Genomic DNA, 137,587 nt, shown 5'->3' with positions numbered 1-137,587 from the left:
AAGTCAGGCGAAGACGACAATCAGAATTACGTTTCAAATGAAAAGCTATTTTGAAAGCTACCAATTGAGAATTATAAAAACTTAAAACGAAAGGATCTACCAGATATAACCAAAGATGGAGCATTGAAAAGCCTGTTTAAAAAGATGTGTGTTCAGTTGTTTTTTATAAACACTGAGGGAGGGAGATTGATGATGATGATGATATTGATATTAGGGTAGGGCAAGTGTCCTCCCTAGGTAGGGAGCTGTCCACACCCCCATTTGCTCATCATCCCGTTCAGATTCCTTCCCCAGCTTCGGAACGGGTTAGGAGCAAAAACCACCCTACCCAGCTGGGGTTTACCACACAATCAACCTCCCAGCCAACGACCTTTTTTAAACTTGCAGCCGATCAGAAAATGGAAGTGTGTGCTTCTCCTGAACTCCTAGAGTAGGAGGCTTGTCATAATCATGTAAACAAGCCTGCTGTCAGGCCAAAGAGACACCAGGAGCTCCAAAAGCGGGATCGATTCATTAATTTCAATACGTGCCCTGTCTTTCCCCACAGACCTAAGGCAGCTAACGAAGAGGTCTGAAACACAGTGATACTAAATGCAATAAAAGCAGAGCAGCGGCAGCAGTGATGAAAAAGCACTGCACAAATGGCATAAGGCAGTGTAAGAAGCAGAATGGAAGAAGCCAGTGAAAACCAACAGGCTGAGGGTTTTGTGGAAGGTCTGCCGAAATAGGAAGTGTCTCCAGATTCTTTGAATTGCCCAGGAAGGGGCCACCCAAAGATCAGGTGGCAAGGAGTTCCAGAGGAAGGAGGCAACTACTGAGAAGGTTCACTCACGCATACCTGTGGCATCTAATTTGGCCCCAGTGGTTTGGAAAGCCAAATCGTCCCTGTCACGCGCCCCACAGCTTTCCCTACAAGGGCATCAAATCCAAGCCTGATGTTTAGAGATGATTTCCTGTGTCGTAATGTTGGAGCGATGGGATGGTTTTGCTGCCAGCCCAGCTGTGCGTGCGTGCGGGTGAGGGAGATGCTGACAGGCAACTCTCCCTTTTTTAAAAAAATTCATCTCCTTCCCTCCCCCTCTCGGCCGCCCCCAGCTCTCCAGAGCGTCCACAAGGCTGGCTATATTTTAAAGTGACTGACGGTTGGAGCTTTGAATTGAGCCTGGCGTTTCTGGCAGGTTGCAAACTCAGCAGGGCTGGTTAGACAATCAACTTCAGCTGTCCTTGGAGATGCGTCTCACCCAACAAGGTCAAAGAGAAGGACGGCAAAGAGAAGAAAACAGACGAAGCGCTATGCCTATCGGGGGGATTCCAGCGACTCAGTTGGGTTCCTTCTCCCTTTCCAGCCCTGTGCACAAATACGTGCACACGTCTTTCGATTCAGGCCTGCACGTCCCGTGAAGCACGGCTGCACAACCGTGGCCCTCTGTCTGTTTTCGGATTCGAACTCCCCTCCGTCCCAACCACAGTGGCCAATAGTCGGGGTGTTGTAGGCAAACATCTGCAGGCAGCTGGAAGTTGTACAGTCCTGTGATAAAGGACAGAGAGGAGAGCTTTCAACGGGCCGTGTGGCGAGCGTGAATGGTCCCCTTTGCTAAGCAGGGTTGGTCCTGGTTTGCATTTGGATGGGTGATGGCGTGTGAGCAGAGGCGCTCTGACCCCTGGACTTGCGGGCCGGAGTCCGGGGCTCCCAAATCCTCTTTCGTCTGTCCCGGGTGGTGTGGTTGCCATACCTTGCTGCTGGCTCACACTGCCCGGGGCGGCTGGGTGTGACCTCCTGCTTTAGAGACAGAGTGGGGAGTGGAGAAAGAAACCTGTGGGATGGCGATACTTTGAGTGGCGTGTCGAAATGTTTCTGCGCATGCATATTGGCATAAATAGACCTGTTTTCTATTCTGACATTTGTGCGAGTTCAGTGGCTGTTGGTGCCCTCAAGAGCCCACATGTTTTTTTTTAAAAAAGTGTCATGGTGTGTGTGTGGGGGGGGGCAGACCTGCTCAATTTAGCCCCCCCCAGCTGTTTTTGGACTGGAACTCCCATAATCCCCAGCCACAGTGCCCAATAGCCAGGGATTGTGGGAGTTGTAGGCCAACCTCTGCAGGAGGGCCAAAGTTGGGCTTCTCAGATACAGCTGGTTGACCACGGCATAACGCAGGCTATCGGGTTGGATGGGCCTTTGGCCTGATCCAGCAGGGCTTTGCTTCTTACGTTCTTCAGACGCAGGGGGCAAAACCTGGCCCTTCTTGCCTGTCCCCTATCACCTGCGCCGAGCACCTCGGCTCGTGCGCTCCGATTCGGAACCCCGGAGTCCGTCGCTGTTTCCTCGACGCGGAATCGGTCTCGGTCTTCCGCCGAACGCTCTTGCCCGCTCCCCCACCCACCAGACCGCCGTGATGCTTTGCCTGTGCCGTGTCAGCGTTTTGGAAAGTGTTAAAGCACCGGCCGTCAGTTTGGCATTGGAACGTCCGGCTCGGTTGTCAAGCGGGTGCATTTATTATCCCCACCGCCCGCTTCCTCGCTGCCGTGGGGGTTCTGCTTTCTGTTTGATCTATCGCACAGCAGGCCTTGCGTTCATCCAGGCCCTGGGCTGTCTCCCTCTCTGCTTAGCTGGCAGCTTTTCTTCTCCCGAGGGACCCCGATCCGTCAACGAGATCTCTCTCCTCTCCCCCAAGGCTCCCAGCCCTGGCCTCGCTGCTCTTTTCTCCTTTCCTGTTGAGCAACTTCCTGTGGCTTCTTCTCACAGCCCCGTTTTCCAGCCCCCGTTGTACGGTCCTCTTTGGTACGGCTCCCAGCCCTCTCTGCCCGTCTGTTTCCCAGTATCGGCGTGAGATCATGGTTGGCTCAGCCTGTCCCCACGACTTGGAGGCGGCTTCTCGGTGGGGAATCAAACAGATGGCGTCTTATCGAAACTCCGCGGCAAGATTTGGCCTTGGGGGTGGGAAGTGGAACACGAGCTCATCTATCTCGCACAGGCCAGGGTGGAAGGGCCATCCGTTGACGGGAATTTGGCATTGGGCTCAACAATGGATGGCAACAGAGAGCTGGCAATGTCCAAGCCAGTTAGGCCCGAGTCCAGCACTAGCCACCTAATGGCGCAGCGGGGAAATGACTTGACTCGCAAGCATGAGGTTGCCGGTTCGAATCCCCGCTGGTATGTTCCCCAGACGATGGGAAAACACCTGTATCGGGCAGCAGCGATATAGGGAGATGCCGAAAGGCATCATCTCATACTGCGTGGGGGGAGGCAATGGTAAGCCCCTCCTGTATTCTACCAAAGACAACCACAGGGCTCTATGGGTGCCGGGCGTCGACACCGACTCGACGGCGCCGGGTGTTGACACCGACACTCTAACCATTGCACCTCACTGGCTCTAAATTATTAATCGCTTTTGCTTTCCAAACTAATATATTTCTTCGCACCTAGGGAGTCCTCTGTGTGTGCAGAAACCAGTTCGTTGTTTTTAGGGGGCCCTGCTTTGCTTCCATTTGGACAGGAACATAGGAAGCTACCTTTTACGGAGTCAGACCATTGGTCCATGTAGGTCGATACTGTCTACCCAGACTGGCAGCGGCTTCTCCAAGGTTACAGGCAGGAGTCGCTCTCAGCCCTATCTGGAGATGCTGCCAGGGAGGGAACTTGGAACCTTCTGCACGCAAGCATGAAGGTGCTCTTCCCAGAGTGACCCCATCCCCTCAGGGGATTGCATATGAATGGGAGACTACATGTGAGCACAGTAAGATATCCACCCTACAGTGCTCATAGGTAGTCTCCCATTCATATACAAACCAGGGTAGACCCTGCTTAGCAAATTCGTGCTTGCTGCCACAAGACCAGCTCTCCTGGTTAGGCAGGAGGTCATCCACGTTGCCTTGCAGGTGAAGATGTTCAGCTCGGAGAACATTATTCCAATCGAGCCTGGGTGCCAGTGCCACTCCATTTGGAAACTAAGCGCGGGTGCGAACACTGGGTTTGTTTGCCAGAGTCTCCGGGTTGGATCCAGTTGTTTGCCTGACTGCTCGTGGCTTGCAGCCAGCTACAGCTGCGTTCTCTTCCACTCGTCAGCCAAAGGCCAACACAGGAATTGCACAACCCAAGCTTGATCTGGATTTTCCACTGGTCCGCCTGGTAAACTCATTCTTTTCTTCCCCCTTTTCTCCCCTGCACAGCTGTTTTCCATCTATTCTCGGGAAACATGCATCTTTTTAAAAAAAAAAAAAAATACGTATCTCCCCGCTGAGAAAAACCTTTATGAGAAAATCTCGTCCAGGATGCTGGGGCAGAAAGTGCCATGAGGAAGGAGCTGTGGAAGAACTTTAGGTTCCTGGAGAGGATGCCAGCAACAGCTCTGTCTGCAAAGGGCCAGGTGAGGCACGGGTCAGAGCTTTATATGGGAAGCTTCAGCAAGCTCTACCGATCGGATGTGTGAGGATAAAAATCTCCTCCCAAACTTTTTGATGGCATCGCAGTGGTTTCATTCCGTGTTTCCCAGCTTCAGAACGATTTGAGAAGAAAGTGCGAAGAGTCCAGGATCTTGGCCCACAAATGTTGACCATCAATACCATTCCAAAGGACGAATTCTTGAGAAGTGGAGATGAAATCTTCATGAGATGAAATGGGGAATGGGTGATAGCATTGCTGAGCTGTCTGTGTCTTTTCCCAATTGCGGTGTTGAGTATCCACAACTGGGAAATTGTGGCCGGTCTCACCAACCGCGACCCAAGTATCTGTGGTTTGGCGAAGATTTATTAGTGAGTGCGGGGTGGTGGTGGTTTCTGCAATTTTGGAGGGGTTCAGAGGTTCAATCTGCTCTTGCTGACACTGCCAACTCCTCGTAATTTAAAGTGGCTTTGAATGGGGGAGGGTTCAAATGTACCTTTCAGTGATTTAGGGGGGTTCAGAATTTTCCAGAGGTTCGATTTGCTCACTCCTCTTGCTTATTCTTGGTGATTTTAAGGGATTCTGGGTGATATTTGGCAAAAAAAAAAATTCTTTCTTTCTTTGATTTCCCCCCTGTCTTTTCACCGCCGCAGTTTCCCTAACCCCGTTTCCCATTGATTTCAATTGCTCGCCAACTGCTAATTTGCCAATGGCGAGGTTTTGCCGGAACGGAACCGTCGTGGTTATTTATTTATTTATTTATTCATTCATTCAAAATATTTCTACCCCGCCCCTCCAGTGCACTACTGCTCGGTATGGCTCACAACCATAAGATAGACACAGATACAATAAAAGTAATGAAATTAACTTTTTAAAAAAATATTTAAAGTCAGATTAAAAACGACAATCATTACGTTCAAATTAAAATGGAAAATTATAAAAAGCTGAAGAAGCTAAAGAACCTTCCACATATAACAAAACAATAGTGGAGTATTAAAAAGCCTCCTTGAAAAGGTGTGTTTTGAGATCTTTTTTAAAAACACTGAGGGAGAGAGCATAGTGAAGCTCTTCAGGGAGAGCGTTCCTAAGCCGAGGGGCCACCACCAAGAAGGCCCTGTCTCTAGCCCCGCCAACCAGATCTCTGTTACTGCCAGGGCCATGAGCAGGGCCTGAGATGATGAGCAGAAGGCCCTGGCAGATCCATATGGGCAAATGCGGTCCGACAGGTACCGCAGGTTAGTGAGGGATGACTGTATTATTGCCGCTTATTTTCCCCTACCCTTCGGGTAATATTACAGTCATTTTTGCACCGATGAAAAGTTCGGGGTAAGGTTAGCAAGGGCCCATTCTTATCTGGTGTGCTTTGCCCAGCATCCGCCGGTGGGGGGGGGCTCCTTTAAGGGAAACGGAGCCCTCTTGAACCCCACTCCAGTTTGGAAGGCATGCCCAGAGTGCTGGGAACACTGGTCTGGCTGGTTTGGGGCAACTAATTAGCCCAGCAGCCATGCACAGGCTCGACCTCCTTGTGCAAGAGTGCCATTAAAATGTCGGAGACCCAAGCTTTGCTCTTCGCCCATGCAAGGGAGCTTTTCCTGGCGACGACGTCCATTTTTGTAATATCCTTGCATCACAGGCCCTGGAGGAGGAGGAGAATTAGGAATTGTGCACACTCACCCTCCTTGCCCGGGGGGGAGCATTGCTAAACCTCTGTTGGTCAATGGAGGGCTGTGGTTGGAGGATTGAGAGAGACCGAGCTCATTTCCTCACAGGAGCGGGTGCGAAATGGAGGACCTAGAGCTCTGGGGAAACCAGGATGCTTCTTCCTCGTGCGTTGTACGGGATGACAGAGGCAGGCAAAGCTTAGCTCCCTTATTGCAGGAAACCTTGCAGCATCCAAACTCCGTGGCGGCATTTTATTTATTTATTTGATTGATTGATTGATTGATTGATTGATTGATATATCGCCTGACTCCGAAGGCTCTAGGCGGTTCACAAAAGTAAATAATATTTATTTTTATTGTTAAATCTATATACCGCCTTTCATTAAAACAATCCCAAGGCAGCATTTATAGACAAGATTGTTAAAAAAAAAAAAAAAGACACCACACAATTAAAATATTACGCTAAAAACATAAAACAAATCTGATCAAAAATTTAAAACACAAGCATAGAATACAGTACAAAAATACCAAGAGCGGCTTCAGAGACAATCATATAAAAGCCAGGGTGATAAGCCAGGATTTAACATGCTTTCTAAAAGCTGTGATACAATACAATAGAGGCAAAATGAATCAACCATTAAAACACTCACAGGTGGTGGTGGTGGTGGTTGTTTTTGTTAGGTTACTATTATTAGGTTACTAAAAGCCAGGCTAAAACGATGTGTCTTAAGGGATCTTTTAAAGGCAGTTAAAAATGTCGAATCACGACTGGCTCTTGGGAGCGCATTCCACATCCCAGGAGTGACTGCGGGGAAGGCCTACTCCCGAGTCGCTACCGATGAGCTGGCAGCATCTGGAGACGAACCTCTCTTGATGACCTTCATGTGTGGTGGGGATCATGCAGAAGAAGGCCCTCTCCCAGGTAACCCGGCCCTAAGCCGTTTAGAGTTTTCAAGGTAATCGCCAGCACTTTGTATTTTGCCCGGAAACCTATTGGTAGCCAATGCAATGGCTTTAACAGGCGTAATATGCCTAACCCCCTAGAAATTTTTATAATAAGCTGTATATAAATTCAATTTAAAAAAAAATGCTCTCTACGAGAAGTCCTGGAGACCAATCTAACCGCCACAAAGTTTCCGAACCACATACAAAGGCAGCCCCACATAGAGAGCATTGCAGCAGACAAGCTTTGAGGTTACCAGTGCACCACGGTTCTGAGATCACTGTCTTCAAGGAACGGATGCAGCTGTTGTATCAACCGAAGTTGCTAGAAAGTGCTCCTGGCCATCGCCTCAACCTGAGAAACCAGAGTGAGGCCTGGGTCCAGAAGCACTCCCAAGCTACGTACCTGCCCCTTCAGGGGGGAGTGCAACCCCATTGAGAATCCAGCACTTTTGAGGACCATTGATGCAAGTTGATTTTTAATGGTAATCTTGAATGTGTGTTGTTTCTGGATGCAATTAGCCGGCAGCACCACAACAAAAATCTTGCAAATGCTTTGTGTCCAGATGGTGATATACCACAACCTGGAAAAATCATCCAAAAGTGGTTTTGAACCTGGATATGATTAAATAATATAGTGTCATAGTATTGCTAGGGGTTTGGAATCAACCAAAAAAGCTAGGCAAAGAGAGACGTTGTAAGTGGTGGTTCTCTTACATTTGGCAGGGGGAGAACTACTCTCCCAGTTCATCCCAGCATAGCATCTCTCCCTCCTGTTGGAAACTTCCTTGTGCCTTCCTTCCTTGATCAGGGATTCTCAACGTTGGGTCCCCAGAAGTTTTTGGACTTCAACTCCCATAATCCCCAGTCCCAGTGGCCTTTGGTTGGGGATTATGAGAGTTGAAGTCTAAAAACATCTGGGGACCCAATGTTGAGAATCCCTACTTTAGATCATGATCCCTTTGAGAGACAAATCCCCCCCTCCTTTCTTCATGTAAACTGGCCAGTTAATGTTGAGGGAGTGTGAGGAGAAACAGTAAAATCCTCACACAGCAGAGTATGCTCTGGTGGTAAAGAAGTTAAGCCCAAGAGATTATCTGATGACAGTAGGTTGAGTTTTTAAAAACAAAGATTTAAGTAACTGGAACATCACATACTGAGAGAGAGAGATGTTGACCAACATACCTAAAGAGGCACTAGCTGGCCTTTCAACAACAACTGAACAGAACAAACTGACTCTTAATTGACCAAGAGAGACCTATTGATATCTAACTGACCAAGAGAGACCTATTGATATCTCACCATGTCTCTAGTGGCCAAAAGTGGTAACTGCAGGTGCTAAGAGCAATGCTTCAGAATTCTCACTTCTAACAGTTAGCCGGGAACAAGCATCCTCACAGTAGGGATGTGCATGGAACTGGCTCAGCACTCCTTTTCTGGAGCACCGAGCCCGTTTGAAGGTCCAGCATTTGAGCTGGTTCGGAGGGCGGGGGTCAATTTAAGGGACCGGGAAGGTGCATCCTGCCTGCCTGTCCCTGACCGTTGCTTCTGCCCCCACCCACCCCACCAGTGCTCTCCTAAACAGAGTGGGCCAGTGTTCCTCCACAATGGCTTTTTAATCAGGAAGCTGCTTTATACTGAATCAGACCCTTGGTCCATCTAGCTCAGTATTGTCTACACCAGGGCTGCTCAACTTCGACCCTCCTGCAGATGTTGGGCTACAATTCCCATAATCCCTGGCTATTGGCCACTGTGGCTGGGGATTATGGGAGTTGTAGTCCAAAAACAACTGGGAGGGGCAAAGTTGAGCAGGTGTGCTCTACACTGACTGGCAGCAGCTCTTCAAGGCTTCAGGCAGGAGTCTCTCCCAGCCCTTCCTGGAGATGCTGCCAGAGATTGAACCTGGGACCTTCTGCTTGCCAGCAGATGCTTTGCCACTGAGCTATGTCCCCATCCCCTAAGGGGAATATCTTACCGCAGACAGCGCTTGCAGGCAGCCTCCCATCCAAATGCAAACCAAGGCAGACCCTGCTTAGCAAAAGGGGGACCCTTCATGTCTGCTACCAGAAGACCGGCTCTCCTCCTCAATCCTTCTGGCTGGGGATTTGGGGAGTGGTTGCCCAGCAACGTCTGGAAACCAGGGTCGAGACCCTTCCGCTTGAAAGGACAGTATATAGACGAGAACAGTGCACTTACTGTGCAGACCCCGTGCGGTGAGGGGGGGATGCACTCAATCCTGCTGCATTCTCCCCATTTTCGGTGCACAGTCCCTTGGGCGTGGCCGTGAGAAGCCACTGATGTCACCCTGCCGGCTTGCAGCCCTCCAATCCCTGAAATCTATTCTTGTCCGTCCACACCTGAGTTACAGCACTTGTTCTCCAAGCTTTCAAGCCCGGGGTGAATTTTTGGCAGTCCAATTGTAACACTCCGCCTCCCCCACCCTGCTTTCTTTCCCGCCCCTAGAGTAGATTTTCTGGCCTTGCCACTCTCCCAGACAGGCCTGCTTTATTCCAGGGAGAGGAACCAGAAGATGCAACCGAGTTATTAATTCTGGCAGCTTGACTATACAGTCTGTGCCGGAGGGGTGGGGGGTGTTCTTTCTTTGGCTGGTCTGTTCCCCAACTAGACACGCCCAACATCATGATTGATTCGGCTACTGTTGGGACCTAAGGCAGCAAACATGGGGTTAACAGGCCAAAGGGAGATCATCTTGCCTTCGCAAGGTGGCTGTAGCGTGACCATGCAGCTGATAGGCAGCTGCCGTATACTGAGTCAGACCCTTGGTCTATCTAGCTCAGTATTGTCTACCCAGACTGGCAGCGGCTTCTCCAAGGTTGCAGGCAGGAGTCTCTCTCAGCCTTATCTGGAGATGCTGCCAGGGATGGAACTGGGAACCTAGATGCTCTTCCCAGAGCGGCTCCATCTCCTAAGGGGAATCTCTTGCAGCGCTCACACTTCTAGTCTCCCATTCATATGCAACCAGGGCGGACCGTGCTTAGCTAAGGGGACAAGTCATGCTTGCGACCACCAGACCAGCTCTCCTCCCAGTTCAGCTGGGCTGTTGATAAATAATTGTGTCATCGTAAGAATATCTCTTTGTCTCGTCGGAACAATCATGTCCGGTTTAGGGTCCTTTCCCGCCCCCATTTTTGCCTTAATGTTTCAACCAAATACGTAAGACGTGAAAATCAGCCCATTTTTGTGTCCAGGGGCCCGGCATGATGTGAGCCCCTAAGCGAATTATCTTCATGGTTTTTCAAGTGGGGTGGGGGGACACCTGTTAAAAATAAGACCCTCCATGTGAGCGCCGTGTCCCCGTCTGCTGACCTCCGCACAGTACTGAGCCTTTCTCAGCGCTGAGAGGGGCCCTTTTAGCCCGATGGGGACCTCTCTTAAGAGCTCTGCGGGGGAAACACTGGAGAGGACTACTCTGTGTCCACCTTCCGAGAGGGTGCCGGGCAAAATGCAGCACTGCACCGCCAGAATGGTCATCTCCAGATGGTGTCGGGGATTGTGCAGAGAATTCAGCTTTGGCCGAAGCTTCGCACAGGCCCAATAAACAAGTCGTTATGGATGTGTGGACCGGCTTGAGGTCAAGCCAATTCGCACTTGAGCCGGCCCAGTTCAAGGGGTCGAGGTCGGGCCAAATCCTTCTGGCTGGTTCAGGGGTGCCGGGGACCTCCCCCCCCCGGTAAAAATATTGGTATTGGTATTCACCACCTCTGGGTCCGTGCGGGGCGGGGGTACTTCCGCAGCTGTGGAAAGGTCTCTGGCAGCCCCCCCAAAACCAGCCCCACACAGAGGCGTAACTATAGGGGGGCAGGGGGGGCACGTGCCCCGGGCGCCATCTCTTCTGGTCACGTGGGGGGCACCGCCATGACAAAAAATATTTTATTATTATTATTTATTTTTTGTTAATACAAATGTTTCCTGCTCAGTGCAGCAGCGCTGCAGCAGTCAAGGGAGCGCGTCGGCGCCCCCTCCCCCACGAGTGGTCCCTTCTGCGCCGCCCACGCCCCCCCATTGCTTTGCTGGCGCCTGGCGGCCAGTCAGTGGCCTGGCTTGGCGGCGGCGGCGGGCGCTTGTGAGGAAAAACCTAAGTATAATGTAGTATGTTGGGGGGGGTGCGGGGGGTGCGCCATTTCAGTGCTTGCCCCGGGCGCCGTTTTCCCTAGTTACGCCTCTGGTCCCACAAGGGCTGGTTTGGCCTGTTCTGGGGCTAGTTCAGCCCTTTCTCAGCGCGGTGGCCATTTTGGAGCCCACCTCACATGCACGCTGGCCGTTTGACTCGGTTCGGATTTGAACCGAACCGGGCTAACCAGTTTTGTACACATCCCTACAATTAGTCAGGGAGCAGCATTTAGGGATTTAGGGTGGGTGGGCGGCGGGTGTGTGTGTGTGTGTGTGCTTAAAACGGGGAACACTTTCCTGCACTGACCGGCAGTGGCGTTTTATAGTTTGTTTGTTTGAAGCTTCTATCAAGTGGTAAAGCATATACCTTTTTTTTGGCCGCTATTCTGCAGTCCCAGCAGTTTCACAGAGTTGCCAGAGGTGAGCCAAAGTGTGGCCCCTCTCTCTCTCTCTCTCTCTCTCTCTCTCTCTCTCTCTTTCGCAACAGTTTCCTGGAAGTCTGCTGAAGTCTGGGAGAGTTGCCCGGTTTCTGCGGTGTTTCTCTCTTGGAGCTGGACGGCAGTGCTGGCGGGCTGTGTATTTTCAGGAATGCAAAAGTCTGGCAATGCAAACCGTCCAGCTCAGCCAAGGTGATGTGCTGGGGCATGACCACAGTTAATTGGAAAGGAGGAGGAGAAGAACATACCCACAGAGAAGAGAAGAACCAGAGAGAGAGAAGGGAGGTTTTGAGGAGTCACTTATTCTTGCTGGGGAAGGAGATAAATGTCAGAACCCCAAAGCCAGCATTAGGGATGTGCAAACAGGTTGAGTGTCAAGCATCTTCCATGTTGAACCGGTTTGGTTCGACATTCGATGTCGAACTGGTTCGGTTTGACCGTTTGGGGTTGAACCGAACCATCCCTGGTCCCTGGCAGCATTCCCTCCCTGGTGGTTCGAAACCTGGGCTAAAACCCTCCCCAATCAGAGAGGACTCACTCATTTATTTCGTCATCAATAAGACGAAGGGCACCCAGGTGGCTTTATAGACAGGGCTTCTACCCCAAATCTCCTTCCGAAGAGAGTGTGTGTGTTCACACACCAGCCCAACTGACCCTGAAGTCCCTTCGAGATCCTTGGACCCACTCCGCACACAAATCGGGCTTTGTGATGCAAATGCTAGCTTATCTCGGTGTATTTCTGGCTAAAAACCAGCATTTTTAAAACCCAGAAAGAGTGTCCTCCGAAAAACAGAAAGAGAAGGAGATGCTTTTATTTCAGCAGGGAGCACGTTCCAAATCCCCGGGGCAGCCACAGAGAAGGCCCGGTCCCGAGTTGCCACCAACCGAGTTTGCGGCAACTGTAACCGGACCTCTCCTGATGGTCTTAATAGGCGACAAAGTTCACGACAGAGAAGGCGCTCTCTTAAATACCCTGTTTAATTTTGAGTGTTCCAAGCTTGAAACAGAACACCCTTAGAGGAGACCTGTTTCAGACTCTGAATGGAACGACCCATTCTGAAGTGGGATATTCGGACCCTTTCTGGGTGCCACTTTGGAATCCAAAATGGTGCTCTTCTAGTTGTCGTGCATGGGCAGAGGCCAGAAGATGGCCATTATGCATTCCAAAATGGCGCTTGGAACATTCCGCACATTGTGTGTTCCGTCCTGAGCTCGGAATGGAACTCAGAGAATGCATTGCGTGCACACCCCGGCCGTATCGTTGCTGTATCGTCGTTACTCTCTTCAGAACACACAGTGTCTCTACTGCACAGCACCTTAGCAGCCCAAGGGTTAAGGAGTCTGCAAAGGGTGGAGGAGAGAGCCTTCAAAGCAACCTGCAGACTGTGTGTTTGGCTCTGTTTTCCGCTGCTAGGTTTCCCACCCCACCCTGCTGACTGCTGGAATGGGGGAATCCCTACCAAGGCGTATGTTTGGGAAGGGCTGAGTGAGCAGGTGTGTGACCTGCAGCAGTAAGAGGCCTCCAGGATTTGGGCAAGGGGGGAGCTGGAGTGCCAAGCTCTCTCCGCCTCTCTCACGCATACACACACCAGTAATATGCAACTGTCGTATCCTTCACCAGCGAGAGAGCAATCATGAGAAGCCCCTGGTATTAACCCTTGCTGCTTCCAACAGTCATTGAAAGACCAGCTTAGAGAACTCTTTTTGCTCCTTTGCCAAAGGAAAACAAAGTTAAAAATGCAAAGCCCTTTGCTCTCTGGATATTGCTGGACTACAAATCCCATCATCCATTGTTGCATGGGATGTTGGGAGTTGCAGTCCAGGCGACGCAAGGCATGCTGAGATCTATACACCAACAAACAGATCCCAACTATGCTCAAAACACATTTAATACACATTTAATATACCACTGTGATAGGCACAGCTACTATTATACAATTACGACAGTGGAGAAGTTTTTTAAATGCACAGTTTTATAGGACAAATTCTTTTCTACATCCTGGTTAATCAGTAATCTTCAGGTAATCCAGGCTTTCGTCATTGTGGCTGGAGATGATGGGAGTTGTAGTCCAGCAACAACTGGGGCCCCGATGTTGAGGGGCCTGCCCTACCACAAGCGCTGGAGAGACCAGATTGTATATATATGCAAGGTGTGTAGTTTTGGTTAGTGGGATATGGAAAAAATGAAAGCTTATGCCGTCGAGTCGGTGTCGACTCGTGGCGACCACAAAGCCATGTGGTTCTCTTGGTAGAATGCAGGAGTGGTTTACCATTGCCTTCTCCCACGCAGTATGAGATGATGCCTTTCAGCACCTTCCTATATCACTGCTGCCCGATATAGGAGTTTCCCCATATTCTGGGAACCACACCAATGGGGATTCGAACTCACAGCCTCCTGCTCTCTAGGCAGGTTGCTTCCCCACTGCGCCATTAGGTGGGTTTTTACTAGGGGCATATACAGCCCCTAAATTAAAACTAACCAGAATTTCTGGTAAGATCTAACCTGCCTATTTCCCTTTCAGTGTCATCTTAATGGATTCCAACTGTACCAAATCTGGTCCAGATCAGTTAGGCGGTTTGCAAGGTAGCCCTTCAAACATCCACACATCTGCCATCTTTGACTGGGGTAGAGTACATCATCACAAATTACACCATTGAGGTGCCCTGTAGTGTTTCTACAACTGTACCAAATTTGGCCCAAATTGCTCCAGGCATTGTGAAGTTAATAGCGACACACAGTGCTGGGTGATCTCATACATTTACGTTCTGAAGGAAAGTAGGCTACAAATCCTGCCTATATCCCAATCTGGTCTCCCCAATGTCTTGTCTTCCATTTTGCTTTTTTTCCAGCAAGCTGCATCAGATGAACGTGGAAAGTCAGGCAGGTGTGAGTGCACAGTCCACTTCTTTTTTTAAAAAAATCGGAATCAATTCAGAGCCTACATTTCTTTTCTTTTTCTTCTTCTTCACATTTTACATCCCGCTCTTCCTCCAAGGAGCCCAGAGCGGTGTACTACATACTTGAGTTCCTCCTCACAACAACCCTGTGAAGTAGGTTCAGCTGAGAGAGAAGTGACTGGCCTAGAGTCCCCCAGCAAGTCTCATGGCTGAATGGGGATTTGAACTCGGGTCTCCCGACTAGTCCAGCACTCTAACCACTACACCCCGCTGGCTTCTCCACTTCTTGGAGATGGAACCATAAACATAGGAGAAAAGTGGAGCGATCCATTTTGGGACCACAAGGGTGTGGGAGAAAAGGATGGAGAAATTAAGAGAGATGGGCTGAGATACCCCCCTTTTGAGTCTGGGGGATCATCAGGACCATATCATTATCCTTCAGTGTTGAGTAAACACTCCATTATCCACCGGGCCTAGCTGTTGGCTGGGCTGAGCTCTGTGTGTTATTGCAAAACATGACAGCAGCTTTTCCACGCCAGCAGGAGCATCTTAGAAGGCTCCAGATGCGCCATGCCAGAACGATTGCTTCTTTGGCAGATCCCGCACATTCATTTCTGATTGGTCACAGACGCTTTCCAGATGTTGGCTGCAGAACACAGTGCTGGCGACTTGGCACGCGGTCCCAGTCGCTGGGTTCAACTCTTGACCTGCCGCGGGTTACGAGCAGCAGAGGAATGGGGATTGAGTTACCGGAAAGGCAGCACCTGGCCGTGAAGCATTTAAGGGGGTCTACAGCAAAGCGCGCCAGCCACCTAATGGCGCAGCGGGGACATGAGTTGCCTAGCAAGCCAGAAGTTTCCGGTTCGAATCCCCACTGGTGCGTTTCCCGTATCGGGCAGCAGCGATATGGGAAGCTGCTGGAAGGCATCATCTCCTACTGCGCGGGAGGAGGCCATGGCCAACCCCTCCTGTATTCTACCGTAGACGACCACAGGGCTCTGTGGGTGCCACGACTCGACACCGACTCGACGGCACACTTTGTAGCAAAGCACACGCAGCGGTCTCCAAAGGGACAACCGGCGATGCAGCACGAAGCTGTCCCTTAGGATCTCAACTATACGGAACCACTGTTGGTTTTAACGGACGTTCACGTAGCAAACCTGGATTAGTGCCACAGGCAAGCGCCAATTCTTAGGCTTGCTCATCACGATTAACAGCAGGGGAGGAGATGCCCCCAGCCTGGGAAGGCAGGTTGGGCTCGCTCCCGATTTTCAGCCATGTGTTTGCAACTTTTAAGGGAGGAGGCAGGAGAAATGTCTGTGCAGGTAGCTGAATCGGATGAAGACAGGCTGGATAGGACACTGGAGAACATCATCTTCCTTACGAGCCCTGCTACCCATTGAGATCGTCATAGGGACATCGGCAGCTGCCATATCCTGAGTCAGACCATTGGTCTGTCTAGCTCAGTATTGACTTCACAGACTGGCAGCGGCTTCTCCGAGGTTGCAGGCAGGAATCTCTCTCAGCCCTATCTTGGAGATGCTGCCGGGGAGGAACCTTCTGATGCTCTTCCTGGAGTGACTCAATCCCCTGAGGGGAAGATCTTCCAGTGCTCACACTTCTAGTCTCCCATTCATATGCAACCAGGGCAGACCCTGCTTAGCTATGGGGACGTCCTGCTTACTACCACAAGACCAGCTCTCTCTCTCCCCTATTGCATTTGAAATGGGTACTTTGAGTTTCGAATTTGAATGGGCCATGCTATGCAGCTGCTGCATTCGAAGCAATTGTTAGGCCTGGCCTTGATACTGGCTAGTTGTTTTTGTTAAGGCAGTGGGAAGGGAAGGTGTCCTAATTTTTCCAGTTGAAAACATGATAACCTAGGCACATGCATCTTTTAACTAATGAGCTGCCCAGTATAATTGGGAGGATTGGCCTCGGAATTCCTCGAGAGCAAGCAGCAGCGCCACCGTGTGGAGCAGACGCAAAATACCATGCAAATGATTAAAAACCCAGGAAGTCCAACATTAATAGAAGCAATTTAAAAAAAAAAAAAATAACATTTTTGTTGGTGGGGATGGATTAAACAACTACCCAAATTAAGGAAGATCAAGGGTGCACTATGCAAAGATGTAGTATGTTAATTAATATTTATGATTGTAATTATCATCATGATATTTATTTATTATTTCTCTGCGTAAACCGCCCTGAGCCATTTTTGGAAGGGTGGCATAGAAATCGAATGAATGAATATATCATTATAATGCTAACCCTAACCCCTGCTAACTTAGCAAAGAGGCACCTTTTAACGTGATGATTCTCTTTATTTAGCAGGGGGAGAGTAACTGGCCCTCTCCACCCCCAGCACAGGACCTCCAGTGTCTATCTTATGTTTCTTTTTAGATTGTGAGCCCTTTGGAGACAGGGATCCATCTTATTTATTTATTATTTATCTGTGTAAACCGCCCTGAGCCATTTTTGGGAGTCTGGGAAGACAATACTGAACTAGATAGACCAATGGTCTGACTCAGTATATGGCAGTTTCCTATGTTCCTATGAATTATCATCATCATCATCATCATCATCATTGGTCTTCTGGTAAAGGTAAAGTGTGCTGTCGAGTCGGTTTCGACTCCTGGTGACCACAGAGCCCTGTGGTTTGGTAGAATACAGGAGGGGCTGACCATTGCCTCCTCCCACGCAGTATGAGTTGATGCTTTCCCACATTTTCCTAGATGGCTGCTGCCCAATATAGGTGTTTCCCTGGGAAACATACCAGTGGAGATTCGAACCGGCAACCTCTGGCTTAATAATGAAGTCATTTCCTTGCTGCGCCACTAGGTGGCTGCGGTCTTGTGATAGCAAGCCTTTGCTAAGCAGAATCTGCCTTTCTTTGCATTTGGATGGGAGATGACGTGTGAGCACTGGAAGACATCCCTCAGGAGATGGGGCTGTAGCTCAGTGGAAGATAGGGTTGCCAGCATGATGTTGCCCGAATACAGGACACAAGTCAGGGTGTGTGTGTCGCATCTCAGGGCGGGGCCATCATTTCTGCACACGAGACCCTTCCGAAGCAACCCACCGCCACCGGGCCCTGCCGTCTCGCTCGCACACTGGCCCCAACCTCCCTACGGCTAGTCCTACCGATCCATCACCGGGGACCCACGAAACGCGGGCGGCGACAGCTCCCTTCTCTCACCTGAGGCCCCTTTGGAGTGAGCGAGTGGCCAATCAGAAGAGAGTGTCTGGATCATGTAGCCCAGCCAAAGCCAAGACGATGCTTGTAAAGATGACCTGGAAGACCCAGGCTTCAGGCGGGGAGCCTTGTGTTTATTGTGGTGCAGCAGCCTTCCCTCCACCGTCCTCCAGCTTGAGTTTTTTGTTTTAAGGGCCCATTGCGGGTGAGGGACACAACCCCTCTGTCCTTGGAGCATGCTGATGCTGATGGAGCATGCTGCCCTGTCAGAAACAGGCAGAGCACATTTCGGACATGGCATCCCGGTGGGATGACCGCTTCCCCACCAGAAATACAGGATGTCCCAGCTGATCTAGGACTGTTGGCAACCCTAGGAGCATCTGCATGATTGTATGCAGGTCCCATATCCCCTCCCTGGCATCTCCAGATAGGGCTGAGAAAGAATCCTGCTTGCAGACTTGTCCTATGTAGCCCATAAACAGAGTTTGAAAGATGCTGCTGCAAAGCACTTGATGGATTGGTTGGTTGGTTAAGTGCCATCAAGTCAGTGTCAACTCTTAGCAACCATATAGATTCTCTCCAGGATGATCTGTATTCCACTTGGCCTTGAAGGTCTCTCAGTGGTGCATTCACTGCTGTCATAACTAAGTCCATCCACCTTGCTGCTGGTCATCCTCTTCTTCTCTTTCCTTCAAAGTTTCCCAGCATTATGGACTTCTCAAGGGAGTTGGGTCTTCGCATAATGTGTCCAAAGTATGATAGTTTGAGCCTGGTCATTTGTGCCTCAAGTGAAAATTCTGGGTTGATTTTTTTCTACTATCCATTTGTTTGTTTTCCTGGCTGTCCGTGGTCTCCTCAAAAGTCTTCTCCAACACCCAAGTTCAAAAGCGTCAGTACTTTTTCCATCTCACTTCTTCAAAGTCCAGCAAAAACCGTTGTCCGAACGATTCTAATCTTTGTAGGTGTAGACACGTCACGGCACCGAAATATCCTTTTCATGGCCTTCATTGCAACTCTACCAAGTGCTAGTCTGCGGCATATTTCTTGACTGCTGGATCCATTCTTGTTGGTGGTTGATCCTAAAAGGCCTTTATACTACCTTTATACTACCGAATACTATACTTTATACTTTTCATTACTGATCCTTTATACTACCAAAAATATTCTCTCTTTTTGGATGCATGCACATTGGAGATGTGCACATCTCCTAGGGGTTGAAAGTCACATGGGAAACTGACTCAGAATCATCCTGGATGATCAGTGGTTTGTGATATGGGATAGATTGTGGCTGGGGATGATGGGAGTTGTAGTCCAGCATCTAGGGACCCAAGGGAACTCCAACTTGATCTTGAGTGAAGTCCTACATGGGCTAATGTAATGTCCATTGCATGGGCTAATGGGTTCTGTTTCCATCCAGTAGAGTACTGTAACATTATTTAAATACATTAAGCATCACTATATAAAGAACATAGCATGCGGATAACAGTATTTCTGCTTTGGCGCATGTTTCTTCTGGACAGAGATGCTAACTCCATAGATTGATATAAGTGAAACTATAATTGGGTTGGTCCGTGCTTCAACTATTCTGACCAACTGAATTGATTTCAACAAGGGTCAGCGTTCAGTTCTACTGTTCAGCTATCAGATGTTGGATCGGACCTGTTGGGATTATACTAGTCTGGGGTAACTGGTTGTTTTTGGACTACAATGCCCATCTCTCCTGGTCCACACCCACTGGGGATGATGGAGGTTGTAGTCCAAAAGACGGTACCCAAGTGTGGATTGGACTATGCATCTAGATTCATTAACCTCTTCATACACTTGCATCCTTATTGTAATCTTTCTTTCACTTCTTAGGGTTGCCAGCTTACCAGACACTACGTTGTACATACATACTGGTTCCCATGCACATGTATATATGTTTATGTGAATGAATGTAGATGAACTCATTCTAAAAACCAACTGATTGCTTTATTTGTTTAACCACAGCTGCAACAAAGAGATTTGACTCAAAGTGATGTATTAATAGAATGACATTTTTTAAATTGTGGGACACTCAAATGCAAACACAGAATAATTCAGAGCAATAAGATCGGATTGTACCAGTTTGCCATGTACTTTGAAGGCAGAAGTGAAAAAGCTGGCTCCTTTTCTTGTAACATAGGGTTTGGAAATTAAAGGATTCCAACAAGATCATTATTCTAATATTACAATAGACTTAAAATAGAAATTGAAACAAAATAAATTAATTGATCAAGTTTTCCTCAGACCCACATGGACACAAACGTTCCGTTAACCCCTGCTAACTGGGCAAAGAGGCACTTTTTTAATGTGGTGATTCTCTTTATTTAGCAGGGGGAGAGCAACTGGCCCTATCCATCCCCAGCACAGCATCCCTCCAGTGGCTGTTGCTGGTGTCTACCTTGTGTTTCTTTTTAGACTGCGAGCCCTTTGGGGACAGGAATGCATCTCATTCATTCATCCTCGATGTAAACTGCTTTGGAAACTCTTGTTGAAAAGCGGTATATAAATATTTGTTGTTGTTGCAATAAGAATTCCGGCCATATTGCAGCAGATGGTGTAAAACATTCTGCAAAACTCAATCTGGGTACAGACCCTCTCAAACTCAGGGTACCGGTAGCAGGTGCGCTGCTGTATGTGTGTTGAACACGACGTCGGGATCACTGCGCATGTGTGCACCGTACACAGACTGGGCATGCGCTGAACCGAACCCGTGACGGTGGCTTAGGTGATTACTGAAACCAGTCCTGTGATGGTTGGATATGGTGGGAAATCTTGGCATACCTGGGGCGAGGGGGGATTTCAACAAGAGCTACAGAGCCGGCAGCATTGTGCCGGGATACAGTCAAAGTTCCTCCCAACAGGATTTGCGCGAGTCATGCTCCGCTTACATTAGTCGTGACTCGCTTCTTGTCCCGTCGATTTCAGCGCTCTTTCATCAGGCCTCTGCAGAGTGAATTCTCACTCGTCTCTTTCAGCAGACAAGGCCTCACGATCCCCGCCAATGGTTCCTTCCTGTTCTTTGTCCCCAGTGCTTCTGTCTTTTCTCAGTCACTCACCACAGCAGCTGCAGTCACAAGGCACTTTCTGTGCCCTACTACAATTCCCAGCATTCTTTGGGGATTTGCTGTCCCAGTTTCCTGCTTTCGGGTATTAGTTTTGCCCTTTAATCTGGAGAACTGGAGAATCCCTTGAAGAAATCCCATGATGGGACTAACACGGGACTCTCGGCTCTGACTGAAACTCTTTTGGGAGACGTCTTCCCCCAATATTGTTCTTTCTCGAGCCATTAAAATGTCCCGAATTGCTTTCACTATTTACCTAGAGATTGATGCCAAATCCTGAAAGTCTGGCAACCCTCGTCTTTCAGCACAGGGTCTTCAGGAGAACTCGTCTCCCAGAGAGATTCCCAGCAAGCCTAGCCTAGCCAAGGGCTCCCGTGCTTCCAGATGCATCAAAAGGCAGTCAGCCATATACACTGGTGCAATTAGGAACATAGGAATCCGCCATATACTGAGTCAGACCCTTGGTCCACCTAGCTGAGTATTTCTACCCAGACTGGCAGCGGCTTCTCCAAAGTTTGTTTGTTTTATTGTTCAATTTATATACTGCTTTTCATTCAAATAATCTCAAAGCGGTTTACAATGTAAGTAAAACAATACATAATTAAAATACAAAGGTAAAGATGATCTCAAATTTTAAAAATACATAACATAAAAGGTTGCAGGCAGAAGTGTGTCTCAGCCCTAGCTGGAGATGTCAGGGAGGGTGGGAACTTGGAACCTTCTGCATGCAAGCAGGCAGGAGCTCTTCCCAGAGTGGCCCCATTCACTAAGAGGAATATCTTCCAGTGCTCACACGCATCATCTCCCATTCAAATGCAGACCAGGACAGACCCTGCTTAGCAAAGAGGATAATTCATGCTTGCTGCCACAAGACCAGCTCTCCCAATTAGGCCATCCAGGCCTGTGGATGCCACCACATCCTGTGGCAGAGAATTCATAGGTTAATTATGTCTTGTGTGGGAAAAGTGCTACCTTTTGTCAGCCCGAAATTTCCTGGCAATCAGTTTCATAACTCTCTCCATTCAATGCATTGTTTTATAGGCCTCTCTCATGCCTCCCTGAGTCATCTTTTTTCTAAGCTAAAAAGCCCCAGGCTCTTTCTGCTTTCCGCATCCTGTTCGCAATTTGGGTGCCACCCAAACAAAGCACTTCCCCTGGAAATCCCAATCTAGATATCCTAGCAGAACTCTGAAACTCAGCTACTTTTAGAAGCCTAAATTAATTTAAAGTCCACCCAGCAGGGGGCGCTTGCAGAGGATCACAGATCAAATGCCAATTCTCAGGTCTGAAAAACTTTTAAGAGGCTCCTGCTGCAATGAAACGAAACCCTAGCCGCTCCGTTATCTGAACTGCAGCAATACCCATTTCCTGGTTACTTGAATAATTTCCACCCTATAGCCTCACATCAGCACGATGGAAACTGCACATTTGCCAAAAGTACTTCAGAGGACCTTCAACTTCACATTTAGTATGACAGAGGTATATAAAAACTCCAGTTTTTATTTATTACACAATAAACGAAGGTCCTGAAGGAGAAATAGAGCGTTCTCTTAATATGCGTATTGCGTCGCCTGTATATCAACTGATACGAAGATGTATAGGTGTTGATGGCATTGTTAGTCCCCTGCTAACTGAGCAAAGAGGCACCCTTTTAAAGTGGCGATTCTCTTTACTGAGCAGGGGGAGAGCAACTGGCCCTATCCGTCCCCAGCACAGCATCCCTCCAGTGGCTGTTGCTGAAACATAAAAGTATCTTAGGTTTCTTTTTTAGAGTGTGAGCCCTTTAAGGCCAGGGAGACATTTTATTTATTTGTTTATATCGATTTAAACCGCTTTGGGAACTTCTTGTTGAAAACAACAACAAATATTTATATACCGCTTTGCAACAAAAGTTCCCAAAGTGGTTGGCATAGAGAAATAATAAATAAGATGGATCCCTATCCCCAAAGGGCTCACAATCAAAAAAGAAATATAAGACAGACACCAGCTTTTAACAGTCACTGGAGGTCCTGTGCTGGGGGTAGATATGGCCAGTTCCTCTCCCCCTGCTAGATAAAGAGAATCACCACCTTGAAAAGGTGCCTCTTTGCCCCGTTAGCAGAGGACTTAAGTTAACAGGACTTGAAGTAGTCACAACTACATCCCGTTGACTTTAATGGGGCTTAAGGTAGTCATGAGAATCTTGTCTCCGCTCTGGAACAAAGAGCCGTACCCTGGAGTAAGAGCCCTCGATGTGGAGTCAAGCATGCTTGCTCAGGAGTAAGACTCCTCCTTCAAGGGACTAGCTTAACAGGAATGTTAACAAGACTTAAGGAAGGTATGACTGAACCCCATTAAAATTAACAGGACTTAAGAGCCCCTGGTGGCGCAGTGGTAAAAAGAAGAGCCCCTGGTGGCGCAGTGGTAAAACTGCCGCCCTGTAACCAGAAGGTTACAAGTTCGATCCTGACCAGGGGCTCAAGGTTGACTCAGCCTTCCATCCTTCCGAGGTCGGTAAAATGAGTACCCAGAATGTTGGGGGCAATATGCTAAATCATTGTAAACCGCTTAGAGAGCTCTGGCTATAGAGCGGTATATAAATGAAAGTGCTATTGCTATTGCTATTGCTATTAAGGAAGTCATGAAGGCCTTGGAAAGGATATTTTGATGCCATGACGTGTCTATACCTAAGATTAGAATCATTTGGACCATGGTTTTCGCCATGACACTCTATGGATACGAAAGCTGGACTTTGAAGAAGCGAGATAAACAACGTATTGATGCTTTTGAACTTTGGTGCTGGAGAAGACTTTTGAGGAGACCATGGACAGCTAAGAAAACAAATAAATGGATCATAGAACAAACCCATTAAGAATTCTTACTCGAGGCACAACTGACCAGGCTCAAACTATCCTACTTCGGACACATGATGCGAAGACCCAGATCCCTTCAGAAGTCCATCATGCTGGGAAGAGTTGAAGGAAAGAGAAGAGGAAAGCCAGCAGCAAGGTGGATGGACTCAATTATGACAGCCATGAATGCCCCACTGAGAGACCTTAAAGGCCAAATGGAAGACAGATCCTCCTGGAAAGAATCTATTGATGTGGTTGCTAAGAGTAGACACCAACTTGACGGCACTTAATCAATCAACCAACCAACCAAATCTTGACTACATCCCATTGATATCAACAAGGCTCCAGCTCGCCAAGATGTCCAACTTGTCTCTGGGATGCCCCCTTGTCCGGATCCATCGAGCCACACTCTGGAGCCAGAACACACACACACCCCGCCCCCGAGTACGTGGAGTAGAGCCTCCTCACTCAGGAGCAAGCCTCCTCCTCCTCCCAGGGACCTAAAACAGCCCCGCGGGCAGCTAGTCGGGCCTCGTCTCCAGGACAGGAGGCCAGTTGGCCTGGATCCTCCTGCCCGCTCTCTCTGCTGCTCCCTAGAGAGCCTGGCTGCCTCTGGAGCCGGGGACCATCCCTCCCCTGCCTGCACCGCCGCAGTAGTAGAGCCTCCTCACTCAGGAGCACACCTCCTGACAGCACAAGGGCGCAGCCAGCCGGGGAAGGAAGGAGCAGGGCAGGCGGCCGGGCAGGACCATTGACTGGTCCGGATCCTGCCCTTTCTCTGGAGGGGAGAGAGGAGGAGGAGGGGAAGGAGGAGTGGGGAGGGGGAAGAGGAGGAAACTTAAATCCCACCACCACCACGTGGAGTAGAGCCTCCAGGCTCAGGAGCAGCAGCACACACACCCCGCCGCGTCGCCTGCCCCCCGCTCGGGCTGGCCCGGGGGCGCCTCTGCCTGCGCCGGCCGCGCTCTGCTCCGCCCGCCCGCCCAGGGAGCGCAGGCCCCGGCCGGCAGCATCCTCCTCCTCCTCCTCCTCGGCCCGGCCGGGCCCGGCAGCGCCTCCCGCTGCCGCCATGCATTGTGGGGCGGCGGCAGCGGCAGCGGCGGCGGCAGATCCAAGATGGCGGCCAGCAGGAGGCTGATGAAGGTAACAGGCAGGCGCGGCGCCGGGCAGGGCCTCGGGCGGGCCGCGGGCAGCCGGGGTGGGGTCCCGCCGACGCCCGCCCCTCCCCGCCCCGGCCGCCGCCTCCGCCGGGCCTCGGGAGGCGCCCCCTGGGGCGGCCACCACGGGGGGAGCCGCCGGAGGAGCCCAGCAGGCCGAGGCGGGCGGCCGGGCGGCGGAGCAGCAGCAGCCGCCGCCGCCGCCGCCAGAGCAGCGGAGGCGGCTGCTCCCTTCCTTCCTCCCCTCTCCCTCTCCGGTCCCACCGCGGCCCGGAGGGAGGGCTGAGGGCGCCCCCCCGCACCGCGCTGCCGCCAGCCCCACCCCAGGCGGGCGGGCCGTGACGAAGCAGCGGCGGCGGCGGAGGAGGAGGGCGGCCGGCGGCGCCCCTCAGCCCCCCCCCCGGGCTCCAGCGGGGGCAGCTCCCCGCCCCGCCCTCGGCCTTTGTGGTGGGGCTGGCAACGGGGGTATGTGTGCGCGGGAGGCAGGCTGCCCCCCCTTCCCCCCACTGCCCCCCCTTCTCTCTCTCTCGGGGTGGGGGCTGCGTGGCCTCTTCTTCTCCCCCCCCCCGGTGTTTCTGGCTCTGCCCTCTCTGGAGGGGCGAGTCTGGCTTTCACGTGTCTTAGCCCTGAGGTGCTCCCCCCCCCCCCGCTCCTTCCTCATCTCCTTTTAAAGGGGGCTTTGGAGCCTGGACCTAAAAGGCCCTGGGAAGGAGGGTTCCCGGGGAATCCCGGAGGTTGGGGACTACCACTCCCAGCATCCCCAAGCTGGAGGCATGGCAGCTGGGGATGCTGGGAGTGGTAGTCCACAGCATCTGGGAATCCCTGTTGGAAGGGTGCCCCCCCCTTTTCTCCTGCAGCTGGGGATGCTGGGAGTTGTAGTCCACAGTGTCTTGGAATGCCTGTTGGAGGGGTTCCCTCTTTCTTCCAGGTGTTGGGGATGCTGGGAGTTGTAGTCTGCAGCGTCTGGGAATCCCTGTTGGAGGGGCCGCCTCTTTCTTCCCCCTTCCCCTGCAAGTTAGGCCTTGTTTTTTTTAACCCACCGGTGCTTGGGGCACAAGCCACACACCACCCAGAGCAACATTTGGGGCGCAGTGTTCCCTCTAACATGTGTTAGAGTTTTCTCCAGATGCTGTTGACTACAGCTCCCAGTGTCCCCTGCTACAATAGGCTTTGCTTGGGGATTATGGGAGTTGTAGTCCACAACATCTGGAAATCCCTCTTACAGGGAAGACCGGTTGGGTCCTTCCTCCGGGGGGTATGGAGGCCTTGGATGTTGGCCCCCCAAGTCCAGTGGTAAGAGCACCTCTGTCTTGGCAGCTCCTTTTAGAAACACAGGAGCTCTGCGTGGGCTGTTGGGGGTAGGCTCCAAAGAGTCCACCACCACTTCCACCTCCTTCTCAGCTCACAAAGCTCTGAATTGGGGTCTTCAGTCGTGGCTTGTAGGGGTGGAAGCGGCTTGATAGTCCTGACTAACTTGGCTCATGGGATGGGGTTTGCCTCTTCCCCACCACTCCCTTTTTGGAGCTCCAGATAAGCTTTGGGATGGGTTTTGGAAGTTGTGACTAAATCCCGTTGGGATGAAGGGGGCTTGAGAGTCGTGACTAGCTGAATTTGACTCCCCTTCCCACCCACCCCTTCAAAGCTCTCAGGTGAGTTTGGAGGGGGTTAGGTAGTCTTCCCTTCGCTTTCTTTGATTGTGAGCGGGTTCAAAAGTCAGTTAGGAGGAGAGGGCTTTTCCCCCTTTTTTCAAAGCTCCGGATATGCTTTGGAATGGGTTTGAAAGTCATGGTCGGGATGAAGGGGGCTTCATAGTCGTGACTGACTGAATGAGACTCTCCCCCCCCCCCTTTCAAAGCTCCCAGTGAGTTTGAAGCGGGTTTGGAAGTTTTCCCTTCACTGACTCTGAATAGGCTTGGAAATGGGTTCAAAAGCCAATTCAGAGGAGAGGGCTTTTTTTCCTTTTTCAAAGCTCCAAATAATTTTGGAAATGGGTTCAAGAGTCACGGCTAAATCTGGTTGAAATGGAGAGGGCACGATAGTCATGACTTACGTCTCATTAAAGGAGACGGCTACCCGCACTGCCCCATTTTGAAGTTCTGAAATGAGTTGAGAAGGTTGTTTACTATTATCATCATCATCATCATCATCATCATCATCATCATCAAAGCTCTGAATAAGCTTTGGAATGGGTTCAGAAGCCACTTCAAGTAAAGTGACCCCCCCCCCTTTTTGCCGCCTTTGAAGTTTTCAGACCTCCTGAACTACACATGATTCACAGGAAGTCAGTAACAGGATTAAGACCATTGTTCTTCCTAAACTGTAGGATTATATAAAGAGAAGGATCCTGCAGATGAGTTTTAGTTTCTACTCTAGCAGACTAACACATCTGCCCCTCTGAAAGATGTAGTCACAGGTCATAATCTTCTCTCTAGGATTATAGTTCCTATAAATGTGAGAACCCATTTCTCAAGGAAGCAAAGTACACAGTTCAAGCGCTCTCAAGTTTGGTTTACTGCTCTATATACCTAGACTGAAGCCTGCTTTGTATAAACATCTTCAGTTTCTGTTAACCTGTTAATTCATATACTGAGGTATATTCCTTGTGCTAATCTGTATAGTTGTGTGTTGTCCAGATACTACCATTGCATGACAAGCTGCACACAGCATTTGCTGCCTTATGAATGAAGCTGCAGTGTTTGGTCAGATTAATTGATTGACAAACCTTTTAAATGAGGGCATCTTTTTAGTCAATTGGGCAGCAAGCTGCCTGACTAAAAAAATAAATATGATTTTTAATGCCGGTATTTGTAGCCAACAAAGATTGCAAGCACCATCTTAATTCTTACAATAGTTATATCCCGCCCCTCCAGCACACTGCTGCTTGGGTCAGTTTGCAATAAAAGAATAACATCCACAATAAAAGACTATAAAACTGGATACATAATCATAAAATGCAATAAAAGATAGAGACAACTTCTGTCTTGGAAGAGGCGTTCTGTCCTGTGAAAGAAAGGGGAACCGTTTCACAGGACAAAGGGATATAGTGCTTGCCATCTATGGTGGCTATAAATACTTGCATTAAAAGTACTTTTTAAAAAGAATGCCTCTTCTAAGATGTCTATTGTGCATATGCATACGTGATCGAAAATAAACAAAACATACTTTTTGCTTCCCAACGGTTTACTCATGTGGAAACGTACTATTAGTTGATCAATCCACTGCATTTTTAAAATAGTCCAGTAACGGCATTGGTTATAGATCTAAGATGTATCTGTTTAGTAAACATTACTCAGAATATGTTGCTTGCCAGAACCTAGGAAACAAATAAGTTTAATAATGGTGTTGCTTGAATTGATTTAATTCCTCTTAGGTCTGAACTGGAAGTGGACTTGACTTAGGAGCAGTGTTCCCTCTAACAGGGATTCCCAGATGTTGTGGACTACAACTCCCAGAATCCCTGAGCAAAAGCCATTGCAGTTGGGGATTCTGGGAGTTGTAGTCCACAACATCTGGGAATCCCTGTTAGCGGACACACTGCTTAGGAGAGGGCAGCTGCTCTGTGCTCTGCTGATGTCCCTTCATGGTCGATATGTTTAGAGCCAGCGTGGTGTAGTGGTTAGAGTGCTGGACTAGGACCGGGGAGACCCGAGTTCAAATCCCCATTCAGCTATGAAACTAGCTGGGTGATTCTGGGCCAGTCACTTCTCTCTCAGCCTAACCTACTTCACAGGGTTGTTGTGAAAGAGAAACTCAAGTTTCTCTGGGCTCCTTGGAAGAAGAGCAGGATATAAATGTAATAATAATAATAATAATGTCCTTATCCGTGTCCTCCTCCTTCTGTATGCTACCAAAAGACAACCACAGGACAACCTCCTTTACTTCTCACGTTGCCAGTTCTGGGAGCAGAGTGATTTCAAACATAACAGGACAATTTATGATTTCCCTTATTGTGGAATATAATCTTATTCTGGAGTAAGAGTCCTTGTTATTGAGTTACCTTACTCTGGAGTGAGACTCCCTGTTCCAGATTAAGGGAAATGGTGCATGTCTCCTAGTCATGATATTTGACTAGGAAAGGAAAAATACTAGGAAGGATCTTTTTTTTTTTTAAGTGCTGTATTGATTGATTTTTATTTTATGTTTTTTGCACTTGCCCTTTAGTAGAGCCACTTCCTGTGGTGCTGATATGACGTATCAGTTGCCATTTGGGGTAAGGAGCCAAATTTGGCTGTTCCTCTAACAACCTTGTCTTTTTTCTTAAATCTCCATATTGTTGCGGTTTGCGTATTTTTGATGAATGGCCCACAGTTCCTAATATACTTAAGAGGCAGTAATGCAGCAGTGGACAGCATTCGTCTGCTCACGACTGTGCACAGGGCTGCTAGGTAGAGCTGATGCGCACACATGTAAGTAGATGCCCAGTGCAATCTTAAGTGTGTTTACTCAGAAGGCAGTGCTACTGTGCCCAGTGGTTTACTCCCTGGTTAGGATTGCAGCTTAGGATAACTCATGCATCTCTCCAACATAAGGCGGTAGCCCTGATGCTATAAGCCTATATTACTTATTGATGTTAGTAATATAGATCACGTCAAGAGGATAGCTGTTGTTGTGATGTACAAAATGCTGCCACTACACGTACATGTGTGAATCTTCCCTCATCACCCATGCAAGGTCTGCTTGTTACAGCAAAGCAGATGGTGTCGCTGGCATTGCTTTCTAAAGTGAACCAGGAAAAGGGAAAAAAAGAACTTCGCTCTGTTGAAGTGGAAAGTGAAACTTCAAACTCTTTCATTCTAAAATGTCATCATTCTGAAATTGCTGAATTATTCCTCCCCAGAGTATGACATTTGGCTGGTATAACTGGCAGTTTGTTAATATCTGCTAATTAAGGTGCAGTAAAAATGAAGTTTGAACCTAACTTACCTGCGCGTTCTACTAGCACGTGATATTAAAACCGCCAATGAGAGTGCTTATTGGTTTTGTAACTTCAAGGCACATCTCCCTCAACCATTGATTTCAGGGCGAGCATCCAGGGGGAAATGACGTGCCTAGCAAGCATGAGGTTGCTAGTTCGAATCCCCGCTGGTACCTATATCGGGCATCAGTGATATAGGAACATACTGAAAGGCATCATCTCATACTGTGTGGGAGGAGGCAATGGTCAACCCCTCCTGTATTCTACCAAAGACAACCACAGGGCTCTGTGTTTGCCAAGAGTCGACACCGACTCGACAGCACACTTTACCTGTATCAGGGAGTTTTAAACTCCAAATCTTGTGTTTGATATCTGAGCCATGGGCCTGCTTTGTCCATAAGAAGCATAATTTTTGTTGGCTTGATTCTACTGGACTGATCTCTGGATTTTGACCTAAAAGAAGAGTGTATACACTTTTCAGATGGCAACCAATGAGGTCAAGTGAGGGAGATACTCCATTCTCTTTTCTGTGGATTAGCTACTATAATTTACTTCTCCTGTTTACTTAACCATGTACTTCCAGATAAGTACCAGGATAAAAATAAGGCAGAAAATCTGTTGACTCTGAATGCCATATTAGTACCTCCCCCGCAACTGTTACAAGGAGATTGTTCCTCCTCATGTACTTTGAATGAAATAAACTTAAGTCTACTGGGAATTCAGTAGTTGTAAAGCTCCTACAGATCTTAAACTTTCTGTAGGGATTGATAGATCTGAAATGCGTGTCGCTGTCTTGGAGGTTTTCAAACCTCATCATAAAAACTATATTGTAAGACCCCACATTATTAGAAAAGCACAGTTTCATATTGAAATGCTAAAGAGAGCTGATGGAAATAGCCAAAGCAGTAACAAACAGCAAATACGATTTTTGCCCATCTTGGGATCCTTCTAGGCTCGCAGGTTTTAGCGCAAGAAAAATGCACCTGTCTTCCAGTGATCCCTGGAACAGGGGTTCCCAGATGTTGACTACAACTCCCAGCATCCCCAGCTGCAATGGCCTTTTGCTGGGGATATGGAAGTTGCCGGCTTAAATGGTGCAGCGGGGAAATGCTTGACTAACAAGCAGAAGGTTGCCGGTTTGAATCCCCGCTGGTACTATATCGGGCAGCAGCGATATAGGAAGATGCTGAAAGGCATCATCTCATACTGTGTGGGAGGAGGCAATGGGAAACCCTTCCTGTATCCTACCAAAGACAACCACAGGGCTCTGTGGGTGCCAGGAGTCGAAATCGACTTGACGGCACACTTTATGGAAGTTGCAGCGAACAGCAGCTGGAATCCCTGTTAGAGGCACGCTGGCTGTATGCAATCTAGATCTCTTCCCCCAAGGCCGCCCTTCTGTTGAGAGGTCATTTCATGCTCTTCGCACTATATGTGTACCTGGGAAATGGCTGTTTTCCTGCCCCTTCCCTCGCCGCCCCCAACCTCATTCTTGGCTATTGCGACTTCCGTGTGGAATGCAGTTGCCTGATTTCGTGTGCACCTGTGGGACCGAGTGGTGCAAGTCTGTGTCCCTGTCCTATTTGGGGCATCTGAAGTGGATTTATTTCCGCCCTTGAATGCTTCTTGAATGGCTCAGTGTTCCCCCACTCTGTGAGAATGCCCCTCTTGCTTTTTAAATGTGTCATAATTGGGTGGTGTGTTGTGGTGGTTTTGAATGCCAAACTACAGCACACTCCAAATTGCTGCATGAGAACTTGACATCTTAGTTTTGCTTTTGAGTAAGGACCTAAAGGATTGTGCTGCAAAGACTACCAAGTGCAGTAGGAACATGCCTTTGCTGATCATTTGGATGATACCTAATACTCACACAATACCCTATTTACTTGAACCCAAGACTAGGGTTTTTCCCAGTTCTTTGCTGTTAGCAATTGGAGTGGGGGGTCTTGAATTCAGAGTCCTCTGCCTTTCAGGTAAATTCAGACATCACCTTATTTAACCGGCATTTTTTAAGGGGGCCATCTTAAATTCAGAGTCATTGTCTATTTAGAGGAAGGATACATGCAGAGAGAACTATACATTCTTTGTGTACTTTAGGCTTCATCCTATAGGCTATATATATAGGCTATATCATGACTCTCTCTTTTTCTTAAGAAGCGTATCGGGTGCCTGTGCACCCACCGGTACCGTCCCCCTCCTTACAGAGAAGTGTATTTTGCTGGGGTTCGAGGGCAGGTTCTGGCGCAGCCGTGTCAGTGTTTTTTGCCAGCCCAGAGATGGGTGCTTTTGCGAGGGACCTTTGCCTTCATGTATCTGCACCACGCTGTCTCGAGTCCGGCAGCTGTTTGGATTTGCCATCCATATCTTAAGTTACACACGTCAAAGCACAGGGCTGGTTCGGGCCCGCGGCAGCTCCCGCGCATGCGTCCCAGCCGTGTGCCGGGCTGCCGCCATCTCCTTGCCTGCACAAGAGTCCTCCGATACCAGGGCTGCTCTCCTTGGCCCTCCAGCTGTTGCTGGTCTCGAACTCCCAGCATCCCTGATTGTTGGCCACCATGGCTGGGGATGATGGGAGTTGTCGCCGGAAGAGCTGGAGAGCCGCTAAAGTGCTCATGGGAACGGAGGCGTTCGCCTATGGGCTCCATATACGGAGGCCAGTTCATATAGATGCCGCTTCCATGCGCACCTGCCGCCAGCAGCCAAGGAGGCTGTTCTCACACGCAGCCACGCCCGGGATGTGCATGTGCACGCCGGGATCATGCCCAGAGCCGCGCTTCGGGGGCAGGCCTCCCTGTGGAGTCAGCCTCTTTGAGGTGAAGGGAGCGAATGCGACCTTGGCCCTGTTTTTGTTACCATCGACAGCGCTGGCTGCTCGTCCGTTGCCGCAGGGATCCCCACGATACACCACATGCTCACGCAGTGCATTATGGGATTTCCAGGGGGTGGGACGAGGCATCCCAGGCCTCTGTGCTGCTGGGGGCAGCCCATGTCCGTCTGGGCGGGCGATCTGCGTGCCCAGCACGGACCCAACGGGGGCGGTAAGCTTCAGCAGCCTTCCTCCCCCCGGGCTCTCCAGCCCTTCTCGCTGATTGTGAGAAAGGGCTCAAGATCTCACAGGGCTGCAGCATGGGGGCTGCTACATGCCAGCACCAGTGCATAATACTCGTTTTATTCCTCTTCTACGACACTCCTTTTTTTTCCAAATTACAGTGTGGCTAAGGCAATATTCCTAATGGAAATGAAATAACTGGACCAAGTTTTGGGGAAAGTGTGTGCTCCTTTAGGAAGCATTCTGTGCAATGTGAAACTCTGTGTATTATAAGTAGAGGTTTGGCACAGTTGGAGGTATTGCCACATGCGTGTGACATCATCATTCATTCATTCATTCATTCATTCATTCATTTGATTTCTGTACCGCCCTTCCAGAAATGGCTCAGAGCAGTTCACACAGAGAAATAATAAATAAATAAGATGGATCCCTGTCCCCAAAGGACACTGGCAGTATTGTGCTGGGGGTGGATAGGGCCAGTTACTCTTTCCCTGCTAAATAAAGAGAATCACTACGTTAAAAGGTGCCTCTTTGCTAGTTAGCAGGGGTAACTGATATGATTATGACACCACTGCAGTTTAGGAATCAGGAATCGGTGAAACTCAAGTATAACTAGAATCAGGGTTCCATGCGAACTTTATTTTCATTTCCAAAGCATGGAGTATTCAGAAGTATTTGAAACACAAGTGTGGGTAGTTCTTGAACGTTTGTCTTAAAGACAAGAAAACAACACCTAGGGTTTTTAAAAAGTTTTTGCTTGAACACAGAGTCAAACATTTGCTTTGCTCAGCCACTGATCTGTTCCTTAAATTAAAATCACTAGCCACACCTATATAATTAACCTTGCTGGCGTGCTTGTGGAATGAGCAACTCGTAAAAAGTGTGTCACTTTATTGGTGAGACGGTTGTTTGTCTAGTAACTCTTTCAGGGTTACTTAAAGGGTATGTGCCTGTTTGCAACTTGGTTCAGTCATGTGCTCCGTAAACACTGGGACACAGTTGGGTAAAAGTCAAAAGAACTGAAATTTTCTAGGCCGGTGTTCTTCCTTGTAAGACCCGCAGTGCAGCCCCCTAATATTTTTATTAGGCCTGTGCACAGCCTCCCTGACACCACCACACACACCGGCGGCGTTCGTTTAAGGGAAATGGATCCTGCTCAAATAACAGCAGCTCTTGGAAGGCACACGTGGAATGCTGGGAAATGTAGTTCCAAGTGGCCCCTGTTTGAAAAATAGTGAGGATCGTTGTCCTAGACCCGGGGTGGGCAAACCTGACCCTCCAGCGGTTGTTGAACTACATCTCCCATCATCCCCAGCTGCAGGGCCAAGATTGCCCACCCCGGGTCTAGGCAGTGATTCTCTGCACCCACACACCTCCATCGACCTTCTCTTTCCTTTCAACGCAAGTTCCACTCATTATGGCTTGTCCCTTTCAGTGGGCAGTCACAATAATGAGCATGCCCACCATTGCTCTTGACACTCCGATGAAGGGGAAGATCAGAGGTTAAAATCTGGCTGATGTGAAATAAGCTCTAAGTGACTAGTTTAGTTTTGCAGTTCATGTGAGGGAAGAAAAAGTTTGTAGCCCAGCCTTAACATTGGCTAATGTGCTATTTTTACATGGGCATGTCAGCCTGAATTAACATTCAGATTTATGCAGACTGAGATGAGCGTACGTATGTGCTGTTCCTCCCATCTGGAACACACAGTCACTGCCACTGGGGGTGTGTGGGGGAATCATTGCTTTGAATACTTGCATCAGTTTTGGCCACCGTGAAATTAATTGAACATTCAAAATGGAAAGCAGTAATGATTAATTCCCCCCCGCCCAGATAAAATAGGCTTTCCTAACCTCTTTTTAACAATAGTTTGAGTCTTTGCTGTTTTGTGGCGGTTCCCAGCCCACTTTTTAATCAAGAGTGGGAACCGAGGACCCACAATCCGCAGGCAGCTTCCAATCAGTCATTTTCCTGTCTCTTGACTATTTACTAGGGTCTCTTCTGAGAAGCCTCTTCTATTTTCCAAGGGCGAGTCCTGGTTGCAGAGCCGAAGTTGAAGTTATGATTGCATGTGTTTTTAAAACAAAGCAAATTAGAGCCTCATGTATGTGCGCGTCAGATGTAAACATATGCCCTGAGTTTTGAACGTTTGACTTGAGCAGTGCCAGTCACCTTCATCGGTGGGCGGAGAGTGAGGCTTCTGATTTATTGCAGGATTTGCTTCCTGAAAAGGAAATGGCAAAGTGCAGGGTGCAAGGTTTTCACGATAAAGACAACGGGCCGTGCTGCACCCAGAGGTGCAGGTTGCTGCCGCTGCTTATCCTGCAGAGAAAGGGTGGCACAGATTGCCATAAAGACGCTACGTGGGCAGCAGCCACGTCCCAGTGCCACGTCCATTGCGTAGTAGTTGCGGCTTCCCGGTTCAGAATGCCTCCTCTGTGTGATCCAAGCTGCCCACTCTGAAGTTCTGCCGACGGCAGAGAGCTTGTAGGTACTGTTGGGAATGCCTAGGCAAAAGGTGGCGGGAACTCCTATTGAAAATAGCTGGTCTTGAGGTCACAAGTATGGATTGTCTCCTTTGCGAAGCAGGGCCCACCTTGGTTTGCCTTTGGATGGGAGACTGTCTGTGTGAGCACTGTAAGAGTTCCCCCTTAGGGCAGTGGTACTTAACGGTCCCCCAGATGTTGCCAGACTACAACTCCCAGCATCCTCAGCCACAGTGGCTGGGGGTGTTGGGAGTTGTCGTTCAGCAACATCTGGCAGGGCCCACATTAAGAACCACTGCCCTGCTGGATCAGGCCCATCTAGTCCAGCATCCTGTTCCACACAGTGGCCGCTGCCAGTCTGGGCAGACAATACTGAGCTGGATTGACCAATGATCTGGCAGCTTCAGAGGTTACTAAAATTCATTATGAAAATGGCCAGCAAAACAAAACATGCAGATTGCCTTTGAGTAAAACTATCACGTGCCTGCATTTAGAATATTAAGGCTGGTTGTCCCACTTCCAAAGGGATGTGGCAGAGCTGAAGGATATACAAAAAGACTGGTTATTTTGATTTTGTCATCTCATTTGCAACAACAACAAATACTTGTATACTGCTTTTCGACAAAAGTTCCCAAAGCGGTTTACATAGAGAAATAACAAATAAATAAATAAAATTTGGCTTGTGAGCCAAAGGGCTCGCAGTCTAAAAAGAAACAAAAGACAGACCCCAGCATCAGTCACTGGAGGTCCTGTGTTGGGGACGGATAGGGCCAGTTACTCTCCCCCTGCTCAATAAAGAGAATCACCACGTTAAAAAAGGTGCCTCTTTGCCCAGTTAGCAAAACGTTAATACAAAAAATGTCAGAGTGGGAGATCATTTTTCTCCTGGGGGAAGTTTTAAACAGTTGATGACTTTCAGTTGAGAGAATTTAGGTAAATACAAGTCATAGAATAAAGAGATGCCTGCAGCGGGTGTAATAGGAACACGCTTTTCCGCACTTGTTCATTAACAAACTCCAGGTCCTGACGTCTCAGGGTCGTCCATTGAAATAAGCCGCTGGTTTACAACGGCTCCCGTCAACTGAACCCCGCTTCCCACGGACCACTGCTTGGCCCCCTGAAACCTCTTGCCTGCCGAAAGAACTGCCCACATATAAGTGACAGCTTAAATGCCCCTGCCCATCCGTCTCTTACTCTACGGGCAACACGTTGCGGAGACCTCTGCCACACCCATAGCCGAAAGGTTGGTCGGTCGTTGGTCGGTCGGTTGGCTGGTCCACCCCTTTGGCCACCTTGCTCCTAATTTCTGCGGGATGGGGAGAGACTGTTGCACACAGTCCCTGCCATCGTTAGGGCGGTCCCTTTACGCGAGACGTTGCTTCTACCCCCCAAAATGGCTCAGTCGTTGGTTTGGCATACAGTAGGGTTGCTGGTGGCTGCAGTGGGAACCCCATGGCGTTCTCATAAACAAAGCTTTCGTTGTTGCAAATTATTAATAGGGAGAGAGGAATTCCTCCACATTTCTTTTTCCGCTCATACTTCTACGGTGCCCCCCACCCCTGGCGGCGTGCGTTTTCTGGAAAGAAAGAAAAAAAGAATCTATTTGCTCCAAATAGACTCTGATTTGATACCCTGATACATTTATTTGCCTATTTTTAGGAAGACAATCCAGTGTATTTAGTAAACAGTCTTGTTTTGTTTATATTTATAGTTTTCAAACAATCTAAATATATTTAGCAAACAGTCCTAAAGGTGCTTTCTGTCAGTTTTATGTGCTGTCTAAAACTGAAGGTTTTTTAAAAAAACAGAATTTCAAAGTTCCGTTATAGTAAGTATAAAAATCAACTGGCTTGAAAGGAAATTTTGAATGTAATGCAAACGTGCTAAAGTGTGCATACTTCTTGAAATAGAATTGTGAGCCCCTACTAAATGCATCAAGTTAAAGTCTGCTTTTTTGTGTGAAAGAACCATAGGGAAAAATAAGGCTGCTGAGGCTGAGCGCTGTAAATGATCCAGGAAGTCCTGCACTCTGTTGTTGTGGGCTTAGCGCTGAGCCCAAGGGCGAGCAAAGGCTTGACGATCTAGGAAATGCGATCCTGGATCTTACCAGGATCATCCACTGAGTTCACATTGTATCAGGGGTGTAGCAAGGTTGAAGTGGGCCCCAAGACCTCCTTTTCTTCTCCCCACCCACCCTATATCTTGGCTGCAGAAGAACTTAAGGGCATGGTGAAAAAGAACACATTCTCGGCATGACTTTTCTTTCACTCCTATGCAAATAATATCACACTCCCCACACATGCAGATATATTCTCTCTCTCTCTCTCTCTCTCTCTCTCTCTCTCTCTCTCTCGTATGCACACATTCCTTGGACTGAGAAACATATTTTAAAACATACAGTCATCCATCACCAACCACGAGGGTCACGTTCAGTGTTCCCTCTAACAGGGATTCCCCGATGTTGTTGACTACAACTCCCAGGTTCTCCAACCAAAGGCTACTGCAGCTGGGGATGCTGGGAGTTGTAGTCAACAACATCTGGGGATCCCTGTTAGAGGGAACAGGGGTTACGTTCCCGCAGAACCCTGCGATTGGCAAATTCGCTGTTGGCGAGGCATTAAAACCAATGGAGAACGGGGGTTAGGGGAACCACAACTGCAAAATCACCTAAAAATCAAGGGGGAAATGCAAAAAAAATAATAAAAATAAAAATCACCAAAACTCCCTAAATATAACAGAATCCACAAGAGTTACCGAGAGTCACTAAGAGGAATGAGCAGATTGAGTCCCTTAAAAAATTTCTGAGCTCCCCCCCCGCCAAAAACCCTACTCAAATGCACTTTGAAATCACAAGAAAACCACAGAACACACGGAATCTTAATGAGAAGCCTTTCCTACCTGACATCCATGCAGATGGTCAGGATGCTGAGGAGGAGGGACTTGGTGGGTTGCAGTCGAGGGGAGGGGGGAGGGAGCTGTGGGTGGAGTAGCTCCGGGGGGGGGGGAGAAGGATTTTTAAGGGGAAGCGGAGGCATGAACACATAAGTACTTTCCTCCTCCTCCTCCTGATGATGATGCGTCCTCTGTTGCAGGCAGTTCACAGCTGCTCCCCAAAGGGTCCGGCTGCCCTGAAGTGCCAGGCGGTGCTCTCTTAAAAAAGCTCAGAAGGGTTGGCTGTGCCATCTTTTTCCTGAGGTCTTTGTGGACCTCTGCATAGGGCTGAATCAGGTCATTCAGTCCCCGCCTGAATGTCAGGCTGCATAAAGGGGTCTAGGTCCACTGCCTCATCTGCCAGAAGATATTCCCCTCAGGGGATGGAGCCGCTCTGGGAAGAGCAGAAGCTTTCAAGTTCCCTCCCTGGCAGCATCTCCAAGACAGGGCCGAGAGACATTCCTGCCTGCAACCTTGGAGAAGCCGCTGCCAGTCTGGGTAGACAATCCTGAGCTAGATGGACCAATGGTCTGACTCAGTATATGGCAGCTTCCTATGTTCCATTTTAGGAGAGGAGAACTGCTCTTGTCGTAGCCAGCATTACTTGTCCCTCTAGTTAAGCAGGGTCTGTCCTGGTTGCATATGAATGGGAGACTTGATGTGTGAGCTCTATAAGATATTCCCCTTAGGGGATGGAGCCACTCTGGGAAGAGCATCTAGGTTCCAAGTTCCCTCCCTGGCAGCATCTCCAAGATGCTGTGCTGTCACCACATCTTGTGGCAGAGAATTCCACAAGTTGATGATGCGTTGTGTGAAAAAGTAGCTCCATTTGCTGGTCCTAAATTTCCTGGCAATCAGTTTCATGGGATGACCCCTGGTTCTAGTTTTTATGTGAGAAGGATAAAAATTTCTCTCTCTCCATTTTCTCCACACCATGTGTGATTGTATAGACCTCTATCATGTCCCTGTTGTCAAACTGCAAGGGCGTTTGCTTTCCATTTCATTATTTCTCCTGGTGGCGGAGGATTTCATGAAGGCAAGTGAATGGGAACGCAGCACCTGTTGAATTTGTTCCAGAGCTAATCTGTTCTACAACTCCAGTCATCCCCAGTTAGTGACCAATAGTCAGGGGTGATGGGTTGTGTAGTCCAGCAGTAGCTGAAGAGCCAGAGTTGTGCAGTCTGAGTTAACCATTTAATTTCTGTGAGACTTACTCATGACTATGACTTAGTCTAGGTGTTTGCACAGTGTGTGTTCAGCAGCTGCCTCGCTCTTCAACTCCAGTTCATTTAATGTTGAAGAGGAAATAGAGTGTGTCTTTTCCAGAACCGTAATGAGCAGAAGTCCTGGCTGTTCTCCTTACTAACCTGCTCTTTTTGCTGTGCTTGGTTTGCAGGAGCTTGAAGAAATCCGCAAATGTGGAATGAAGAACTTTCGTAATATCCAAGTTGATGAAGCAAACTTATTGACTTGGCAAGGGCTTATTGTACCCGTGAGTGTGAAAGTGGCTTTAAAAAAAAAAAAAAAATTAAGTGCTAACTAGTTCCTTTGTGCCTGGTGATCAATTTGCTAAAGAGGACCTTGACAAATTCTTAATGTGTATAAGACATACCACCTTCTCTGGTGCTGTTAGCAATGTGGGTTTTCTGGAACATCATTCCCAGACAGAGTGCCACGGGATGCTGGCTGGTGTGCCACGCTGACTCCCTGCTTTTGGATTTGGCTCACTCTCTTATGCACTGGGAAGGACACAGTCTTCCCGGTCCACAATGGGGCAAGTCAGCTCCAAAAGTGGATAGTTTAAGCTCCTTGCATTTGGAGCTGACTCAAATAAGTATCACCATGACTGGAACATAGGAAGCCGCCTTATGCCGAGTCAGACCCTTGGTCGATCTGGCTCAGTATTGTCAACGCCGACTGGCAGCAGCTCTCCAAGATTTCAGGCAGGAATCTCTCCCAGCCCTGCAGGGAGAAGCTGCCAGGGATTAAACCCGGGACTTTCTGCATGCATGCAAAGCAAACATGACTGCCACAGCAAAAAAGTGCATGTGTGGTGGGGGTGGCATTGTGTCTAGTTTTTTTAAATAAAAACAAATTTTAGTGTACCTCGGGGTTTAAAAAAAAGTTTGAAATGACCATTCTGGAAAATTATGAATTCAAACGTTTTTCTGGCAGATAGTGCCAGATGTACATTCTAGAGATTTACATATCAGGCGAGATAGACAGACAGACAGACAGATAAGTTCCCCTGCCCTCAATAAACCAGGGCTTGACAAATCCCAGGTGCCAGGGAGCTGTGGCATCTAGAAAGTTAACTGTGGTGCCTAGACTAGGCTATTCAGAGGTAGAGTTATTTAATAAACTCTTATTTAATAAACTCAGGTCCCAAGCGGCCCTGCTTCTGCTGGGATGAAGAGAAGCCCATTAACTCTCCACAATGCCTGTCACTATCTCTGGTAACTTGGTCATGTGTCTGGCTCCTATATTTTTGGGCTGGCTCCTAGATCCCAAGAAAAATGGCCAAGGCCTGAAGTAGACTGTGATCTGATTTGGTATGCTGATCGATTTACATATTTAGTAAACAAAAATCAAAACACTACTCCATGCTAATCTGATGTGCCATATAAATGTCTCACACATTTTTCCTAATAGCCACAGAGATTGGATCAGAAATAATTTGATTAGGGTTAAAAAAAAAACTAAGAGCAATAAAGCATATTTAACATGGTTTACAAGTTCAAAATCGTTATGTAAAAATTACTTTTCTTGGAACAGTTTTACTAAGTTGAGAGACAACACACAGTATTGTGCTTCTCCCTTGTTCTCCATTTAAAAGAGGGAAAGGCTGGTCTTGTGGTAGCAAGCACGACTTGTCCCCTTAGCTAAGCAGGGTCTACCCTGGTTGCATATGAATGGGAGACTAGAAGTGTGAGCACTGCAAGAGATTCCCCTCCGGGGATGAAGCCGCTCTGGGAAGGGCAGAAGGTGCCAAGTTCCCTCCCTGGCAGCATCTCCAAGATGGGGCTGAGAGAGATTCCTGCCTGCACTCTTGGAGAAGCCGCTGCCAGTCTGTGAAGTCAGCACTAAGCTCACTAGACCAAATGGTCTGACTCAGTATATGGCAGCTGCAAAGCTGTTGCTGACATACTAATTTTAGCACATCCCAAGAGCTGTCATTCTGTGCTTTGGCTCTTCAGCAGAGCTGAACACTCTCCCTGAGAATGGAGGGGCCTGGTCAGTTTCACTGTCTGTAGAAGCACCGCTGGAGGCCATTCTGATGGCGCGTGGCTGGGGCCACTTTTAACAGATTTTACAGAAAGGCTCCCAGACTCCCCAGCTCCGTAAAAGGAGCGAGACCCGGCTCTTTGTGTTGGCTGGAAGCGAAACCAATACTTAGCACGTTTCAAGTTTTGGTTTCAGTTGCGCTGTGAGTTGGAATGAGAACGGCAACTTGGTGCAAGTCCAGTCCAAACAGGCCTCGTCACTTGATTTTTGAATTCGATTCTGATGTTTGCTTTTTGTTTGCTTTGACCCGCTGTTTGTGATCCGTGGGGGTGGGGGGTTGGCGAGAAAGAACTGCTCACCCCGTCATTTCCCAAGATTTCAAGTTAATTAAAACTGTGGAACTGCTCATGGTTGTTGATTTGCTACAAAGGAGCCCGGAGCAGTATACATGGTTGTGTTTATCCTCACAACAACCCTGTGAGGTAGCTTAGGCTGAGAGAGAACTGGGTTACTGGCTGGCCCACAGTCACCTAGTGAGTTTCATGGCTGAATGGGGATTTGAATTTGGGTCTCCCTGATGCAAGTCCAGCACATCGGCACCCAGTTTGCCTGATATTGCATTGGTGTCCATCCATTATGCTGTGTGTCATAAAACTAATTAGTATTTTTAGAAACTGAAAAATTTTCTGTGGAAAAAATATAGCAGTGGGAAATTTTCTGCCCCACATCACTGGGGCGGGCAGGAGACGGGACAGAGGAAAAATTGACCCAAGTTGTTAATTCAACTAAGAAAATGCCAAATATTTATTATTTTATGTATGATTTTAGTTAGCAGAGGTATGAACCCCTGCTAACGGGGCAAAGAGCCACCTTTTAAATGTGGTGATTCTCTTTATTGAGCAGGGGGAGAGTAACTGGCCCTATCCACCCCCAGCACAGCATCCCTCCAGTGACTGTTAAAAGCTGGTGTCTGTCTTATGTTCCTTTTTAGATTGTGAGCCCTTTGGGGACAGGGATCCATCTTATTTATATATTATTTTTCTGTGTAAACTGCCCTGAGCCATTTTTGGAAGGGCGGTATAGAAATCGAATCAATCAATAAATAATAGTATACTCCAAACATATTTCTAGTAAACACCAAACATTCTCAATAGCAGATTAATGTATGTCAAAAGCTTATTTAAGAAATCTGAGTATAGTTTTCTGGCACAGATAACTGTCTTTCCATTTCTCATATGTTGAGCGATAATAGTGGTTTTTGCTGAGATATCTTTCTTAGATTGCGCAGAAATTTTTCACAGCTCCCCGAGCATAGTCGGTAGTGCATAGTAGTTTCTTGGTTTTGTTTTTATTTCAAGCAGAACTAGAATCCAGAAGTGAGTCCTGCCTAATGTATCTGAACCCAAATGGACATTAATAGTTACAGCTGCTCCAGAGAACAGTAAAAACAGTGCTGTCAAGAGAGATTAAGTACGTTCAATGCGCTTAACAATCTGTATATTTCCAGATCCATAGTGCTGTTGTTCTGTGAAAGCTAAATGTAGTGGCACCTTTGGGCATCAACTGGTTGGCCGTAGTTGAGAAGTTTTTGTCACGCATGAAGTGGAGTGAGAATGGAAGAGGAAACTCCATATGATAGCTAGGAACAGAATAAAAGATGATAAATAGGAACCGGGCCTTCTCTGTAGCTGCTCCTGGCCTGCGGAATGCACTCCCGGCAGATATCCGCAGTTTAGGCTCGCTGTTGGCCTTTAAGAGAGCACCAAAGACTTACTTGTTGGGCCTGGCCTTCCAAGGCTTTAAAACTGGTTTTAAGAATTTTAATTGGTTTTAAATTGTGTTAAAATTGTTTTTATATTGTTTTAAGTGGTGTGTTTTAAATGGTGTTTGTTTTTGTTTTTTAAACTAGTTGTACACCACACAGAGCCTCTGGATGGGGTGGTTTATAAATGTAATAAAATAATTTTAATCATCATCATCATCATCCCAGTGGTAATTGGCACCCTGGGTGCAATTCCAAAAGACCTTGAAGAGCACCTCAACACCAGAGGGGCCACAGAAATCACCATCAGCCAATTACAAAAAGCAACTTTACTGGGAACAGCCTATATTCTGCGACGATATCTATAATAATAACAGCAACAATACTGATAATAAAATCCAGCCATCCCAGGTCCTTGGGAAGGACTCAGTGTCTGGATAAAACAAACCAGTCATAGCACCTGTCTGACTGTGTAAACAAAAATAATAAAAAATAGAAAATAAAAGAGGAGAAAATAAATAGAAATTGAATGTATCTCCTCCATTACAAGCCCCACCACCTAGTGAGATCATCTGGGGGGGGGCGGGTCTGTCTGTAGCTGCCACCCATCTGGTGGCTACTTAGGGACAGGCCTTCTCTGTTGCTGCCCCAGGGCTTCGGAATGCGCTCATTTATTTGCCCAGGCTTTTAGTTAGACTTCTAGAATTGATCATGGTTTGAAATTGTTTTAATGTTTTAACTTTGTTTTTAATCTGTATTATTGCTTTATTGTAAGCTGCCCAGAGAAATGAGTTTGGGGCGGTATACAAGCATGCTCATGCTTTTCTGCTAGCAGCTCCTTCGTGGGGGGAAAGCTAGAGACGAGGAAAACACAGCTTGCTGAGTAAGCAAACAGACAGCTGAGTATGTAAGAACAACCTAGCTGGATCAGGCCCAAGGCCTCTCTAGTCCAGCATCCTTTTTCACACAGTGGCTTACCAGATGCCTCTGGGAAGCCCACTAGCAAGAGGTGAGGGCAGGCCTTCTCCCTTGCTGTTGCTCCCCTGCAACTGGTACTCAGAGGCATCCTGCCTTTGAGGCTGGAGGTGGCCTATAACCCCCCGACTAGTAGCCATTGATAGACCTCTCCTCCATGAAGTTATCCAAACCCCTCCCAAATCTGGAGGCCTATAGCCACCAGACTAGTAGCCATTGAGAGACCTGGCCTCCATGAATTTGTCTAAGCCCCTTTTAAGGCCATCCAGGCTGGTGGCTGTCATCACATCTGGTGGCAGAGAATTCCATAAATTAGCTATGCACTGTATGAAGAAGTACTTCCTCTTGTTGGTCCTAAATTTCCTGGCCTTCAGTTCCATGGGATGACCCCTGGCTCTAGTGTTATGAGAGAGACAGATTTATCTCTGTCCACTCCCTCTATTCCATGCTTCCAGTATGCAAGCAAGTCTTTCAATCTCTGGTAATTTTTCTGGTTCCATGGAGCCAGCAACAGCTTTTCTACAAAAAAAAACCCCAACCCATAATCTAATCTATTCAGTCTGTAGCTTTAGGTTGCCTTGAATATAATTTTAAATGGTATGCTTTTAAAAGCAAGGCAAGTTCTCACTGTATCTCCAGATACAAAATCACTTCCATGTTTACAATACCAGTAATTTTCAAAAGGTGTCCATCTTTTTTCTCACTACAAAAACATGAATCCCTGAAATAGATTTATCTTTGTCATATGCCGTTTCAGTGGGGATGCTCCCCTTTTCTTAAAAGCAGTACAAAATGTACACCATTCTGTAAAATGAGTTGCTTTTTTGTTTATGGAGACAAATTAGTTCCTGGAGAGAAGAGCTAGTGTCAAGGAGGAGAGCTGGACTTTTGCAGTAGCAAACATGAATTGTCCCCTTTGCTAAGCAGGGTCCACTCTGGTTTTCATATGGATCGGTGTCTGCATGTGAGCGCTGATACTCCCCTTAAGGTATGGGTCTGCAGCTCAGTGGCAGAGCATCCGCTTTGCAAGCAGAAGGTCCCAGGTTCCCTCCCTGGCAGCATCTCCAGGTAGGGCTGAGAGAGAGACCTGCCTGCAACCTTGGAGAAGCCGCTGCCAGTCAGTGTAGACCAGGGATTCTCAGCGTTGGGTCCCCAGATGTTACTGAATTTCAACTCCCATAACCCCCAACCAAAGGCCATTGGGGCTGGGGGTTATGGGAGCTGAAGTCCAATAATATCTGAGGACCCAACGTTGAGAATCCCTGGTGTAGACAATAATGAGCTAGATGGACCAATGGCCTGACTGTAAGGTAGCTTCCTATGAGCTGCTGAAGCCACTCCATGTGGCACTTCTTGTAGCCCTCACAGTAATGGAAGTAGCTGCGGTTTTTCTCTGTGAATTTTCTTGCTCACAGTGAACTTTTCTCTGTGATTGTTTCCAGCAGAGAAATCACACAGGAGGAGAGCAGTGGCTGGATTGCGTGCATGCTCCATTCCTTTCATGACTGTGGCACTGTTACCGCCCAGTTGATATTTTTTGCAGAGCTCTGTGCATTTATGTTTCTTGGGTTGCTTGAGACAACAGCATTAGCATGGTAGTATTTGAGTTCCTGGGCCACATAAGCATGGATGAATTGCGATTTCATCTCCCATTGAGATCATCCCGAGAGGTTTGTCTGCAGTTGCCACCAGCTTGTCTGTGGCTGCCCCAAGACTCTGGAACACGCTCCCTGCTGAAATAAGAGCCCCCCATCTTGGACAACCTTTCAGAAGTCTCTCCAGACGCCCAAGCTTTTTAATTAGACTTGTGGTTTTAAATTGTGTTAAGGTTTGATTTTTTTGTTCTGATTTGTTTCCTATTGCTGTGAATCGCCCAGGAGGGAAGATTGGGGCGCGGGGCAAAAATAAATAAATAAAATGTGGCATTGTCAAGGCACAGAAGAGCTCTTCGCCTTTGGTGTTAACCACAAAAACTGTATTCGCAAAACTGGTTTTAAAAATAATAGCATGAGAGCAGTTTCCTGCTCTGCTGGCTTGGAGGACTTCAAGGTCGTTGCTCTGCAGTTCTTCTACAGTATTACAAGCAGTGCTTGATCCATATTTTGCCATGTAAGTTAAAAAGATGGCACAGTTAAACTCTTGCACCTTTTAGAGCGGTGCTTTCTCTTGTATTTAGCTGGGGGAGAGCAACTGTCCCTATCCGGCCCTAGCACAGCATCCCTCCAGTGTATGCACAGCATCCCTCCAGTACTGGTTCTCTCCCTTGTGTTTCTTTTTGGATTGTGAGCCATTGGGGACAGGGAGTCTTATTTATTTATCACTATTTTTCTACATAAACCGCTTTGTACATTGAAAGCAGTATATAAATATCCACCGTAGTAGCTGGCGGCTGTTCACTGGAGAGCTAACTCCAGTATTCCTCCTAACAATCACCACTTTGAAAGGTGCCCCTTTGCTCATTTAGCAGGGGGGGTAAGCAAAAATCTGGAGCCTCCCCAGGCCGTAGGAGGACTGCTGTTATGATTTCGTATACCACACATCCTCTTAGCTGTTGCTTTCTTCTACGTTACAAAGTCCTAATGTTCAAACATTATATGGAAAGTGCTTTCGTATCGCTCTTCTCTGTGCTAAGGATATGCAACACATTCTGCGCTTGGAACATTCCGACTCGAAACGGGACGGAATCGAAACGGGACGTTTCGTTCCGTGCTCCATACGGAATGCCCTTCATATGAAGGGCCTGTTTCGAGCTAAGAATGGAATGGCCCCGTTCTCTCGAAGCGTTTTGAGCGCCATTTTGGCGAGCTGTTCTTCCCTCGCGGATTGGTTTTGGCACTGGCTTCCGATTGGCTTGCAAAACCCTTGCTTCTTGGTTGGCTTGTTATCGTACAAATCGTCTTGATTTGTATGACTGCTACTACTACAACAAATATTTATATACTGCCTTTCAACAAAAGCCAACCAAGAAGCAAGGAGATCGGAAGCCACTGCCAAAACTGCAGCGAGGGAAACACGGCCTGCCAAAATGGGCTTTGGGACACTCGAAATGTTCCAAGCTCATTCCATCGGAAGAGCCGGCTTGGCCAGTGGTTCCGGCGTAACGTTCCAGGGATTTGTGTTCCATTCAGTGCTTGGACTGGGACGTCACTCTCGTTCCATGCACATCCCTACTCTGTGCCATCTTCTTGAAAGGTGGAGTCACTGCAACTATCTATTATTTATTTTAAATATTTCTGTACTACCCAAAACTTGCGTCTCTGGGCGGTTTACAATGAAAAGGCTGCTGAAGCTGTGAGTCCTCAGTTGAACTTGATCCAGAGAGAGGCTTTAGATGAAGGAAAGCACATGGACACTCACAGAGACACACACCTAGTGTGATTTTTCACTTTTTCCCCTTTATACAGCAGCCGCCTTTCTGTTTCGCAAAGCACTTTTGAAAGTCGCTTCGGTTTCAAAAGTGATTTGTCATGCGGTGTAGAGAGCTGCTACACAGGAACCACAAAGGCCCTTTGGGCGCACAGAACTAGTTGTGCAGTTCTTTAGCTCTTGGGCAGCTGGAATCCCTCTCTGAAAGGGACATTGCTCGATACAACTGTTAATCCTTTTTCTAGTGATCTTGGACAGTGTCTGTTTTGATACTTGCGGTCAGTGGGTACCTCCATTTGTTCTTCCGGGGGGTGTTTCTTTCTGCATGGTTTCTTTATGTTGTTTAAACTTGCATAATTTTAACAAATCTTCAAACCATTCACCAGTTTTAAAGGAGCTATTGGCCATTCGGAGCATCCCCTAGAGTAAGAGTTCCCAACAGGGGGTTTTAGTCCCTCTAGAGGTACTTGAAGGACTTTGAGTCTTTCTTTCTCCATGTGCAATCAGTTCCCCATCTGAGATTCGCTGACTTGAAGCCGATGGGTCCTCAGCTGCATGTCCACTGCAGAAAGGGAGGGAGAAGGCGGAAGACTGCTGTTCCCTGTAACAGGGATTCTCAGATGATGTTGCCTACAACTCCCATAATCCCCAGGCGAAGGCTGTTGCAGCTGGGGGTGGTGAGACCACTGTTCCCTCTAAGGCAGGCCTGCTCAACTTAGCCCTCCCAGCTGTTTTTGGACTACAACTCCCATAATCCCAAGCCACAGTGGCCATTAGCCAGGGATTATGGGAGCTGTAGGCCAACATCTGCAGGAGGGCCGAAGTTGAGCAGGCCTGCTCTAAGGCATGCGCACTTGCGCACGCTCACAAGTTTTTAGATGTCTACTCAGTTCATTTTGGATCCCGCTCAGGTTGAATCAGGAAGGCCCCACTCTGAATGCAGGTGCAAGCAATCCTGCAGCCCAGCACAAAACTCATTCTGCACAGAGATGAAAAAAATCAGAGGGACCACTGGGTGAGACTTGCAGCCAACATCATGTGGGAATCCCTGTTCCAGTGAACAGTGGTGAAGGCCCTCCTCCTCTGCTCCCGATTGGCTGGCTACGTGCTGAAGCTCAGCGTGCCCCTCCCCTCGGTCTGGCTGAGAGGCTCCGGAAAATTAGCACTCCGTACTCTCGTTGAAATTAATAGGGTGCGTTTCTGTGTCCACTTAAGTTCAGTGGGAGTATTCTTGAGTAACTCCGTCTGGATGTGAGCCAGTGACTGGAGTAGCCTGTCTCGTCACTGTAAGATTTACATCTGTGTGTAAGTGCACACACATACGAAAAATCGCTGAGCTGAAGATCTGGGACAAGGGGTGCACTTGTTTTAGAAAGGTTGGGAATTCCTGACCTAGAGGCCTCTGGGAGACACTCCTGTTGGGTGATGGGGATTTACCAGGTGAAGGCAGTGGCAGCGTGAGTGTGTCAGCTGACTTGTTCCACCAGGTCCTGGGGGTTCAGGGATTGCCCGAGTGGGGCCTGACCACCCCCTGCAAAAAGCCCTAGACAAATACTTGTGCCTATTAGGTGTTCCGGCAGATCAGCGTTCAGTTTGTCTGATCGGAAACCTATTAGACCTGTACGGAGAGAGCTTTGCTACCCACAGGCACCGTTCTGAAGCATGCCTTCCTGAAATGACCCCTCTGAATTCTGTCTTTGCCAGCGGTGGGCCGTTCGTAATGTCTCCACCTTCTCATTGCAGGACAATCCTCCGTATGACAAAGGTGCGTTCAGAATCGAAATCAACTTCCCAGCAGAGTATCCGTTCAAACCTCCTAAGATTACATTTAAAACAAAGATCTATCATCCTAACATTGATGAAAAGGGGCAGGTCTGTCTGCCGGTAATTAGTGCTGAAAACTGGAAGCCCGCCACCAAAACTGATCAAGGTAAGACTCCCAGCCACGAAGTTTCAGTGGGGAATAGAGTACTCCGCCGTTTCCCCTTCTGCAGAAAGCAGCAGAGCTGGCTGATCTCGGAGGTATGTTGGCCAGAATATCCCAGTGACAGCAAAAGGAGAATCCCGAAGCTAGTGGTAACAGATTATTCGAGAATCTAGGCTAGTGGGTCACAAACTTGAGTCCCCAGATATGCTGGATTACAGTTCCCATCATCCCTGACAACTGTGGCAGGGGGTGATGGGAGTTGTAGTCCAACAACATCTGGGGACTGAATCTTGAGAATCCTTGGCTTCTGGCAAAATGAGCCTGTCTTTCGGCCCAACTGATGGCAACCGGAGACAGACCTCTCCCGATGATCTTAACACATCTCTAAAGTGCTGCCACATCCATATACTCCAGACAGATAGGGAGGCAGAGTGTCGTGCAATGTGTGTTTACTCAGAAGTAAGCCCTGCTGTGTTCAGTGGGTCTTGCCTCCAGGTAAGCATGCCAGAGATTTCAGCTTAATCTCAAAAGGTGTAGTAGCAGTTAACTATGTTGTGATATTTCTCTTAGTTTCCTTTTCGGTTCCTTTTTTTCTTTCCAGTGGCTTTTTAAATAAAGTGTTGGTACAGAAATGTGGCTATCCAAGTCAACAGTCGTATCGCCAAGGATGTTATCACTTTTGTGAGCATTATTACAAAGAGTTTACTGTCAGGCACATAATGTCATTACTTTTATTCCTCTTTTTCTGTGCTAAAAACTTTTTAAAAAAAATATCTTCGGCACATTAGTGGCTTCCTGCTTCCACATTTCCCCATAGATTTATTGGAAAGAGACTAAAGCTTTATTGTAATAAGTATGCTTGCAGAATTATGTGTGTGCTCACTATAGCAGTTAGCTATTAAGGCGTGGATTGAGCAGCTTGAAATAATGTGTAAGCGTGGTGTACCTCCAGGTGGGGGTGGGCGTCAGGTTTATTGGGACCCCGAGAGTCTTAAGCTTGGAGCCAGGATCAAATTTGCAGATGCACCCAGGCTTTTAATTAGATTTGTGGTTTTAATTTTTAATGTTGGTTTTAAATGATTGTAATGTGTTTACATGATTTTAATTGTTTAATTGATTTAATGTTTTAAATGGTTTTAATTGTAAACCGCCCAGAGACACAAGTTTTGGGTGGTCTAAAAATATGTTTTTAATAATAATAATAATAACAACAACTGTAGGTGAGAAGAAAGACAAAGAAGTTAAAATAATCGACATAGCAATACCAGGGGATAGCAGAATAGAAGAAAAGGAAATAGGAAAAAAAAATCACAAAATACAAAGATCTACAAATTGAAATTGAAAGGCTGTGGCAGAAGAAGACCAAAATAATCCCAGTGGTCATTGGCGCCCTGGGTGCAGTTCCAAAAGACCTTGAAGAGCACCTCAACACCATAAGGGTCACAGAAATAGAAATCAGCCAATTACAAAAAGCAGCTTTACTGGGAACAGCCTATATTCTGCAACAATATCTATTATAACAACAAGAACAATATTGATAATAAAATTCAGCCATCCCAGGTCCTTGGGAAGGACTCGATGTCTGGATAAAACAAACCAGTCAATAACACCTGTCTGACTGTGTAAATAATAATAATAATAGCTGTACCCTTAAAATTCAGAAGAGGATATCTCTGAGCACATATTCAATTCAGGAATTTTTCAGCACTGAGCTTACAGTCCCAACTCCCTCCCTCTAGTCTAATGTAGGAGGGAGGTTTTTGTGTTGACATTGTTGAACAGTTGGGAGTCAAGCAGGAGTTTCCAATCTATTGCAAACCTTCCAGGGATCTGACAGCAGATCCCAACATCCTTTCTGTCTGCCCTGTAGTTCACACCTCTGGTCCCAAAGAGCAGAAAAATTGGAACCCAGATGGCTCTGATGATACCTTTTCATGGAATTAGCAGTGGAGAGCTACCTTTTGACTTGGCTGGTCATGCCGAGAATTGTGTTGGAAACGTAATGAAGCCAGAGTATAAAACACACTGGATAAGTGGTCCCCAGACTCCTGGTGGGCCCTGAGTTATTGCAGGTGGTCTGTGGGAAGGAGGGATAATAATGTAATAATAATAGAAATAATCCCATATACCTTTTATGTATCATATTTGATACATGATTGTTAACAGTGTGATTCGCTTCACAAACATCCTTGTGTAATCTAACATAATAAGTTATTAGAAATAGCTGTTCTTTTAAAACCCCTTTATAGACGTTGGGCTCCCATGAGCCATAGGCAATGTTTAAAATGGCTTGTGGTGGTCCATGAAAGCTTTTAATAACGACGTAGTGGTCTGGGCATCAAGGAAAAAGTTTGGAACCGCTGATCTAGTGCCTTTTAATTTCTCTCTGCCACAGTTTCCAAAACCATTCCGAATCTTCACTGAATGAACAAGCTGGTCCTAAACCTCCTTGCCCTGACCCAGTAATATTTAAACACACGAGCACTTCCGCGGGCACACCAGAACTTCTCCTCCAGTGAGGGAAGCCCTTCTGGTTCATTCAGTGAAACAGTGGTCAGGTGTTTTTAAAGCATTAACTTTATCAGCCCAACAGAAATATGCATTAATCATCAGCTGGTCGGCTGATAACTCACGGAGTCTTGCAGATTACACTTTCAGCTGTGCATGGGTTGTGCTTATGCAATATGGTATCCTCTCTTAAGTGAAAGATGTCATAGGTTTGGATGGATGGATGGATTGTATTTCTGTACCACCTGATATAGAAATCTCCAGGCGGTGTACAAATTAAATTTAGTGGCCATATTATTTCTAAAAAGCCAAAAGGGCTGAATGGGATACTAAAAGCCTTATTCCTCCCCCACTGACAGCTTTTGTGCTTCTTTTGGCAGTAATCCAGTCCCTCATAGCACTGGTGAACGACCCCCAGCCCGAGCACCCACTCCGGGCCGACCTAGCCGAAGAATACTCTAAGGACCGTAAAAAATTCTGTAAGAACGCGGAAGAGTTTACAAAGAAATATGGTGAAAAGCGACCAGTGGACTAAAAAACCCTGACAGAGTTGATGTCAGCAATGTGTGATAGAAGATCTGGAGCAGTGCATTTCAGACACCCCACCAAGCAGGACTCTCTGGAAAAATTGACAAGTGCCCCTCTCCGTGTTACCTTGTGGCTGTTACTAACTTTCTACAGTTTCTTAATCAAAAGTGGGCTAGGTGACCTGTAAAGAAAGGATTAAAAACTTAAGATGTTCTAGTTCTGCTCTCTTTGTTTAAAATCACTGCTTCAATATACTTTAAAGGATGCTGGTGTTTTTTTTTCCTTTTCTTTTTTGTCAGAATTTATCAAAAATATCTTAGACTTTATAATCTGCCCTTAAGAGTTCAAAAGGTTGTGGCTGTTTCTTATTTCCCTTGCAGGTCCTGCTCCCACCCACCCCCCTTTTTTCTCTCTCCTCTCTTCTCCCCACAAACAAACACCATCACACCGATGTCTTAGCAAAATTATATTGTTGTCCTGGCAAAAACAAAAAGAGTTGAATGTCACTTTGCTTCCTCTTTTTCCTCTCTTAAATGTTGCACCGTGCTTTATGGAAGTTGGTCCCAAGTTTCTCTTAACTTCAGTTTGTAACATAATGAATCCACCACGTGTAACTCCGCTAAATAATCAGAACCGAGCCCAGATCTTATGTAAATCTGGCTGATGTTACCACAATAATGTTTATTAAATGGGGAACTCCAAGCTTTTTTTTGTGTGCATGAATGAATTACAATACGGCTTATGTCCTGTTTCTGGGAAGTTTTTGACACGGGATTTTCTGTAGTGAAAGAATAGTGGAATGTGATTTTTTTTAAAAAAAAACTTTTTTTTCACTTTTATTCTTAATATCTATGCAGACGATATAGGAGAAATAATTACTCAGAACAGTGTTGCAAACTGGTTTGGGAGAATTTCAAATTAGGGACCAAAAGGTGCCAGAGCAGAAAAACTCAACTCCCCCCATCCCAGCCCCTTTTGGGGGCACATTTAAAGAAATAACCCTTCCTAAATGTTATTTTTGAAGTTAAATTGCTAGCCATCTGAATATACATTTTCAGCATATTACCTCTCTGCTGTGGAGTGGCATGCTTCCCTTCCCCTAATAATGGATTGTCTGATTCTGTTCTTTAAAAAGGAAAGGAATTACTATTAAGCAATAAGAAGCCATTAGTCCACTGCAACAACCAGTATGAATCTTTTAATTCCAGGCATTTCTGCTTGAATAAAGCAACATTTGTTTCCTAATTAAGAGTGGAGAACAACCGTATCAATTTTAATATTTTAAGTTTTGGATACCACCCCCAAAAAGTCTAACTGTGTGACCAAAGGCGACTTCCCGGCCACTAAACTTCCATGCCTGGTTAAAGAAAGGATCTGGCCCCATCCCTGTGAAATCTTGGAAAAGAATAGGAAGACATATCACTTAACTTTGCAAGCATTTGCAGAAGCAAGTCCCTTCACACCTAAGGGGTGATTGTAAGGAGTTTGGGAATAGTTTCTGCAACATTTCAGGGCAGTGGAGTAACCTTTTGGGTTTTAATGTTTTGTATATATCCTCTCTCCCTTCTTCCCTACTCTAACTTTGATTTAAAATCGTGGAAGATTGGCAGCCAAGTACTTCTGTTGAACCGTAAGTTTGTTTTTTTTTCTTTCTTATAAGTTGGGGTATGAAGCATCTCTGTTTTAAGTGTTCTTAGACAACCTTTTTGGTAGGCAATTAAAAGTTTAAAAACAAAACAAAAAAAAAACTACCTTTACTTAACGGACACTTGCATTTCTTAAGTGTGTGTGTTCAGGCTTGGTGACCAGCACTGTCGTCTACCAAAATTTCCACAATTTTTTGTGTCTTCATTTGCAGAAAGTTGGTACTGACTTTGTTTCATTCACGCTCACGCAGATTCAAAATAAACAAAAAATGCCAAATTTATCTGTCAAACTGAAGTGTATGTAACTCCTGCAACGCATCACCTCCCAACGGGCCCCGTGTTCATCTTTCACCTGTTGGTTGCATCTGTCAGCATAGTTGCCTCTTGTTCTGTACACTCCGCTATGCCATTTCTCTGTCACCCCGTGTTACTTTGATCGTGAGAAATCTCTATATCGTTGATCTTTTCAACTGTAAACCTCTCAGGTCAAACTGCATATATGTGAACTGGTGCTCTCAAAAGGGAACCGAGGCACTTGGGCAATTCAAGGAACACCCATCTGTGCCATGCTGATGCTTCTCCTTTGCACCTGCCACTGAAGGGGAGGGAAACTGAGCTTTTGTCCGGAAATTGTGGGCCAACACCAAATCCGTTTCGATTTTAGGGGCTGGCTCGCACATTTCGAATTTTCTCCAAGTGATGTATCTGGGCCGGTGCCACGTTCTGTTCACGAAAGAGGAGGCCCAGACCCTCCAGAGACACAGCCATGGGGGCTGTTCACGTGACTGTTAATGTGATAGGACCCAGCTTTGGAAGCGGCTTGTGCTTCCGATTTCCGGTGGTGTGCTAGCAAATATGAGAGTGGGGTGGGGTCACCTGTGAGATGGGAGTGGGTTAGGACAGCTGCTTTTCCTGCCTCGTTCCACTGCTGGGTAGGATAGCACCATCCTGCCTAGGTTTTTGCTAGCACACAATCGAAAACCAGGCATGTACGCAGCTCCTAAAGCTGGGCATGATGCTTGCCATACTCCATTGACAGCCATGCGAACAGCCCTACAGTTCCTCGAACCGGACCATGGCCGTATCACTAGAGAGGCCAGACGAGACGAAGGTGTTTCCACACCACGAGTGCCGGGCATCACATGAAGGCGATTCAAAAACCTGATCAAGTCCTGTGCCTCTGCCTCTGGTTGAGGTATCTGTTTACCCTCAGAGGTGGTCCTGCAAAATCCCACCGAGGCGAGAGTTTTCAGAGCTGCGAGAATCATGAGCAGGACAGGCCCAGGACAGGCAGTGGGGGAAATGGAGGCGAGAAAGAACTCGAAAGCAATTGGGGTGTGTCTGTGTGCTCATCTTTGAATGAACGCTCTTGAGAGGTGGACTTCTGTGCAGTTGCGCCTGAGGCGCATGTTCCTGAGCTAGCTTTCCAACCACTCGCAGGTTGCTTGCCACCATCTTGTGGTGTGATCGGAAGTCAGTCTTGGAGCCATGTAGTACATTGAGGCGAATGCCTGCTTCCAGAGAATGCTGCATGTATTGAAACATGGGGTCGTCTTAGTCCTGGATGTTGAATCCACTTAGATCAGTGGCTCCCAACTTAGGGCTCTCCAGAGGTTGCTGAACTACAACTCCCATCATCCCATCAGTTTATTGTGGCTGGGGATGATGGGAGTTGTAGTTCAACAACCCCTGTTGGGAACCACAGACTTAAGGCAGTTTTGGGGGTATTCACTTGTATGTACGCTATGAGGAGCAGAAGTCTACCTGTCCAAGGCCCATTCGATTCCTTTCATGCACAGAGGTTGGAGTTGGGGGGTGGGTGGGCAGTGTTGCCCCCTAGGGAAGTATAATTGAGGCATGTATGAACGCGCAGTAACAATGTCAACTCAGGCGCTCGGACTTCTCTTTCTCTTTCGGTTCTGCCTGGTTCCCTAAGCAACGCTGAATCCTAAACGTGTCGTTTCGGAGATCCGAGTCTATACGCCACCTTACTTGTACTGGTATAGGCTTTTCTTGCAAATCCATTCTGCTACCCTAAATAAAAATGCTCTCAAAGGCTTTGTGGCATGGCGTACTTCCCTTCCGTCTTTCATGCGGCTGTTTCTGGGTGTTTCTGACTCGGTGGAGACTCCCGGAACCCTCTCTCTGAGCAGAGCACTTTCCCTGTTTTGGAGTCCTCAGTGGACAAGTTTTGAGGCATCTGGTGGGTGAAGCTGTGTGAAACAGGATGCTGGACTAGAGAGGCCTTGGGCCTGATCCAGCAGGGCTGTGACATTCTTAAGCTGTGCTTTTCACCAAGTATTTTTTGCTGGGGGTGGCATCAAAGCTCTTGGAAGGTCCCTTTGTGGGATTGTGCTGTTTGGCCTCTTTTTCTGTCTCGTGAGCTCTTCCTAACTGCAGGCAGAACTTGTGCTCCTTCACAGCTATTTCCCATAAACATGGATCGATGATAGTGACCAGTTCCAAATTGGGTGGTGAGGGGGCAAAGCTCCAAAGCAGAGGACATGATTTGCCTGCAATCGGCCCCAGGTGTGTCTCCCCAGTTAAAAGAACTTGGGACCTTGGAAATTTGCTGCCGGTTGCTAGGGTAGAGAGACCATTGCTCTCCTTCAGTATAAGGCAGTTTCCTCTGCTCCACATCTGTGCAGGGTCCCAGGATCATCCTGAAAAAGTGGGTGGCTTCACATGATTGGCGGGAACCTGGCGTGGCAAAGTGAAGGTAAAGTTCGGCCACAGAGCCCTGTGGTTTTCTTTGGTAGAATACAGGAGGGGTTGACCATTGCCTCCTCCCTCACAGTATGAGATGATGCCTTTCAGCATCTTCCTATATCGCTGCTGCCCAATAGAGGTGTCTCCCATAGTCTGGGAAACATACCAGCGGGGATTCGAACCGGCAACCTCTTGCTCCCTAGGCAAGTTACTTCCCTGCTGCGCTGTTCGGCATGGGCCAGTACGTGCGCTGAAATGGTGCCGTCTGAATCTGTCAATGTCTGGCTCCCAAGATACAATTCTGACGGACATTTGTAAGCGACATTTGAAGTTGGGGAGTGAATACTCATTCGTTTGATAGACCGCCCTTCCTAAAGCGGCTCAGATTAAAACTCATTAAAATTAAAACTAGATGATATTAAAAGCCAGGCTGAAAAGTTGGGTCTTAAAGGATCCCCTGAAGGCCTCCAAGGAAGAGAATCCTCTTGTATCTACAGTGAGCTCATTCCACCACCCAGGGGTGACAACTGAGGAGGCCCGATCCCAGTTTGCCACCAGATATCAAGTGGTAGAGGGGAGTGTAGAACCAGACATCAACAGGTTCAGACAGCATCATTTGAGCAGGAGTGCCAATTTGCACCAAGTGTGTGCACTCGAAGACCAGAGGTTCCTGCCAACCAGACCTAAGCCCGATTCCGACATTCTGCTGTACGTGTGTACACCTGTTTGTGTGAACGGATGTACCTGCATTCATGTTAAGAGTGAACCTGGGTACAGGCCTCTCAAATGCATAGTAGTAACTGGCCCTATCCACACCCAGCACAGGACCTCCAGTGACTGTTGCTGGTGTCTATCTTATGTTCCTTTTTAGAATGTGAGCCCTTTGGGGACAGGGTGCCATCTTATTTATTTGTTATTTCTCTGTGTAAACTGCCCTGAGCCATTTTTGGAAGGGCAGTATAGAAATCGAATTATTATTATTATTATTATTATTATTATTATTATTATTATTATTATTACAGATTGATTAAGTGCTGTCGAGTCGGTGTCGACTCTTAGCGACCACATAGATAGGTGTGTATTTCTGTACCCGCGTCCAACATAACATGTGAATGATTGTACCTGGGTACAGATCTGTACAACTTTGCCCCCGAGGGCAAAGAACTAGGCTGAAGTCACAAAGTAGCAGAGGCTAGAATTCCCACTGGAATTGGACAGGGCCAGCCCAGCTAGGAGTCATGGTGACGTCGTGGCCCCTGGAGGTGTACTGGGTGAAGCAGAGGTGGTATCCTGGCTGCCGTCTGGCCACTGTCACCCCACGACACCTTCCTGGGCCTTATCCACCCTGTCGCTGGTATCCTCCACCAATCAAGGTGTGGTGATATTTGCCAGCAACGCAAGGTAAGGTGGGTGTAAGCGAGAAGGGTCCGGGCAGGGAGAAGGGTGGGCGGAAGGGACTGCATGTTGGGGAGGAGGGGCAGAGAGGTGGTTGTGGGGAGGTGGAAGATTCTCAGGGGTGCACTTTGGCTAGGTACTTTTTGGTTTTGGGAGGAGTATATCTCGGTCTTGGTACCTCTCCTTATTTCTTACATTCTGTTTTGGGGATCAACATGTGTGCGTCATGCACTACAGGCGACTAGGATGTTGGAGGCATGGGCCACGCCTATCTCTATATCGAATTCTCTTAAACGTACCCGTCGCTAATCTCATGCGTGGCAACTCTCGCGAGAGTTCGCGAGCAGCTGCCGATAGCGACGGGGTGGTGAGAGGGAGAATATTTCCTAAGGGAAATAGCTTACAGCAGGCAACGCTCACAGGCTGTTACCCATCTAAATGCAAACCAAGGCAGACCCTGCTCAGCAACAGGCTCATGCTCACTGCTGCAGAGCCGGCTCTCTGCCCTTAGACTGGATGCTGCCCATGTCCCCTTTTTCTAAACTAAAAGGTCTAAGCACTACTTCGCCTTTTGTCATCCGAAAGGTGCTTAGACCCTCTGATCACGTGGGTTCCTTGCCCGCTGGCAAGCTATGTTTTTAGAATTGCTTTGTATGGTACATCAGATTTGTATACATATCAATATGAGTCATTATCCCTGTTCAGACATGATGCTAAATGAGTGCACAGAGGTCTGTACACTTGTACATATGCTTGTGTGAATGACTGTACCTATGTCATTACTAAAATTGTTTTTAAAGGTGGGATTGGCATACCTCAAATGCATGGTGGAGATAGAAAATGTACCACTGGACCTGCATTCAGGGTGATGTGTGAATCACTGTACCTGTGCGCACTATATAAGTGTTGAACAAAATGTGTGAAGGGGGTTATTGCTGTCATCGTAAAGCTTCTTTTCCAAAATAATCAACAAGAAATCAGGCTTTTCACAGCGGCGTTTCAGAAGAATGAGATCTCTGTCACCTCTTTTTTAGAAAATACAAATCATGATGGTTAGCATAGAAACCAATGCATTTTTCATCATCCCGTGATTCAGAGAGAGCCCAGAGGACAGACACAAATCACAAGAGAAAAAACCCTCTGGGACTTAAAATTAGGGCTACAATCCTATAGGCATACTTACTTGGAAGCAAACCCTAATGAGTTCAGTGGGACATACTTCCATGTAAACCTGGAGACGCGGTGTGTGTGTGTGTTGTGGGTGTATGGGGTGTGTGTGTGTGTGTGTGTGTGTGTGTGTGTGAAAAGGTGTATTCTGAAAAGAATAAAGCTGCAAAAGGCCCATTTTAATCACTCCCCACGCGAGTTTATCTGCTACTAATACTTTTTTTGAACGAGATTCCCAGATTGAATGACATCCACAGTGCCCTCCCATTCAGTATTTGGGCATTCAGGGAGTGGGGTGGTCAGCGGGGGGATGTCTCAGTTTCGTTTGCAAAACTGCCCACCTCTCCTCACACAACGCTTGCACGAAGCAGGAGAAATCGGGATTTTCTGATTTCTCCCTCCTCCTCACGCCCTGCAACGCTTTCACATCTGGCGAGGATCCGTCTAGGACTTTCACTCTCCAACTCACAGACCACCATGCCCGGCCCGGCCCTTCTGGTCGGGTAAAAAAAACGTCGCCTCTTCCTCGGTCACACCCCCAGGTCGTTAAACGCACACAGCCGAATGGTCCTCGCTTCGTAATGGCTTTGCAGGTGCGGGTCCTTCAGGGTCTCCAGTTCGTGCAAGCGTTCCCATGACTGGGAGAACTCATCCGGCCCCTCGCCGCAGCCCCCGACTGGTGGGATGCTGGGATACCCTGGGTGCGTCATCAGCTCAATGGTCACCGTCCCGGCCTCTCGGTCGGGGTCCGAGGGGGCGCTAGAAGGTACCGAGGAGTCCTGCTTCTCCAGGTAAGCTGCTGTGGCGGCATCAATGGCCCCGAGGATGCTGCTGACGGACATGTTTTTCCCCATGGTGCTCAGGCCTATATAAATATCTGGCCACCTGTGAAGGAAAGCGGGAGGAGCATTCAGTGAACCGCCCAGAGACCAAAGGTTGGGGCGGTGTACAAATATGATAAATAAATAAATAAATTGAATAACGTTGCCGACTAGTGGGTAGTGTTGGTGCCTACTTTATTTATGTCTACATGTATATCCCGCTCTTCCTCCAAGGAGCCCAGAGCGATGTGTGCATGCTTTATGTTTATCCCCCCCAACAACTCGGTGAGGTAAGTTAGGCGGAGAGAGAGAGAGAGAGAGAGATGTTACTGTTAATCCCCCTATATCTTCCCTGATATAGGAAGATGCTGAAAGACATCATCTCATACTGCACGGGAGAAGGCAATGGTAAACACCTCCTGTATTCTACCAAAGAAAATCACATGACTCTGTGGTCGCCACGAGTCGACACCGACTCGATGGCACAACTTTAGGCCACCTAATGGCGCAGCGGGGAAATGACTTGCCTAGAGAGCAAGAGGTTGCTGGTTCGAATCTCCGCTGGTATGTTTCCTGTATCGGGCAGCAGCGATCTAGGAAGATGCTGAAAGGCATCATCTCATACTGTGCGGGAGGAGGCAATGGTCAATCCCTCCTGTATTCTACCCAAGAAAACCACATGGCTCTGTGGTCGCCAGGAGTCGACACCGACTCGACGGCACCGCTTAACTTACAATCGATAATATACGTTCTTTGGTCAAATGAACAGGTCAATGCCTATAGATATATATGCATGTTTCAAGGACTGTACATGTACAACCTATAGTATATGTTCTGTAGTCTGATTAATAGGTTAATCAAAAGAATGCACTATACATAGCTTGTAATATGCTTGATCATACCTACATATTCACCCAGTACATAGGGTGGAAGGGTACAGGGGAGGAATAGAGATAGTTGGGGGGGCGGTGTGTGTGTGTGTGTGTAAAAAGCTGGGGTGACTGGCTGAGGAATATAGGTGGTCTGAGGACCAAAGTCTGAGAACCCACACTGTAAGGTGAGTTAAGCTGCGAGTGTCCCAGATTCACTCGGGGATCTTCATGGAATTTGACCGTGGATCTGTTCACTCCCAGGGTGGATAAAAAAAAATCAACGATTTATTTATTTATTTAAATCGGAGTTGTTGTTTTTAAAATTAAATCAGATTTTTTAAAAATAAAATGCTTTTTGAGGGGGGGGAAATCTATCTAAAGATAGTTTTCTATTTAAGATACATTATAGTCCAAAGGGTATTCATCATGAAATAAGGATTCGTTTTTAATTATGTAGCATGAGGCTGTAGATATGCAGTGTTTAAATTTTTTGGTAAACGAATGCCATTAATCCATTCACAATGTCATGCTCTTCCAGAGGTTTCTGTAAGATTCTTTTTGGGCAATTTTTCTATTTAGAAGAGGACCAAAAATGAAACCTTCATCTGGTTGCAAATATTAAGATTATACCAGCAAGAATGAGTCTTTATGGGGAAAAAAGGACCCCATGATTTAAATCTAGTTTTACTGACCAGCGATTTAAATCGATTTGATTTAAATCAAATCCACCCTGTTCTAGTTCCATCCTACAACAGGCTCTCCATCCTCAATCCTGGCTCTCAAGGACAGCTGGACATTTACCTGAAAGATTCACAGCCTGCAAAGGTCAGTCAGTGGCTGACATCTTGACTAACTTCTGCTTTGCCCGCAGGAGGTCCCAAGGTCAGTCCCCGGCATCTCCAAGTAGAGCTGGAAAAGACTCCCTGCCTGAAACTCTGGGGAGCTGCTGCCAGTCAGTGTAGACAATACGGAGCTAGATGGACCAAGGGTCTGACTCCGTAGGAAGCAGCTTCCTAGGACGCCTACATTTCAGTAGGGCTTCCTATTGCATCAAAAGCCAGGGAGTCAGCCAATGACGTCTCTTCTACAAATGGCAATATGCAAGCATTTATTTATTTATAGTTTGGGCAAACCCTGAACCCATCCGACCTGCCTTGGAGCGAAGCATTCCCAATAAAGCGACAGGCCTCGATGCCGTGTGAAGCTAAGGGGAAAGATCAATAGACAATGCGTTCAGACGGAAACAACTGGATGATGAAATATCCTGCAGGACACAATGGTCTTTCCAGGGCTCCGAAAAGATGGACTTCTCTGTAAACGCTCCCTGACGAGGACCGATGAATTGTTTTGATTAAAACAGTGTTCTTCATTACAAGGCTCAGGAACCAGTGGCCGCCTCCATCAAGCCTAAATGCCTGACTAGCAGGGAAGGAGAGCTGGTCTTAGGAACAGAGGAAGCTGCCATCTACTGAGTCAGACCCTTGGTCTATCAAGCTCAGTATTGCCTTCACAGACTGGCAGCGGCTTCTCCAAGGTTGCAAGCAGGAATCTCTCTCAGCCCTCTCTTGGAGCAACTGCCCAGGAGGGAACTTGGAACCTTCTGCTCTTCCCAGAGCGGCTCCATCCCGAATTGTGCCCTTTGCTAATCAGGGTCTACCCTGGTTTGCATTTGAATGGGAGGCTAGAAGTGTGAGCACCGGAAGATATTCCCCGTTGGGGATGGGGCCGCTCTGGGAAGAGCACCTTCCTGCTTGCCTGCAGAAGGTTCCAAGGTCCCTCAACTGGCTTCTCCAAGACAGGGCTGAGAGAGACTCCTGCCTGCAACCTTGGAGAAGCTGCTGCCAGTCTGTGTAGACAATATTGAGCCAGATGGCCCTATCGCCGGCACTGGGAAAGTGTCAGCACTACAACAGAGGTCAACATAATGGAATATGGCTCAGATAGGAAGTTTTGGGATTTTTTGTCAAAGGGGCCTCTATTTGAAAAACAGTAAAGATCACTGGATTAAAAGGCTGAATACACTGGACCAAACTGGTAAGTCTGCTGTTGTATTTCCAAATATGTTCGCCTCACCTTATGCCATGCTTCCTAAACACATCCACCGTGTCGACTGAATGCTTTTCGACGCCGAGATAAAAATCCATTAAGGGCGGGTCTATCCAATCACAGCGGGGAAGCTCTGGTTCAATGGGGACCCGGGTATATTTGATCTCATAATCCTTCAGCACCTGTGCAAATACGTGCCTGATCTCTGGAAGAGAAACCCGGAGGAAAATTACTTGGAAGGGGACTCCAATCAGCTACAGGCATTAAAGGCAGGATTTGTTTCCAGTGTGGAAAAAAAGGGCTCACAATCGAAATCGAAATATAAGAGAGACACCTGCAACAGCCACTGGAGGAATGCTGTGCTGGGGATGGAGAGGGCCAGTTGCTCTCCCCCTGCTAAATATAAGAGAATCGCCACTTTTAAAAGGTGCCTCTTTGTCCAGTTCATTGGTAAAATTAGCATCTACTAAGAGTCTGTTTTGAGGGCTAAATATCACCTTTGCCTTTTGTCACCTTGTGGGGGATTACAAGATCCTTAGTACAGGTCAAACCCCTTGCCTGCTAACATGGGAATTTGAAGGAGAGGAGGAGTACTGTTGGGTGCTCAATGTTAATCTAAGACTTTGCTTCCTGGGTGTGTAGAATCTTTAACGTGTGTGTGTGTGTGTGTGTGTGTGCACACGCATGCATGTATAGAGGGTTACTACAGCTCAGAGCTCTCATCAGGGGGTTACTACAGCTCACTGTTATTCTAAGACTTTGCTTTCTGGGCGTGTTAAATCGTGTGTTTGTGTTTAGGGGGTTACTACAGCTCAGTGCTCTCATCAGGGGGTTACTACAGCTCAATGTTTCTACGACTTTGCTTTCTGGGCATGTTAAATCATGTGTGTGTTTAGGGGGATTACTACAGTTCAGTGCTCTTGTCAGGGGGTTACTACAGCTCAATGTTATCATAAGTCTTTGCTTTTCCGCCCCTTAAGCTTCCTGTACAAAAGTAAAGCATTCGCTGCAGCTGAAAGTCCTTCACCCCACCCCTTTTTCCTGTGTCGCTGAAGGTAAAAGGATGTCCAGGCAAGCGACACACCCTACCTGGAAGAACATGAACATGCTGATGACCATCCATGTGATGAGGTATGTGGCCTGTTAGTTCACAGAACAAGATAACCTGTGCTGTTAGTTCCTGTTTCACCTAAGAAGAAAAGAGAAAGCAGGAAAGCGAAGTTGGCTTTGGTATGGTTAACAGAAATTTGGGGAGAGGTCATTGCTCAGCACGTGTTTTTCAGATGACGGGAAATATCCCCGCCAGATGCTCTGGAGAGCTGCTGCCGGTCCGAGCACACAATGCTGGCCTGGATAGACCGATGGTCAGACTCAGCCATATGTTTCACAATGGCAATTATTTTCACAATATGTTTCACAATGGCAATTACTACCAGAGACCCACCAGAGTTACTCTTCTTCTTCTTTAATCTAAAATATTTTTAGCAGCTCTTTCCAGAGTGTGTACTCTGGGCAACAAAACCTAAAATGGATCTTTATCAACAGGATAAGCACAGCACAGTGGCTAGCATTAGGCCATTCAATAGTCAACAGCGCCAGCAAGAAAACCGCAAAAGATTTAAACAAAGTCCTGGGAAAATAGAATATTCCACCCGGCATCTAAAAGGATAAAGGTGCAGGTGCCAAGAAGACATTTCTGGGAATGCTGTTGCAGAGATAGGACACCACCCTACAAAAGACCCCAATGGACCATTGTCCGAGCTCAGAAGCCAGGGCCGTGAGGAGAGCTCTGATGCTGAACTCAATGAAAGGGGTGGGTTTGGGCAAGAGAACCGTAAGGCCAGATGCTTTGGGCATGGAAGCCCAAAGAGCACCTCACAGCTCATCCCCCCAGGGAGTCAACTCCAAGAGTCTTTCAGGACCAAGATGCATCCTTTGGTGGACAGAGATGAAGCCAGAGACCAAGCTGAGAGTGTGCCTAAAACAGTGGTCTCTATGTGGTATCTCCTATGGGCAATCTTGAAAGGGTTAGTGCGTTGGGTTCCCACCCACCAACCCCATCCTGACCTCAGACATTTTCAGGAGACCTTCTGCTAATGCTGCCCTGATTCCCATTTTTCCATGGAAGAACCCTGCTTCGTTGAGTAGCGAGGATTTCTCTTTCAACGCTGGGCAGACAGGGGAACCTTCCGACAGGTTGGCATGGAGTCCTATGGGAATGCAGTATCTGGAGAAGGGATATTTGAAAGTGCCGGTTAAGTTCTGGCCTTCTACTTCTGCCAACGAGCAATGCTGCCGTGATTTGAGATGGATTTATGGGACATAGGAAGCTGCCGTATACGGGGTCAGACCGTTGGTCCATCTAGCTCAGTATTGTCAACACTGACTGGCAGCAGCTCGCCAAGGTTTCAGGCAGGAGTCTGGGATTAAACCGGGGACCTTCTGCATGCAAAGCAGATGCTCTACCACTGAACTATGACCTGACACTTGGTATAAAGCAGCTTCCTATGTTCATATGTTCCTCTCTGCGGCCACATGAATTTCCTGGCCATTAAGTGCAATTTTTTCCCTGGCCATTACGTGTGTGTGTGTGTGTGTGTGTATGTATATATATCCCACCCTTCCTCCAAGGAGCCCAGAGCAGTATACATGGCTATTTTTATTCTCACAACAACCCTGTAAGGTACGTGAGGCTGAGAGATCAGCGATTGGCCCAAGGAGAGAGAAGCGACTGGTCCAGATTGAAACCCAGCGTGGGTTTCATGGCTGAATGGGGATTTGAACTCGGGTCTCCCCGGTCCTAGTCCAACACTCTAACCACGACACCGCGCTGGCTTCAGCAGAGGCTTCTGGGTGGCTATGCAGGCAAGCGGCAAGCTCCCCAGCCCTATTGATTAAAAGATTTCTGACCCAGCATCCACAGAGGAGCGAGCCTTTTGGTCTGCAGAGCTGTTTGAAGGGATTAAGGAGCTAGTAATCGACAGCTATATTTACCAAGGCCGTTGACCCAGAGGCGTCAGCCTTCTATTCACAAGGATTATTCCGCATGCATAAGCCTTAGCAGGACCGAACCCAGGTGTTGAGAAAGAAATAGGTGGTGCAGTGCATTGCCGGGTTTGTTTCGTCATAAAATGACTCATATCTTCCCTGAACTGTGACACATTCTCGGGGCAGCGTTTCCTGGATTCGGTTTTCTCTGGCTGACGGGGAGAAAGCCAGAAACGTCTGCGCGATATTGGCTTTATTGACGAAGGTAGGAGCAGAGTGTGGAGTGAAGGCAAACAGGCACTCCTACAGTGGACTGGATGTACTTCTCGACATCATCACAACTCCAGAAGGGTTTCCCAAACCCCTGGAGCTGCCGCCAGGGATGGAAACTAGGACGTTAACCTACTTCACAGGGTTGTTGTGATGAGGAACTTAAGTAGGTAGTACACCGCTCTGGGCTCCTGGGAGGAAGCGCGGGATAGAAAATGTAGAAACCAAACAAACAAACAAACCTCCTGCATCCTAAGCAGACGCGGTTTTACTGAGCTATAGTTCTTCCCCATCCCCTGTCCATCTAGCTCAGTACTGCCTACACTGGCTGGCAGCAGCAATCCATGAGCTGGTCTTGTGGCAGCAAGCAGGACTTGTCCCCTTAGCTAAGCAGGGTCCGCCCTGGTTGCATTTGAATGGGAGACCACATGTGTAAACACTGGAAGAGATTCCCCTTAAAAGATGGAGCCGCTCTGGGAAGAGCAGAAGGTCCCAAGTACCCTCCCTGGCAGCATCTCCAAGGCTGAGAGAGAGATTCCTGGCTGCAACCTCGGAGAAGCTGCTGCCAGCCTGTGAAGACAACACTGAGCTAGATAGACCAATGGTCTGACTCTGTCTATGGCAGCTTCCTATGTTCCTATAATTCAGACTCAATATTGCCAGTTCTACCCTCACCAGCAGAACCAAAGCCAGCTTTGGCAACATGAGGTAGGAGAGCTGGTCTTGGGGTAGCAAGCCTGACTTGTCCCCTTAGCTAAGCAGGGTCTGCCCTGGTTGCATATGAATGGGAGACTTGATGTGGGAGCACTGGAAGAGATTCCCCTCAGGAGCTGCTCTGGGAAGAGCAATTCCAAGTTCCCTCCCTGGCAGCCTCTCCAAGAGAGGGCTGAGAGAGATTCCTGCAAGCCGCTGCCAGTCTGTGAAGACAACACTGAGCTAGATGGACCGAGGGTCTGACTCAGTAGATGGCAGCTTCCTCTGTTCCCATATTTCAGGCAGGAGTCTTTCCCAGCTCAGCCTGGGACCTTCTGCCTCAAAAGCAGCTGCTCTTACCACTGAGGCATCTGTCCTTGACATGAGCAGGGACCAGGGTGGGGATCCTCTCACCTCTTTGCCAGTCGCACGGCATCGGCCACGGCACTGCCATTGACCAGGAGGGAGACGTTGGAGACGCCGCCAGCCAGGAAGCACTCCACGATGCCTTGGTTCCTTCTCGGGCAATATCCGAAGTCGTCCCCGGTGACGATCAGTTTCACCGCGGCCTTGGGCATCGTTAGGCGTCAGCTCTGGCAGCGATCAGAAGGGACAACAGCACCAGTCAGAGAGAAGCCTCATGTCTGGAGAAGGGCAGGAAGTGACAGGGAGGAGGGCATCTCACAGCGTGAGTCAGCTCAGCCGTTGCTAGGACGGCTTTCCCCGTTGTGGTCGTGAACCCAAGGGGGACGGGTTTTCTGTGTGCCGTAATTGCTGGCTCCACCGAGCTCGGCCCATCCTCCTTGGAGGAGATCCGGGCGAGTTTGCATTGCGGTTAAAGGAGGGAAGGTGCGGCCCTGCCTGTGAATTGACTCAACTGGATTCGCCTATCTGGTTTTCCTTCTCTCCCTGAGATCAAAAGGCCAATGCGTTGAACGTTGGCCAACAGGTAACTAGGCAAACGTTCCTGAAGCAGGAATGGCCAACCCGAGGCACTCCCGCCGTCGCTGGACTACAACTCCCATCATCCCCAGCTGGCTGGGGAGGGTGGGGGGATCAGGGCCTTAAAAAAAAAAAAAAAAACCTTGTGCAAACAGACACAAAAAGTGCAGTTCTCCCCCTCAAAAAGAAAAAGAAAAGAGCAGTTCTCAAAACATTTGTGGAGTTCAACGAGAGGAGAGCTGGTCTGGTGGTCGCAAGCATGACTTGTCCCCCTTAGCTAAGCAGGGTCTGCCCTGGTTGCATATGAATGGGAGGCTAGAAGTGTGAGCACTGGAAGAGATTCCCCTTAGGAGATGAGGCCATTCTGGGAAGAGCAGAAGGTCCCAAGTTCCCTCCCTGGAAGCATCTCCAAGAGAGGGCCGAGAGAGATTCCTGCCTACAACCTTGGAGAAGCCGCTGCCAGTCTGTGCAGACAATGCTGAGCTAGATAGACCAAGGGTCTGACTCAGTATATGGCAGCTTCCTAGGTTCCTAAGTCACGCAAAAGGTATAGTATGTCGGATCAGGGCTGCAAAACTTCAGCCAGCCAGCCGTTGGGACTACAACACCCATCATCCCTGACTACTAGCCGCTGTGGCAGGGGATGATGGGATTTGTAGTCCAGCAACCGCCGGAGGAGCCGCGTTGTTCAGGGGTTCCCAGCCGATATTACTCCCAGATGGTGCTGAATTACAGCTCCCAGCATTCCCAGCTTGGGCTGAAGCTTCACACAGGCCCAGTAATCAAATTACCCCAGTAAACAATCAGTCACACTTGGGGGTTGCCGGGGGCCACCATTAGCCCCCGGGCCTTCAGTGAAGAACACAGTGTACGGGCAGAACCAGCTGCAGGTTTGGGGCTGGCTTTTTAAAGCAGTCTTCATTCTCCCAAACGAAAACGCCGACTCGAGACGAGGAATGCATCCACGCTTACAGTCCAGGAACTGTGCTTTCAGAAGATCTCGGTTTGCGTTTTCATTTCAACTGGTAGAAAAAACCCTGCCGAGTGCAAGCAGGGAAGGGGAGAGGTCATGCTGGGGAGATGTCACGGGGCACCAGGCTTTAATTGTGGTTAGGAAGACTGTGCTCAGGAACCCATAATAATGATGCCGCTGTGTCGTTTTACATTTTATTTTGTAATGATTTAGGAACCTAGGAAGCTGCCATATACCGAGTCAGACTCCTGGTCCATCTAGCTCAGTAGTGTCCACACAGACTGGCAGCGGCTTCTCCAAGGTTGCAGGCAAGAGTCTCTCTCAGCCCGATCTTGGAGATGCTGCCAGGGAGGGAGTCTGGAAGATGCTCTTCTCAGAGCAGCTCCATCCCCTAAAGGGAATATCTTACAGGGCTCATGAATATAGTCTCCCATTCAAATGCAAACCAGGGTGGACCCTGCTTAGCAAAGGGGACAGTTCATGTTTGCTGCCACAAGACCAGCTCTCCTCCCTTTTGTGACAGGGAACCAGCTTATTCCTTTTTTAAAATGTAAACTGCTTTAGGAACTTTCTTTTTGAAAAGCAAAACAAATTTTCCCTGCTAACTGGGCAAAGAAGCACTATTTAAGTGGTAGCGTGGCTCTCTTGTATATAGCAGGGGGAGAGCAACTGGCCCTATCCAACCCCAGCACCCCTCCAGTGGCTGTTGCTGGTGCCTGCCTTGTGTTTGTTTTAGAGTGCACGCTCTCTGGGGACAGAAAACTATGTGATTATTTTTGCTATATAAAAATTTTGAGAACCTTTTGTTGAAAAGCAGTGCATTATTATTAGTAGTAGTAGTAGTATTTGTTTTGTGTTTGTTTCTGTTTCTGTTTTTAAGTTTTTCAAAGATTTTGATCTGAAAAATATTCCAGGCATTTTAAAAAATATGTAGCAATAATGTCAATAAGAAATTCCTTCCATTAGGCAATAACTTGCTGCTCACCCCTTCCCAACTCCTAATGTTCCCAGACATGAAATCATGATGTCTCCTTTTTTGCTCTTTCATCAGCAGTAAAAAAAGTGAAAAAAGTTGGGGGACATTTTAAACAGCGAGGCTTATAATGACACACCCTTGTGGACTAGAGCCCATTTTGACAGATGCACCCACTATTACCCTGAGATGTCAGCAATTATATTATTTAAATTATTAACATGACATATTAATTTAATAGATTTAGTATTTTGTTTTAAAACTTGTATTGTATTATTAATTATAATGATTATACTTATTTATTTATTATGAATATGGATATGTATACAGTATACCACTCTTCAAAGAAGTTCTCAGAGCATTTTACATAGAAAGAAGTAACAATAACAATAAATATTTATACTCCGCTTTTCAACAAAAGGTTCCAAAACGGTTTATTTACATAGAGAAATAACCAATCAATAGACTAGAATAGAAAAGAATAGAATAGAGTAGAAAAGAAAAGAAGATGGTTCCCTGTCCCTAAAAAGAAAACACAAGTTACACACCAGCAACATATTATTCGGAAGAGTGTAATTTTAAACATGTGTCTCACCTTTCTTTTCTTAAAGAGATCCGCGAAGCTAACAAAAGGAAGTTCAAAACCAAGGAACAAGCAATACATAATTGAGTAAAACGGCTGCATATCAAAACCACTGAAAGCCATAAGGAGACATAAAAGCATCAGGAAGATTAAAACTTAAAAAAATTAAGCAGTAAATTTACCCGCAATCAGACCTCCTAAACATGCCGGTGTCCTAAAGAGGACATTCTACAACAAGGGTGGAATACCTATTTATGCATAGATAGCAGCAAACGAAATGTTTCACGGCCTTTTGCTCACTGTTTATCATTTTTGTGTGTCTGATGAGGTGGGCACCAATTCACCAAAACTTCCCTCACAATTGTTAGGCTTTGAGATGCCACTAGATTCCTTTCTGCATTTGCCGTTACCCTGCTGGAGTTTCTTCAGTGCCTTGGCACAGAAAAGAAATCCGTCTCAAGGCCAGGCCAGGAGACGTCAGATCGACACTGCCCCTTCAGTTCTCCTGGAGCAGATTTCTTTCTGCACCCCAGATATCAATCAATTGAACAATCAATCAATCAATCAATCAGGACTACTACAAATACTTATTTACCACTTTTCAACGAAAGTGTCCAAAGCAGCTTACATAGAAAAATGAGCTGGCTCCCTGTGCCCAAAGGGCTCACACTCTAAAAAGAGACGCGGGGTTGCTACCAGCCACACCCACTGGAAGGTCTCTGTGCTGGGGCCGGATAGGACCGGTTGCTCTCCCCCCTGCTACATACAAGAGACCCACCACTTAAAAGGCGCCGCTTTGCTCCCAAAGCCCAGCCGGCAGATACTGAGCTTTAGGGTCCCCCCAAGTCGTTCCTTGCCCAAATCCAGCATTCTGCCCGGCATCCACAAACTCCAGATGCTTGGCCCACTGGGGGGGGGGACCACCCAGGCAGGGGAAAGAAGCTGGAGAGGAGCCCCCCCCCCCCCGCTTCTTTTGTCCGACCCAGGGTGCTGTGTGATCTGTGCACCCTCCAGTCCGGCCTGCCCTTCAGTCTCTCCCCACTGCTCCCTGGGGAGGCAGGGAGGGGGCATCTGGGCAGCAGGCTTCTCCCCCCAGGCTTGGAAGGTCAGGATTCCCATTGCTCTCCCAGTTTGCAACAGGCCGAGAAGCCGCACTGGGGGGGGGGGGGGACAGAAGGGCGAGAGATTCCCTGACGGGAGGTCTGCCTGCTGCCTGGATGGCCAAGGGGGCTGTCCCCGGGGCTGCCGAGCGAAGGGAAGCCCCCTCCCACCCCGGGCAGAGCAGAGAAGGGTCCAGGGGTGCAGCTAGAATTGAGCAGATGGGCTCAAAGAACCTGCCCCCCCCCAGCTCCACTTCTCCCTGCTTTCTTCATTATCTCCCTCGCTCTGAGGGGCCGCTGGGGAGAGGGGCGAACACGCCGCCCCCCCCCCCCCGCCCGAGCTGCGCCCCTGCAAAGGTCTCTCTTGCACTCACCCATCCTGGACGAAGGGGAAGAGCCGCATCCATGACACGAGGAAGCAGACGCTGCAGACGCTGCAACCTGGCTGGGGAAGGGAGAGAGAAGAGGTTCTGTGGTGGAGGTGGGTGCAGGCGCCCCCCAGTGGCGCAGAGAGGAACGCCTGGGATTTAAAAGTTGGTTGGGCGAGGGCCGGGTGATTGGCGGATGGTGATTTCTGTGGCGTTGAGGGGCTCTTCAGGTTGTTTTGGAATTGCAATTGGCGCCCTGGGTGCAGTTCCCAAAGACCTTGAAGAGCACCTCAGCACCAGAGGGTGGGGCCCCAGAAATCACCATCCGCCAATGACGAAAAGCAGCTTCACTATATGCTGCAACGATATCTATCACAACAACAACATTGACAATAAAATCCAGCCACCCCAGGTCCTTGGGAAGGACTCGATCACACCTGCCTGACTGTGTAAACAACAACAACAACAATAATCAATTAATTTAAATCTAGGCCAGTCTATAATGCCTCCTTTTGCAGCCAGCCTTTTGCTGGTTCGATGGCAGCCCCTTCTTTGAAACCTTGCCTCCAGCTGCTGCGTTGCACCCCCTTCCAGACAAGTATTCCCCCCCCACCTGCCCCCATTTCTATTTTAGAAATCTAATACGTGGGACACAGCTTGCCCACCTATAAATGTATTTTGCCCCTTCTCTCCCCCCCCCTCAATTTTTTTCTGGGACATTGGAAGCTGCCATATACTGAGTCAGACCATTGGTCCATCTAGCGTAGCATTGTCCACACAGACTGGCAGCGGCTTCTCCAAGGCTGCAGGCAGGAATCTCTCTCAGCCCTATCTTGGAGATGCCACCAGGGAGGGAACCTGGGACCTAGATGCTCTTCCCAGAGTGGCTCCGTCCCCGAAGGGGAATATCTTACACTGCACACACATGTAGTCTCCCATTCAAATGCAAACCAGAGTGGACCCTGCTTAGCAAAGGGGACAATTCATGCAAATGACTTGACTAGCAAGCCAGAGGCTGCCAGTTCGAATCCCCGCTGGTATGTTTCCCAGACTATGGGAAACACCTCTATCGGGCAGCAGTGATATAGGAAGATGCTGAAAGGCAGCATCTCATCCTGGACGGGAGACGGTCGCTTTGTGGTCGCCACGAGTCGCCACCGATTCGACAGCACACCTTACCACTAGACCAACTCTTTCTGGTGCTACCACTGGGTGGCGCACTGAGGAACTGGTGGCTGATAAGCAGAACTCAATGGTCTACTACTCGGTTGTAGTCCTGAATGGCAGGAGTCTCGGATCCCTGGAACTCTCTGCTGCAGTCTTGGCTTTTAACCCACGCTCTCCATGATTTAATATCGGAGGATTGTGAGAGTCCAGAATATTATTTTGTGGCTTGAAGCACGAAGAGTTGTCCAAGCCAAACACCTTATCCTGAAGGAAGGTGACTCAATTCAACAATTTTATTGTTTTTCCAGTAGAGGGCAGTAGCGCCATGCCACAAGCATCGAAAGGCAAGTAAATGCAGACTTGAGTCCCCTACTCTTAACACAGGGTTGTGCTCATCTGGTCATCTCCCTAATTCCTTCAGTGGAGGGATTGTGATGTCTGGAGATCATGTGCATCTTTCCAATGGACCGATTAAACGTGAATTTCAAAGAGAGCTGGCCTGTGGTAGCAGCAGGCATGACGTGTCCCTCTAGCTAAGCAGGGTCTGCCTGGTTTACATTTGAATGGGACACTTGATAGATAGAGAATGTAAACGCAGGCAAATGTGCTTTCTCTCCCCACTGGTTGGTGTTTAGCCATCCTCTCCCACTCGTGAGATAAAAGCGAGGGCTTGCATCTACACGGATGGTTCTCAGAGGCAAGAGAATCGCGTGTCCCGCTCTGGCTTCTGCGGAGAGATCGCCACTTTCTTCTCCACTCACACACACAAAGCGGCTGGATCCTGGGGCGAAATCCCAGAAAGCTACATCCCAGGAAATCGTCCTGAGGATTTATGACCAGGGTGCTCCTGAACATGTGCAGAGCGGTTTCCCCAGCAGCCACATTTAGCCGGCCACATACGGACCTTCTACTCCTGCCTGCAACCTTGGAGAAGCCACTGCCAGTCTGTGTAGACCACGGTGGCTCAACGTCGGCCCTCCTGCAGAGGTTGGCCTACAACGCCCATAATCCCTGGCTATTGGCCACTGTGGCTGGGGATTATGGGAGTTGTAGTCCAAAAACAGCGGTGGGGGGGCGCTAAGTTGAGCAGGCCTGGTGTAGACAATGCCGGAGCTAGATGGACCAAGGGTCTGGCTGAGTAGAAGGCAGCTTCCTATGTTCCACCAAGGAAGGCAGAAAATGCTAGGAAACCTTTTGAGCTCCACAGCCTGATCCGATGCATTCTTGACTTGGAAGTAGCTGCAGCCGGGTTCCCTCGGCACACAAACCCCAGCCAGTGTACAGAACGGCAGGCCACCTGGCACTCCAGGAATGCGCTGCGTTCCGCACAGATCCGCACAACCCGCATTCCCAGGATGCCAGTTAGGTCATGTCAATGTGCCTCGACTAGTTTAGGGTCTTGGCTGGTTTAGGGCGTTGGGAGCGATTGGGCCGGAGAGCTCGGGGGAAAGCTGTGACTCTGGGAGGGTTGCAGAGGACGTCCGTCCCCACACACCCTTCCTCAGGGCTGAGATTTCGCGGTGGTGGAGTACAGAGGCATACTCCCGTTGGCAAGCGGGGAGGGGGCCATCCGCAAAACTGTAGGCCTGGGAAGGGAGTGGGGTAGAGAGGGGCCCTTGCAGGCACACGGCCGAGGGGATTCTGCCATGCAGCTAGGCGCATTTTGGGCTGTGCAAAAAACCACACAAAAGCAACCAACCCAAACTGTGCCGTCTAAACTAAGGGTTTGTTGAGGTGTTTTGTTTGTTTGTTTGGTGCAGTTGGGCCAATGGAGCTCAACAAGGAAGTGGGTTGTCCCTTAAAAAGCAACCGAGGAGACAGAATAAAGAGGAGAATAAACCAAATAAAGATGAATCCTGTTTCCTTTCGGTCTTCAAAACCGTTTGCAAAAAGTGTATTCGAGGAGGGGTGCCCAACCCTGAACGCTGCTGAACTACAACTCCCATCATCCCCAGCCAGGATGATGGGAGTTGTAGTTCAGAAACATCTGGTGGACCACAGGTTGGGAAGCCCTGTATTCGAGTCATCCCTCTCCCTCCCTCTCTCTCCTCCTCCCTCCCTCCCTCCCTCCCTCCCTCCCTCCCTCCCTCACACACACACACAAACAAACACACTCATTCTTCTCAAGGCACTTCCATCCTTCTTGATTCCTCTCTGCCATTGTCTTTGTCTTGAGCTTGGTCTTTTTCATTTCCTTCCTTCCTTCCTCCCTTTGTTGCTTTCCTTCCCTCCCTCTCTGTCTTTCCCCTGCTGGATCAGGCCCAAAAGTTGCTGCACTCTCCACTCAGCATTCATCTGAGATTCTCCGCCCAGCTACCAAATCTCGGTGATGGAAATCAGGAGAAGGTCAGGTGGAGAATCTTGGACGGGAGCAGGTTCGGATGTCACGCCGGCAGGCAGGAGCATGGGCCCTCGGCTCCCGACGTATCCCAAAGTTTTCCAGCCCATCCACTAGGCCAGTGGTTCCCAACCAGGAATCACTCCAGATGCTGCTGAACTACAACTCCCATCATCCCCAGCTATGAGGTATTGCAGATGGAGGTGATGGGAGTTGTCGTTCAGCGACATCTGGAGGGAGCCAGGTTGGGAACCGCTGCACTAGGCAGTCACCGAGGGCGCCAAGTGGGGAAGGGTGCCGAAAGTCTGGGTCATGTGACCCCCCACCCCTCGTGTGTGCATGCATACCTCCCGCGATCGAAGTGGGTGGGCGACCAAGTGGCCGCTGACTTGCTCCCCTTTTCGCCACCGACACCTGCCACTGCTGTCTGCTTAAGGGCAGCTGGCCTGCCGCAACGCATCATGTTGCCACATCATGCAGCGGTGTCATAATAAGGCAGGAGTGGGAGGCAGCAAGAGGAGCAATTGGGTGGCAGGGTGGGTGCTGGTGACTGCCCGCCCCATGGGAGTCTCCCACCTTTGTGGATCAAGGAGGCAGGGGGTGCCAGCCTAGTGTAGTGGTTGGACTAGGACTGGGAAGACCTGAGTTCGAATCCTCATTCAACCATGAAACTCACTGGGTGACTCTGGCCCAGTCATGTATAAGAACAGAAGAATATAAGAACAGCCCTGCTGGATCAGGCCCAAGGAGGCCCATCTAGTCCAGCATCCTGTTTCGCACAGTGGCCCACCAGATACCGCTGGAAGCCTACAGGCAGGAGTTGAGGGCATGCCCTCTCTCCTGCTGTAGTTACTCCCCTGCAACTGGTACTCGGAGGCATCCTGCCTTTGAGGCTGGAGGTGGCCCACAGCCCTCCGACTAGTAGCCAATGATAGACCTCTCCTCCATGAAGTTATCCAAACCCCTCTTCAAGCCATCCAGGTTGTTGGCCGTCACCACATCTTGTGGCAGAGAATTCCACAAGTTGATGATGCATTGTGTGAAAAAGTACTTCCGTTTGTTGGTCCTAGATTTCCTGGCAATCAGTTTCATGGGAGGACCCCTGGTTCTAGTGTGATGTGAGCGGGAGAAGAATTTCTCTCTCTCCACTTTCTCCACTCCATGCATAACTTTATACACTTCGATCCTGTCTCCCTGTAGTCACCTCTTTTCCACGTAAAGAGCCCCGGGTGCTGTAGCCTTGCCTCATAAGGAAGGTGCTCCAGGCCCCTGATCATCTTGGCTGTCCTCTTCTGCACCTTTTCTAGTTCTACAATGTCCTTTTTTAGATGTGGTGACCAGAATTGTACGCAGGACTCCAGGTGTGGCTGCACCATAGTTTTGTATAACAGCATTATAATTTAAGCAGTTTTATTTTCACCCCCATTCCTAATGTATCTCTCAGCCTGACCAACCTCGCAGGGCTGTTGTGAGGATAAAAATAACCATGTACACCGTGTAGACTGAGCTCCTCAGAGGAAGAGTGTAAAGAGTGTAAAGAGGGTAAGTCTACAATAAATAAATCAAGCAAGCAAGCAAGCCAGCAAGCCCGGCCCAGGCAAACCCCGGGCTGGCACTGGTCATGGGAATCCACCCTGTATCGCTGCCATGGCTCGGAGTCTGCTGAAATTTGCCTCTATTTGCTGAAGCCCTTATCTGGCTCCCATCAGCCTGGTCTGAGGGCCATTGCTCCACAAAACCTTGCCCTGATAATGAGAGCAAACCCAGATGAAAAGGAAAGCGGGAGGCGTTCCATGGACTCCCATCCATTCCCGGCTGCTCCAACGTCAATCGGAAACGTGACTTCGGCCAGTGATTTGAGCAGACAGCTTTGCCTTTGCTCCCTTGCGGCACAGCCCTCCAGAACTGGGCTAGAAGCGGGGTCTTCTCAACCCCGGGGTCTTCTCGTTGGGATTCCTTTCCTGAGGACATCTGCTGGAATCCATTTGGGGCCTGTCTTCAGAAGATCACCTTTGGCCAATCTGCCTCGTTTAAGCTCGGTTTGTTGACATGTCAGACTTTTAAAAATGAAAATAACAAATCAGGATGAATTGCTCGGATCCATTTCATTCACTGGCTCATCGCATCTTATTTGAATCTCAATATCTCATCCCCCGCTCCCTAGATGGCTGCTTCTGTGCTCTTAAATTCCATATGTGACTTCTGTACGCCTCAAATTCTTCTTTCTAGCAATTAAACCCTATTTTGCCTCCCAGGACAGCATGACTGCATCTGGGCTCAGTGGGTAGTTTTCCTTTCATGTCAGCTAGGAATCTCAAGTCTGAACTTGTATCAACTCTGCTGCGAGTAGGAGTCGCAGCTTAAAGGATATGCTCATAGCTTTGTGGAACCTCCATGTGCAAAGACAGTATACCCCCGAATGCCCATTGCTAAGGTATAACAGCAAAGGAAGACTTGCCCTTTTGCCCTGCTTTCTGAGTATGGAGTGGGGATGAGGGCTTTCTAAGTATGGAGATGGGAGAGAGGGCACGCCCTCAACTCCTGCCTGTGGCTTCCAGCGGCATCTGGTGGGCCACTGTGCGAAACAGGATGCTGGACTAGATGGGCCTTGAGCCTGATCCAGCAGGGCTGTTCTTATGTTCTTATGATGGGGGAACCATAGGAAGCTGTCATATACTGAGTCAGACCCTTGGTCCATCTAGCTCAGTATTGTCTTCACAGACTGGCAGCGGCTTCTCCAAGGTTGCAGGCAGGAATCTCTCTCAGCCCTGTCTTGGAGAAACCAGGGAGGGAACCTTCTGCTCTTCCCAGAGCAGTGGCTCCATCCCCTGAGGGGAAGATCTTGCAGTGCTCACGTCTAGTCTCCCATTCAAATGCAACCAGGGTGGACCCTGCTTAGCTAAGGGGACAAGTCATGCTTGCTACCACAAGACCAGCTCTCCTCCAGGAGAGTTTCATTTTCGGCACCCTGAGGCATCTGGCAAGGGGGTTCTTATGTTTTTCACAAGAAATATGGACCAGCTGCACCCATGGTAACTTTTGCATACAGAATATTCCAGAAATATTAAAGCTGATACAGAGCTAGAAAGGACAGAGTGACAAGCAAAGTAATTCCCCCCTTCTAGGGCTTGAGTATTCTCTGGATAACCCATCAGTTGCACTTTTACACTCATTCTCGTGTAATTTCTCCTCTTCACCCATTCCATTGGGTTTTGCCTCTTCAGTTTCCCTCTTTGTCTTGGGAAACTGCCAATAAAGCAATACAAATGGCACTTAACCTTGGTAGCCCTCTGATTAGGGTGCTATAGAAAAGGGAAACAACGTTCTCCTCAGGGTCGCGTGCATTTTGGCCCTTTGTTTATGCCATTAGCTTCATTTTCGGAGAATTAATCCGATAACCCATCATTTGGTCCTGCTCTCTGTCTGTCTACTGAGCCCGGGAGCTGGGTGAAGTGAGAAAGGAAGCATTATTTGTAAAAGCTCCTAATGCATCCATAAAGAGACGGATTCCCTGCTCAGTACTAAATAAAAACTGGAGGTGATATAGGAAAGGGGACTTGACATTTGCTGGGAATGTTAGAAAGAGTTACAGTAAAAGGGCCATATGGTAATCAAACTAAGGGGAAGGATCCAAATGTCATGTCACCAAGAATGAGTTTGTAAGAACGCCTTTGAAAAGGACAGAGAAGGGATTGGTGGATATCTAAAGACAGACTGTTCTGTGCGTAAGGAATCCTGAGAAAGTGTGGTTGCTGAGAAGAAATACAAGAGCAGGGATTTTGTTCGGAGATCCGTATTTGATGGATTGTGGGAATCAGAAGCCAGAAAAGAAGAGGGAAAGCCATGGATAGATGGTTGAAACTAATCTGAGACAATCAAAGAAGCCAATTAACAAAGAGAGGTGTGACATTATTAAACTGAAGTAAAAGAAAATTGAAGGAGCTGAAGAATTTCAGGTGGGTTTAAGCTGAGAGGCAGGAAGACCAGTAAGGTGAGGTTTCTCAGACTTGCGTCCCCAGATGTTGCTGGACTGAACTCCCATCATCCCCAGCCACAATGGCTGGGGATGAGGGGAGTTGTGGTCCAACAATATCTGTAGTCCCCCAAACCCACAGGGTTGTTGTGAGGATAAACATAACCCTGTACCCTGCTTCTGGTTCCTTGGAGGAAGGGTGGTGTAGAAATGCAAATAAATAAAACAGACCTTAATGTTTGGGTCTCCAGGTGACTTTTGGAAGCAATCCTGGGGATTTTAATGACCAGAGTTCATGAAAAAACATCAGGAAAGTCCCTCAGTCTCCAGGAATATTTTCAGTCAGAGTTGTCAACCCTAGCATTGGGGCTAAGCTAGACATACAGAATATGGGAAGGGTAGGTACTGAATGCAGTCACAAAATACAAACAAGTTATTCTAGGAAGAACTAATCTGCCTACTTTCCTTTCATATCCCTACAAACTGGACTAAAAGTGGTCCAAATCAGTTAGGCGGTTCACAAGTTAGCCCGCTTGCACCTCTAGCGTTCACACGCCTGCCATCTTGAATTGGGGTGGATGACATCATCACAAACTACGCCATTGGGGCATCCCTACGTGTCTCTACAGCTGCAGCAAATTTGGTTCAAATCATTTAGGCGGTTCACAGATTAGCCCACTTGTGCCTCCAAAGTTTACACACCCGCCATCTTGCATCGGGGTGGATGACATCATCACAAACTACACTCTTGAGGTGACACTATGTGTCCCTGCAACTGTACCGGATTGGGTTCATATTGGTCCAGGCATTGCGAAGTTGATGGAGGAGGGGGACACACACACACACGGACACACGGAATGCCAGGTGATCTCATAAGTCTACTGGAGAGCTGGCTAAAAAGATAAGTACCTAATAGATGTTAAAGTATATTATAATATCAATGGTAAGAGTGTGTGTGTGTGTGTGTGTGTGTGTGTGTGTGTGTGTGTGTGGTATGTGTGTGTACACACACACACACACACACACACACGTGTGAGTGAGTGTGCGTACATTTGTTTCTTCCAGCTTTCCGATAACGGTGTCCTTACTCATTGGGTTACTTTACATAGTTCAGCTCTTTGTTTCAGCATTCTGATTTTTGTATTATTAGCCCTTGGGATATTGTATACTGTATACCTACTCCTCACTTACGTATATATTCTCTTACCATTGATATTGTAATATATTTCAGCATCTATGAAGTAGCTTGGGTCCAAGGTGTTTAAGAGAACGCCGCCTTCTTCATGAATCCCGCCGCCTTTACGTTATGCTGGTCTATGACTGTAATAAAGATTGATTGATTGATTAATTGATTGACCCCGCTGCCTGTTAAGATCCTCCGAGGAGGTCGGGTTGTGGTTGTGGCGATTCGGAGCCGGGCCTCTTCTAGAGTTGCTCTGGGATTCTGGAATGTGCTTCCAAATGAAATTAGAGTCTCCCCTTCTCTGAATGTTTTTAAGAAGGACCTGAAAACATACCTGTTTAGCCAGACTTTTAGTTTATCGTTTTAAAGCTTTGGGTTTTCGGGTTTTCATTTGAATTTTTTAAATGGTTGTGTCAATGTTTTAATGTGGGTTTTTTCTTTCTTTCCCTGATTATGAGCCTACCCAGGAATTTTTTGGGATGGGGAGGTATAGAAATTAACTAACTAAATAAATAAATATTAGGTAGTGGACTAGACCTAACCAGGGTAGTGAAGTGTACAGTATTTTAGTCTTCTCTCTGCCCTCTGGTGTTATGTCAGGGATGCGTGATATTTCATCCATGCATCTGTCCTGAATAGCAGGGGAGGTCTCTTTCTTTCTTGGCAAAGGGTTCAAAGGGGGAAGAGAGCAAAACCCTCACCTTGCCTTGATGCATTCAGTTGCTTTAAGCAATTCTCCCCTAGTCTGGCTCTTCCAATATCGGAGTTAGGTTGGAGGAAAATTGCTTCAATCAGGTGAGGTCAGGTGTGGGGAAATTGCTTCAAGTGGTGTATGAAGAGGTCAGGTGGGCAGGTTTCACTCTCCCCCCCCCCACAAGCTCCTTTGCATGGAAGGAGAGATCCCACCCTCCCCTTCTGTATATGTGAACGGTCCCCTTTGCTAAAGAGGGTCTGCCTTGGTTTGCATTTGGATGGGAGACTAGATGTGTGAGCACTGTAAGATCTTCCCTTTAGGTGTGAGCATCTTTGGAAGGGATTTTGATTTCATTTAAATCAAATAAATAAGTAAGTAAGTAAATAAATGTGTGTGGGTGTGGCCAAGCAAGCCAGGGGGGCCTGGTGAAGGAGGCATTGCCAAGCCACCTCAGGGGTGTGGGGTACCATTCTGACTGCAAACATAGGAAGCTGCCACATACTGAGTCAGACCATTGATCCATCCAGCTCAGTATTGTCTTCACAGACTGGCAGCGGCTTCTCCCAGGTTGCAGTCAGGAGTCTCTCTCAGCCCTATCTTGGAGATGCTGCCAGGGAGGGAACTTGGAACCTTCTGATGCTCTTCCCAGAGTGGCTCCATCCCCTGAAGGGAATATCTTCCAGTGCTGCTCACACATCAAGTCTCCCATTCATATGCAACCAGGGCAGACCCTGCTTAGCTAAGGGGACAATTCCTGCTTGCTACCCCAAGACCAGCTCTCCTCTCCATTTGCCACTGATGGAAACCAGCTTATGAAGGGCACATAAAGAACATGATTGGAGATTCCCAAAGCAGTTGAGCCAAGCCACGGTGTTCAAAGGGATCCAATGAACACAGGTTGCCATGCTCACCGGCAGGAGTGAAGCTAGTCCCTTGCCCCTCCCTGCCCCCTGGCCTGCCTCCTGCCCTGCTGCTCCTCACCCCCACCACTCCGTAGCTGGTTTGCTCGGCGGTGGTGGGGAGTTCCATGGGAAGGGTGTGAAATCACAAACTCACCCCACCCGGACCAGACTGAACCGGGCGGGGTTCGAGGGGATGCCAGACCGAACTGGTCTGTTCAGGTTCGAGTCCGGTCTGGACTTGAACCGAACTGGGCCAGCCGGTTCCGTGCACATCCCTAACACCCGTAGCCATGGAACACCCAGATGTCAGGGCCAGTGTTGATAGGACACCTTTGAGCACTGGTAGCTGCGTTCCGGGTAGGGGCTATGGGTCGGCTCATCTGCTTTTTAGACCATCCAAAGACTTTCAATCAATTGATTTTAAACCGTGCCGCCTTTCTTTTCATACTTGACTCTGCTGTCATGGGTGTTAGAGACTCTTTTTCTTTTTAAGTGAAGTATAAGTTGGTGGGTCTCTAAAACTGCCGTGGAAATTAGAAAAGTAGGGTCTGGCATTTACCCCTCTGTGTTCAATTCAGCTTTAAAGAGTCGACCCCCTCTGAATTTCAGGGTGGGAGTTCATGCCAAGCCTATGCACACACACACACACACACACACACACACACACACACACACACACGAAGTGAACCCCAGCCCAGAATCCACCTTGCCTCTCGTCCCCACTTGTGAGATCTACAGTTCTGCTCCATTGGGAAGGTAGCACGGCTGATGTTTATAGAGCTTCTTGAAACTATTTGATTGATGGTGCTCCAGGAGTACAAAGCCTCGTTACTGTCATCATTAATCGCTTTCCTCCTCGGGCCAGAAACAGTCATCTCGTCGGTGACACCCCCACCACCACACACACACCCCCAATCCACTTTTCCCTGTTTGTTTTCAAGCACATTCGAAAAGATGGCAGTGAAATTAACCATTATTGACAGCTGGGTCAGGCCAGCGAGAACACATCTGGAAGGAAGTTGGAAGGAGGAGGAACACAAAGAAAACACCAGCCGTGGGCATAATTAATTGGGCTAGGGCACTGCAAAGGAGGATCACCTCCCCGAGGAGTGCGCCCCAGCTATACAAAATGATCAAGCTGAAAAATATGAACAAAAATATTCAATGGGGGGTGCAATGGGGTAGAAAGTGTTTGTAGCTACCTGAATTTTAGATTTTGTCATAACCATGGAGCCGCAAGAAAATGTATTTAACATATTTATAGACCGCCCAATACCCAAGTCTCTAGGTGGTTGACCACAACAAAATGTTTCCATCTAGGGATCATGGAACAGGTTATGTTCCACACCACCTATTAGGGTCACTGGGGGAGGTCCGTTGTGGACCCACAATCTCGTTTGGTGGCAATCCAAAACCGAGTTTTCTTAAATGAAGTCAGAACCTCCCCATCTCTGGCTGCTTTTAGGCGGCTTTTGGAAAAGCACCTATTTTATCAGGCTTTTGGTTTAGAATGAGTCAAAGTTTTATTGATGATTTTAATTTGTGTTATAAATATTTAAGGTTCTAACTGTAAAGGACCCAGAGGTTAGGGCAAACAAATAAATAAATAAATCTAATGCCGAATGTTGTGCATTTATTCATTCAAGATATATGATGACACTGGTGTGATTTGAAGAGAACGTCTTCTTCGTCATGAGGTCCACCGCCTGCTAAGAGCATCTGGAGAGGTTCGTCCGTGGTTGCCGCCAACTCATTTGGTGGCTACTTGGGGACGGGCCTTCTCCATAGCTGCCCCTGGTCTTTGGGACGCGCTCCCTGAACCTCCCCATCTCTGGCAACTTTTTAAAAGGCACTGAAGACACATTTATTTGCCCAGGCTTTTAATTAGATTTATAGTTTTCATTTCTTTAATATTGGGTTTTAAATGTGTTTAATTTTTAAATGATTTTAATTGTTAACTGATTTGATGTTTTAAATGATTTTAACTGTAAACCACCCAGAGATGCAAGTTTTGGGAGATATGGGATAATTTTAAATGAATGAATGGATGAATGAATGAATAAAATGAGGGATTGGGGCCTCCTATTTCATAAACACATTATCTGTTTTCTTAAGCTCGTTGTTCAAATTGTTTTCCATTGGCAGAAAGTTTGAACCAGGTTTTAACTATGAAAGGAGCCATCTTATGAAAAGACTCCATCTTGTCACAAAGAGGGAACCCCACAGCTTTTGGTGTGCTTAGCTGTCTTGAAACAGTGAGATGGTGGTTTAGGTCACCATGCTTCCCCAGTACCAAGGTCTGCAAAATCGTGGAGGAACTGGCCTTCATCAATTCCTCACTGGGACCTCCCTAAATTATGGGGCAGTTCATGGCAACTTTCTTCCAAATATTATGAGTTAATGGCTATTGTGAGTGGAGAGATGGTCTCCTAGAAGGACAGCCCTTCCATGAGGCAAGAAGAAGCAGTCGCCTCAGGCAGTAGGTGTGTGGGACAAGATTCCTTCCTGCCCCCACGTTTAAAGGGGGGCGGTTACAGTGGCATTCTTTTGCTGTCACTGGAAGGCCTGGCCTCCACAATGAAAAGGCACTTAAAATATAAGACCAGTATCTTTGGAAGTGTCACCTTAAGTGGAGTAGCGGGGAAATGCTTGACTAACAAGCAGAAGGTTGCTGGTTCGCATCTCCGCTGGTTTGTTTCCCAGACTATGGGAAACACCTCTAATTGGGCAGCAGCGATATAGGAAGATGCTGAAAGGCATCATCTCATATTGTGCGGGAGGAGGCAATGGCAAACCCCTCCTGTATTCTACCAAAGACAACCACAGGGCTCTTTTGGCGCCAGGAGTCGACACTGACTCGAGGGCACACTTTATCTTTGGAAGAGTCTATAAATACCTTGAGAGGGTACCGTCCCCAGCACACGAGCTAGAGGGACCCCCCCCACACACACCCTGATTATTTATCTTCCTAAAGGCAGCAAGGGAAGATGAGGGATGGACATCCACTGAGAGAGCATTCCAAAGCCTGGGGGCAATGACCAAGAAGGCCCTGCCCCATGAGCGCAACAATCAAGCCTCTCTAAGCGTCAGCACACCGAACAGGGGCCCTCCCTGACAACCTTGCTGGGCGGGCAGAAACATTCAGGAGCAGGGCGTCCTTCAAATACCCAGGGCTGAAACAGTTCTGAAAGCAAAGGAGCGTCTGCCGTGATAACGTGTTCCCCCCAGCATCCGTCCGCAGTTTCTTTCTCTCCCAGAGTGGGCGAAGGGTTAACTGTGCAGAGGAATCTGAATCCTGGAGACATTCTCTGATACCTGGGGTACCTTCAGTTCCACAGGGCTGACCTCTGGCCCCGGAGGTTTATCAGCACATTCACTAATCAGGGGTGTTTAATGGAACGGGCCACATGGATTCCTGGCATTCTTGAAACGTTACAGCCTGTCAGTCGAATGAAGACAGAAAGTCTCTTGCTTTTGAACTCCCTTTTGCTTCACAATGTCTTGGAGCCTTTTGATAAATACTTGCTGGATGTCTTACCTAACTGTTCTAATCTGCCCGAGGACAGCATCTGCAAACAGCTATATTTGTGAATGTGCATTACTTAACTGGAATCCTTTGGGGAGGAGCGGCCAGAGGGCGGGGTGGGGGGGGACCCGGAGGTTTGCTATGCGAACAAAGTCAGGCAACCTGTGGATTCTTTGCTCCTTCCGAAAAATGTGAAATGTTTGTTGTCGGGTTCAAATTTAAAATCCATCTCCTAGGTGCTGCCAACACTAAGCTGTTGCTCCTGCAGGGCCCTCACCCACCCATTTATTTATTTAATTATTTGTTATTTGTTAAAAATATATATATTTATACCGCGCCCCTCCGGTACACTACCGCTCAGGGCAGCTCACAACAATAAAATAAATGCAATGTGAGGTGGGGGGAAGTAATAAAATTAACCAGATCAAGTAAACAAGTTAAAAGTCAGGCTAAAAACTGCAATCGGTACTGAGTTTCAAATGAAAAATTATTTTAAAAGCTAAAAATTGAGTGTTATAAAAAACTACAAACTAAAGGACCTACCAGATATAACCAAAGAGGGAGCATTAAAAAGATGTGTTTTTAGTTGTTGTTTTTTGTTTTTTTTAAACCACTGAGGGAGGGAACATGGCGAAGCTCTTCAGGGAGGACGTTCCAAAGCTGAGGGGCCACAACCAAATAGGCCCTGTCTCTAGTCCCCATCAACCGGATCTCTGTTAGTGGCAGGGCTATGAGCAGGGCCTGAGATGATAAGCGGAGGGCCCTGGCAGATTCATATGGCCGAATATGATCCGACAGGTACCCCGGCCCCAAGTTGTGTAGAGCTTTAAAGTCAAGACTAGCACCTTGAATCTAGCTGGGAAGCGGGCCGGTAACCAATGAACCTGCCACAGGATGGGTGTGATACTCATAAAGCGACTTGCACCCATGAGCATCCTTGCAGCAGCACTCTGGACCAGCTGAGGCCTCTGAACATTCTTCAAGGGCAGCCCCACGTAGAGTGCATTGCAGTAGTCCAATTTGGATGTTACCAACGCATGAGTGACTGAGGTCAGGCCTGACTTCTCCAAGGGACCCTCAACTCCTCAATTACCTGTCCCTTTCTCCCTTATTGGCCGTTATGTGTTCCCTGCCTTGATAACAGCTTCCCTGCCTTGATAATGCAATTTCTAGCCCTCTTCAGACATGACACCATTTGAGCAGACAGCTGTCTGTCCACACATACATGTTTTTGCATAAATGACTGTACCTGTGTTAATTTACAAAGGGAACCTGGGTACAGGACCCTCTCAAACACAAGGGATAGATAGGGGCTAACATACCACACATGGATTTGTCAACCCAGTGTGCACACAAAGCCCTATAAAGCCCTATGCGTCTTAGGCCCTGGGTATCTGAGAACGTCTTCTTCATTATGAGCCCCACCGCCCATTGAGGTTGTCTGGAGAGGTCTGCCTCCAGTTGCCGCCAGCTCGGCTGGTGGCCACAGGGGGACGGGGCCTTCTCGGTTGCTGCCCCGAGACTGTGGAATGCGCTTCCTACTGAAATACGATCCTCTCCATCTCTGACAATTTTTAAAAAGCACTTGAAAAGCCACCTCTTCACCCCACCTTTTTCAGCTTTTTAAATTTTTAGGTTTTAATCTGTGGTTGATTTTTAAATTGTTACTTTTTTTAAAGTTTTTGTATATGTTTGAACTTGTTTTATGCTCTTGTTAACCGCCCAGAGACGAAAGTTTGGGGCGGTGTACAAATTTAATAGATAGATAGATAGATAGATAGATAGATAGATAGATAGATAGATAGATAGATAGAATTGTGCAAATGACTTACATAAAAGTAAGCACATGATTTCCAGTGACCTTACTCATATATAACATAGTTTGCACTAGAGATGTAAAGGCCTGAGTGGGTGGGGACCAGAAAAAATGGGGGGGACAACCGTTTCTTTCTTTTTTTTCCTTGGGAGGGGATGGTGTTATCACCAGTTTTCTTCCAGACCTCCAAACTCCTCCAGTTTGCACAGTGCTGTGTTTGCACAAGTTGCACACCTTCTGTGCACACACAACGCTGCACATGGCACGCCAGCCAGGAAGTACATTGCTGTACATTCACTGACCCTAATGTGTGAATAACTGCAGGTGTGTACATGGTCTGTGCATGTGTACCCCAACCGCACATGAAGTGAACACAACGTGAAGCCACTTCTCTCTCTTATCCATGGTTATGATAGATCCCAAGTTCCCCGGGAACTCAGTTTCTCCTGTTACTGGCAGTAGACCCTCTAAGCTGTAGTATACTGGAGGGGCAGGGTATAAATATTTTAAACATATAAACAATCGGTGGTCATTAATAGTCACCAGTTTAACTCCAGCTGCATCCATCGCAGTGGCGTAGCGACATTGGCAGAGGCCCATGTTCAAATGTTTTGGTTTGCCACTGGTTCACCTCAAGGCTCCACAGTCTAGTCATGGTATAACATGGTATGACATTGCTACCTGGCATGAACAGGCGTCAGGTGGTGAAGTTAATATAACCACATCCACACCGAAGGCTCCAGGAGGGCTCCAAATGATGGAGGGATACAGACAATGGACAGCTCCAAAGGACGCACAGCAGGAGAGCAGTCAGGACCTTGGATAGTTCCCAGCAAGAGAAGTGGGCACGATGAGGAAAGATAGACATTGCTCCAGCAGGTGCTTGGCTGACTGTTGGTTTACATGGCTGCTGTGCGCGTAGAGTAGATTGTTTCCCTGCTTTCTTGGGGAAGGTTTGGTCATCTAAAGATCAAAATTTTGTAATCCATGGCTCCAGAGGCACTAAGGGAGATTCTCGATGGACACCTCCAAGTCAGAAGATAAAGGCAGAGCTGTGTCCTCTGGTTATGCCAGAGGTACTGGCTCTGATGCAGGGGATCCTGGAGGTTCAAGCTCACCCAGAGGCTGGGTCACAGGTGTAATGCCCTCCAGATAGGGTAGGATGGCTGGCCCCAGAGCTATTCTGTTTTTACAATAGCATGTCCTAAACAACTAAGCCGTGGGGTGTTTTGGGATTGGACACACCAAACACCGACCAGCAGTTATATAATCAAAAGATGATTTGTTTTACCAAAGGGGCAAGGGCCCGGGTTCAAAAAGGTAGTATTTGAAGCATACAAAAAACCTAGTGATAAGAAGACATTTACACTTCAACTCATTCCATCCAGACCATTTGAGGCGCAATTTACCATATGGTCAGTTCCTTAGACAGAGAAGAAATTCCACAGCATCCAGACAATATGAAAAGGAAGCAGTTTCTTTAGTTGGACAGCTACAAGAGCGGGGGTATCCTGAGGATGTCATATGTAAAGCACGCCAGAGAGCCAAATTGAGAAGAAGACAAGATTTATTGAAGAGCAGGATAAGGGAGAAGAAGAATAGAGTTATATGGACCACAGAGTTCACTCCTCTCTCTTATCAAATTCAGCGCATCATCTTGAAACATTGGCACTTATCCAATCCCAGCACAACATCCCTCCAGTGGCTATTGCTGGGATCTGCCTTCTGTTTCTTTTTTAGATTGTGAGCCCTTTGGGGACATGGAGCCCTCTTATTTATGTATTGTTTTTCTATGTAAAGTGCTTTGAGAACTTTGGTTGAAGAGCGGTATATAAGTAGTAGTAGTAGTAGTAGTAGTAGTAGTGGTAGTAGTGGTATGCCCCTCACCCCCCACTCCATTATAGCAATGCACCAGAACATTAGCCAATAAAGCAAGGCTTTTCCTGGCATTTGGATGCTTCTACAAGACAGAACAAGGAGACAAGATGCAGAAATGTAGCACCACCTACTGGTTGGAGGTGTTGCTGAGGTCGTCATAGATGTACATGTAGCCGCGCCTTGCAGTGAGACACACATCTCCATGCACAAAAAGGAGCTCACGAAGGCGTCTGTCTCCTATTGGAATCAACTGGGAGGCAGGCTCAAAAGAAGAGAAACAACAAAACACACAATACCCGTGATTCCGCTCTGATGACCCCTGGGGCACAGGACTGCACCAAAGTGTGACACCCTTTCCCATTCAAAGCTCCACCTCAAATTAGCTTTAGCACTTGAGTACCATGGTTCCTGCTTGATGACTCGATGAGTTCAGGCACTGGAATGATCGGAAAAGCCTACGGGCAAAGGGGGCCCTCCGTTGATTTCTTAATGTCGAAAGTCTTGAAGATCAGCAGACCCGGGAGCAACTTGGTACTGGGTGAGTTTGGACAAGGGTTCCTCCCTCCGCAAACTGGCCCAGGCAACAGAGGCCAAGAGCGTGTTCTCCTCTTGATGTCTCTCTGGCACGTCTCCTTGGCTAGAGCTCCTTCCTTACGAGGCAAGGCTACAACATCTGGGGCTTTTTAGTTTAGGGAAACGGCAACTAAGAGGAGACGTGACAGAGGGTTATAAAGTTCTGTGTGGTGTGGAGAGAGGGGATGAAGAGTTTTTTTCCCCTCCCTCCCTCTTTCACAACACCAGAACCAGGGGTCACCCCATGAAACGGATTACCAGGAGATAGGTAGGTAGATTGGTTGGTTGGTTGGTTGGTTGATATTTAAAATATTTCTATACCGCCCAAAACTTGGGTCTCTAGGACAGACAAAAAGAAGAAATTTTTCACACCATGCACAATCAGTCTATGGAATTCTCTGCCGTGGGATGCGGTGGTGGTAGCCACCAGCTTGGGTGGCTTTAAAAGGGGCGTAAAACAAATTCATGGAGGGCAGGTCTATCCATGGCGACTAGTCTTGATGGTTGTAGGCCAGGGGGTTCCCAACTTGTAGTCCTCCAGGTGTTGCTGAACTACAACTCCCATCATCCCCAATCACAATAAAGTGTGCACGAACACGCACGCAATCCTTTCTTGCTTTCTTTCTATTGCCCTGTAAGTGCCTACCTGCGTCACATCTTTATTTAATAGTAAAAGACGCATCACACGTTTCCAAAGATGTATGAGTTGCAGTTGCTCTGCAATAGATGAGAGCTGGTTTTGTGGCTGCGAGCATGAATTGTCCCCTTTGCTAAGCAGGGTCCACCTTGGTTTTCATGTGGATGGGTGACCACACGTGAGCCCTGCAGGTCATCCCCTTGGGGGGATGGGGCCATAGATCAGTTGAAGCGCATCTAAGGACCTAGGTTCACTCCCTGGCATCTGTGGATAGGGCTGGAGAAGATTCCTGCCTGCAACCTTGGAGAAGCCGCTGCCAGTCTGTGTAGACAATACTTAACTTGGTGGACCAGTGGATACAGCAACTTCCTATGTTCCTAGATATCTTTCAGATAATTAATATTTTAACATGTTTCTGAAGATGTGAAGGAAGGGTCTTTGGGGGGTAAGAACAGGGGTCTTATAAATACACAAGAGTACCCCAATAAGTACAGGAGAATGCCCTTAGTTATAAATACCCAATAATGCCCCTTTCTTAAGTGGGCAAAGAGGAAAGTGGTGGTTCTATTTATATTTAGCAGGGGGAGAGCAACTGGCCCTATCCATCCCCAGCACAGCATCTCTCCAGTGGCTGTCGCTGGTGTCTACCTTGCAGTCCATTTTAGATTATGAGACCTTTGGGGACACAGGGGACACACGAACATAGGAAGCTGTCATATACTGAGTCAGACCATCAGTCCATCTAGCTCAGTATTGTCTTCACAGACTGGCAGCGGCTTCTCGAAGGTTGCAGGCAGGAGTCTCTCTCCGCCCTGTCTTGGAGACGCTTTCAGGGAGGGAACTTGGAACCTTCTGCATGCAAGCATTTTCAACCCTCTCTAGGTAAACCACTTTGAGAACTTTTTTTATTGACAAGCGGTATATAAATATTATTATTATTTCTTGTTTACACAGTCAGACAGGTGTTATTGACTGGTTTGTTTTAGCCAGACATCGAGTCCTTCCCAAGGTCCTGGGATGGCTGAATTTTATTATCAATATCATTGTTGTTGTTATTATAGATATCATCGTAGAATAGAGTCTGTTCCCAGTAAAGTTGCTTTTTGTAATTGGCTGATGGTGATTTCTGTGGCCCCTATGGGGTTGAGGTGCTCTTCAAGGTCTTTTGGAATTACACCTAGGGCGCCAATTACTACTGGGATTATTTTGGTCTTCTTCTGCCACAGCCTGCCACTGCCACATCATCATCATCATCATCATCATCATCATCATCATCATTAAATAATAATAATAATATTTCCACCTGTTAAATATTAAAATATATGCAAACGCATTGCCTTGGCTGTAAAACTGAGATGAACTAAAAGTGGGGTCCTGAATGTTTTTAGTGTTTTCAAAATAGTAAGAGTTATATTTTGAACCCCTGCTAACTTGGCAGAGAGGCACCTTTAAATGTGGTGATTCTCTTTATTTAGCAGGGGGAGAGTAACTGGCCCTATCCATCCCTAGCACAGGACCTCCAGTGACTGTTGCTGGTGTCTAGCTCATGTTTCTTTTCAGATTGTGAGCCCTTTGGGGACAGGGAGCCATTTTATTTATTTATTATTTTTCTGTGTAAACCGCCCCGAGCCATTTTTGGAAGGGTGGTATAGAAATCAAATCAATAATAATAATAATAATAATAATAATAATAATAATAATAAAATAGTTAAAAGTGGTTTTAAAACTACCAACACCCCTGCCGTTGGCTTCACCAGATGTGCATATCGGCTACAAACGTCCGAAGCTTTTGGTGTCCTATCAGGAGATGAGAATGAAATGGAGAAGCAAGCGTCTCATGGGGGTGGAAATTCTAACATGATTGCCTGGGCACTGAACAATGTTATTCGCAAGAAGTGGATGGTTTTTTAAGTGGCCCAGTTTTGTTCTGTCTCAAAGTGGCTTTATAGTAAACAGACCTCTTTGCTCCTAAATGGCCGTACCCCTCCTCAGCTCTCTATCCCTGCGATCTGATTGCTGTGGGATGTTAGGAAATTTGATGCAAAGAACAAAACAACAGGAATCAGAGGTATTCGCCCTGAAAGGGCCTGTGTTCCTGGCATAATTCTTGTGTGTTTAAGGACAGAGTAATAGATTTGGAAGGATAAGTCATATATCTTAGGGTTTTCCTCCCTCCCCCCTTTGATTGATTAATTCCAGTCTCTTCAGATCTCGGCCTGTTCCCACAAACCTGGAATCTCAGGATTGTTTGATTAAGTCATGGTTACCATGACAATCCCATTGCCTCTGGCCAGTGTGACCTTTGACTGCATTCAATTCACGGCCAGGAATGGACAGGCTATAGAAAAGGCGGCATCATCTCCGGGGCCACTGTTGCTTCAGAATGGCCAAGCCATGCATGGACTAAACAACTTAAAAAGCATTTAGAAGCCTTCAGACTCAAGTCGGGTGGCATTTAACAGCAACATCCTGGCTGGTTGGCGGCCGAAGAGATCAAGAGAGCCGGGGTCTTCGCCAATGGCCCAGCTGGAATGGCCATTTGCAACACCGAAGAGTAGCTCTGTCCTTTACAAAAAAACCACACAAAAATATCTCATCTTCCCTTTGTAATGGTGGCCGTTGCTAGCCCAAGGTTCTTGGCCGTAAAGCTCGGGGGGGGGGGGAGCCCTCAATCCTAAGTGTTTACCCTGACTAATTGTTTATTGGGACTGTGCAAAGCTTCAGCCAGAGTGGAAGGGTTGCCGATGTTGCGTTGGCCGAAATCGGGACACCGAGGGGTGGGAGGAGGGGCCAATTAGGGGCGGGGCTTGTCTTCACTGCCCCAGGTGAAGGCGGGACTAGTGCGCAGAAGCCTGAAACTGGCCCGATCTGCCTCATTTGGGAGGAAGGCGGGTCCAAATAAGGGACTCTTTCGCCGCCTTCAGCCGCGGCACGCCTGTCGCCAGCGCGCCCGCCCTGAGCCCCCGCCCTGAGACCCTAAGAAGTATTACATTAACAGTTGGAGAATGATGTTCGTATAAGCCCTTTTAGAGGGCGAATGAATTGGCAAATATTGTTTTTTTATTTTAAAAGTAAGATCTCCAACAAGGAAATATATCATCCGGAATATCATCTAGAAAATTGGACATCTATATTTATCCACTTGAAAAAGACATTACTTTTGAAATGGAGGAACACCAGGTCACCGTTTTGGACACTGTTGAATACATATACCTATTTACTTTATGATTGCATCACAATTGTATACAACATTTTGTAAGCTTTTGTTTTGACAGTTTTACACCTGGAGAATTATAATTATGTGCCTGTCTTTACAAATTATCTATTAAATATTTGTCTATTTTGTTGGCTCTTTATTATTGTTGTCTGTTTCGTTGGCTCTTTATTATTGTTGATGGTTTTGTGGTTTATAGATCCTGGTATGCTTAGTTTTTGGCCTCACTCAATATAAGGCAGCTTCCTATATGCCTAGATTCAGGACAGACCAAAGAGGGTGGTTCTTCACACAGCACATAATTCATCTATGGAATTCCTTGCCATAAAATTTGGTGATGGTGACCAGTGCAGAATAACCTCTCATAGAATTTTAGAAGCATACAATGCATTTCTTGTCATTCCACCTCAAAGGACAGCATTTGTGCGAGCAAGATCTGGAAGGAAGATATGCTAGAATTCCGTGTGGAGAACAAAAATGCCCCTGTAGTGGTGTTGATGTTGCTGGAGCTCTTATGCTGTCAAATATATTGAGATTCACAAAGAAAGCGAATAAGGCCTCTGATAGAAAAATTACCGGGATTTCCCAATGAGTCCTATATCTCTGGGTTGCTATCTGACCAGAATAATGAAACAACAACATATGAAGCTGCCCGGTTTTGTGCCACAACTCGTAGAATCCGTCACAGGGTAAATTAATAATTGTTCCTTGTTTTCTTTTGTCTTTTTACGATACCTGTTTATGCATGATTGTACTGAGATCTTGTTTTAAGATGTTTTAATTTAAGGGAGCTGTAAATATTGGTTGCAGATAAAATACTGAGGTCAGAATCACAGAATGATGGCATTGGAAGGGGCCCTGGAGATCTTCTCATCACCTACTCCTCAGTGCAAGGATCTGCTGTTGCTGCACTCCTAACAGATGGCAGTCCAGGCTCTGTTCGAACACCTCCATGAAGGAGACCTCATCATTGCATGAGACAGACTGCTGCCCTCTCCAACGGCTCTTACAGTTAGGAAATCCCTCCTCAAATCTAGCCTGAATCTGCTTTCTTGTGATTGCAGCCCATTGGTTCCAGTCCTGATCTCAGGAACAACAGAGAACAACACTGAGGACCGTCCTGAGCTAGATGGATCAATGGTCCCACTTGGCACCATGAGGCGTCCTACATTCCTATGCAAGGCAGAACCCAGAGCTCTCCTTCAGCCAAGAAGTATGGCTTCTCTGGGCTGCTTCTGTGAAAAAGGCAAACCTTCCAGAAAGGGGGGTGGGATTCAGAATACACACTCCCTCTTCTCGCACAACAAAACTTGCTTTTTAAAAGAAGATGAAGTCTTCTCTCTTCCACGGGTCATAAAATAAAACTCCACCCGAAAGCCCCCTCCCCACTCTGCTCCCAAATAGACCTCACTGATGTATGAGATCACCAGCGTGTTTACTCTCTATCGCAGAGAGACTGGAAAACATTATTACTGTAGAAGGAGATTCCCCGCCTCCATTTTCTTTTGCCTCCCCCCTCCCTTCCTTTTGATGCTGTTGAGTGTTTCCAGTTGTGCTCTTACAATCCGTAAACTTTTGTTGGCATTTTGCATTTCACGTCAGCCTTTCTTCTTCTGTTAAGACCTCGCTACCCTATTAGCCTAGAATGTGGGTGTTTATTAAATCCAGAGATCTATTTATCAGTCCGTCTGGATACAATGCCTATATGTGTGTGTCCACAGAAGCAAGGCCTCCAGTATAATGTTCCATTAGAGTGAAATGTTTACATGAAGGAAACCAAGGAGTTTAGCTATTATAAACCTGGAGACTGTCAGTTTAGTTACAAGACTGTCATATACCGGCTGTGATAAAGCTTACACTGAGTCCTTAGCTTGGAGTTGCCTTCGCATCTATCCTTCCTGAACCGTCAAAGAGCCGTAGCACAGATAGACTGCATCAGTTCCTAGGAGCCTTCACCTTTTCGGACAAACTGAAGAGCGTTTAGAGAAGAGTCATGAGTGTCACGATCTCCACTGATTCTGAATATATCCCCGAGGAGACAGGACCACACTGGGCCCATTCCCTGGCTCTGCACCCAGTCCAGAACCTGAGAGAGCCCCCGAGCTAGGTCACTCCTCAAAAAGCAGTCTCGGAGTCTGAGACCCTGCAAAGCAGCATCCTCAGAACAGAAGTATCTTGAGAAGCCAGCCTTCCCACACAGCAGCACTCCCTGTTATCTGCAAACAAACCCTGGCAACATGCTAGAGGACCTGTTAGAGAGGGAAAGGTGTGCCGGACTCCAGGCCAGAACACTGCCCCTTTAAGGGTTCCACTCTCCAAGCGGGAAGGCGGACCCCAGGAGCAGTAGCTTCAGCTCCAGGGTATTTAAGGGCTCAGACTCTCTCTGACTGCTGCTGGAGCAACTTGTCCAGTGGAGCTGTCTGTGGTACTGGAGCCCTGCACCACACTGGTAGGCAATGCTGGATGGATCAGGACAGTGAGAATGATCAAGGCTCTCCAGAGGACAGATTGGGTGGAGGGAAGACAGAAGAACTAGGTGTGGCTTAGCCCTGAGGGGAAAAGAGCGAGGCAAAATGTATAACAATTCTGCAATGTTTATGGTAAATGTAATAGTGGTGACAAGATCTCCTCCTCCATAGAAACTTAGGAAACTGCCTTATACTGAGTCAGAGCATTGGTTCATCTAGCTCAGTCGGGGTGGCCCTTTCATGAGGCTGACACTATAGGAGCAGCTCTTCAGGACTACCTGAACAGGTGCTAGGGAACACCAATGGGAGGGGGTGGTTTCCCTCTTTCCCCTTGCTTATGGACTTCCCTGATGTACCCAGTTGGCCACTGCGTCTCTCTGACACCTTTGCAGATTCTGATCAGGTTTACTAGGATTTGGGAGATGCTATAAATATCATTTATCTCGATTTAAAGAACACAAGAACAGCCCTGCTAGATCAGGCCCAAGGCCTCTCTAGTCTAGCACCCAGTTTCACACAGTGGCCCACCAGATGCCGCTGGGAAATCCACAGGCAGGAGCTGAGGGCATGCCTCTCCTGCAACTGGTATTCAGAGGCATCTTGCCTCTGAGGCTGGAGGTGGCCTATAGCCCTCAGATTAGTAGCCATTGAGAGACCTCTCCTCCATGAAGTTATCCAAACCCCTCTTAAAGCCATCCACGTTGTTGGCTATCACCACATCTTGTGGCAGAGAAATAAGAATCAAAGTATTGACAAAGTTATCTGTTATTTTGGCTTGCAAACTGGTCAAGTGCGGGCTTGATGATGATATCACAAGGTTGGACTCACAACAGTTGGAAAACTGTACATACAGGACGATATCTCTGAAACTTAAACAGAACTATTCAATAGTAGTCAACAGACATACTCAACACTAACATCTCTGACTGCTTTTTTAAAGACCCTTAAGACACACCTGTTTTCTCAGGTTTTTAATTAAAACTAATTAAGCATTAATTAAACATTAAAACTGTTTAATTGTTTTACTTTGTGAAATTCTTTTCACTGCTTTACTTGGTGAAATTGTTTTAATTATGTTATTTCTGTTTTTATATTGTAATTTGGACTATGTACACTGCCTAGATATAGATAGATAGATAGATAGATAGATAGATAGATAGATAGATCAGGTGACATATAAATTGATTGACTGATTTACATTTGTATACCACCTTACATTAAAACAATCCCAAGGTGGTTTACACAAAAATTAAAAACAATCTTATAAATAATAATAATAATAAGAAGAAGAAGAAGAAGAAGAAGATGACACAATTGAAATATTAAGCTAAAATATATAAAACAAATCTGACTGAAAAGATTGAAAATACAAGCATAAAAACTGTACAAAATACAAAGAAGCCGCAGTAGAGACAATCATATAAAAGCCTGGGTAAAAAGCCAAGATTTAACACACTTTCTAAAAGCTGTGATGGAGACCACCTAAGTGTCTAAATGTGATAGATAGATAGATAAGTAAATAAATAAATAAATAAAATGTAACTGTTTGTTAACAACTAGAATAGAAGCAGCTAAAATACCCAGAAGGATTCAAATGGACCTAAGTATGCAGTTTAGTTAAATAGATTGTGGAATATACTGTACTTAGTGAAACTAATTCATTTAGTGAGATTTCATTAAGTAAGGAAACAGAAGGAATACACAAAATCTAACTTAACTGGAACAAATTGGTTATATATTGGAATAAACATGCAACCCAAACCTAACTATAGAATAACTGTTTTAATTGGTTACTTTCCTTTGATTCTGTTGGGTTAACCAATTATGTATTAGCAGCAGATGATATAAGCTATAGCTCTGTCCATATTCTATATTCAGAATATATCTATAGGGTAATCAGTCATAAAGGAATACATTAAGTTATATGGACATTAGAAAATTACATCCTTATTTTATGTTCTTACTGTGATAGATATGTTTATTATGTATATATGATAAGATTTAATGATGCATTTAATTATTCTTGGTATTTAGGCATATTTGTATTTGATTTTTATTTTCATTGTTTGATACATATTAATAGATTTTGTGTACATGAATAATATGTCCCTTTAATATGCCTAGAATGCAATGTTCCTGCTACAATGATCAAAAACGTGTTTTACAATATTGGCAGCATTTGGTATTTCTGTGGCAACTTCCCATCTGAGTCCTGTACTTAATGGGTCTTTCCAGATGGCAGTAAACTGTGGGATGTTCAAAGTTTTCACACAAGTTCCAAACGTCACTTTCCTCCCCATGCATGCTTTCCTGCACGTTTTTCTCTTCTGTACATATGCCGAACAGGGACCTTGTAAGATTTTGCATTGTCGCTTTCTGGCTTTCTCTTGCGTTCTGAGAAGAACGCACCCTTTTTAATTAATACTGTTGTGGCAACTGGGGGAAAGGGTGGATTCTTCTTGAAATGCAAGACCTGGCCAGAAGGTGGCAGTATGAAAATTGTGTGATGTCCCTGCTTGGCATGGGTACAAAGGATAAGATCACACTAGGAAGTAGCTCGGAAAATCTTGACATCCTGCAGTTTATTGCCATCTGCACAGACCCAACTTGACATTGAAACAGCCTCTGAAGTTTAGGCTGCTTTCAAAAGCCGTCATTTTTGGCAGATGGATGCCAGCACATGTAAACAATATTTTTGAGGATAAATAATACCATTGATTTATTCACGTGCTTTTTAAAAAGATCCCACCCTCCTTCTTAAAGAGGCACAAAAGAGCTCCCCATATCAGTCATAAAAACAACAGGAGTCGGGAACAGCAGTAAATGACAGCTATGTCATTGAAAACAGCGATGTGTTTCATTTATACCCCTGCTAACTGGGCAAAGAGGCACCTTTTACTGTGGTGATTCTCTTTATTTAGCAGGGGGAGAGTAACTGGCCCTATCCACACCCCCAGCACAGTACTTCTAGTGACTGTTGCTGGTGTGTGTCTTATGTTTATTTTTAGAATGTGAGCCCTTTGGGGACAGGGAGCCATCTTATTTGTTATTTCTCTTTGTAAACCGCCCTGAGCCATTTTTGGAAGGGCGGTATAGAAATCAAATTATTATTATTATTTCATTTATTTCATTTATTTATTAAATTTATACCCCGCCCAAACTTACGTCTCTGGGTGGCTAACAACAATTAAAACACATATAAAAGTTGAAACAGTTAAACATATAACACATATAAAAGTTAAAACAATACAGTAAACCATAAAATTAACAGTACTTTTAAATTAAAGTAAGTAAGTTTAATGAATCTCCTAGGGCTGCATCCCTTCCAAGGAAAATTATCCTATTTCCTAAAGGCAAACAAACTTCCCATTTTAAACAAACAGCATGACTAAACCTATTCAAAATTGCACTGATAACATTAATTAAGCACTGATATAATCCATCGTTATCTACCCATTTTATAAATGGTAAAGGTAAAACTGTGCCGTTGGTCGCCATATGGTTTCCTTGGGTAGAATACAGGAGGGGTTTACCATTGCCATCTCCTGCGCTTGAAATGGGCCAAGATGGACTTGACAGAGCAAAAGCAAAAGTGCTACACCCCAGGCCAGAGAACTGCCCCTTTAAATCTCTCCGCTTTCAGGGAGAGAGTGTAGGTGCAGCCTGGAGGTATTTAAGACCTCATTCCCCCTCTGGCCATTGCTGGGACACAGTTGCTCTCTGGGAGCTATCCAGGGTCCTGCAACCGGGACCGCCTTGCGGGTTTCGGGACGGGATAGCTATGCAGCTATCAAATGATAGTCCAGGTACTAATCTGGCATCTTGCTGAAGGATGAAGCAGGACTGGCACCAGGTAGTAGAGTAGAGCTTTGTGCTGGGTCCTCCGTGGTTGCAATGATCATGAGCTGATTATTTAGTTAGGGGTTTTGTGGGGGTGTTGCATACTCAAGAATAGACTGAGTCTATTTAAATCTCTCTGCTTAATAGAGGAGTCTATTCTTGAATAGACAGCGTCTATTCTTAAGGGGTCTCCAAGGCATTCAGTCAGCTGGCCCCAAGGAGCAATCCCTATCCAGCAGGGCCACCCACATGGCTGTTAGTCTTCATGGCTATAGGCTACCTTCAGGTTCAGAGGTCAGATGCCTCTGAATACCAGTTTTAGGGGAGTTGTAGGGAATACTACCCCAAACCCATGTCTCTGGGCACATAAAACAAATTAAAGCATATGGACACATTGGAAACAGTTTAAAACCTCAATTCTAGTTAAAAGCTTGGGTGAATAAATGAATCTTGAGAGTCTTCTAAAAATCTGTCAGACGGGGTGGGTGGGTTATCCTTCTCCTCAAATGATTAGGGTAAACTTGCAGTCATTTCTGCACAGAGGAAAGGGTTAGGGTAAGGTCAGGGTGAGGATGAGGGCAGGGTTAGGGTAACAATGAACAAATTGTTGTACTCCCTCCATGGAGTAATCTTTGGAGAACATTCCTGCCAATCCTCTGACAATATTGATAAAATTGTATCATTGCTTTCATGTGTTTGAAACCTTGTCAAAGCTTTTCAAACACCCTTGCAAATGTGGCCACTGCAGGCCTGGTTGTCGGGACAATCAAGGCAGGAGAACAGACCGAAAGCTGAAAGAATTGTAGTGCCATTACCTCTTTTCTATCACTAGGGCTATAGAGGGTGTGTGTGTGTGTGTGTGTGTGAGAGAGAGAGAGAGAGAGAGAGAGAGAGAGAGAGAGAGAGAGAGAGAGAGAGGGATCACAATGAGCATTCATCCACCCACCCAGAGGGTACCAACCACCCCATCTGGCTCATGCACTATATGGAGATGAAGCCATAAAGAATTGCATCAGGACTGACCCAAAGTGGTATGAAAGGATAGGAAGAAGCCTGTTGAAATCATCATTCCAAAGTGGTTTGCCATGTGATGTGATGGGGGCATGCGGTTCTTTGACAAACCCAAGCTCAAGATTCCCTTGGCCATGTTGAATTAGTTGCCTAGTATCTTGAGACCTGCCTACTGTGTGTGCTCCAAAATGGCGGGCACACTGGCCATTTTTAAGCCCCCCTTCATCATTCAGCCACTGCCAGACTGTCACTCCCAACTAGCGTCCAGCGTTTCCCTTTTAATTCCTCTTGAAGATTACAGCTCGGGCAAGTTTGCTGTTACTCCTAAACAATGTTTCTCCAATTACAAGCTATGCTGACAATTATAGTGATTTAAAACCAAACTAATTGCAAAGTACTTTGATCATGCTTAGCACAACTTGTGGTTTGGAGACGGCAACAAGTTGAAAGGAGCTGTGAGAACCCCAATTTCCCTTCAATATAAATTTTTCTAAGTTGAGATATAATACGTTATTTCCACGTTAAAATTAAAACCTTGGAATTTCCCCCTACTAAACCACTTACTTAAAATATATCTCTGTGTATGGCTAGTGGTTTGATCATTCCTCCCTTAAATTAAAGTTTCTTGCAGAGTTTGCTGGAGATTAAATTGACTTTCCCCATGTTTGTGCTTAGCTGGAGGAAAGTTTAAATTAGTGAGTCACTCTGATTTGTGGGATGCAGTTTCGCAAACAGTCTTTAAAAAACAACAACCCCAAATAGGTTGTTTCCTTGCATCTAAAGCAATACAGTTGGGAAGTTGTCACTAAGTCTATGATGCTGCGTGTTTTGTGGCGAACACACCCTAGTGTGTATTTGCATTGGGCTGATGGGAAATGAAACAGTTGCTTTGTCAAGCAAAGAAGATGGCTCTGTTTGCTGGGCTCAACGAAGCAACACAATTCCATTTATCAACGTGTGTTAATTCTTTACAATACATTTTCCTTAAGGGTTGTTTATTATTATTATTATTTCTTGTTTACACAGTCAGACAAGTGTTATTGACTGGTTTGTTTTATCCAGACATCGAGTCCTTCCCAAGGACCTGGGATGGCTGAATTTTATTATCAATATTGTTGTTATTGTTATAGACATCGTCGCAGAATATAGGCTGTTCCCAGTAAAGTTGCTTTTTGCAGTTGGCTGGTGGTGATTTCTGCGGCCCCTATGGTGTTGAGGTGCTCTTCAAGGTCTTTTGGAATTTCAAGTTGTTTCAGAATTGCACCTAGGGTGCTAATTACTACTGGGATTATTTTGGGATTACTACTGGGATTATTCTGAGATTATTTTGGGATTATTATTATTATTATTATTATTATTATTATTATTATTATTATTTACTACTCTATTTACACACAGTCTACCAGACTGCCAAATCCAGTCAATAACATCTGGTAGGCTGTGTGTAAATAGAATAATAATAATAATAATAATAATAATCCCCCAGTGAGGCACTACCTTGGTGTGGTTGTGGGGCTTGTGTGCTCTGAGGAAGGTGAGAGCTATGCCAGAGGTCCAACCATACTGGACAGGTCTCACCAGAGGAGCCAGACAAAGAGTGCCTCTCCCATCAACAATATGGTGAGATGTAACTTTAATAAATCTATACCGGATCGGTCGTCGCCCAGGTCAACAAGGACCGCATCAGGTGCTGGAGTCCCTGGACATCTGGTGGCAAGTGGGCTATGGGACTCAGGATCTTCAGTTGAGCAACCAGGGCTGGAGACTTCAGGGTTACTGGAAAAAACGTCGCTTAACCGGAAAAAATATACGGAAAATGGCAACAAGGAAATAATGATCTGCTATTACAAGTCTAATCTTTAAATAACTAGAAGAGGTTATTTAAAAAGAATGTACCAAATTTGGAAAGAGAAGCATCCAGATACAGAAATAACAGAAATAACAGAACAAAGGCTAGCAGACCAGAGAAGATTCATAATAAGAAATAAAGTATTCACAGAAGTTGAGCTGGAAGAACTGCAAAGAGCAACAGAGGCTCAGGATATGGAAGAAGAATTACCACCAACTGAAGAAGTTGCTCAGGCACAGGTGGAGGAGGTGTTGGAAATAGAGGATGCCACTGTTGCGGAACTGTTTCAAAATCAAAACCAGGCAACCTCCCCTTTGCCTTCACCTCAAAAACCCGAATGCCGTTTAACAGAAAAGCAACAAGAACTAAAGCAAAAAATAACTGAGCACATGAACCAAACAACCACCAGGGTTCGACTTCCAGCTCTAAAAACAGTTGCCAAAAAAAAACTTTCTTAGGCATTAAAAGATGTCAGTGCTGCACTTGCAGAAATAACAACCAATAATTTGCAAGAAACAAACCAACTAATGTACTTTGCAGCAACAATAGCAACACAAGAGCTTGGATATAAGATCAGTGCACCTGTAAAAAAAAGAAAGTAGTACATCACTTAAATGGAAGATTAGATTAGAAAATAAAATCACCAGGCTTAGATCAGATGCTAGTAAATTGAAAGATATGAAAGACAAGAAGCTGAAGAATGAAAATACCAAACAGTATCTGATCAAAAAATACCACCTAGATTCAAGGAAAATTAGAGAAGTCCTGGAAATAATAAAGCAGCAAATAACAGCATTGTCAAAGAAGATTAGCAGATACGAAGCCAGAATTACACAACACAGGCAGAATCTCCAATTCCAGTCAAATCAGAGACATTTCTACCAAAGCATAGAAGGAGAAACTGCAAGAAACGTAGAAACACCAAATAAAGAAGAAACAGTGCAATTCTGGGGAAAATTATGGGACAATCCAATAGATTATAATAAAAAAGCAGGCTGGGTAAAAGAGGTCAAAAAATGTATTCAACAAATGCAAGCTCTAATAATAACACCAGAATTAATAAGTGAAAGAGCAAAGAAAGAGAAGAAAAACAAATCTAAGTGTTGCATGGATTGACTACAAGAAGGCCTTCGACTCATTGCCTCATACATGGATATGAAAATTTTTAGAAACAACTGGTGTCAGCAAAAACATTCAGATATTTATTTTAAAAAAGCAATGAGCATGTGGAGTACACAGTTAACAATCAATGGCGAGACACTTGGACAGGTTAGCATTAGAAGAGGCATTTTCCAAGGGGAATCACTATACCCTCTGTTGTTTGTAATCGCCATGACTCCACTTTCACAAATACTAAACAAAACAGGCCTCGGATACCAGACATCTAAAACATCAAGTAAAATCAACCATCTGCTGTACATGGACGATCTGAAGCTGTATGGAAAGTCCCAATCAGAATGGAAATTGAATCACTGCTAAACACTGTCTGTATATTCAGTAGTGATATAGCAATGGAGTTTGGACTACACAAGTGTGCTGCATTAATAAGGAATAGAGGAAAAATAACAAAAACAGAAGGAACAGAACTGCCCAATGGAAGCAACATCAAGAACCTGGAAGAGAAAGAACATTACAAATACCTGGGCATTCTCCAGGCTGATAACATTGCACACACTGAAGTTAAAAGAAAAACTGGAAGTGAATACATCAGGAGAGTTAGAAAAATCCTAAAGTCCAAACTCAATGGTGGGATACAAGCCAATGAGCACCATACAAGCCATAAACACCTGGGCTATACCTGTTATCAGATACACTGCAGGAATAATAGACTGGACCCAGGCAGAGCTAGAGACGCTAGATCGTAAGACCAGGAAAATCATGACCATCAATCATGCTCTGCACCCCCGCAGTGATGTAGATAGGCTATACCTCCCTCGCAGCTCAGGAGGAAGAGGAATGCTGCATCAAACAGTAGAGGAAGAGAAAAGAGGCCTTGAAGAAGATGCACTTCAAATGGTCAATAACGAGAAACTATTCAACACCAATGAAACAAAGCAGGCCTACAAGAAAGAACAAGTCAAGAACCAAGCAGAAAAATGGTAAAATAAGCCACTGCATGGTCAATATTTGCACAATATAAGTGGGAAATCAGACATCACCAAGACCTGACAATGGCTTAAGAATGGCAACTTGAAGAAAGAAACAGAGGGTTTAATACTGGCTGCACAAGAACAGGCACTAAGAACAAATGCAATAAGAGCAAAAGTCGAAGAATCAACAACAAACAGCAAATGTCGCCTTTGTAAAGAAGCAGATGAAACTGTGGACCACCTAATCAGCTGTTGTAAAAAAGTCGCACAGACTGACTACAAACAAAGGCATGACAAAGTAGCAGGGATGATACACTGGAACATCTGCAAAAAAATACAGGCTACCTGGAGCCCAAAATTGGTGGGACCATAAAATTGAAAAAGTTGTAGAAAATGAAGATGCAAAAATATTATGGGACTTTTGACTACAAACAGACAAACATCTGCCACACAATACACCAGATATAACTGTAGTCGAGAAGAAAGAAAATAAAGTTGAAATAATTGACATAGCAATACCAGGGGATAGCAGAATAGAAGAAAAAGAAATAGAAAAAATAACAAAATACAAAGATCTACAAACTGAAATTGAAAGGCTGTGGCAGAAGAAGACCAAAATAATCCCAGTAGTAATTGGCGCCCTGGGTGCAATTCCAAAAGACCTTGAAGAGCACCTCAACACCATCGGGGCCACAGAAATCACCACCAGCCAATTACAAAAGCAGCTTTACTGGGAACAGCCTATATTCTGCGACGATATCTATAATAACAGCAACAACATTGACAATAACATTCAGCCATCCCAGGTCCTTGGGAAGGACTCGATGTCGGGATAAAACAAACCAGTCAATAACACCTGTCTGACTGTGTAAACAATAAATAATAATAATAATAATTGCAAACACACAAAACACCCTGAGCTGCAAGGATACTGTTTCAACGGAGGGTTTCATGTCATTGGGGGGGCTGAAATGTAACAGAATGCCTCTTGATTCGGCACCACCAAATGCACATGGTTCAACTCTTCTAAGGCACACTAGTTTGTGATTTCCCATTCCTCCTCCCTGGATCCCACCGCATGAGTCCATTCCTTAGGCAAGCCTTACATTCTCCCCCCCTCCGCCCCGCCGCCCGCTGCTGTTCAGGGCTCTGCCTTGCAAGCCTGCGTGCTTATTTTTTAAAGTTTCATTTCAGGTATGAGTGGCTAGTTCAAAGGGAGGTATCCATGTTGGCCCCATCGAAGACCAGGCGCCTCGATGCCTGGGAAACCTGAGCGTTTCTGTCCTTGCTTATGAACCATGACATCTGTGCATTCCATGGGTGCTGACCTGTGGGGTCAGAGGTCGCTCCAAGGTCAAGCAGTTTCCTCTTTCACCACCAATAGAGACCTTGACTAGAAGTAAATTATGTTGCCGTTTAAGGAAATAATTTGAAACACTCTTGTAATTATAATAAATTTTGCTGTTTACATTTTAATCTTCAACCCTTTCGCCCTCTGCTCTCTTTCTGCTGCCTGTGTGTGTGTGTGTTGTGTGTGTGTGTGTGTGTGTGTGTGTGTGTGTATAAAGGTGGGATGCAATTATTTATTTCACCGAACGCCTTTTTTTCCTCCACAATGGACCCTCCAATAAAAAGCACACCCATCCCGGTTTGAGGCATCCGTTCTGTGGGAGTGTGACTTTTTAAAAAAATAATAAATAAATAAATAAACGGGAAGTCAACTTCAAGGGTTGTCAAATGTTCGCCTTGTGAGTCTCCAGTCCTGCGAAAACAAGTGAAGGGGACGGAAGAGGTGTTCTCTCTTTCATTTTTAAGCTCTCCGGAGCTAACAAAGAGCATATTCCAGGGGGGAAACTCCAGCCCCCTTGGCATGAAGACCAGTTCTGGAGCACGGTTCCCGCCTCTACTGAGACAACTGGTTGAGAGAAAATTGCCTTCTGGATTGTGCACAAAATTCAAATAGAAGTAAGGAAACTTACTTGCTTCCCTGACACGGCACTGCGCACTTACATCCATCACTCCAGGCCTGCTGTTCCTTGCACACAGACGACTGAATAGCCACAGATCTGTGTGTGGAAGGAAAATAGCCATTCGTGCTTTTCTGCAAATACGTGTGTCGCAGCATACACAACCGTTCCTGTGTTTTTACAACAGGCAGGTTCAACAGCTCTTTTGATGCTGCCATTTGCACACAAGTTCACACAAACTCTACTAGTGCAGATGGTGGGTTGTAACGCCCATCATCCCTGACTGTTGGGCACTGTGGATGATGGGAGCTGTAGTCCAACGACAGCCGGAGCGGCCAAGTGGTACAGCCTTGCTCTCGTGCAAGGGGAAGAGCATATTTTGGTTTGGCCTTCTCTTATTTCTTACCACTAGGATGAGGGATAAAGCAGGACAGCCGGTCTTGTGCGCGCTCTCTCTTTCTCTTCATGTGCTTTCTCCGGTTGGGGGGTTGGTGTACTAACAGCCAACAAAAGCCATAGATCGCGGACACAGGATATCTTCTGTGTCCATTTCTAGCCATTCTTTCAAGACATCCGTCCATCCCTCCTTCCTCCTTCCTCTTGATCTTCTCCCTGCTAGCTTTCCTTCTAGCGTTAGTTGTGGTATTTGCTGATTTATTCCTCTGAGGATATCGTCCACAATACTCCAATTTACATCACCGGATTGTCTGCATTATTTGTTTATGTCTTTTTTTGCTTTTCGAACAGTGTCTGTCTTGTGTTTCTTTTTTAGACTGTGAGCCCTTTGGGGACAGGGAGCCAGTTTGTTTGTTTATTTATATCTATGTAAACCGCTTTGGGGACTTTTTTGCTGATAAGCAGTATACAAATATTCATCGTATTCGTATTCTTTATTTGTTGTTCTGCTGCTCCTTTTAATCTTGAGCGTTCCTCTGAGACACCACATCTCTTGTGGTGTCTCAGACCTTGGGCTAGCAAGCATGAATTGTCGTCTTTGCTAAGCAGAGCCCACCTTGGTTTGCATTTGGATGGGAGACTACAGGTGAGCAGAGGTGCGCCTAGGTAATTTTGGAGCCTGGACCTAAAGGCCTTTGGAGGCCCCCCACGGCAAGTTAAGCATCATTTTTAAACATGTAGGTTCTTGAGGGCACAAACCACACCACCCAGGACAGACTAAAGATTATTTAGGGGGGGCCAGTGGGTGTGGAGGCCCTGGTTCAGCCCTGAAGTCCAGGGGTAAGAGCGCCTCTGCAGGTGAGTGCTTTAAGAGCTTCCCCTTAGGGGATGGGGCTGCAGCTCAGCAGAAGAGCATCTAGGTCCCAGGTTCACTCCCTGGTGTCTCCAGGTAGGGCTGGGAGAGACTCCTGCCTGAAACCTTGGAGAGTTGCTGCCGGTCCGTGCAGACAGTATTGAGCTAGGTAGACCAAGGGTCTGGCTCAGTATAAAGCAGCTTCCTATATTCCCGTCTGTGTGATCGGAAGATAGTTCCTGCATATAGATGTATATCTTGTGCTCCAATCCACAGCGTTCTTGCTCATGCAAAGGTCTTGCAGGAGAGCTAGTCTTGTGGTCGCAAGCATGACTTGTCCCCTTTGCTAAGTAGAGTCTGCTCTGGTTTACTTTCGAATGGGAGACATGTGTGCACTCTGGAAAATATTCCCCTTAGGGGATGGAGCTGCTCTGGGAAGAGCAAAAGGTTCCAAGTTCCCTCCCTGGCAGCATCTCCAAGATAGGGCTGGGAGAGAGACTTCTGCCTGCAACCTTGGAGAAGCCGCTGCCAGTCTGGGTAGACAATACTGAGCTAGATGGACCAAGGGCCTGACTCAGTATATGGCAGCTTCCTCTGTTTCTATGTCTTTCACATAGGCTCCAACTGTCCCTGTTCACTCTTCCTGGCAAACCGTTGCTCCTGTTTTTGCCACTTGAGGGTACCTTGTTCAATTGCTTTCATGCCCGTTGCCAGAATCATCGGAGTTGCCTAGCAGGAGTGCAGAGAATGTGGCTCCCTGCCCCAAAGAGGCTCCCAAGCGAAAAAGACACCAGCAACAGCCACGGGGAAGGATTCTGGGCTGGGCTGAACAGGGCCAGTTGCTCTCTCCCCGCTAAAGGCAAGAGTGCCGCCATTTTGAGGAGCTGCCCCTTGGCCCAGTGAGCGGTGGATGCTTAACGAGGCCGACCTTTGCCTGAGGGGGCCGCTCATTTATTATTGATGGAGCAGCTGTCCGCTCTGCTGTTCAACACAAGAAAGTTCCCGAAGCGGTTTCCATGGCAAAAGGGATGAGGAGACGGTTCCCTGCCCCAAAGGGGCTCCCAATCTAAACAGAAACTCAAAAGAGACATCAGTAACAGCCACCGGAGAGAGGCTGTGTTGGGGGTGGAAAGGGCCAGTTGCTCTCCCCTTGCTAAATATGAGAGCCGCCATTTTGAAGAGGTGCCCCTTGGCCCAGTGAGGAGGGGGTTGCTTAAGGAGGCCGGGCTTTGCCTGAGGGGGGGGGCGCTCATTTATTATTTGTGTCACAGCTGTCCGCCCCACTTTTCAACAAAAGAAAGTTCCGGAAGTGGTTTCCATGTCAAAAGGAATGAGGAGAGGGCTCCCTGCCCCAAAGAGGCTCCCAATCTAAAATGAAACGCAAAGGAGACACCAGCAACAGCCACTGGAGAGAGGCTGCGTTGAGGATGGAGAGGGCCAGTTGCTCCCCCCCTGTTAAATATGAGAGCCGCCATTTTGAAAGTCATTTCTTTGTCCACTTGGCAAGGTTTTACCCTGCTTCCTTCTTGAACAACCACTTCGGGACTGACTGTGATGAGTTCGCTGTGTGGTCTAGTATGCTTAAGTGACGTGACTCTGAACATGCACAGATGTGAGGTCTCCAGAACTGGTTGCTGAGGCATGGAGTCCTTGCTGTCAACTTCTTCAAGGCCCTTGTTGGCTCAGGATATTCAAGCTCCCCTAAACACCTTACTGAGGAAGGGTTTGACCTGTAGTCGGCATATCTGTGTGAGGAAAAGAGAAAGGTACCAGCAATAACATAAAATATAATAAATCAATGTTTAGATCAGAGATAGGCAACCCTGGTTCTCTAGCTGCTGCTGAACTACAACTCCCATCATTCCTGCTGCAATACAGCTGGAATGGTGGGAGTTGTAGTCCAGCAACAGGTGTAAAGCCAAGGCTGCCTACCCCAGTTTAGATACTATTGCTAATATAGACCCATTCAGACATTATGTTCAACACTTGTACAATAAGTGTACAGTGTACACAGGTACAGTCATTCACATGTTATGCTGACCCCAGGGTACAGAAATACATTTCCTGTCTGTACCATGGATTTGAAGGGTCTGTATCCAGATTAACTTTTAACATGAACACAGGTACAGTCATTCACACAAACACATGTACGAGTGTACAAACATCTGTACACTACAACAGCATAATGTCTGAATCAGACTTGTGTTGGGGAACTGAAGTAACGTTTGTGGGAGCGACAGAATGCTATTTTGATATATATCAGGCCATAAATGTGCGATACATTAAAAAATATTCTGTGAGAGAAATAAAAGGTCCTCAATGGCTGCCCCACTCCTGATTTTATATGGATATTATCCAATAAGAAATAACCTCTGGTTTCTAAATGTTTTTTGTTTCCCCTTGCTACTCTGTTGTCACACGGTTAAAAGAGGTGCTCCAATACTACTACTACTACTACTACTACTACTACTAATAATAATAATAATAATAATAATAATAATAATAAATAATTAAAGTACCAAATCCAGTCAATAACATCTGGTAGACTGTGTGTAAATAGCATAGTAATAATAAACTTTAATAAATAACTTAAAAACAAATATTTAATATGTATAAATCTGAATAAAAATTAATGAACACATTTTATTGGTTAGCTGCCCCATAACAAATTGTTATCTGGGTGGGTCACAACGCAACATTAAAAAACATCCAATAAAAACATGAAACTTAACAAATCACAACACACATCAAAAAAAACACACACACAAGACAAAACACCTTTAAAACTTTTTAAAAAAAAATTAACTTTGATCAACTGCATTTTAACTGGTGTTTGTTTTTATGTTTTGTAAACTTGTTGTGCACCGCCCAGAACCTTTGGATGGGAGGCGATCTGGACATGTAATAAATAAATAGTATTTTTTAAACAAAATCAATTTTTCAACTGACCAGCAGACATTAGGAAGGTTTTCTAAGCATGGGAATTCCTTCTCTTTCACCAGCTTATGTCTGTATAAAGACTGCTCTGTTAAATGGTTCTGCTTCCACCTTCTTCCGTAACACAGTTGTGATTCAAAAGAGCCCTGGGATCTAAAGTGACAATGTTTCATATACTGAGAACGGGAGGAAAGGGGCACAGATAAGAGAGTGGTGGGTAGGTAGGTAGATACTCAAAAGGTTAGATGAAATTAAGTGTTGTCTTCCACATGAAGGCCGCAGGAGTACAGGGATTCATAGATTTGGGTCCCCAGATGTTTTTGGACTATAGCTCCCATGATCCCTTTTGCCCTTGTGCTGTGGGTGATAGGAGTTGTAGTCCAAGGACATCTAAGGGCAAGAGAGCCAGTCTTGTGGTAGCGAGCATGAATTGTCCCCTCTGCTAAGCAGGGTCTGCCCTGGTTTATATTTGGATGAGTGACTACATGTGAGCGTGATCAGAAATTCCCCTTAGAGGAGGAGGCCATAGCTTAGTGGAAGAGCATCTGCTTGGCATGCAGAAGGTCCCAGGTTCAATGGTGGCAGCGTCTCCGGGCAGGGCTGGGAGAGACGCCTGCCTGGAACCTTGGAGAAGCCGCTGCCAGTCAGGGTAGGCAATACTGAACCAGATGGACCGAGGGTCTGACTCAGTATAAGGCAGCTTCTTATGTCCCAGTTCTCTAATACCTGTTCCTGATGCATCCTATCTGGTCTTTGTGGGAGATGTTATGGATGCTTCGAGAGCCATTGTTGGTCAATGTTGGTTAACTCATCAAGTCACCAGAAGGTACAGACTTTCCAATGTCTTTTGTACAGATACTCGTCTGGTGTTTGTATCTTACATGGTCATATAAGATAATATAGGGGAAAGGCTTGCTTTGACAATGGCAAAGGGAAGGCAAGAAGGGAAATGCAGACCACAAAAGTCACTTGGAGGAATGCCATGCTGGGTTAAATAGGGGGACAGTTGCTATTAAGCCTGTCCTCAGGGGTTGGTCAGGTTGGGCACTGGCCATGGGCCTCCAGCATCCCCCTCCCTACAAACGGGGGTCCCTGGGCCCTTTTGCAAGGAAGGGGGTGCAGAGAGAAGATAGCCACGTCATGACAATTAGTGGTCTGCAAACTACTTCACAAGGTGGTTGTGAGGATAAGAGAGTCGGAGTGAGATCCATGTAAGGTAAAGTGTGCTGTCGAGTTGATGTCAACTCCTGGCACCCACAGAGCCCTGTGGTTTTTCTTTGGTAGAATACAGGAGGGGTTTACCATTGCCATCTCTCACACAGTATGAGATTATGCCTTCCAGCATCTTCCTATATCGCTGCTGCCCGATACGGGAAACATACCAGTGGAGATTCGAACTGGCAAACTCTGGCTTGCTAGTCAAATAATTCCCCCACTGTACACTACCCCAAACACCTGGGGTAAAAATGCACTTTTTTAAAACCCTAGAAAGAGCAACTTTCTTTTGACTAGGCAAAGAGGCAGCTTTCAAAATGGTGGCTCTGATACTTATCCCTCCAGGGGCTGTTGCTGGTATATCCCTTGAGTTTCTTTTTAGACTGTGACACACCCACCCACTTTGGGACAGGGAAACATCTTCAGGCCCTCATATGCAGTGCACACCATTTGGGAAGGGTGGTGTTTTTGGTGAATCCATTCATTGATCCAGGCCAGTGTTTGAATGGTGCTTTAGTTAGTTTTATTTCAGTCCCAGAGTAGAGGTGGGGCTAACCAACTTTCAGCAGCAAGAGCACTGAAGGCAGACAGCACTTGCCTCTCTGTAGAGCCAGCGTGGTATAGAGAAAGCCAGCGTGGTGTAGTGGTTAGAGTGCTGGACTAGGACCGGGGAGACCTGAGTTCAAATCCCCATTCAGCTATGAAACTAGCTGGGTGACTCTGGGCCAGTCACTTCTTTCTCGGCCTAGCCTACTTCACAGGGTTGTTGTGAAAGAGAAACTCAAGTATGTAGTACACTGCTCTGGGCTCCTTGGAGGAAGAGCGGGATATAAATGTAAAAATAATAATAATAAATAATATCTGTCTCATTGAGCTGCTAATATTCCTGATTCAACAAAACTGTCTTGTCGTCCTTGCATACCACAACTCTTTCCTCTGGATTCTAAAGGAGCCACCCCTGATAACTGGGCAAAAGAGACAGCATTTAAAGTGGCAACTGTCTCATATTAGCAACGGAAGAGCAATTGATCCTATCCTGCCTAGCCCAGCAGATCTCCTAGTAGCTGTTCTTGGTGTCTCCCTTTACGTACGCTTCTTTTTCAGACTGTGAGCCCTTTAGGGCAGTAAACACACACACAAAAATCCAATGGTTGTTTAAACTGCTTTGATAACTCCTGATTATTGTTGTTGTTGAAGAGCAGCATGTAAATATTAATAATCATTCTTTGATTGATTAAGTGCCATCAAATTGGTGTTGACTCTTAGCGACCATATAGATAGATTCTCTCTAGGAGGATCTGTCTTCCACTTGGACTTTAAGCTCTTTCAGTGGTGCATTCATTGCTGGCGTAATCGAGTCCATCCACCTTGCTGCTGGTCATCCTCTTCTTCTCTTTCCTTCAACTTTCCCCAGTTTTATGGACTTTTCAAGGAAGCTGGATCTTTGCATAATGTGTCCAAAGTAGGATAGTTTGAGTCTGGTCATTTGTGCCTTGAGTGAAAATTCTGGATTGATTTGTTCTATGATCCATTGGTTTGTTTTCCTGGCTGTTTTCACGGTCTCCTCAAACGTCTTCTCCAGCACCAAAGTTCAAAAGCATCAATACTTTTCCTATCTTGCTTCTTCAAAGTCCAGCTTTCGCATCCATAGAGTGTCATAGGGAATACCATTGTCCGAACGATTCTAATCTTTGTAGGCGCAGACACGTTATGACATCTAAATATCCTTTCCAAGGCCTTCATTGCAACCCTACCAAGTGCTAGTCTGCGGCGTATTTCTTGACTGCTGGATCCTTTACTGTTGATTGTCAATCCTAAAAGGCAGAAGCTATCCACCATTTCAATGTCTTCATTATCAGTTCTAAGGCTGGTTGCTGTACCTGTTGTCATTAATTTAGTCTTCTTTTCGTTTAGTCGTAGTCCCATTTTTTCACTGTGCTCCTTGACTTTCATTACTAAAGCTTGCAGATCATCTGCATTCTCAGCTATAATCATTCTTACTATATATTTAATATAGTAAATACATCAAAATAATATTTTATCAATATTTCTATGCTATTAATATTTCTAAATCTCCAAACTTTTCAGCCATGACTGAATTTCTTCTGCTAACAAGGCAAAGAGGCACCTTTTTAAAATGGTGGTTCTCTTGTATTTAACAGGGGGAGAGCAACTATCCCTATCCATCCCCAGCACAGCATCCTCTCGGTGGCTGACATGCTGCACAGCATTATTGCGCCTTGCGATGTAACAGCCTTGCAGTTGCACTGAATTCAGGAAGTGTGCAGATGCAGCTGTGCAGATCACAACCATTATTTCCAATGGCCATAAAAAAATAGAAAGCAATGAAAAACTGTACGATCTCCTTTGTGCAATTCTTGCGTTTGGTGCCATTGCACATCAGCAGGAATGTTACCTTGCAAGTAACACTTTATATTGTGCTGTGAATGTTTTCCGGTTTCTCCCTTAAGCCGTCTTATTTTATTCCGTTGCATATAATATATAAACCGCTTTGAAATTTTTTTGTTGAAAAATTGTTATTACATATTTATAAGCAGTAACAATCATAGCTTTGTGGCAAGAACTCCCATATCTTCTACGATCATTAGGACACACGATAATCAAACAGCAAAATAATTGTCAGCGTGGCAAGATGTCCTTTTTTACAAGCATGATTTTTAACAGAGTCCATTTGAGTGACAGGGAGAACCCACTGAAGGACAAAGGAATAGGGATAGGCTTTCTGGCCTTCTGTTTATTTTTCAAGTCTCCTGCAGCCAATGAAAGAAACAATCTTGGTTACCATCTGCCCTACTGAAGGACGCATTTCACGTGTTGATCAGTTTCAGAAAGTTAATGGAAAAGTGCACATTGCTAGCATAGCAGTGAAAGCATTTGTAAACACTGCTGCCATCAAAGGGGGCTAGACCAGTAAAGACTGTTTTCTTTCACCTTGCGCGTCCATGTCTGTGACTAATTGTCCCAGGGTTTTATCTCCAGAAGGTGCTGGGTGGCAGGAGATATTTACAAGAAAGAAAAGCAGGAAATAATTCATCTTAGGGGGAGCTGAATTTAATCAGTGGTGTTTGGAAGTTGCGAGGGCTTTCAAGGAAGACGCCATTTCCTTCTCCCTCAAACGGGCTGAGTTCTTCAATGTTTACACAACAGTTCCTTTAGCATGGGTGGCACAAGGCACAAATGGAGCAGAGGCCATCTTGAAATGTTAAGTCGTCCAAAGCAAATAGGATCTAGTACACAAAATCAGTCAAAACAACAGACCAATACGACTCCAGGGGAAAGAGCAATAGCCATGATAACTTGCGTTTTCATGAATGTTAAAATGTTTTTTTTAATTCTCCCAATTGTTGTACAACTGAATAATTGTACAATATTCAAATACGAATACGATGATTATTTATATACTGCTTTTCAGCAAAGGTTTCCAATGCAGTTTACGTAAGATATAAATAAATAAATAAATATGGCTCTCAAAGGGCTCACAATCTGAAAAAATAAATGTGAGATCGACACCAGCAACAGCCACTGGAGGGATGCTGTGCTGGGGATGGAGAAGGCCAGTTGCTCTCCCCCTGATAGAGAAAGAGAATCACCACTTTAAAAAGGTGCCTCTTTGCTCAGTTAGAAACAAGGGGGTACCTGGACAGTACACTTTTTTCCCGTTTGGGAAAAAAAAAGAATCTCACTGTCATGTAGTTTCTAGGAGACAATTATCTAAGGATTATTCACTGATCTGACCTTCAGCTCTTAAGACAGGGTGGCAACTTCCGATGTCCCTAGGACATGTATGGAAGTGTCCACACACATTCAGAACTGTGTAATAGTAGGCGAGTGTAATTAACTCACGTAACGCGCACGGCTGCAATGCACACCGGTGTGTTTTATTTTCTGTGCACACATCCTTGGTGGCCTGAACTCACATTCCATGGCAGTTAGAAGCCTACAGAGAGGAGGAAAATCCTCAGAACTGACAGCATGATTGCAGAAGAGGGTTATATCCACTGGGGAAGAATCTGTGGGGAGTAGCTGGGGAGCCTGTCTGTGAGAAGCATCTGTGGTTAAATTGATATGCATGATGGGGACTTGAGTAGCTGGGGTGACTCACTTTCCTTTTCTCCTTGTGTGATCCATCACTCTTTGTATCATCTAACCCAGGGCTCCACGACTTTGGCCCTCCTGCAGATGCCAGACTACAGCTCCCCATCATCCCTGAATATTGGCCACTGTGGCTGGGGATGATGGGAGTTGTAGTCCAAACACAGCTGAAGGGCCAGAGTGGTGCGGCCGTGCTCTAACATAATGCAGCCAGCTTCTGCAATGTCTTGAGTTCTTGGCCTGCACAAATGTTATTTTGGAATCGCACGTTTTCCTCTTCTTCTCAGAACTGCACCTTTTGTGTCTGGTTACATGGCAAAAAAAAAAACAAAACAAAACAACTCTGTCAAAGGGATGGGAGAATTATGACCCACTGGGGGACGCATGCAGTCCTTCAGGAAATGCTTCTGCACAGTCCATACACCATGGTGGTGATCTTGTTGGCCTTTCATTCGCTTCAGTGAGGCTTGTGCTGGAGAACGTCCTGGAGGAACGTAGAGGTAAATGTAGAGTGTGCCGTCGAGCTGGTGTCGACTCCTGGTGACCACAGAGGTTGTTTTGGGTAGAATACAGTAGGGGTTGACCATTGCCTCCTCCCACGAAGTCTGAAATGATGATGCCTTTCAGCATCTTCCGATATCGCTGCCGCCCCATATAGGCGTTTCCCATAGTCTGGGAAACATACCGGCAGGGATTTGAACCAGCAACCTCTGGCTTGCTAGGCAGGTTGTTTCCCTGCTGAGCCATTAGGTGGCATAGGAAGAATGTACACTATGTTAATTAATGTGTGGCTACGGTAGTGGTGGTAGGCAGCTGAGGTGCTATTTGGATCTTCTGACACAGGTGCCAAAATCTCTTAGACCAGCCCCGCATTCTCTGTATCGGATTCTAAATAGGTGCTCACATGATCACCTGTGATGCACATTAGATCTGCTCCACCCGTGTGTCATAAGGACCTAAGTATCTCAACTGGTACTCAGAGACATCCTGCCTTTGAGGCTAGAGGTGGCCTATAGCCCTCCAACTAGTAGCCGTTGATAGACCCCTCCTCCATGAAGTGATCCAAACCCCTCTTCAAGCCATCCAGGTTGTTGGCTGTCACCACATCTTGTAGCAGAGAATTCCACAAGTTGATGACGCGTTGTGTGAAAAAGTACCTCCGTTTGCTGGTTCTAAATTTCCCGGCAATCAGTTTCATGGGATGACCCCTGGTTCTAGTGTTATGCAAAAGGGAGAAGAATTTCTCTCTGTCCACTTTCCCCACACCATGATTTTATAGACCTCTATCATGTCTCCCCGCAGTCGTTTTTTTTCTGAACTAAATATTTCACCCACAAACCTTTCCAGCAAGTGTTTTTCTAACTGAGTTATCTGCCAATTACTCTGTATAGTAATCATAATAAGTTAAGTTTGTCCTTAAACAGCTGTTTCCCAAACAGAACTATTAATGCCAGATAGGAGGTTAAGACACAGCCCATTGGTTTATTTTTTTCTTCACAAACCCCATGGACATGAATGGTCACTGCCCATGAGCAAGGTCCTTACTTTCGATAGGATTTGCCTAGGAAAAGTTGCTGATGGGTCATGATTTAGGCAAGAAGATTGGGTTGTATTATCGTGGGCTGGTGCATGAGAAAGCAAAGCCTCCAAGTTTCACACAACCCTTCTGCAGGCAGAATGTACAGATGTACCTTTCCATCTCATCTGGCAAAGCATTTTGTGAAAGCCTGAAAACTTGCATTGTCTATCGGTCTAGGTGGTTTCTCGCCTGCTTTCTGTTCTCTGCCTTGTGATCAACCTGGCAACCAGCGTCTACGTAATTGGTACTTTACTACTAAGATGGAGCTTCTGTTTCTTTGTAGTCATGTCATATGCTGTAGGATTTTGTAAAACATTATTGATAGCAGAAAGAAAGAGAGAGAGAGAGCTATCAAACCCTTACACAATTCTGATCTCATTCATTCTCACAACCTAGGAACAGGAAGTTGCCTTCTATCGAGTCAGACCCTTGGTCCATCCAGCTCAGTATTATCTACACAGGCCGGCAGTGGCTTCTCCAAGGTTCCAGGCAGGAATCTCTCCAGGCTTCCTGGAGATTCCAGGGGGTGAAACTAGGACTTTTTGCATGCAAGCATGCAGGTTCCACTGAGCTACAACAACCCCATTCCCTAAACGAAGGGGAATGTTTTATGGCAGACACACACACATATAGCCTCCCATCTAGATGCAAGCCAAGGTGGACCTTGCTTAGCAAAGGGGACAATTCATGCTTGCTATCACAAGGCCAGGAATGTCTAGACAGAATGATCTCGCCCAGGCCTGTACAACATAAGGGCCACGGGGACTCTTTTCCTGGCCCCCAGGTAGAAATATCCTGCAGCAACACAGGAACTGGAAACTGCCTTACAGTGCCATCCTATGCATATTTACTCAGAAATATGTCCCATGGTGTACCCAGTGAGGCTTAGTCCAATGTAAGCATGCCTAAGATTGCAGCCTGAAAGCGACGACAATTTAGGGAGAGGAGAGGGCTTAGCATTTGGGGCTGGCATGCACTCCAGGGGCCCCACTGACTGAGCAGGGACAGGAGGACCTACTTTCTGGCCACTATCTTTAGTTAAAACTATGGGTTTTAACAAACTGGTCTTGTGGTAGCAAGCATGACTTGTGCCCGTAGGTAAGCAGGGTCCACCCTGGTTGCATATGAATGGGAGACTAGAAGTGTGAGCCCTGGAAGAGATTCCCCTCAGAGGACAGAGCCGCTCTGGGAAGAGCAGAAAGTTCCAAGGTCTCCCCTCCCTGACTTCTCCAAGATAGGGCTGAGAGAGACTCCTGCCTGCAACCTTGGAGAAGCTGCTGCCAGTCTGTGAAGACAGTACTGAGCTAGATAGACCAATGGTCTGACTCAGTATATGGCAGCTTCCTATGTTCCTATGACAGGGGAATAGATCCACCAGTAACTAATCATATTTTTTAATTTCAATGTAGTCATGTGCTAAAAATCGACTTCGGCCCCTGCATGCCAAGTTGCGGTTAGTTCTGGCCCACCACCAGGGCATTTGAGTTGTGCAGCCCTGAGCTAGGCATTCTGGCCCTCCGCTCCAGCAGCCTTCCTCTTGGCCAGATAATTAGGAGTATGGGAAACAGCCTTATTCCGAGTCGAATACTTTGTCCAGCGCATAGTCTACACACGGACTGATAGCAGGGTCCTACCTGCAGAGCACAAGGACCAAAGTTGGGACCTTTTGCATGCAAAGCAGGTGCTCTGCCCCGGGCCACCGCCCTATCCCCAAGACCTACTGAAGAAGGCACAATAATAGGACACTGCCGTATCGTTTGGCATCGCTCTATCCAGCTCACTGTTGTCTACATTGACTGGTAGCAGCTCTTCACGTTTTCAGGCAGGAGTCTTTCCCAGCCCTACCTGGAGCTGCCGAGGATTGATGCCAGTAAGCGATCGATCTCTGAGCTCTGGCCCTAATAATAATAATAATAATAATAATAATAATAATAATAATAATAATAATTTGATTTCTATACCGCCCTTCCAAAAATGGCTCAGGGCGGTTTACAAAGAGAAATAACAAATAAGATGACTCCCTGTCCCCAAAGGGCTCACATTCTAAAAAGAAACATAAGACACACACCAGCAACAGTCACTGGAAGTACTGTTGTACAGTACTTCCAGTAAGTACAGCCCTCTTCGGAGATTTCAGGGACCGAACCTCGACTTCACGCTCTTCCACCAAGCGACAGCCTCTGACCGCAAGACTCATCCTCAGTTCTCTGGGTGAAGCAACTGTGATGGTCTTGCTTGTTGCAACCTTTCTGAAGATGAGTGGACCAACCAACCTTTCACTCTCCTCTCTGCTCTCTGATCTTGTATTAACAGAATATGTGAAACCTGTTAGCTTATCTTCTTTTCAGACCAGGCATGTGTGTTGCTGGTAAGAGGCTGCTTGACACTTTGGTTCTTCTCTTTCCAAAGTGTAGACTTCTTCTTCATCCTCAAGCCTGGGAGATACTCAGGTGTCCATACTGACTAAGTTAAAAGCAAATGTAAATGTTTCTCTGTCCTCAAGTGTGATCCAGTGCAACAAATGTAATCCTTGACTGATCTAGTTTGAAGAAACTGCTTCAACTACTGTTATAATTTGATTAGCCTTAAACAACTTGATTGCTACAATCTAATTACCACCACCACTGAAAGGAAAAAGCTACTGGCCTATAAAAGTTGTTTCTAGGAAATTGTATCTGTTTATTCTGAGTTGTCCTGATTCCACAAAATCAGCAACTGAGGTTGTAGTGAAGTATTGGTTAGTTATTGGGATTAAGGCAGGCAAGCTGGTTACTTGTAAAAAGATGTAGAATTTGCATCCATCTTTCTAGATATACACTGGTATCAATATTTGTAGCAATATAGAACAACTTTGTTTACCTTCACAGGCAATATATACCAATGTTAACCAAGGTAGGTTCTTTGTAATAATTCCACAGGATATATTTGTTTAGGGATTTGTTATTTAGAATTAAAACACAGACTGCTGTCTGTCAGTATATAAAATATGAACCAGAAAGAGTCTGTAATGCAAGAAGAATATTATATGAAGGATGCCTTTTTAATACAGCAGCTTTTTCAGCTCACCTTTCAACTGTTAAAAAAGGATTGTTTCAATATACTTCTTACAATAATAAAAGTTGCTCAAAAAGGTGTAAGAAGGTAATGGAACAATTGAACAAATTTGCTCTAAATAGCCCTAGTCACCTTCAATTGATTTAAACAACTGGAATTCAGAAGGAAAGCATTTTTAAGCATTCAGGAAAAATTCAAGAATACACTAATGGTTAGAAAATGTTTGAACATTTGTACCCAATATTCGGCAGCAGATCCTTATCCCTACAGTTGGGCAAAATTTGGACAAAGTTAGGCAAAGACAGTTGGGCAGAATTTCATAAAGAGTTTAGTGAAAAATGTGATTTTGGAATACAATTCTGGGGGGTGTCTACCTGAGTATGCTCAATGCCAATGAAATTAATGGATTTATGCACATGCACTGCAACCAGATTGGTGATTGGGCTTAAGAAAGCAATTTTGCTCCCATTTTACAGCCTAGAAATTAGAGCTATGGGGTGGAGTTTGTGAAGCCTGAAGATTTAGAAATAGCAAAAACAGAAACTAAAGGAAATGAAGCAGGATACTAATCGTTTCCTCATTTTAAAAAAGCACAATCAGTTAATATTAATTTAATTGCTATATAAGGAACTGAAATGTTAACTGGGCTGGGCTTTGGTAGGTTAGTTCTTTGCACAGATATTTGATATTTTTGCACTTTTGAAGCAAAAGGAAAATAAAGGGCTGTGTTTTCAGAAGTGGTAGCAACATAAACAGGACATGTTAGTAGCATAGTAAAAATTAATATCTGTTTCTAATCTAATGATCCCTTCATCATCTTATACGCAGTTTATCACATAAGCTGATGAAGAGATCATATTTTAAATATGAGATTTGAGAGGAACCTTTTTGATAATTTTTTTAGCATAAGTGAGATGCAATCCTAAGCTAAATCCCTCAATACTCTGCTGATTTCTCTTCTGATGAAAATTATAAAATTATTAAATTTTATTAAAAAATGAAAATTCAAAATTATAGTTTCACTCATAATTGTATCAAGTAATCTAAGCAGTTGTTTTCTTTCCCCCTTCCCCATAAATTTTGCTAGGGATTCAAACAGATTAGTCAAGTACAAATCTTGAAGAAAATTATGCTAAGATTTCCAAACCACTGCATTTGGAAAAAAATGTAGGATTTCTGTCCTTTGCTATTATTTTTTTCCTTTTAAAGACCAACTTACATTATTTTTAAATAGAGATTTCACAGGAGAGTTAAAAATGCACTCCTATATATTTTGTTAATTAAAAAGAAAATATTTTGTGTAGGTTGCAGGGTTGATTTCCTAATGAGGATGCATTAAATTAAAACCAAAACAATGATTCAAAATCTGAAGAGGTTGCAGTTACAGGTTTTATTGTTGTGTCTTCCTGAAAGTGTTTGAATCTTTTAAACCAATTGTTTTCCCCAAGGTCAGCTAAAGCTTCAATGTAAAATGCTTAAAAGTGGACCCTTTTCAAACTGTTTAAATTGTTTGTCTAAACTAGATTGTAAGAGAACATTTATTTTTCATTGTTAGAAAAGAATTTAACTTGTTTTTGAGAGCAAATGTTTTAACTACATATTAGCAAAATAATCAAATTCAGTTCCAAATAAATTATTTTGAAATGTTCCTTCCATTTAAAGAGTTCCTTTCCATTTAAAATTTTTATTTCTTAGGGGGGGAAATAGAGGTTTCTCAGAATGCTCTCAAAACTTCTCCAGGTTACAAGTAATTGCCACAACATAACAATTTAATGTGAATCAAATACAGACAAGTTCCAAAATTAGGGTGTGTCAGAAAAAAAATATTTGTATACTTCAAAGACACTTTTAGGTTTTGTATTAAAGATAACATGTTACAGAAAATTAAAACAATGCAAACATTTTTTATTAAATAGTGCTAGAGATTACATTTTTAAAATTACAATTTAAATCATTTGCAGCCTGCAGTTAAAATAGTACATTCCAAGAAAAGGATGGTTCTGTAGAAGGAAGACAATATTTTCCTAGCTATATTCTAGATGTATGTATCAAAACAGTTTCCTGAGTGTATACAAATGAAAAGCAAATTATTTTCTTCTCAGCACCAATATAAAATCCAAGACAACTTTTGAGTTTAATTTTTTGGTAATAAAGAATTTATCCCCTCCTCAAGATTATTGATCAAAGATTTTGAGCATCCTGGGTTTCTGTTCGTATGTAGCAAATCCTGGAAAACAGAGTTTTAGGAAAGGAATCTCCCACATGCACCATTAGGATAGGTTTGTGTTCTAATAAAGAATATAGCCAATTCAGTTTTATATTCCCATGTCAAAATTGTGCAATATTTCCAAGTCACTTTTCTCTCTCTCTTTGGCCTCTCCTTGCTTTCTCTTAGAAAGCAACTCAGCTATAATTACTTACAGGTGAGTTATTCCATTTTAATGAAATAGCTCTATGAAACCAGTGTTATGAATTGAAATTTAGATGCCAGAAAGGAATTGATTTATTTCTCCTATTTCCCCCCCTTTAAATATTTAACAATAACTCCCTCTTTCCCCCAATAGCAAAGAAATTAGGATCAAGCAAGTGGGGGGGTAGGTTTTAAAAGGACCACTTGAAAGTTGGAGGAGTATAATTTGAAGCAAGGATAATTTTAAAAAGACACAAAAGAAAAACAGATTTGGAAGAATCAAAAGAAGAAAGTTGCAAATGGGTCCCTTTTCCCCCCTTTGCAAACCACCCCGGCTGTCCAACCCAGAATTTAACAGTAACTCCTTGATGCTTACCTTTTAAAACAAGTAGCAAGCTTAATTTTGTTTGGGGCTTTAAAAAAAAAAGTTTAGCTGGCTCCTCCCACTATATTTCTGCAGCCCCCCCCCCCATTTCTTTTAACTATTTAAACTCTGGGGGGAAATCTACCAAGATCCACTTTGACACCACCACACCAGAGTGTGGGAAACCTGTGTTGTTTTAAACCAACATCACCCCTTTTGTTGTGTCAACAAGACGTGGAGTTCTCGGCTGTATTTCGCAAAGGTTCGGCCTCCTTTTTTGGTGGCTGGGGGAGGCAGAGAGAGAGAAAAAGGAGGCTTCCCCCCCCTTCTTCCTGTGCATATGTGTGTGTCTTTAAAAAAAAAAAAAGCAACCAACCTCTTCTACTCAGAGTCCTGCCTATTGATTTTCAGGCAGATGAAAGAGATTTTTTTTTTTTTTACAGGCCCTCCCTGTGCAGAAAAGGTGATGCCACCCACTCCGAAGGAACGCAATGTATGCAATTAGAAACAAACTTGGGAGAATGCAAAAAGCAGGCCTCACCTCCCCCCCACAAACAACGCATCTATTAAAAACTCTCTAAAGCCATCAATACTAATCAATGGGCCCAGGGGCTATTAACCATTTCACCGCCAGGCAGTTTGGACTTCCCTTCCTAGGATCCCCCCCCCTTTTTTTTAGCCCTCTCTCCCCCTACTTCTCTCCCCACATCACTAAAACCTGTTTCATGTTTCCCCCTCTCCTGTCTGTCTTGTCTCTCTCTCTCTCTCCTCTCTCTCACACACACACACACACACACTCACAAAGACCCCCAAACCGGATGGGCACATTCAGCACGGCTGTGAGTTCTGATTAAATGCCATTAAGTGCGACCAACTTCAAAAAGGGTTGTTGGAATGCTCACTAGTTGAAAAGGCAATTGTGGCTAGGTGGAGCAGCGTGTGAACAGATCTGGGAGAGAGGGAGAAGAAAGAAAGAAAAAGAAAGAAAGAAAGAAAGAAAGAAAAGGCCTGATATTTGACACCAAGTTAGAAAGGGTAGCACTGAAGGAGTTAATCGATGCCAGAGCTAAAAGCAGGGTTTTTTGGTGGTTTTTTTTAGGGTGGGGGATGCAAGAAGGAAGAGACCTTCCCACTTAGGAAAAGAGAAGAGTGAGGGGGAAACTGAATGAACTCTGAACTCCTATCATGGGAACTGGAGAAGATTTGTTTCTTAAGGTTTGCAATTTGAGGGTGGGTTTCAAATGAAGGTGTTATTTATTTATTTATTTACTTATTTATTTATGTATTTAATTCAAGAACCATAAAGCACATACTACCAAATATAAGATGCATTCCTTGCTTAGAATTCTGAGGTGCCTTCCTAGGCATTTGCAAACTTTTGTTTCATAGTGCATCATGGACATTTAAAAATAAATAGTGACCAGAATTGATGAACTAGAGAAAACCCTTTTTCAGGCATGTAGGGGAAATTCAGAGAGCTGTTCAGAGAGATTCTTTTAAAATATAGTCTCCTAAGCAGCCTTAGATGTGAGGAAAGTAAAGTGATAGGAAGTTGGAGCTGAGCAGATTTTGTTTGTATGCATTTTACTTTTGCTCTTTTTTCTGAAAACCTTGTCCCTGCTTACAATTTCCAAATTCAGACCCAGTTTAGACACCATTTTCAGATGGGAACTGTATTTCTCATACAGGGTTTTTCCATCCATCTTGAACTCACAACACCACATCAAAACTGAACATCAGATGCTGTTACGTGGAGATGTGTAACCACAGAAGACTGGGACTCCTTTGAATCTGGTGAGCACAGTAATATTTTCTGAAATGGTTGATTGCAACCACCTACAAGAATGCCTCCTGCACATTTGAAGTTGTCTGTTCATGCAGTTTTTGTTTTATGGCAATTATTAGTTGAAGGATTTCCCCTCAGAGTTTCTTCTTTTCCTTTTATTTCCAGTTAATGGGAAAGGGTTTATTAAGAAAATTAATAAGGATCAATAAGGATCTGCTTGTGGGGGTGATATGACACAGATGACATTTTCAAATGAAGTTTTTGACAACTTTTCAGTTTCCCAAAACATATTACTGGGAGTCATGAATAGTTCTTTTGTGATTTTTTTAAAAATGTTAATTCCCCCCCAACCAGCTGCATTCATTTTGCTGTATAGTTTTAGAATCAAAGAGTTCAAGAACATTTTGGATTGTCAGTAACATGTGTATTTTTCTCCCCACCCCCACATTTGAATGACAAGCCACTAAAAAAAAAACACCCATATGCCACAGCCTTGAAAATAAACTGAGGAAAAGGACAAGAAGTTAACGTTGATGTAATTGAGAATAAATATGATTGCATCTGAGGAAGCTTCAACAACATCTATCATGCATGAACGATATTAAGCATTTCATGTAGCCTTATAGTAAACCTTGTATTTAATTTTATTGGTTTTCCTTCATATTTCTCACTTCCATTTGGCCTGCATAACTTGTAGATAAACCAGCTTTCTCCTGGGAGTCTCTTTGGTCACTTCCCTTTTCTGGAAATGTCCTATGCTTTTCATTTTTATGCACAGAAACCTGTGCATTGGCATTAGTAAATCCTGTGTGCCCCCAAACTGATTTTGAAGTAAATCCACAAGTTGCTCCAAATGCATTTTTTCTGTTCTGTTTTGCCTCTTCCATTTCCACCCATGCCCCATCTCCTCTCTGTGTTCGCCACTCATTCACAAAAATCTGACTTGAATATTCTGGAGTGAACAGAAGGGGTGCTGAAACACTTTTCTCCGTACGTGTTCTTTGTCACCTTTGGGGCACCATACATCGCACTTGGGGCTGTGCTAGCCATGCCGGAGGTAGAAGGACAAGAAACCACCAGAAATTAATGGATGGTCTTTAAGAAGCTGATTTTTTTTTTTAAGTGATAAAAGACATGACTGCAGGAGGGGTCTCGTTACAAAATAAGTCATGCTTGCCTACCATAGATTTACCAGTCATCACAAGGCCTTGAACGGAAAGCAGATAGGAAGGCAAACATTTGGAAACTCCACCCCCTGACATCACACAGCATAGATCCTATGTTGGAGTGGTGGTTGTGGGGGGAGGAGGAAAGCTATCTATGTTTACAGGAACAAAAAAAAATATCAGTTTGATCCCCACCCAAAAGCTGGAAGTTTTTTTTTGGGGGGGGGGCACGTTGGGTGGTGTTTTTTTTAAAATTTTGAACGTTGTTTAAAAAAAAAAGTACTCAAAAGAGTTATCACAAAGTATTTCCACCAACAGCTTATAGAACAGATTAACTTAGATCTCAGGACAGGGGGAGAGAAGGAAAGGATGGTGACTTTCCCAGCCTGGCCACATTAGAGTTAGAAACGAAGAGAAGACAACTTTGCCACTTTTGAAATTAAATCACACAGTGTCTGGGTGGGGCAGGATGAGGGAGAAGGAAGGTAGAGGACATTCCTCGGAGTGCAACGCATCAGGAAGTTATCTTCCACAAGCCCACAAGGCTTTGCATAGGAGAACTTCCTGGCAAAATGTATGCTTCACCCACAGCTTTGCGTCTTCTGCAGTGCATGTATGGAGAGGAGCAGGCAAACCTTTATGGGAACATTATGTAAAGTTTGCCACAAATCAATGGTGAGAAGTAGGAATCCGCCCCTTGTTGTGAAGTGAGACATTCCTTTAAGAAATGTAAACCACCAAGGAAGTGCTCCCTCTCCCCCAATGTGTCAACTTCCTGTGCAATATTGAACTACCTACTGGTAGTGGATTTTCAAATAATGTGTATAGACCGGGAGGCATTTAAAAAGCAAGCAATTCAAACTGCCTTTGGGTCTGGTATTATTGTTTTTTAAAGAGTTAAAGAATGTTTTTTAAGGAACTCACATCCTTTGCAAGCATTTCCAAGACAAAGCAGTTCTGAAAGTGTCAAAGATGAACAGACAGAACTGTCAGCAAAACCTTTACCTCCCTAACCTGTTGCTTTGTGATCTTTTTCTTTAAAAAAAATTATCGATGTGCGTGAGGTGGTTCCTATATGCCCCAAATACAATGTTGCATCCAGCCTATACTGAAAGCACAGGAAGAGACCCATCCTACAAAATTCAGAGGGGAGGCAGAAGTTGGGCTCCTTGACTCATGCTCCTTGGCTGGAGGGCATTTTCCTTTCTCAGGAAAGTAACAGCCCTCCCCTGAAAGAAGTGATGTGACTTTGGGTACCTACTGGGAGCTGAGTACCCAAAGGGACCACTGTAGAGCCTTTCAAAAGTCTGCCATTTTGGATTCAGAAACATTTTCTAACAGACAGAAGCATCCTTCTTGAATGTCTCCGCCTCCCCCTCCCCCCCTTTTAAATTCACGCCCTGCCTTACATCAAACGTTTTTTTGCTGATTAACTGCACAATCAGGTCCCTGCAGATCAGGAGAAGAATAGAGGAGAGAAAAGCAATCTCTTTTCCAGAGAACAATACCATTATTTCAGCTCCATTGGACAGGAATGCAAGATTTCACAGCCCAATGCGCCTCATCCCCGTCTCCCAAAAAAACCAGCCAGAAATCTATGGCTTCAATGTCCCCACCCAATTTCAGCCAAATCTAGTATTTTAGGATGTGGGAGAATACAGAATGATTTCCCCAACACTTAAAATATAGTAGAAAGTCAGTTCCCCCACCCCTCATCAAAGATGTATAATTCAAATGTGATGTTCTGTTAAAAGTTTGGGTGTTGTTTTTTGCGTGTGCTCAAAGTTTCTATTTCTCATTTGCATAGGAAAAATTCTTGTTTTGTTAGTTGGCATGAGAGCTGGCAAATGAGGGAGCAAAACAGATTTTGGATCAAACTAAATCAACTTTTTGTGGGGGGAAAGCTATATGAGCAAAACTGGAATATCATTTGCTGATGTCAGCAAATAAAAGCAATTGAAAGAACTTTAAAAAAAGTCTTTTTTCTTCACTTTTACAATATGCAATGTGATTTGTTTAGTAACAATAATTATTGGGAGGAAATAAATGTGTGCTTCTCTAAACATATTGTGTTTCCCTTTCACATATTCTTTTAAAATACATTCCTAGTGTGGGAACAAAGATTGTTTGGACTGAAATGTTGGACAGTCCTATAAGCATGTGGTTGGTTGTTTACATATAAGTAACCCTTTCAGCAAAATATATTTGTTAAAAACCCCAACCATTCCTTTGTACCTATTTTTTAAATATAACTTTGTAAAAGTTGCAGGCTCTTTATTAAAAAAGATGGGGTGTGGGTAAACCAGACCCAGTCTTTCTGAACTTTTTATGTAAATAAATTGCTTTCAATCATACTGCACTATCAAATTTTAAAATGATGATTCTTGGAAAAGTATTGAAATTACAAGGGAAAATATCTAGGAAACTACAATTAAAACGAATTTAGTTCTTTTAGCTACTAGGTGTGTGGAGGGAAGCAAATCATCAACCATTCTCTACAACTTGGAAGAGAGAAATGTTTTCTTTTGGAGAAATACCCCCGAGTCAAAATTAAAGACCACAAAGCTAAGAGTTTAGCAATTTCTTTATTAACCATGTCGAATCTCCCTGAAGTTTGCCTTCTGCTACTTAAAAAAAAAATCACTAGGAAAAACAGTCACAATCTGGCAAAACAACACCACCCCCCAAAAATACCCCCCTCCAAAAAAGAAAAAGAAAAACCCAACCTCTGACCACACCTCTTCGTTAAGAGCCGTTTGGGATTAAATAGCCCTCTAAACATCCAACCCTCCAAACTTGGAAAGGGAAGGAGCGACAGAAAATAATATTTGCTCAAGTTTCCCCCCCTGTTCGCCTTTGATTTATCTGTTTACAACCAGGACCCCCTTAGTAGAAACAAACAAAAAATATCAATGAAAATCTAGTTGAAGAAAAGGCGGGCAAAAAGTACAAGGGGAGAGAGAGACAGACAGACAGAGAGAGAAGCGGGGGGGGGGAGGGATTTGTGAATGGAAGAATGTGTTTGTGCATTCATTGTTAAAATAAAGAGTTGCTGTGACGTGCGGTGAGCGGGGAGCCAATCCGAGGCCAGCTGATATTTTTAAATATCCCTGGGGCGAGCCAATGGGAGCGGCGGTGGCAAAGACTAGCGCAGGGACGGACCAATGGAGAGGGAAGTATGCTAATGGAGAATTTGGTCAGGCAGGAGGTGAATGTCAACTAGTCAAAGATGGAGGCTGCGGCTGGGAGGCCATGAGGTTTGTACTGGAGGGTTCTCTCTCTTTCTCGCGCTCCCGCTCGCGCCCGCCCGCCCTCCCCTCCCCATCCCATTGATTGGAACGTGGCGCGCCGGGGTCCTCCAAGCGCTGATGCGCAAAAGCGCATGGAAGCTGTGCGCGCCCAGGGCGAGGAGGGCTCCCTCCTGGGCGCTTCTTTTGCCAACTTTTACCCACCCACTTCTCTCCTCCTTTTCTCCCTCTCCCTCTCCTGCCCCCGCTTCTGTTCAGAAGATCTGCCCCTCCTCCCTTGACCAGGTACCATTCATAAAAAACTGAAGGGAAGTGCGTGGATCCTCCTTTAAAAAAAAATAATTATTATTATTATGTATTATTCTCCCTCCTCGCTTTCTCCCCTTCTTTCTCTCTCTCTCTTTCTCTCTCTGTAGCTGTTTTGTGAGTAGCATCCGGGTGACTGGGCGGAAATGGCGGGAGCTCAAGGCTAAAAGGGGGAGGCGCAGGGGGGCGATCGCAAAGGGGGATTTAAACCGGGGTGTTAAAAAGCGCGGGGGGGAGATCGGGGGAGGGGGAGGTGGGTGTTCCTCTCTTCCTCGTGTGGCCCAGAAGGCAGGGCTCGGGGCAAGCTTGCACGAGGGGCCAGAAGGCGGGTGGTGAAGCGAGGGAGGGTCTGCGCACGGGTGGGGTGGGTGGGGTAGGGGAGGATGATGTGCGGAGGGGGGGAAAGGAAAATTACCCCCACCACGCAGGCCTGCAACTAGCTGCGGGAGTTCCGAGCTGCTCATCATCACCGATTTGTTTTTTGGGGGGTCTCTCTTTTCCCAAAGGGTTTTTTTTTTTAAGGAAACATAATTTACCCTAAAACGTAGACAGGGGGGATCGCCGACGGCCAGTCCTGCCATGTGCGTCGCTCTCCCCTTTCTCGTTAGGCTTGCCGCCTCGATCGGAAGCGTTACTTTGCAGCGAGGGGGGCGGGCGGGCGCCTGTGGATTGGGAGCCGGCTCTCTCCGACTTCGCGCCGTCCGATCCACTTCGGCGACTTCTTCCCAGGCTCACTTTTCAACCGGGCGGCTTTTGGCGGGGTGCTGTGCTGCCGTCCTCTCCGTAGGGAGGCATCTCGTGCCTCGGTGTCTTGGTCAGAGAGCGGGGCGGCGGGCCAAGAGCTGCCCTTCTCCATCCCCGAGAGCGCCTTTCTCCGCGTCTCGCTTGCCCGTGCGCTCCCTCCCTTCCTGGGGGATCCTGTCCGTTTCTCCCGATCTCCTCCCCACTCCCCGTTTTGGGCGGCCCGTGTTGGGGTCTCCGGTGAGGGGAGGGGGGGCTCGGCCCCAAAGTTCAGGCAGGGCTGGTGTGCGGTTGCGGCGCGCGGGTTGGGGCTTGGCAGCATCCTGACGTGCTGCCCGGTGCTTTTTCACGAGAGCTCTCCGAAGGGCTGGATGGAGCGGGCGGCGCCCCCGCGGAGACCCCAGGCGGCGCCCACCTCGAGGGCTCGGAGCCAGCAGCCCGGAGGTAATTCATAAAAAACCGAGCCAATGGGGCGCCGAGACCCACCCACCCCCCCAGTCCCTTGGAAGGACCAGAAGAGCAGCGCGGGGGCGGGGGGGGGGGGCGGCGGCGGTCATGGATAGATCTGGAGTCGTTGCAACTTGGTGTCGCGATTTGCAGGCTGAGAGGAGGTTTCTGAAGGGCCGGCCGGCCGTGCTGGTGGGGATCTACGTTCGCACGACTTGCCTTCTCTTCCCACGCTTTGGAAACGTGGTGGGGAAGTTCATGCACTTGCGGGGGTGGGGTGGGGTGGGGTGGGGGGCTCCGAGGAAAAGCCACCCCGCCTCTCCCCGGAATCGGTGACTTGATTTGGGCCGGGCGCTTGTATTGGAGTCACTTGCGCCGGATCAAGTAGGGTTTAGAAACCAACCGGCCATGAACCGTTGGCTTCGGAGATGGACAGTCTCTGTTGCGGGGAGGGAACAATTGCCCACCCCCACGCCAGTTTTGTTCTGTTCTGTTTTTTAAGGCAAGAAGTCGCCGGCGATGTGGAGTCCGTATTTATCCTGGCTGCATATTTAAATCTCGTAAAAATCAGGCGTCGCTTCGCGTGCCGGCGGTGGCGGTGTGCGCAAGTCGGCGGCGATGTGTTTTTCGATGGGCTTCTTGCACTTTGCCCCAGTTCCACGCAGGGTCTCTTTCAGGCGTGTGGCCTTCTCTGCACCGTGCAAGGGAGCCTCGTCCACGATCCCAACCCCAGGGCGGTGGAATTTTCTACACACTTCCTCGAGGGCAAATCCATTCTTCTCTTCCCCCCCACCCCATACTTTCCTCTCTTTTATTGCCCTCTTTCCATATTTCTCTTTCTTTGATTTTAAATGTCTACAGACTGTCCAGGGTCTGCCCACTTTCTATATCAAAGAAAGCAGGGTGGGGTGGAAATGTCTCAAGGAAATGTGGAATCTGGATTAATTCATTGGCGAATTTGCCTCCTGTTGAAGTTTCTGGATTTTGTGATTTAGAAAGTACACTTTTTAAGTTTGGAGAGTAACTCAGAAAACTGCCTTCCCCCACTGAACAGATCTATTCCAGACATTTCTTTTTGCCTCTGCAGAAAAGAGTTGGAAAGTTGTTTAAGATTTCCCACCCACCCCTTCCCCAGTTTGAAAGGATTTGAGGAAATAAAGGATAATCAGGTTAAAACTTTAAAAACAAAAATAAGACTGAATGGTGGTTTTTTCCATCTATCCTGGCTGAAATTGTTTTCAACTTCTGATACACAGTTATCTAGTGGGCTTTGTTTCCTTTTACTTTCCTTGAATATTTCAATAGAAACAAAAGTTTCAGCATTGTTATTTTAAATTTAGCTTTTTGCTCTATGCTAGTATTTAAAAAGCTTATTTGGTGGATGGTCACAGTAACAAAGCCTCGCTTAGCCATTTCTAAAGGATTCAGTCGCTCTCTTTTCTGTCTTTTTATACCCGCTTACTTGGAAGTAAATTCCTTTGATACTAGTGGGATTTCTTCCAAGTAAAAGAATTAAAGATGAATGTCTCAGGGGATTTATTGTTGGACTGTATCCATAGAATTGTTCAAGTTAAAATCCGAATCTTAATGCAATACTTGCTGTTTGGAGCAAGAATTTGTTTAGCACGAGTTTAGAAGGAGCTTCTAGGATAGGATTGGGTATTCAAATCTGGGGGCATTGCAACAATGAAAGAATTAACTCGGTATGTTAAGTTGAGAGAAATTAGAGCTCCAACAGTAATTAAAGAAAGCTGGACTTTCAGATTTTCAGAAACTGCATGGTTGACCATATCGTCTTTGCATTAGCAGCTGAAGAGGTCCAGACGAACTTTCCAGTTTGATTTATTTACATGTACAAGGATTTAAAATTTTAAAAGTCCGAAATAGCTGCATTTCCATAGTCGGGAAGCATTGCTGATCCAAAGAACAGTTAACAATGTCTGCCTTCTCCTATGATGTAGCACCTACCTATGCTGTAGCTGGTTTGCCCCCCAGCTTTATAGAGCTATGCTGCAAATGTTTTGGGGGTTTTTGGGGGGGTGGGGAGCCCTCCTTCTTTCTTTCTTATCCTTTAATTCAGCACCAAGCCATTGAAACAGCTTTGCCTTTAAATAAAATAAAAGAAAAGATGAAAGATGCTCTGATTTGTATTCTAGAAAGGTTGCTGCTCTTTTTGACTGTAAACACGGTGGAGAAGAATGCCACAACACAGTCCACGTGGCAGAAACCCCTTGCTTGGCTTTGGATGGGTTTTAAGGAAACTCCCGCACTCCAAGAAGTCACTTGTGTCTAGTGGAAAATCTGAGGTCTTCTGTTATCCGGAGCCCTTTTTCTGTTGTACTACTGGCAGTTATGATTAGCAGTGCAATATTAAAAGGGCATTGGCTGCCAGATTCACAAGCTTCTCTACCGGCCCCTCCCCCCTCTTCAGAATGTGCAACCCAGCCGAGTCCATGCATATGCACATGTGGAATACTTCTATTTTCCAAAATAGCTGTGTTGTTCGATCAAGCGAGAGGGAGCAGGGAGTAAGGTCTTCCTTTCCTTTCCTTTTCCTTCCCCCCACCCCCATGTATGCACTCTGCAGGATTTCCAAGGAGATTTGAAACATGAAATTACTCTATTTACCAGTGTTTTGGAAATGACGCATTTATAATTTCCTCCCTACCCTGGGCCTTCATGTTATCCTTTTAAAAAACTGAAATGGTAGAATCCGGATTCCTTTCCTATCCCAGCATACTTGGTGTGCTTCCTGTGCAGCTGAATTTGAATTCTTTTGTTTGGTATGTTTTGTGTTGGATTTACGTGTGTCTTTTGTGGGTGTTCCATTGCTTTTAAAAAATGGTAATGTATACGCTTTTCTATATGATTTGGGATTGGTTTTTATAGGGTGACACCCTCTTACAATGCCACACAGACTAAATCGTTTTGGGACACCCATTCTGCATGTGTAAGTAGGTCTTCTCAGATAAATGCTATGAATTCTGCAACATTGTTCATAGCACTTTTAAAGTTGGTGTGTGTTCTCTCTCTCTCTCATATGCTTACATGTGGTTGAACCAACCGGAAACCTTTGGTACAAACAGGTCAATTGAGAAAACTCTCAGGTGGTGACTAAGTATAGAAGTAACGAAAATAAATCGGTAGCAAATGCCTTGACTATTTATTTGCAATCACGTTTGGCTTCTTCAAGTCTGTCTCTGTTGTTGAATTAAAATACATGTATAATTTGTGGTATGAGGTGAAATGGAATGATACTGACTTAAAAAAAAAAAGATCTTTGTTGCCTGGCTTCTTTGACCATTTTCACAATTTTGTCCCTCTGCGTGTGTGTATGAATGATACTGTTGCTGCATAAACTTTTGATGCAGATTTCTAAAAACGTGATGCTTACACCTAGGAATTTGAAATATTTTTCCAGCCCTGTGTGTGTATGTGTGATAACAATATGGTACAAATATCTACACAATATATACTAAAAGAATACAAAAGAAAGGAACAGACCTAGCCTCCTTATGGCCTTCCTCTACTGTTGTCTAGTGGGGAATCTCAAACTTTTAAGCCTTTTAAGAGTTTTACTTAATAGGAGACAACTAATTATTGTGGGGCACCAGCTCTTGCCTTAACCAATTGCTGGGGAGGGGGAACAGACCCAAGGATAGCTGTGCACAATTCCACTGATGAGCTGCTGGCACCGTTAGCTCTGACAATGTTGCACTACTGTCTACACAAATTAAGCAGTGCAATAATATTGTCAAAGCATATGGTTCTGGTCCTGATACGTCCTTGCTCTGGATGACCCACCCAGGGTTGTAGGCACCCTCATTCCTGGATCCTGGATCCAACTGAACAAGACAAACGTCCCAGTGACTCTGAGAACTCTCTGGTCTAAAAGGTCAATGTGCTGTGAAACGTGGTTCAGAATGATAAAGCACCCACATACTGTGTGTGTGTTGTTGTTGTTTTTAAAGAAGTATCCATGTATCCATCTAATTTCTGTTAGTGATAATACCAGTACATAATGGTGCGATCCTGCTTCTCCCATTGGTGTCCATGTATATCCAAACACAATGCCATTTTAAGCCTAATGCAGTTTAACATTCCTCCCTCAAAACCAACCATTCTCTTTGCAAAAACTGACCTTCCTTATGTTCTAAGAAGCAGTGAACTGCTATTGTTAAAAGAGAGGATTCCGTGCATTTTTAGCAAAATCTATATATGTCACAAGGTTGTTTTCAGGTCGTTGATTTGGTTGGTTATTCCAGGTTCCGTTTGGGTTGTTTCTGGCAGTGGATAGGGTCTCTTTTCTGTTTGTTTGGAGAATAAGGATTTATTATTGAAGTCAGACTAATGATAAAATGCTCCTTCGCCTTTCAAACACAGGAGAAAGGGTATGTGTACATGCAGAATCTGTGAGGCGTGGAAATCTGTGCGATTCCTTCTAGCCAACGTGGGAGTCTATGTTTGGTGCTGCAGACTTATAAATAGCAACATTGTATTAAGCATTGATCTCCTTTTAAAAATAACAGTATATTGGAGACTGTCACTCGAATCATGGCTGGAAGCAGATGTGGAATTCTGAACAGCTGCTAGGGAGGAGGAGAGCTTGGTGAGGGGGAAGAGGGACCTCAGATTTGATACTTTGGAAGAGAAAAGATGGGAGTGGTACCGGGAAAAGGAGAGGAAACCATAATGCTGGGAACTGGATGTTTGCAAATTTGCCTTCTGGCCTAGAATGCACATTCAGCTGCATAGTGTTTCCAAAAGAAAACAGATTATTATTTATAAACTTGTGCTCCATCCTCAACCTAGAGGTATCAGGATGTGTGTCACTCATTAACATCCACAAATGCTTTACGAATGAGCATTTCCTCCTACACTTCTGTTCCTGAATGTGATGTCAGGGCCCACACACACACACACACACACACCCTCCCTCCCTCCTCCTTCCCTAGATCTGGAGAAGGATACATAGATCTCAAACCTAAATGAGCGTGGTTCTGAAAAGGAACTAGATAGCTGGATAGATAGTGTGGTATAGTGTGCGTTTATATACACAGAAGGCCTCCTCACACAGTCGTCTGAATCTAGTTTTAAGGTGGGTTACCAAGCATTCGTGTGATTGTGGGAACACATGTCAAGGTGGGAATCCCAGGCCATAAGCCAGTTTTGGTTCACACAACCACTTCAGTATTGGGGGGGGGGCAGATTAAACCTAGATTCAGATGGTTGTGTGAAGAAGGTTACTGTCTGTTTGATTAAGTTTTTATAGGGATGCTACACGTCAACACACTTCCTGATTGGTTGTGTTGCACTGACATTTAGAATTCCACTAAGGCTGCATTCCCTGCACACTAACCTGTGAGAGAGGCCCTCTGAATACAGTGGAACTTGCTTCTGAGTCACTATGCCTTGGATGATATTGCAAATTACATATTATGTTCATAGGCAGAGCTGGAAAATGCCTGAGAATTTTGCTTTCTTTCCCCCCTATCCTAGCCAGGACTGGCTATTAAATCGTAATTTTGGCACCTAGGAATTTGAAAACCCCTTTCCAGCCTTGTGCTGGTCACGCCTTCAATAGGGAGTGTATCTCCCCCCCCCCTTCATCATTGCTTTGTTCCATAGGTACACTCCACTGTGGGTTTAACTCATAATCATACGTAGCATCTGGGGTGTGTGTGAAGTGCTTTAGAAGCTCTTTCTCTCAATAATCCTTCCAGCAGATCTACATGGTAGGTGGGTCAATATTATGCTGCTCTTATTGTGGGGCATAGCTGTGATGGTAGGTTAGGCAAGGTTTGAATCGGGATGGTAGCTATATGCTTAATGATTAGAATACTGTGTAGCATCAGGTTTATATACACTCAGCAACTTCTGAGCCTGCTTTGTGTCTCTAGTGAAATGGGCTGT

At 46.2% G+C, this 137,587-nt stretch overlaps 2 protein-coding genes across 10 annotated transcripts; one reads left to right on the top strand and one right to left on the bottom strand.

The window, feature by feature from the left end:
• The first annotated feature begins 24,427 nt into the window (after positions 1-24,427).
• Positions 24,428-56,091, top strand: UBE2L3 (ubiquitin conjugating enzyme E2 L3). 2 transcript variants are annotated; one of them, XM_053279335.1, is made up of 4 exons: positions 24,428-24,703; positions 39,493-39,588; positions 49,168-49,354; positions 52,240-56,091. In XM_053279335.1, the coding sequence occupies exons 1-4, from the start codon at positions 24,677-24,679 to the stop codon at positions 52,392-52,394; spliced, it is 465 nt and encodes a 154-aa protein (XP_053135310.1). In that variant the 5' UTR covers positions 24,428-24,676; the 3' UTR covers positions 52,395-56,091. The 2 variants fall into 2 exon arrangements, with proteins under 2 accessions (XP_053135310.1, XP_053135308.1); XM_053279333.1 differs by lacking the exon at positions 39,493-39,588 and having other exon boundaries at positions 24,582-24,703.
• A 3,043-nt stretch (positions 56,092-59,134) lies between these two features.
• YDJC (YdjC chitooligosaccharide deacetylase homolog) lies at positions 59,135-72,078 on the bottom strand. 8 transcript variants are annotated; one of them, XM_053279137.1, is made up of 7 exons: positions 71,940-72,066; positions 70,478-70,505; positions 67,409-67,638; positions 65,111-65,270; positions 64,133-64,232; positions 63,071-63,248; positions 59,135-60,189 (listed from the first exon to the last, which is right to left on the bottom strand). In XM_053279137.1, exons 3-7 carry the CDS (start codon positions 67,570-67,572, stop codon positions 59,835-59,837), a joined length of 957 nt encoding a protein of 318 aa, XP_053135112.1. In that variant the 5' UTR covers positions 67,573-67,638; positions 70,478-70,505; positions 71,940-72,066; the 3' UTR covers positions 59,135-59,834. The 8 variants fall into 8 exon arrangements, with proteins under 8 accessions (XP_053135112.1, XP_053135111.1, XP_053135108.1 ...); XM_053279136.1 differs by having other exon boundaries at positions 67,409-67,587; XM_053279133.1 differs by lacking the exon at positions 70,478-70,505 and having other exon boundaries at positions 67,409-67,587; positions 71,940-72,078.
• Between the last annotated feature and the right edge of the window lie 65,509 nt (positions 72,079-137,587).

Source organism: Hemicordylus capensis, chromosome 15 (assembly GCF_027244095.1).
Source record: "Hemicordylus capensis ecotype Gifberg chromosome 15, rHemCap1.1.pri, whole genome shotgun sequence".
NCBI classification, from domain to species: Eukaryota; Metazoa; Chordata; class Lepidosauria; order Squamata; family Cordylidae; genus Hemicordylus; species Hemicordylus capensis.
The sequence above is the reverse complement of the archived record's forward strand: the minus strand, read 5'-3'. Positions and strand labels throughout refer to the sequence as shown.

Coding starts and splice junctions, on each gene's coding strand:
- UBE2L3 (XM_053279335.1), top strand. CDS start 24,677: ATGGCGGCCAGCAGGAGGCTGATGAAG. Junction 24,704..39,492: donor CCAGCAGGAGGCTGATGAAG/GTAACAGGCAGG, acceptor CTTGGTTTGCAG/GAGCTTGAAGAAATCCGCAA. Junction 39,589..49,167: donor GGCAAGGGCTTATTGTACCC/GTGAGTGTGAAA, acceptor TTCTCATTGCAG/GACAATCCTCCGTATGACAA.
- YDJC (XM_053279133.1), bottom strand. CDS start 67,572: ATGCCCAAGGCCGCGGTGAAACTGATCGTCACCGGGGACGACTTCGGA. Junction 65,271..67,408: donor GCCGTGCGACTGGCAAAGAG/GTGAGAGGATCC, acceptor TCCCTTCTCCAG/ATACTGCATTCCCATAGGAC. Junction 64,233..65,110: donor GTCTCCTGAAAATGTCTGAG/GTCAGGATGGGG, acceptor TTTTCTTCTTAG/GTGAAACAGGAACTAACAGC.